The sequence below is a fragment of the Balaenoptera borealis genome (assembly GCF_965194805.1).
Source record: "Balaenoptera borealis genome assembly, chromosome: 6".
In the NCBI taxonomy this organism is placed as follows: Eukaryota; Metazoa; Chordata; class Mammalia; order Artiodactyla; family Balaenopteridae; genus Balaenoptera; species Balaenoptera borealis.
In genome coordinates this window covers 3,292,883-3,428,876 of record NC_138863.1, presented here as the reverse complement: position 1 = coordinate 3,428,876, position 135,994 = coordinate 3,292,883, and the positions used below count along the sequence as shown (strand labels likewise).

The window sequence follows — 135,994 nt, the reverse complement described above, 5'->3', positions numbered from 1 at the left end:
TTTTACTGGTGAATTCTACCAAACATTTAAGGAGAAATGATTCCAATTCTCCACAATCTCTTCCAGAAAATAGAAGCAGAGAGAATACTTCAGAACTAACTCTATTAAGTCAATTCTATGGATCCTATTACCAAAACTAGATAAAAACATTATAGGGAAAACCAGAGACCAATGTCTCTCATGAACATACATGCAAAAGTCCCCAACAAAATATTAGCAAATTTAATCCAACAGACTGAGTGAATTGATGAGGATGATTATAATTTTTGTGACTTTCTGTTTGAATTAAAAAAAAAAATCCCACAAGGACTCAGAGGCAAAGAATATACAAATCAATTTTCACTGCAAAGTAAAGGAGCTGTTACAGTGGAGGATTACTGGACTGAATGTCAAAATTATGACATAGTATGAGTGTGTTTCGTGTTTGGTAATTGCAATCATTGTTGTTTTTGTTGTGGTCATCCATTTACAATGCTTGGTGTCAGTCTATTTATCTCTTGTAAAAATAAAATACAGTGTATGTGTGTGAAAAATAAATAAATAAATAAATAAAATAAGACAAACGGTTCTGCATTAAAAAAAAATTTAATCCAACAATATATAAAAAGAGTTATACACTATAACCAAGTGAGATTTCTTTCAAGAATGCAAGTCTGTTCAACATTTGAAAATCCATAGGCTAAAGAAGAAAAATAATATGATCATACCAATTGATGCAGAAAAAGCATTCAATAAAATCCAACACTTATTCATGAAAAAACAAACAAAAAAAAACTCCCAGCAAATTTGGAATAGAGGGAAACTACAGAAAATCTACTGCTATCATAATCAGTGATGAAAAACTGGATATTTTGCCCCTAAGATCAGGAACAATACAAGGATATCTTCCCTTGCCATTCCTAACAACATCACACTGGAAGTCATAGTTAATATAATAAGACAAGAAAAGGAAATGAAAGATACATAGATTGAGCTGGAAGAAATAAAACTGTCTTTGTTCACAGATGACATGATTATCTAAGCAGATAATCCCAAGCAATCAACAATAGCATCAAAAAGAATAAAATACTTAAAAATAAATTTAACAAAAGGAGTACAAAATTTATACTCTGAAAACTACAAAATATTATTGAAAGAAATTAAGGAAGAATTAAATAAATGGAAAGATATCCCACATTCATGGATTGGAAGACTCAATACTATTGAGGTGGCGCTAGTCTCCAAACCAACCTAGTGCAATCCCTATCAGAATCCCGGCTGACTTCTTCGTAGAAATTAACAAGCTCATTCCAAAATTCATAGAAATTTGCAAGGGACCCAGAACAGCCAAAACCATCTTGAAAACGTAGTACAAAGCTGGATGACTCACTCTTTCTGATTTTAAAACTTAGTACAAAGCAACAGTAATCAAGATGGTATGGGACATGCATAAAGATAGACATATAGATTAATGGAATAGGATGGGGTCCAGAAATAAACCCTTACATTTATGTTCAATTGATTTTTAACAAAGGTGCCAAAACAATTCCAAGGGAAAAGAATAGTCTTTTCAATCGTCAGTATTAGGACAACTGGGTATCCACATCCAAAAGAATTAAATTTGACCCCTATCTCATATCATATACATCATACACAAAAATTAACTCAAAATTAATCTAAGAGCTAAAACTATAAAAACTCTTAGAGAAAGACTAGGGGGAAGTCTTCACAAACTTGGATTAGGTAGTGGTTCCTTAGATATGACCAAAAGAACAAGCAACAAAAGAAAAAAACAGATAAATAGGACTCATCAAATTTTTAAATTACTGTGCTTCAAAAGACATCTTCAAGAAAGTGAAAAGACATCCCACAGAATGGGAGAAAATACTTGCAAATCATAAGGAATGATGAGGAATTTGTATCTAGAATATATAATGAACTCTTAAATTCAATAACAAAAAGACAATCTAAATTTTGAAATGGGAAAAGTATCTAAACAGGCATTTCTCCAAGGAAGATATACAAATAGCCAATAAGTATATAAAATGATACCCAGCATCACAGCCTTCAGGGAAATGCAAGTCAAAACCACAGTGAGGACTTCCCTGGTGGAGCAGTGGTTAGGAATCCGCCTGCCAATTCAGGGGACACGGGTTCGTGCCCCGGTCCGGGAGGATCTCACATGCCGCGGAGCGGCTGGGCCCATGAGCCACAACTACTGAGCCTGCGCGTCTGGAGCCTGTGCTCCGCAACGGGAGAGGTCGCGACAGTGAGGGGCCCGCGCACCGCGATGAAGAGTGGCCCCTGATCGCCGCAACTGGAGAAAGCCCTTGCACAGAAACGAAGACCCAACACAGCCATAAATAAATAAATAAATAAATAAATTTATTTTAAAAAAAAAAGAATTGCTCCTTGGAGCATTTCACCTTCTTTAAAAAAAAAAAACCACAATGAGATACCACTTCACATCCACTGGGATAGCTTAGATGATGATGGTTAGAATATGGAGACAGTGGAACCCTCATACACTACTGATAAGAATGTAAAAATCACCAATTTATTGAACACTTGGGAAAACAGCCTGGCAGTTCCTGAAAAGGTTAAACATAGAGTTACCAAATGAGCCAGCAATTCCATTCCTACAAAAGACCACATATTGTATGATTCCATTTATATGCGTTGTCCAAATAGGCAAATCTATAGAAACAAGAATATTAGTGGTTGCTTAGAGCTGGGGGGAGGTGTGGGAGGAGAATAGAATAGAATAGAATAGAATAGAATAGAATAGAATAGAACAGAACAGAACAGAATAACACAGATCCTGTGCATCAACCAAGCAATCAGTAAGTGCGGGACAGAGCACAGGGCAGTGGCACCACCTCTGGCTTGAACAAGGGGGCTTGGATGGTAGACGTAGCTCTTCACTGTCTGGCCATGGGACTTTGAGCCAGTTACCCCATCTGAGCTCCAGTTTTCTCTCTGGTGAAATGAGAGTAATTGTCCCATCTTTCTGGTCTCACAGGGTTATCGTGGGGGGTGGTGGAGAGGGGTAAATGAAAGAGTTTCCAAGGCCCCAGGAGGTCGTAGCAGATGTAGCAGGTAACGAGCTTTGCCATTTCACAGCCCCTCGTACTGTCCTCTCTGCCTTTGATGGTCCCTTCCTCTGGGCAGCCATCTTTGCACCCCCAGAGCACCCCGCCCCTAACCGGGGGCTGCCAGTGGGTCTGTGCTCAACTCCCAGCGTTGTCACTTCTGTGCCCTGGACACGGGCTCTCCCCTCTCTGCACCCAGCACCCTGCTGACAGACAGCGCTGGGAGCGGGGAGTGCCAGGCACCCTTTAGGGGGAGGCTGGAGAGAGATGGGAGACCACGGGGAGGAAGGTGGGCTCCCCGCCCCTGCAGAGGCTGTCGCAGGACCAGGAGACCGTCAGCAGGTGGGTGGGGACACCGGAAGGTGACTGGGCAGTGAGTAAGGGTGGAAGCAAGCAAAGGAGAGCCAGCTCACCTCCCACCCACCCACCGCAGCCACAGACCGGGAGGGGCCAAGTGCCGGGTTGGGGTCGATGAAGCATCTGGAGCGGAACAGACAGACAGACAGCCGTTCACCAGAACTGGCACAGGCACACCGTTTCAGTGCCCCCTCAGCCCTCCCTCCAGGGCAGAATGAATGGGCTACTCACTGAGGAAGCCGTTGGCCAGAGCGGCCACTGATTCATGGTTTACAGGCAACGGTGAAATCCTTTTTCCACTGGTTGCTACAGCCTAGATACTGTCAACAGTCACTGTGACCGTGCCCGTGGGTCCCCACCTCGCCCTCTCCTCACCTCACGCCTCCAGCCGTGAGCTGAGACGATGCAAAAGCTGCCCCGCCACTCCTCACCCGCACAGCAGCCCTGCCTCCTAAGGAAACACACGGGGAACACTTGAAAAGATACACGGACGTACATGGGATCTGCCAGCCGAGTTCTGAGAGACGGGGTGGGCGGGCTGCAGTCCTGCCCAGGAAGACTGAGAAGGGGCAGAAATCAAGACCTGCCCCCCCAGCAGCAGCACGGCCAGACCTGATGGCAACAAGCCTGGAGGCGTTGCTTCATTCACTCATTCGTTCACTCATACAAGCAAGCTGTTCCTGAGGGCTTGCCTGTGCCAGGACCTGCCAGGGCTAGAGACACTAAACATAGACAAGGCGGTCCTCAGCACAGAGCAATGGCTTGAAAAGTCTCAGGACATCCTTTCATCACCTTCTAATTCCCTCCAGGTAGCAGTAGAGAGATGCCTGGTGATCAGATCTATTGTTGGCTGCCACAGTCAAGATGCTGGAGCCCAGGAAAAACCCCAGAAGCCCTCCCCTCTCAAGAACTGTGCTGGCCAGGCTTGGACCTGTTGGGATGGGTGACACTTCTTTGCAGTGCTCAGGGATAAGGGCTCTTACAGCCACACCTTGGGCTCCCTGCCCAGCCCCTGGGGTCCCTGTGTCGGGTTGCGGAAGCCCATCTCCCAGCGGCTGCAGGTGTGGCTGAGAAAGGTTCTCTCTCACCTGCACTTCTCTCTGTCCTTGATTAATGGGAGCCACCTCCCCAGAAGTGCCAGGAAGTTGTGCCCCTCCACCCCACTCCTGAGGGGAGGCCCAAAGCCAAAGACTGACGGAGGCAGGGGTGCAAAGTGATACAGGACAGATTCGACGGTGAAAGGCCGCGGGGCTGCATGTCCCTGAACACACCGAGGCTTCCCTTCCTCCCCTGTCCCCTGCTTCCATCCTCCCACCCTCACGTGTCCCCTGGGCCTCCCCTTGATCAGTCATTTGCAGGAGAATCCATCTTAGTCTCTGTTTCCAGGAAGCCAGCCCTAAACCAGCTGTGAGCCCGAACGTCTGTATCAAATCCCAGCTGCACCAAGCCACATGGGGCCAGGTCTTGACCCTCCCCAAGTCTGTTTCCTCCTCTGTAAAGTAGGGATGGGGAATACTTGTCCACATGGGTGTCGTACAGATTATGTGTGTGCGTTAACACACCCGAAGGTTGGGACACCCCCTGCCTGAAGAAAGCCCTTGTGGTGCCCATTGATGTCCACTCTGTGTCATGTAGGCGGCCTGCTCTGAGCCATATGGCAGACACCAAATGTCCATCTATTCACCTCCTAGAGACCATCACAGTCAAACCAGCTAGGTACCGATTTTTCATGCCCAGAATTTTCATTTGGGGGTCTCTTATCCAGTATCTGAGGTTGAAAGTTAGTTTCCAGGGAGAAAGTTTGAAGAACTGATTAAGTCTATCCAAAAAATAAGTATATAAATGCGAATGGCCTTTGCGGGCAACTTTGAGCAGGGCAGTGATAATAAACCTGGCTGCGCCTCGGAATCACCTGAGAACTTATTAAAAAGGCTAGCTCCCCTCAAGTGCCACCCGCCACCCCTAATTCAGTCATTTCTGGGACCTGCATCCTTGACAAGCCCCCAGGGGGGTGGGGTCATAAAAGCTTTCCTGGAGAAGATACCTCAACCGGGTCTGGAAGGATGTGTAGGAGTTTTCTAAAGGGGAGGGCAGTGTGGAGAAGGGCATCCCAGGCGGAGGGGACAGTGCGAGCAGACAGGGGCCCTGGAGCTGCACGGTGGGTGCAGAGGTCTATGAGCATTTCTGCACAGCAGGGACGTGAGGGCGGTGGCAGGTCCTGGGATGAGCTGGACCTGGAATAAGTGGCTCATGGTGCCCAGGATGGCCGTACTTCTGTACCGGCCACACTTGGAGGCTCTCACAGCCCCTGGGGATGCTCCCGTTCTGCCAGCTGTCCCTCATCCTTGTGTCTTCTTCTGTCCCCACATCACCCAGGAGATAATGAATGAAGCCCTGCAGGGGGACCAGGCCTCACATGTCATCTCCATCAGGCCACTGGAACCTAACAGTGACTCCAAAGACCTCGGGGTGTCTTCTAGAAGCTTCCCTCCCTGCCCTCCCTCATCCCATTAGGAGCCTGAGGGGCTGTGTCTGCCGGACAAAGGTGGAGGCTGCTTCCCTCAAGAAAGCAGGCCTCACATCCCAAGGCGGGCATGTCATGCCCTCCCCAGACCCTCAGAAGGAGTGCGGAGAGCTGGCACCTTCTCCAGACACCACAGCTGCTGAGGTCATTCACAGGAGGGATCCTTGAGAGGAGGGGCCCAGGCAGGTGCATCAGAACGATGCGTCGTGAATCCTTAAGTATTTACCAGACATTTACTATCTGCCAGTGGCGGCTCGGAGCTGATGACACGGCCCCAGCCCCGGCAGAACTTAAAATATAATAAAACACAGGAATAGACCCAAAAAAGTGAGTCTGTAATTTGGGTTATTTTTGTCATACATCTCTGTTTTAAGTTAGTAATGTCAGAATGATTGGAATTGATCTGCATAACGGAATGCTATGGGCATGTAATGGTGTTATTTAAATAAAAATACTACAGCACCCGTAGGGGAGGGAGGGAAGGAAAGAGGGAGGAAGAACAAAGAAGAACAGCCCTTATCCAGGGAGAGCCCTTCTGTGCCCCCAGACCAGGGCTGCCCGTTGCCCTTGGCCAGAGAGGAGCCGAATGTGCCAACAGAAAAAAGAACTTTCAAACTTCGAAACAATTTCAGCGTCAGCTGTTCTGCTGATTAGATTTCCTCATCACAGCCTCCATGGTACAGAGAGCTTTCCTCCTGAAAAGCTCACAGCTCTTCTTTCGTGGAACGATCCATCCTCCTGACAATCCTGTTAGGAAATGCATCAGAAGGAGGTATGGAACCAAAACTGAACGAGGCCGACGGTGAAACCTTAACGTATGTTATTCCATTAACTCTGCCATGAGTTATGGCAAAGTGCGATGAAATGTACAGGTTTTTAAAAATCACTTTCACTATCCCAACCTGATAAAAGGAACTTACAGTGGCACGATAAGCTATCCCCTCTTGTGATTCTTCAAGCCACCTGATGAGATCAGACGATTTCAGAGGCACCTTCTGAGGAGTGACGGAACTTGTGGCTCTTCAGTCTGGAAGCCCACCTTCACCTCACCCCAAGGGACAGAAAGCCACCTTCCTGGACTCTGTCAGCCTGACCCCACCAAGAGCCTTCTTTACCATGCCCTCAGCAGCTTCAGGGCCCAGCTGCAAAAAGGCATCACTAAGACCCTTTGCTACAGACTGACACTTCAAGAATTTTGTCTCAGAAGCCATGTGATTAGTTCCTTCTATAACTAATTTTCAAAAAAAATTACCTCTCTTGGCCTTTATCTTGTAACCCTTTTTTCCTGCTGATCTCGCCTTTTCTCTTATTTTAAATGCTTTCTATAAAAGGATATGTGTGTGCACACTAAGGAACCTCAATTGCTTTAGGAAAAAAGTCAGGATATAAATGATCAATTATTATATTATTATATATTATACATAATAACATACAATACAATATAATATATATACAATATAACTTTATACTATATATTATACAATTATAAGTGTTAAATATATATTATTATATTAATCGATTTATTGTTTAATTAAATATAGTAAGTAGTTTCTCAGAAACCAGTTCTGTACAATCTTTACTGGGATGTTTCCTCTCTGGAAGTGCTGGTCGAGGTATCCATAGCTTTCTGGAGCCCTGAAGGATTTCAGGCCAAGGCCCAGCTACTGCGGGCTGGCCATGTCCTTCCTTCCCCACAGGTTCCATCTGGCACACCAGGGGGGTTAAGGAGATCACCCTCAGCTCTTCTCACCCAGGGGGTCCACACACCTGAGCCCAGGTTCCCAGGCAGGCTCCAGATATACCAGTTATACCTGCAGGATAGATAGATAGATGACAGATAGATAGATAGATAGATAGATAGATAGATAGATAGATAGGCACACACATAGACAAACATGAATACACATATATGCTTGTGTATCCGTATGAATGTCCACATGCAGTACAAACCTCCCACGGACAAGTCTGGGGTTCCTAGATGCTGGCCTCCCTCTCTCTGGCGCCACCCCTCTCCAGAATGCTCTCCCACAGCCCGGTTCTACAGTTCCATGTGGTTAAGGCAAGGTGGGAACCAGGGGACCAAAGGAGACCATCCCACTGCCTTACAGGGGTGCCAGCCCCATGCAGCCAGAACTTCTAGGTCTTCAGGAGAAGCTGGAGGTCTCACTCTGTGTGACATCTGGATTTTTAAAGCTTGGGGCACATTTTCTTTGAAACGAAACACGTGCTTCAGGCCGGTTGTGACCTCTGTCGCAGAAGGGGGACGGCTGGGATCCTGAGACCTGAGGCTGGGTCTCAGTTCTGTCAGCAGTCCTCAGCGTGGGGCCCCCTTCTCGGCTCCTCACCAGCAACGCGGTGGGGCCGGGGCCGGGGCAGTGGTCTTCCAGTGCCCCTTCAGCTCCACGTTAATGAGTCTTCCACTCCTTCCACCCCCCAAAAAAATTTTTTTCTGACAAATTTTATAACTGCCTCATGGTGTAATTTATTTGAGCATCAACTAAAGTATAAATGTGTCTATTCAAACAGGGCCTGGCCAGTGAAATTTTAACCAACAACCAGATTTCCAACTGTTTTCCATTGACCCATATATTAAAATAGTAGAAGCCGTTGGTCTCATGAGGTTTCTGGACAAGCCTGAATCCAGCAGGAAAGACGCCCCAGTTGTGGAATTTCACTAAGCAACAGGCCCCAAACAGAAAATGTCAGCACTTCTGAGGAATAATGCAGTGTTTCTGCTCCACTCTCCCCCACCCCTTTTCTTTATCCTGTTTCTGCTCTTTTATTTCTACCATTCCTTTTAAGTGTTCACATGTGTTTTTATTGCTATAATTTAAGGAGTACTTACTTCCCTAAAAGGACCCTTTTTGACTGACTACATGGCCTAAACTTATTGTGCTGGCCCCTTCTCTGGAGGAAGGCTCTGCTCTGTTGAAATGTCCACCTTGGAAGGGCAATGAACCCATGCTTCCTCACTGGGATCTGGGTGTTCAACGAGTGACCCATGGGGATATCAAGGCATTGCTTGATGGCCAGACAACTGGTCAACCCCAGAGGATGGCCAGCCCAGGAGGGAGAAAAGCCAATGTCAAGGTCCAGCTACAGGTCTGCAAGCCTGGAGAAGGATTCAGGCACCAGCATCACCCAAAGGGAGCCATAGAAGTATATCCAGGAGAAGCTGGTCTGCCACTGTACCCACTCTGTGCCACACAGAATGTAAACACCTGCTGAATGAATAGAAATTGAAAGATGCCCCTCTTTCACACAGTTTATTATGCCTCCTTGTAGTGTCACAGAGCAGAGTGGCCCCCTGGAGATGCAACAAGTGGCTGTGTCCCTTGCCTTCCTCTGTAAGACTCTTCAGAGAACTCACACTCCAGGGATTTAGGCTGGAAAAGGGGATGTGTTGGAAGTTTAGGGAGTATACTGGGTTGAATGGTGTTTCCCCCAAAAGATATGTCCATGTCCTGACCCCCCGGACCTCAGAATGTGACCTTATTTAGAAAAAGGCCTTTGCAGATGTTACTAAGGATTTTGAGAGGAAAACGTCCTGGATTCCCTGCGTGGGCCCTAAATGCGATGATCAGTGCCCTTATAAGAGATTGACGAGAGACACAGGGAGAAGGAGGAGAAAAATGCAGGCAGAGACCAGAGTGATGTGGCCACAAACAAAGGAGCACCTGGTGCCACCAGAAGCAGTGGAAGTGAGGAAGTCTCCTCCCCTAGAGCCTCTGGAAGGAAATCCCTGCTGACGCCTGGATTTCAGTCTTCTAGCCTCTAGAACTGCAAGAAAGTTAATTTCTGTTGTTTTAAAACCACCAGGTGTGTGACGATTTGTCACAGCAGCGTCAGGAAACCAATAGAGAGAGCTGCCCTTGGAAGGGGTTTCATGGGCCCCCTTGTCCAGTTAGGGCGTGAGCCCGTTTGGGGAGTGGGAAGGTCAGCTGCAGAGACAGATGGGGGGGCTGGTCTCTAACCAACACACTGCTGACCTCCAGGTCACCCATACACAGGGACCTTCCACCAGCATCCCGAGGCCCCAAATTTAAATATGTGCCTGCACGAAAGTCAAAGACCAAGGAAAATCAACAAATGTAGAAAAAAAAGGAAACAATAAAGAGAGAAGAATTAATCTTTAGAGAAACCATATTTGAAACCTCTGAGAAATAAGGTGAAATAACGTATTCTTAAAATGAGACTTTTTAAAATGAGACTTTTTAAAATGAGACAGAGAGATAATGGTACCCTACAGGCAGTTCCCTCCCAGAGGGAGAAAGATGGGCTGCCCGGCCCAGTGACCCTCCCAAATTTACTGGTCAGGAGAGTCACTACAGCAAAGAGAGGAGGACGCTGGGAAGCAGGAGGCCACAGTGACCGGCCCATCAGGAGCAGAAAGTGCTGCCCCCTAGGGGTCTCTGAAACTGCCCGTCAGGCAACGGAGCTACAAGACTGATCCTTTGTGGATCTTCTCCCATAATCTCTGTTTCTTGTCTTTTGCACTATTTTCCAGGACATTTCTTCTAATTCTAACACTTGAATTAAATGTTTTCCTATATTTTTAATCTTGCAGCACTCTCTTGCTGTGACTGTTCTATTCTCATAGCCCTGTGCTCCTGTTTCATGGATGCATTATCTGTTTTGTAAAAAATTCATTGAAAACACTAATGAATCTGAGTTTGGGTTTGAGTTTTTGTTTTATTTCTTTTTACTTGTTTTGTTCTCACTGTTGTGTTTTGTGTTTTTTCTTTGATTGTGTCAATTGGATCATCTGCAAAGCAGAGGAAGATGGAGTTAGAAGGTACTGAGACTTGTCGGCAGTAAAGCCTGTGATGACAAACTCAAGGGATGCAGAAGCATTTCCATCTTGCCTCCAGATGCCAACCAACCCATCTGTGAAGCTGGGGCTTCTCCCTGCTCCTCCAGCAGGTCACATGGCCGGAGATGCCCACTGGGCTTGGCACTGGTCTATGTGGTGGGTGCTCCGGACACCTGCTCACACCACTTACTCATGCCCTCTGGTCCCACTCATGCTCCATCCCAGCTGTACCATCTCCATGTTAAAAAGGACCACCCTCGATACACCCAGCTTCATGACTCAGTGGGTCATAAACAGATATGAGTGGGACCACCGACCCTGTGTTCTTAAAATTTTCAAGGGCAGCACTGATCATGCCAACCTACATGCCTTCCACAATGTGATACAAATTTTTCTTGTTTTGTTTTGTCTTTTTTTTTAACATAACAAAACAACCATTTTATTTGCTCGTAATTCTGTGGTCAGAAATTTAGGCTGGACTCAGATGGGCAATTCTTCTGCTGGTCTCACATGAATGCGACACTGTTTTTGGTTCACACTCTTGGCTGAAGTGGAGGAAGGGGTAGCTTCTGAGGTTTCTACTTGGTCTTCTCTTTTCTCTACACTCCGAGGACCCAGCACATTGGTTATACCACCACCAAATAGATGGGTCTCAGTGACATGTTGGGGGAGGAATGTAGTATTGAATGCAAGGTAGTCATAACCAGCCATTTCCTTTGTCCTCAGGTGCAGTTGCCTCCCTATTTTCAACAGACTGGATCATCACACTAGTCAGGGCATCCCCTCACGGAAACATTCTCCAAAGTCACCACCATTGAAATTGTTGGCATCTGGGCCACCACCTGTGCCAGGGACTATCCACAGCCCACATACAACTTGGGATGGGGTCTCCCTTGCTGGCCAGGTTGTGAGTGATCTAGTCTCAATTCTTGGATCCTCTGCAAAGCAGAAGCAAAGGCAGACAAGAGATTTATTGGGCATCACACCTGTGAAAAACAAGAGGGAGAGGGAACGGGAGGAAGCAGGAGCGCCTTCAGATGGTGACGCAGGTCTGGCTCTTGTGAAAGGAGAAGCGGAAGGGAGGAAGACAAGGTAGGAGAAGACCAAGACCACCACGCAGCTCTGAGGACATCTCATCCAGCCCATCAGGGAGCTCGGGGGCAGACATCATCTGGTATCCCACACTGGCCAGAAACGGTGAGCTTTGTACCACCGCTGTTCTTCACCAGCTGCAGGTGCCAGTGAAGCACAGAGCATCAGCTTGAAGGTGGCGCAGGGCCTGAAGACTCCCAGCCAGAGTTGTCGGCGAGCTGCCATCTTTCGGGGGAGGCATCAGAATGGCACCCCTCTATGGCTGCCACGTCCGTCTCTGAATGCTCTTTTCTTCTGCATTTGTTTATGAGTGTTTTTCTTTGTTCCTCTTCTTCACGTTGCCAGCTTTCCTTAAATTACTGGCTTGTGTGTTCATTTATTGGAACAGGGCGATAGTCACTGCTTGGGAAAGGGGCTGGCGGCTGGCAGACTTCACAATGGGTGATCAAGTTGGGGCAAACGCTCCCTCAGGACCTCAGTAACGGGTCCGGAGGAGGGATCAGTAAATGTCACATTGCCAGGGCTTGGCTCTGGGGTACCCAGCAGAGGCCATGCCAACTTCAGTTCTCCCAAAACAACTCATTAAATTTCCTTAGAGCAGAACCCATGGTCGATGGGTTGGTTGGTTGAATTTGCAGGGGGAGGTGGGCTGGTCTGGGAGGGGAGCAGTGTCAAATGCCAGGTATTCCAAGGAGTGGGTATTAGGGGTGCACTTCCATTTAACACCCCTGTTTCAGGGCCGTGGTCTTCTCCATATGGGCACCCTGAGTCCCGGGCGTCTCCAGGCTCCATGGGGTTGACACCCCCTCCTTGGCTCTGCCCCCTGCCCTAGACACCTCCCCCCTCTCCACCATCCCCAAGTGTGTTGAGGCTCCTCCACCAGACACCTCCCGCCTTCTCCACCCTCCCCACGTGTGTTGAAATCTCTCATCCTCTGAAGCCTCCCCTCCCGTTCTCCTTTTCTTTGTGAGTGTATAACTTTTAGCCATCCCTTTGCTATCGTTTACTGGAGCTGTAGGCTGGAGACAAGACAAAGGCATGTGGTCCTCCATCATCTCGACCTGGAAGCCTTGAACTAGCTTGGTTATCATAGGTCATCGCAGATCTTGTTCTGGAAATAGACAAGTCATACTATTTCTATTTCTTTGCCTGCGATGGTGAAGCTTTCAAACCTTTCTCTCTTCTCGCTGCTTCCTGCCTCTTCCCTCTTGACCCTGAGCTCCCATCCTCACAATCAGCCGTCCTCCTTCTGATTCTAAAGCGGGATTGGAGCCTCATGCACACAGTTCCACGCACAGTCTCATCCAAAGAAAGGCCCCAGCCGCCAAGACGTTCCTGGAAGCAGCAGTGACAGTCCCCTCTGTGTCTCTCCAAACCGCTCAGCTCCCACAGAACTCCCTGCAACAGTGGCTCAGGCTGGCCTAGGACAGACCCTGGCCACCCTAGGGTCTCCTGGACACAGTCTCTCCAGCAGGCTCCCTCTGCACCACTACCACCTCGGGGCTTGCCTCCGGCTGGGCCATCACCCCTCCCAGCTCAGCAGCTGGCCATCCACCAACCAAGCGTAGACACCGAAGCCAGCATCTTCCCGCTTATCCCTGAAAGGCAGCTTGGCTGGGGCACCTCGGGGACACCAGACATGGCAGAACCATTCTGACCCCTACAGCTCTCCAGCCAGAGGCGTCCAGTGAGGAGAAAAGTGGCCAGTGTCCAGAGGAGAAGGTTGTGCCAGTGGAGGAGGGGACAGTGCCCAGGAGAAGCCTCAATACCCACTTGGAGGCCGAGCCTGGGAGAACAGACCAAAGGGGCCAGGGACACCCATACTTGGCACTGCCCCATCCTACACGTCCCTCCCCCATGGTCAGTCCAGGTAGAGGTAAGATTCACACACATTAAAAGTTCAACGCATTAAACTTTTTCATGCCAGCACTGAAGGGGGTTTCGTCCCGATACTTTCCTAAGCTCCAAAATTTGCATTTAATTATATGCCTAATTATACAGCATACAGTTCATTCCATCACAGGAAATGAGACTTCAGTGAACATTTGAGCAGCGCCATCAGATCCATAATGCAGGCATTCGAGAGGAAAGGGGTTCATAAAGCCACTGCTGGCTTGGTTCTGGACCATCGGTTTCTTCACTCTCCCCACTGCCCCTACCTTTACACACGCCAGCACCTGCTGCCGGGGCTTCCCTTTCTTCTCAGAGAGAAGTCTGTGTTGTTGCGTGGGAGTGGCTGAGGCCACCTCAGGGGAGAGGACTTCTCAGCCCCAGGAGACAGGGCGCCCTGCATTGGACACAGTAGCCACCCAGGACGGGGCACTTCCGTTTGGGGCTTTGGTGTCATCGCCAGGGGAGCGTGATGTCTGTGTGGGGTGACCCACAGCTGGAAAGAGGTAAGGGGGCAGGGTGGGCAGATCCTGGCCCAGCCCTCCAGCACCTGCCCTTGCCCAGGCCTCAGCGCAGCTGATGGGCTGAGCCCCGTGTGGATTGAATTCCTCGGAGAGGAAACACACTGCATTTTTTCCACACATTGAGCAACACCCAGTCCGGATTCTCCAACTAAGATTTCCACACACCTTCATTTGGGCTGGGCTGTTACAATGTTGCAAAGGCAGCTGAAATGGAGCAAAGGTATTCAGGGGATGGGTAGAGGCTGGTGACCCTACCAAGAAAGCAAAATACAAATCACAGGGAGGCAAGCTTGGCCAGGACCCTGTTTCCTGCTGGGAGAGAGAGGGAGGGAGGGAAAACACTCTGTCAGGGTGTCAGCTTGACAATAAGATGAAACATGCAAGCAGCCTGGAGCGAACCTGGAAATTGATAGGGGTCAGACGTTTCCAACCAACGGTGGTGGTCGTTTTTATGTTCCTGCCATGACGCACTTTTTAAATATTCATATTTTATCCTAACAGGCTCTGTTGGTCCAGTCCTTTCAAGAAGCTGAGGCCAAGAAGAGATTACATGTGTAGGAGTAACTGGAGGACACTGTGGATGAGGACAAGGGGAGGGGGCAGCAGGAGGTGGGGCCCCTGCAGGCTGGGATGCTGGTCTGACACCTGTGAAAGGAGAAGAGGATGGAGGAGCCTCCAACTCCAGCTCAGTTCCAAGAAAGTTTCAAGCAGACCGCCGGGAAGTCTGAGAGCCAAAGTCTCCATTGGAGAGGGTCCCACAGCTGCAGGAACAGGCCTGGGTCAGGACCCCACGTGCTCAGCCACTGCCTGCGAGCAGCACATGGTGTGACCTTGGGGAGTGAGACCCCCCTGCCCCGTAGGAGGGACCACCCCCCCATCCCAATTGCCAGCACATCACCTTCTCACCTCAGAGCACTTATCACTATCAGAAGGTATCCTCTTGATGTTGTAAGAGGGAACAGCAAATCTGACTCCATGTTGGATCTATTTCTTTTACTTTAAACTTTGGGCTTTGTTGCCTGTGCTGAGTCAGGCTGGCTCTGCACCTTTTGTAAAAGTATGTTGCCTAGAGCCTGAAATATGCAGGAGAGCCCATTCTCAAGGCTCTGATCTTTAAAAGTGTAACACTTTTCCACTCCTATGGAGATAAAAAGGTGCAGAACAGAATATAACATTGGTTTTGTTGGAGGTTTACAGGAGCACTGTGACCTGACCTAGGGGAGCAGCTGCAAGAACAAAGGATTCCGGCACCAAGAAGTTTGCAAGGACCAACCATGCCCCTTCCCTTTTTAGTGTAAAAGAAGCCTGAATTCTGACTGGGATAAGATGGTTCTTTGAGACACGAGTCTGCTGTCTTCTCGTTCTGCTGGCTTTCCAGATAGAGTCACTACTCCTTGCCCCAGCAACTGGTCTCCCAAATTATTGGCCTGTCCTGTGGTGAGCAGATGTGGTGATCAAAACAGTTTGGACTCAGTTGCAATGCATTTGTTTCTTTGTTTTTCTTTTTCCTCCACCAGAATATCAGCCCCCCCACCCAGGGCAGGGACTTCATCTGTTTTATCAACCTCTGGCCTCCAACACATGGCCAGACACTTAGTAGGCACTCAAATCTCTGTGGAAGGAAAAAATGCATGGAGGGAGACCTGGGCTTGACAAATTATTGTATTGAAACTGGGATTTTGAAACTGTGGAAGATTAACTCATCAAATTAGAATAATAAATATTCAGATTTTTTTTGATTGATATCACAAAAAATCATATGTTTGTTCAAAAAATAAAATCCTCTCTGCACTCGTGATGCTTGTAGGCTTCGTAACCCATAGTGCTGGGGACTCCCTCAACTTTATTCCTTTCAGCAGAGCGCCTGTGATACGCAAAACTACATATGGTTTTGTTTTCATCCCTCTGTTAGGCTTTCCAAATAAAAACATTCCTTCCTCAGGGAGGAGGAAAAAGAAATTTTATGGCAAGCCATGCAGGGTAATTTTTAGCTAATGATGTAGAATTCATATAGATGAAAGCTTAATATCATTGTATATTAATTGCCTCAGTTATGAAAGAGTGTTCAATCTCCACATAAAACCGTTTTATCTTATATTGTTTTATAAATAGAGCCTCTTCACACCAGAGCAAAGTATAAAGATAAACGTTTGGAGCAGAATAACTAGAAAAACCTGAAATCATTATATTCAGAAACAGCCTCTGAAAGTGCTTAATTTCCCGACAATGTTACATTATGGTTTTGTTGGGGTTTTTTCTTTCTTTGTTTTTGGCCATGCCATGCAGCATTCGGGACCTTAGTTCCCCAACCAAGGATCGAACCTGTGCTCCCCCGGCATTGGGAACACGGAGTCTTAACAACTGGACCACCAGGGAAGTCCCTGTATTATGGGTTTTGCCAAGAGGCTTTATTTTTTCAAATAAGGAAAAAAAAAAATGCGAATGTGTGTGTTACTAATTCTATCAAAGTTCACAGGCTTTAATGACACTTCAGTATATTAATTATTCCCAAGGTGACACAGAGTCCTCGAAATGCAAACGACATGGGAAAATCCAGATTACTGAGCAGAGGGAAGATTATGCTTTGGAAGTAAATGATTTTATGTGTGTCACCAAACGCCAGTTCACGTGCCCGACGCACATTGAGGCCAAACGGCACTGAAATGCTGGAGTCTGGAGCAGAGAAAGGGTTAATGCAGCGAGATGCAAGGAGACAGGTGGCTCATGCCCAAAAAACCCCCAACTCCCCGAAGGTTTCATCAAAGCATTTTTAAAGGCAATGTGAGGGACTGGCGTGGAAGGCCAGGTCAGGATGTCCCTGTAAACCTCCAACAAGACACATGTTATTCTCTGATCCGCAACTTTTTATTTTTATATGAATGGAAAAGTGTTACATCCTTAAAGGTCAGAGCCTTGAGAATGGGCTGTCCTGTATATTTCAGGCTCTAGGCAACATTCCTAACTGGAAGCAAAAGCAACAGAATACAAAGGTTAAAGTAAAAGAAACAGATCCCATGTGGAGTCCAATTTGTTCTTCCCTAGTCCACTGGTAGGCCTGTCAATTTCAAAATGGGAGCCAGGGCAGAGGGGGCCTGATTCCCTGACGACCTGTCCCCTCCAGGCACCCCACCCCCCACCCCGACTGCCCGCTCTGGCTTCAGGTGGGCTCTGCTGACACCTCCCGGAGGTTTCCTGGGAGACTGTGTCCCAGCTCCCTCCGCTCCGCGTGTTCACCACCTTTTCCACCAAGAAACATCAGCAGCCCTGGGTGACTGATGACAGTGATGTGAGACCCAGCCCCGCTACCGCTTCCCTGGTGAACAACAGATAACCGTGTTTACTTGGCCCGTAGCTGCTTCCCCACCCCGACCCCCGGAATCCCTCCCCCCACACCCTCCAGCAACAATGATGCCGCCGGCTGTTGTTCCCACCGTTTCCCAACAGGGAAACTGAGGCCCGAAGGTCAAGCGGGACGCCTGGAATCAGTGGCTGGAGGGAGGCTGAACTCCAGCTCCCAAGGGATTTTTCTTTAATCCACACTCCTTTCTTTTAGTCTAGACTTGCTTTGGAACGGGAGGTGCTGGGACATTGTTTACGAGTCGATCCGATGAGGTTTGAACTGTTCTCATCCCTGAGGACACACAGGAGAACCAAACGGGGAAGATCCCTGCCGTCTACCCACCCGCCACGATGGCGTCCCAGCCGGGAGCCCGGCAGCGGTCCTCCGCTGCACCCCAGCTTCTCAAGAGGTGACTCTCCCCCAGCTGGGGGTCACCAGTGTCCAGCTCTCCCTGCATGCGTGAGCTTCACCGTCCCCTTGCCATCTGCCCAAGCAGGTGACAAACTGAGTGCGGAGACCCCGGCCCCCTGGATGACCAGGCAGGAGGGAGGGTCCCCAGCTGCTCCTGGCCGGGCACTTGTCCCAGTACCTCAGGGGGCAGGGACCACACGGCTGTGACCTTCAGAGTGTCCTCTCCCCAGGGAGGGGCTAGACAAGGAACTCAGGACCCTCACCACCCTCCCAAGACAGGGTGTGGGCAGGGGGTTCTCTGGGCTGGCGAGGGGGGGCCATTTCATTACAGTATTTTATTTTAGGCCTGCCCTTGGGAGGGGCTGCTTGAGAAAACTGGGGTTCGGGGCGAGGTGCATCATGCTCAAGGCACAGGCTACCAGTGACACCCAGTTTCCCCAGGACATTAGAGTTCTAAGTAGAGGTTGTATTGATTATACCCCGTCGTAAGCCAAAGGGCGGGCACAGCCGGGTGGCTTGGACGGATGGGGACTGTTCTACAGCATCCCTGGGGCCGACCCAGGCCAAGACAGCAACAGGGAGGCCGCGAGTCTGGGTCAGGCCCAGCCCAGATGAGGCGAAGGGCGGGGGGGGGGGGGGGGGGGGGGCGGGAAGAGGCCGCCAGGCCCCACACCCAAGTCTGGAAGTTTCCTTGCTCATGTGGTCCTTCTTATCCCTAATCTAAGCAGACATTTACCAGGCTGGAAAAGAACACCCAGAAGAGAAGGAAAATACAACTCCCCTTCAGAATGCCAAGATGGGGAGAATTATCTTTGTACTTTAAAAAAAAAAAATTGGAATAACATGATATGTCTGAGGCCCATTTTCGAGTGGAAAGTTGTATTTATTCAACTGTTCCTTGTAATCTCCCTCCCATGACACGGTGAGAGCAGTCTGATCCATGGGACCCTCGGAGTTCTGGGCTTCTGGGCTGGAGAGCAGGGTGGTGTCGAGGCCTTGACCTTCCTCAGCAGAGGCTCTCGAACCCTCTGTCTCTCCTCCTCTCCCCACACCCCCTCCCCCCCTTTGCCCCCCTCTCTCTCTCTCTCTCTCTCTCTCTGCCTTAGATCTCAGCTAAGGAGCATGTCATACGTGACATACGTGATCCTGGAGAAACAGCGTGTGTGCTGGCAGCCCCCGCGGAATCCTCCACATCTCACCCCAGTTTCCCAACACCCACGTCAAGATCCTCCAGATTAGCACTTTTGTCAAAGTTTTACAAAGCTTTTCCAGGAAACCTGAGTGTTTCCTGTTTGGCCCCGGCCGCGCTGAAACGTCCCGCAGGGACCCGGCTGGGGATGCTCGTGGTCCTGGAAGTTGGCTCGGAAGGAGGAGCGGTGCTGTGGCTTCCAGTGTATTGGTGAGGCTGAACTTCCATCAGTTCCTTGGCCGCTGCTGCTTCCTCCATAAATGACACCAAACACACACGGCCAGCCTGGAAAATCACTCGCTAACGCAGCAGACAGTCCTCCGAGCTCCCGCCCGGGGCACACCCGCCTGCCTCTTCTGATGCCATCAAGTTGACTCTCCTTGTGACAAACGCGGCATGTGGTGTCACGTGCTCGGCCCTCGGTTTGGCCCTCTGTTCCTCACACACGTGTCCCTGTATCGAGGACCTTCTCCGTGTCACGTGCTGCTGTGTAACACCCTGGGGGACGGGGACAGGCCTGGACCCCAGCCCTCATGCAGGCTCCATCCAGGGGGGAGCCCAACTGACGGGAGGCCTGTGAGGGGGCTGGGGCCTGGCTGGAGTAATGACGTGGAAAGTTCCGGAAGGTGGGGGCGGGAAGGAACGCAGCCCCAGAGGCGCGTGGAGGCCCAGCCATGACTCTGAGTGAGGGGAGAGGCCTCAAGACTCCCGGCAGAGAAGACATGGGGTCCAGCTCTGCTCTGGGGGGTCACGCTGGCTGCCTGGTGGGGAGCCAGCCAGGGCCAGGCCAGAGTCCGGGGACAGGACCTTCCCAGACCAGGCCCACCAGGAGGGACGGTGGCCATCTGAGTCCTGGGCTCCAGGGTACCATAAAGTCGTAACTTTTTAAATCCCAGAGTGAAACAAACTCAGGCCATTTTCATACCACATGAATAGACGATACTTTTCTGCGAAAAACATTCCTTAAAGCTGGCCTCGCAGTGTTGGGAAAAGCATAAGCTTGACCACTGAACAGGCCCGAGGAGGTGCAGGGTCCGGCATCAGGACGGTCAGGGGCTGACTGGCCAGCAGGACCCGTTCCTCATCTCTGGGGGCGGGGAGGGGGGGTGATGAGGCCGACGTCAGAGAGAGGGGAGCTGCAGCCAGGGGGCACTAGGAGCCTGCCCGACGCCCAGCAGCGCCCCCCCTTTCCTAAGCTAGGCCTTCGTCCACTCCAACTGCACGGCAATGGCAGCAGCAGGACCAACCAGAGGAGCAGGTCGCCACCCAGCCAGGCGGCCTCTGCTGCCACACGCTCACGCGGCTGCCTGAAGCGGGTGAGGCTGAGCCCCATCCCTCCCCGAGTGTCAGGCTCAGGCTCCCTCCTGGACCCGCTGCCCCCGCCGCAGCCAGGGTCCCCCAGGGTCCAGCTCGCACTGTCCTAGCGTCACTGGGACGTGGGACAGAGCACCTCTCTCAGATCAGTTTGAGGGCCACTGGACGTGGCTGGCAAGCACTGGTGGCTGGGTCGGGTCTCAAGCCAAGACGCTGGGCCAGCTGTCCACCCTCAGACCCATCCCAGCGGGCGGGGAGGCCCGTGTGGCCGTGGCTCCCATACTGGACAAAAGGAAGTTCTACTGGACAGAGCAGGGCCCAGGAGACCCGTCTCCGGGGTCTTCCCTCTGCTGATGTTCTCCGTTGAGAGTTCTTCCCGTGTCCTAACACTAGTCCTTTGTCAGGTCGGACCTCTGCATATGCTTTCTCCCTCTCTGTAACTTGTCTTTTCATCTTACCAGGGTCGTGCACAAAGCAGAAGTTTTTAATTTTGATGAGGTCCAATTTATCAATTTTTTTCTTATGGATCATACTTTCTAATGCCAAATCTAACAACTTGTCACCCAACTTGTCACTCGGGGTCCGAGGTCCCCAAGATTTCCTCCTCTGGTTTTTCTAAGCGTGTCGTGGTTTCATGTTTTACATTTCAGATCGTAACCCTTTGAGCTGAATTTTGTAGAAGGTGTGAGGACGGGTCCAGGTTCATTTTCCATCTATGATATCCAGCTGCTCCAGGCCACCTGTTGGAAAGAGAGTCCTTCCCCTGCTAAACTGCTTTTGCACCTTTGTCAAAACTCAGCTGGGGTATTTGTGTTCATGTTTGTAATTAGCTGACGGAGCTGCTCAAAGTATTAAATGTGTAACGTGGAAGCTCAGCTCCGTGCTGGCCAGTGGGATAGGCGCACCTTGGTCAGTGTGATTGGACGGGAAAGGCCAGGTCCCCATAGGCCCAGGGTAGCCCTTAGCCTTAAAGCCATTTCTTCTCCCGCCGTCCAGCCCTGTGGCCACTGTAGGGACGCACACAACCCCTTGATAACCCCAGGGGGGCTCGGCCAAAACTCTGCCCAGACAAGCGTGGCCTGGCGTCACCACCCCTTCACCACGCAGGGCCCACTGCTAGTCTGATGGCAGAGGCGTGTGGGGAGGAGGGGGAGGGAACGTCCTTGACATCCACGTACTGGGGGATCAGGAGTGGGCTTCCTGCTGTGATGTCCAAGGTCAACCAGCCAGGGGGCTCCTTCCTGACCCCCCTCCGGACCCCACACCATTAGGTTCCCAAAGAGCCCCTCCCAGCATCTGGCCCTGAAGCGGCAGCCTCTCCCACCCTGTTAACAGGGGCCCCCTGCCACCACAGCTGAGCCCGTTTCCTCCCCATCCCTTCCGGCAAAGGAACAATGCTGGGAAGCATCTCTGCGCCACCCCCAACCCCTCCCCGTTCATCAGCCAGCGGGCAGCTTCCATCTTCCCCTGAGCAGCCCCGGGGCCCCACTGGTGTCACCCAGGAAGACCCACTCCCCTCCGGCCCCTTGCGGCACTGCTGAGCCTTTTCAAACCGCCTCACCTTATGGTCAGAAAGGACAACCAGCCCCACATGAGACATAGGGAGGCAGCCCTGCGGGCACTCGGCTCAGCCCCGGCTTAGTGAGCGCCTACTATGTGCCAGGCAGGCTGCCCTGTGCCGCAGGGACAGAGATGAGGCAACATCGTGCACCCTCCCTCCCCTAAAGGTGGCCAGGCCTCTCACAGAGTCCCAGGGGTGGGGGGACTGGGTAAGAGTCTGGAGCGGCCAGAACCCCAGGGCTGCAGGGACCTGGGGAAGGAGGACAGTCGTGTTGCTGGAAGACCAGGAGGCCCTGGGGAGGGGCTGGGCCCGAGGCTGCCCCGGGGGGAGTGTGGTCTCTGAGAGAAGGAAGGAGGACCATCAGGCTTCGGGAGGAGGAAGGGAAGGTTCAGGGCCCGGGAGTGGCGGAGGCAGCCTCATCTGTGGGATTCGAGGAGTCCAGCCTCCACCCCAACTTCCCCGTTTGACACGGGCCCTGCTTGTGGCACTAGGGTCCTCGTCCCCCAGGGGGACAAGGTGAGGTGAGGCATCACGGGCTAACCCTCCACCATCGCCCCGGAGAGTCGCTGAACTCAAAGATGGGGGTAGGGAGTGCAGACTAAAGTCACTGCGAGCGTTATTTTATGGCGATGGATTATGTAATAGCAAATGTTACATGCGCTTTAAGGTTGAGTGATGACAAGGCATCAGAGGTCGCACCCAGCCCGCCCGGCCCAGACCCCTGATGTCCTCCCCAACGGGGCTACTTGGGGAAAAGTGTGAGAATTCCAGACTTTACCAAGAAGCTGTGAACGTGCCCCCTGGGTGAGGCTGCCTGTGAGGTCAGCAGCAGGAATTCATTCCTCATTCCTCGAGGGCTGAGCATGAATCACAGAGACCAGCGGCCCTGAGACTGTGGGGCAGGAGCCACGGGAGCGGGGGCGGGGGAGCCCGAGGGCGGGGTTCGCAGACACTGGCCCCGAGGGGCACTGAGGTGGGAGGGGGGGACCCGCAGACAGCTGCAAAGGCTCCCCCACTGTACCTGGCGAATCTGAATCCGCCTGACCTGGGGCCCGCCCCATCCTGACGCCTGACGAGGGTCCGGCAGTGGCTGCTCTGAGATCCTCCAGTTGCAGCAAACATAACCCAGCACCTGTGTCTCTATCCTGAGTTAGAAGGGTTCCCGCTGCCAATCACACAAGCCCCCGTTCCAATGAACAAAACGACTCACCTAACAGGAAGCTTCAAGAAAGGCATGAGTTTTGGTGACAACTGGATCCCGACTCAAACAAGGTCATCAGGCCTCTCTCCCCATCTGTCTGTCTGTCTGTCTGTCCCTCTCTCTCGCTCTGCCATTCAGCTCTGCTTGGGACGGTGACGGTCAGCAGCCCCAGGCTACAGCGCCCTGCGATAAGGAGCAGAGGCCTCCTGTCTCCCGGGGCCCACATCTCAATCCCAAGCAAGGCTCGAATGGCTCTCCTTGGGTCGTGCACTGTGGCCAAGAGGAGGGGACCCTCCACTGGCCCAGCTTGGCTGGCTGGGATGAGGGGGGTCATAATTAGCCATTCCCCAGAGCGCCAGGGAGGAGAGGACCCCAGGGGAGGGAGGCAGGCAGCCAGAAATGACCTTGATGCAGACTTTCAACAAAGCATCTTCACAGGCATTGCCTCATTTGACCCCCATAGCAAACCCCTCCGGGTGACAGGGCAGGAATGATACCTGCCAGAGAGCCTGGGTGCTACCCAGTGCTACCTGGAGCGGCCGGGGCCTGACCCCAGACCATCCGGATCCAGGGCAGTGCTCTCTCTGGTCACGACACTGTCAAAGCTGCTCTTCTGGGGCAGACACGGTGCCCGCCCACACCCCGGGCACAGCCCCCCTTTCTTCCCACCACAGCCCGGAGGCTCTCGGCCTGAGGGCTCTCTGTGGAAACAAGACCTGAATGTCTCACACTCAAGGGCAGGACAAAAGTGCTGAGGCACTAGGGACCCATGAGCAGCCCTCCTCCAATGACAGGCCGGGGATGCAGAATAAATACTCCACTGCTCGCCCCTTGAGGGGGACGACTCTGGAAACAGTCTACACAGTTCCGAGAGGCCCCCGTGGCCCACAGTGGGAAGCTATGCATCCACACCCGCGGCCTCACTGGCCCCCTGGCCTCCCGTTCCTCCGGGCCACCTCCCAAATAAACGACCTGCACTCAAACTCTGGTCTGGGGGTCTGCTTCTGCAGAATCCCAAATTAAAGTGCTCTGAACACACTAAAACAAACTATTGTCAATAGAGCAGATGTAAGTGATTCCATACAGTAGCTAAACTTTCAACAAATACCCTCCACCCCAGAAGGCACAGAGCTGGACGTGGTCCCCACACTTCCACACCCTCAGCGGCAGCCACTGCTAATTGATCACAGCCCCCTTTCTGATGTGTCCGAGCGCAGGGGGAGAGAGTATCCTGACCACCTAGTCATGTCTGGCACTGGTAGAACAGGTGGGGGCTACAGCAAGTGCCTCGCCATCTGCCATGCCTGCTCCTGCCCACGGGCTGGCAGAACCCATAGAGTCATTCAACAAACATCACTGTCATAATGTCACCAGCTCTTGCAACGGCTAATGTTCCTTCCCTCCACCGCCAGCCTTGCTAAGAGTCACGTGTGCAGAAATATCAGCTGGAAAATGCCGAGTCCCCAGATCATCTAGCAATTGGACCAAGGAAATAGAGGAATCTGAGGAATCACCTCTTTGCACCAGCTCTTTGCACCAGCTCTTTGCACCGGCTCTGAGGAATCACCTCTTTGCACCAGCTCTTCCTTAGCCTTTTTCCCTGACTGCTGGTCCCTCGGATGCCGTCCGTGGAGGTATTTTCTGCCGAACGCAGAAAGCCCCTAGCGTCAAACCTGGCCCAGCTGGATGAGGGGCACCGCTAAAAACAGGCCTGACTCACACTTGGCTGGAAGGGCCAAATCGCAGTTCCAGCAAGCCCTCCTCTGCCTCCACACCACCTTAGGCGTCCACGAAGCAGAACCGGGTGTCCTGTATGGACAGCCCGGCGTGGGCAGATCACACAGCCGCACAGCCGCCTAGACCCGGCTCTCGCCAAGAGTCACGTGGCCCGGGAAGCACCTGAGGGCTCAGCTCCCCACGTTGCACGGAGCACATCGGCAGCATCTGGCCAGGCCTTGAGCCCACTCGGAGCCCCTGCACAGACAGGGCTGTCACCTAGGAAAACAGAATTACATTTTCCACAGCGATGAAATACATCTCTAAGGGGTAGTTACCAAAATGCATGCTCTGTCTCCTAAGGGACAGTATGATTCCTGCCAATTAGCTTGAACAGGAAGCCCAGGGTCTTTGCACAGCGTAAGGACAAGAAAAAAGTCAGAGAAGGAACCAGAGTGAGAAAAGCAAAGTCCAGTCAGGTCCACATTTAAATTAAACAAATTTTATAGTTACAAACAGTCCCTGATTTATACACAGGCTAAGTTCCAGGGCTGTGTTTCCAAGTCAGTCCTTTGAAGCTTGAGATGTATTTTCCCATAGAAACTGTGTTCATGGGTCATCAGGTTAACCCATAGCTGTCTCTTCCTCCAATAATGTATGAAAGTACGTTACCATTTTCACTTTTCCGGTTCCCCTCAACATCAACTCTGGCATTGCTTCTGTGAGAAGATAAATCCTGATGTCCAGAGCAGATCAAGGGAGGCCCTCTCTCCTGGCGGGGGCAGAGGTGGAGAGGGCTGGGTGATGGGTGACAGAGCTCCCAGGGGCATGGGTGGGGGCAGGGAGACCTGGTAGGTGGCCATCAGCCTTGTGCCTGAATCCCAGCACCCCCTTCAAGCTTTGGCAAGATCTGTAACCCCTTTCAGCCTCGGTCAAGTCATCTCCGAACAGTTCCCACTTTATGTAGGCATTCTTGGGAGGATTAAGTGGCAGAAAGCACATAAATCACAAGTTACTGGGCTTGGCCCCAAACAAGAGCTTGACAAATGGTGGCTGTTATCTTTACAGCCTTTTGTGTGACCTTTTGTGCGCAGGAGAGAGCTTGATCGTCAAATCTGAGCATCTCAGCGTTTAAGGGGGTTCGCTGAGTGTTCCCAACAAAGGGCAGGACCACATCTGTTTTACTCTAATATAATTCCCCTGCATGGCCCATGGTAAGCTCTAACGAGGATTGGATAGAGGAACGAATGGATGGATGGATGAATATGGATGGGTGGATGGATGAGTAGGTGGATGAATGGGTGGGTGGGTGGATGGGTAGGTAGGTGAATAGATAAATGGATGGATATATGGATGGATGGATGGATGGATGGATGGATGGATGGATGGATGGATGGATGGGTGGATGGATGGGTGGGTGGATGGATGGATGGATGGATGGATGGGTGGATGGATGGGTGGGTGGGTGGATGGATGGATGGATGGATGGATGGATGGATGGGTGGATGGATGGATGGGTGGATGGATGGATGGGAGGATGGGTGGGTGGGTGGATGGATGGGTGGATGGATGGATGGATGGATGGATGGGTGGATGGGTGGGTGGATGGATGGATGGATGGATGGGTGGATGGATGGATGGATGGATGGATGGGTGGATGGATGGGTGGATGGGTGGATGGATGGGTGGATGGGTGGATGGATGAGTAGGTGGATGAATGGGTGGGTGGGTGGATGGGTAGGTAGGTGAATAGATAAATGGATGGATATATGGATGGATGGATGGGTGGATGGATGGATAAATAAATATATGGACAGATAGAGGGATGAACAGATGGATGAATACATGTATGAAGATCAAATATATTCTGCCGCCTTTTCATTCACCGCTGCCTCTGGCTTGAGTCCAGGGCCCTCTTCTCAAGGCCCCTGCCCCTTAGCACTGCCACAGGCTTTGATGCCATTGACCCCACCCAGTCATTGACACTCTCCTACCCCAGGCTCTGAGGAATCACCTCTTTGCACCAGCTCTTCCTTAGCCTTTTTCCCTGACTGCTGGTCCCTCGGATGCCATGTCCATGGAGGTATTTTCCATGGCTCTCCCTCAGCCCCATCCTCCCTTTCTCTCTACCCTGTCCATGGGCATCATTCTCCCATGGAGTCAGCTCTCTTTCCCCCACTCATTTCCAGGCTTAATGTCTTACCTGAGCAGCAAATCAAGTTCACTATGCCTGGTGGTTATTTTCCTACTGAGATCCCATCAGCACCTTAAATCCAAAACCAGAATGCCTTCTTTTTCTTGCTTCCTTCCCCAAGCAGGTCTCTCCTCCTCCCGGGTCTCCAGCCCCCTCTGAGGACCTTCCCACCCGTGCAGTCGCAGGCTTGGACTCTCAGAGCCTCTGCACTTCCCTTATTCTCCTCATCTAGTCAATCAGGTCATGAGGACTGTTCCTGCATAGCCTCCCAGTCTTGGCACCTTCGCCAGCGTGCAGGCCCTGCTATCTCCTGGCTGGTCCACTGGGCTATCATCTGTTACATCAGGGAAATGAACACCAGCTGCTGCAAGAGACAAACCCCCCAAGTCACAGCGCCATTGAGTCTCCTCTCTCACCTCGTTAGGTATCTATTGCTGTGTGCACATCATGCCGAGATTCAGTGGCTCAAAACAACCACTCTCTTTTCGCTCCTGATTCTGCAGGTGCACAGGTTCAGCTGGGTGGTTCTCCTGCTCCACACGGTGTTGCCTGGGGATGCGGTCGTCTTGGGTACCTGACTGGGCAGGAACGTCCAGCATGGCTCACTCACAGGCTTGGGCCCTCAGGAGGGATGGCCAGAACACCGGACTCAGCTGGGACACTGAGAGAGCTGAGCATCTTTCTCCCTCTGAATAGCCCCAAGGCATCTCCCTCTGTACTTGGTGAGTTCAGCAGGGTACCCGGACTTCTTATGTGACATCTTAGGACTCCCCAAGTGGGAAAGCATCCATTGCCAGGCCTTCCTAGAACTTGGATCCATAACTGACCCAGGACCACTTCTGCAACGTTCCATTGGCTCAAGAGAGTCAGAGGGCCAGCCCAGATTTCAGCATGGGAGAGCTTTACACAAGGATTTGCTGTGCACTGAAAATCCCCAGGGTGATGATATTAGGAGACGTGAGATTTGATATTTGAGAGGTGATTGGGTCATGAGGGCAGAGCCCTCAAGAATGGGATTAGTGCCCTTATAAAAGAGACCCAGAGAGCTCCCTTGCCCCCTCCACATGTGAGGACACAGTAAAAAGACAGCCATCTATGAACCAGGAAGCTCTCACCAGATACCAAATCTGCCAGCACCTTGATCTTGGATTTCCCAGCCTCCAGAACTGTAAGAAATATCTGTGGTTTATCAGCCACCCAATCTATGGTATTTCATTATAGCAGCTCGAAAAGACTAAAACAGGTGTGAAGACTAGGCAGTGTGGTGCATCGGGGCCGTCTCTGAAGACTGAGTACCACACTCACTCAAGCCACAGCCCTCAGCAGGTGGGTGGCTCATCCCCATCTTGTCACTAACATCATTTGCAATGTGTGGTCTCCAAAGGCATCATGGCAGGAGAAAAGAGAGAGAGCGCCCTGAAGGAAGTACAGTGACTTTTAAATGCCTCTGCTCAGAAGTGACACGGCACTTTCCATTGGCCAGAACTAATCCTATGACTCCCAACTTGACCACAAGGGAGGTGTAGCAATGTGCAGGAGCGGATGACTATTCCATCTCTGCCCCATCATCCATCCCCTTTAAAGGATGGTTCCCCGCGTTGGTGGGCCTATGCCGAGACCCCCGCTCCCTAGTACAGCGACGGCCTCTGCTGGAGGATAGCGTGGGCCCCTCCTCACCCCCAGCCTCTTGCTCGCTCCTGGCTGGGTGTGGAGGCCACGCCAGGCACAGACCACCCGTGCCACTGGCTCTAAGACTGGGTGGGCATTACTCAGCCACAGACAACAAGGGCTGAGTAATATTAGGACACCAACCTCTGGTCTTCTTTCCAGAGCATTCTGTGGTGCTGGCTGGGGTAGAGAGGAATTCATTCCTCTCGGGGGCGGAAGCTTTCTGGATGCCGCTGCTGGTTCCCACCTAGTTCAGGAGGAGAACACACAGCACCACTGCGGGAGGAAAATTGGCCTCATGGGGCGAGTTGATTTGTGTGGCCTTTTCACAACACTGCACCCAATTCAGGGCACCGTGTGAGCGCAAAGGTGGGGAAACCGGAGAGAAATCCAAGAGCAACAAAACCACTTGACCTATAAAGTGAAGGTGGAAGGGACGGGGGTTAACTCACCAGAAGAACAGGAAATGAATCAGCATCAAATGCCCGCGAACAGCAAGTCGTCCAGAGTGTGGACCTGGTGTTGAACGAACCTGGATTCGAGGGCTGACTCCATCGCTTACCAGCTGTGGGGTCTTAGTCACACACTTAACCTCTCTGAATGTCACTTTCCTCACCTGTAAAGTGGCCAAAGTCATGGTAGCTCCCTTGCAGCGCTCGTGTGACTGTTGAATTAGACGGTGCGTGTGCCGGCTCGTGGTAAGCACTCAGTAAATGTGGGCGGTGTTCTCGCCGTGCATGCTGGGGACGAAAAATGCCGACTGCCGTATCAGTAAACAAAGGATGCTGCAGCCATGAAGCCAGCGGCCACTGCAGCCGTCCCCAACTGTGCACCCTGAGTGGATTCAGGATGGAAAAAGCAGGATACTGGCCCTAGAGAGTTGAGGTGCAAATCAAAGGAATGATTTCGATGAGCCCAGACTCCTGCATCTTCCCATATCTAGAAAAGCTCTAAATCCATGAACTTGAGATGCTTGGTTTTTCTTTAACGGTAATCTTCTGATGTGCCGGCTACCTGGTCTTGGTTGCAAAAACTCCTATGTATCCTGGTTCCTCCCTTGCCTCTTCAGAGCCATCCCTCAGGGCATCGGAGAGGCTGCGTCCTGGGCTGAAGCCCTCAGCAAGTCTGCCGAATAGAACATAATTCTAAACTTTTTTAGGTTGCGCGTTTTTTTCAGTCAACAATGTTGTTATGCCTATTTCCAACTATGTTGGGATTAACAGAGCAATTTCTACAAGTTATCGGGTTAATGGAGAGGGGAAATCATTCATAGTCACAGGACAGGACAGAGCCTCAGTGTGGCATTGCAAACCCGTCTCTCCCTCTAGCGTGATCCCATCTCTCACCACACCCCATCCCTGATGAAGAACTTACAGTTTGAACTGGTTATGGATCTTCCAGATGAACTTGAGTGAACTTAAGCCAATGGGAAATGTCCTGAAATCCCAAGACGCACCGAAGAAGCAGGACTCAGGAAGGGCAAGAGCCAGGCAGCTCTCGGAGAGAGGAGGACTTGAGAGACTATTCTATGCACTTGGAGTTTCAGATGCACGTGAAAGGCAGCCCGGGCTCGCAGGACGGCCTAGGATGGTTAACGTGTAACCCAGCGTGAAAGGCGCTGCTGGGGAGAGGGACGACCAAGTTAATGAGGTGGGGTGGGTCCTTCGGGCAATCTGCCTTAGCATCAACAAATGAGCGTTCTTGGAGGAAGGAGCGTGTGCCACTGGAGCGTGAGAGATGACCTCCAAGGTTTCAGGCACAAGCGTGCTTTATCTTGTGTTAGAAATAAAACTGCAGAGTACACCAAACTCTTGGTTTTACAGGATTACTACTTAGCAAATGTGAAAACTAGGGCTTGACTTTAAAAGAATCCATTTCAAAGTCGTGAGCAAACAGAGGTGGCACGTGGATACAGCAAGTCACAAAGGGGCTTTGTGGATTCATGCAGCCGAAGGAATGTGGCCTTAGAGGGATGGTCGTAGCATGCACATTATAAATAGACATGTCTTAATGAACCCAGGGTCCTAAATGCAACTGTTTTCGGGGCCAAGACAGGAAATCTAAGTGAGTAAAGTGGGCCAGGTGCGAGACAACAGGGAGCGGTGGAGACAGGGGCAAACCAGAGGGGGCACCATCCAACTGGCTCGACTCCATTCAACGGTTGCTATGGAGAAACGCAGGCCCAGTGTGGTCAGATCTTCTGTTTGCAAAGAAAAGTTGGACCTTCTAGATTTTTATGGTAATTTTTCAGATTTTTCAATGTGAGTAGCTAACTCAAAAGTTGTAAAACAACGGGTGAGCCACACAGAACGTATCATAGACTGAAGTGTGCTCGTGGGCCCGCACTTTCAGCCCCACCGAGATGGAAGAGAAACCCGAATGCTGCCGACCGGGGGGCGGGGGGGGGGGGCGGGTTACACTGTCCCTCACTGTTTTCTCAGCAAAGCGAAAGAAAGGGCTATGTAACTGTGCTCCAGGAAGACGTGGTTATACCAGAAACGAACCTGCCTCTCCCCACTGAAAGATGGAAATTTCACTTAGAGAGGGCATTTCTTCTATAATATTTTATTACAAAAATATTCAAACATACAGCAAAGTTGAAAGCCCCTTATAGTGAGTATCCAGATCTCCTCCACTCAGATTCTGCTGTCAACATATCACGGTATTTGCTTTATCACACAGCAATCCATACATCCAGCCCTCCACCTACCCACCTACGTAAATTCATGATGCGGCTTCCAGTAAACTAGCATGGATGAGGTTTGGAAAGATGTCCTGGTCATTTGCCTGTTTTCTTTCAGATTCATATCCTGACAGTATTCCCTATTGTCTTCCAGCTTTTGGGTGGGTTTAGACAGGGGCAGACACTGGTGGAAGAGGACAGGCAGGGGGCGAGTCAGGATATTTCTACTTCTCTCTCTTTCTCTTACTTTCTCTCTCACTGTCTCTCTTTCCCTTTCCATTCTAGGTGCCCCCCAACCTGACTACAAAGGATCCTCCAGCCCATCCCTCTGGGATCCCAGCTCCTACATGCCATGCCTGAAATGAAGCCAGTGTCCACCGGGTGGCCCCGGATCCTGGGCTCCAGCAACACTTCCTCCTCCTCCCATTATCCCTCTGGACCTAGAGGGGTGGGTGACTTCCTCCTCTTGCTAATGTCTTGATTGTCTTATTCTGTATTCTGCTCCTTACCTCTTTCCGCCACCTGTGGAAACACTTCCCTGCACTGTGTCCTCTCTCTGAAATAACCGGCGTGGATTCTGTGGTCTTGGTTGGATTCTGGCTGAAACAAGAGGTTGGCAAGTATGTGACTTCCAGTCTTCGGGAGGCACTGGCCATGGCAGAGTTAGACTGCAAGACACCTGTGGCGGACGATGCCTGGGAAAGGAAGAGGCGCGGGAGCAGGTGATGCAGGTGGTCCTGGGACACCAGCGGGGAGGGACAGGCCTGGGAGCGCTCGTACTGCAGTGTTCTGCTGGGACGCACCAGCCAGCCCTGCGAGCGTCCTGCGCTGGGTAGAAATGGCCAGGCTCTGACCCCTCACTGTGCCCGGAGCTTGTCCAGAGCTGCCCACAAGGAGCAGCCTCGGCTCACGCACCAGAATGGATCCTCAAGGTGCTGAAAACCCAGGCTGCCAGCAAACTCTCTCCAGCTTTCCAGCAAGTTCTTTCTTAAAGGGAAATCTTAGTGGCTCACCTCCATATTGGCAACGGCAAGCTACTCTTTTGTAAAAACTTGTCTCAATTACATCTTGATTTCGCCCTGAGGGAACCCCATATGAGAAAGAATGGGGGCCCCACCCCAAGAAACTGATGTGGTGTAGCCCCAGAGCCAAAAATCTCTTCTCCGCAGACACTTTTAAACAGACAATTAATCACATGAGCCACAGGGAATGGGAGGGTTAGGGCCCAGCTGGAATGAGTTAAATTATCTACAGAATGCAGAGAAATATTTTAAGAGAGAAATCTCATCCAGCTGTCAATTGGAACATGGGAAACTATGCTCTAAAACTGACGTTTGTAACCAGCTCTACTGCTGAGCTAAAAAGCTCCTGCTCAGATTTAGGGAAGCCTAGCCTTTTCAATCAGATATAATTTACACCCAAATGCACTCATTTCAAATGGATATTTCAATGATTTTTTTCTTTCTATTAATATGCAATTAGATAGTGTGAGAGAAACATTTCTAGTGAAGTTACCCAGAAATAGAAGAAAATCCTCACTTTCAATTATATATTTTACATGAAAGGGGAACAAAAACTGAAGTTCTGTGACTATGTATTTATTTTTTATTGAAGTTTAGTTGATTTACAATGTCATGTTAGTTTCAGGTGTACAGCATAGTGATTCAGTTATACATACATATATATATATACAATTTTTCCATTCTTTTCCTTTATAGGTGAATGCTGGAGAGGGTGTGGAGAAAAGGGAACCCTCCTACACTGTTGGTGGGAATGTTAACTGGTGCCCACTGTGGAGAACAGTATGGAGGTTCCTTAAAAAACTGAAAATAGAGCTACCGTCTGATCCATCAATCCCACTCCTGGGCATACATCTGGAGAAAACTATAATCCGAAAAGACACATGCACCCCAATGTTCATAGCAGCACTATTTACAATACCCAGGACATGGAAGCCACCTAAATATCCATCAACAGATGAAGGGATGATTTCTGATGAATGTGCACACCTAGGTACGTTAAGTACATATTTTGATGAGTTTCAACAAATGCATGCAACCACGTAGCCACTACCTTAATGAGGGCAGAGAACATTTCCATCACCTCAAAAGGACCCCTTGTGCCCCTTCTTAGTCAGCCCCCACCCTCAGCTCCAGACAACTTCCTACCTGAACGAAATTAGATTCGTCTCCTGCAGAGCTTCGTGTAAATGGGCCCATATTCCATGTCCTCTTGTGTCTGGCTTCTCGCACTCAGCGTGTCTATGACAGCCACTCAAGCTGCTGTGTTATCATCAGTTTGTCACTTTTTATTGAGGAGTCGTTAGCATTCCACTGCACAAAGAACCCCACTTGGCTTACCCGTTCACCCATTAACAGATATTTGCATTCTTTCCCGTTGTGGGCAATTATGCTCTGGACATTGTGTACAAGTTTTCGTATCTCTTTTAACTCATTCACACTTTCTAACTTTTTACTTTGAGATCACTGTAGATTCACATGTAGTTGTAAGAAGTAACACAGAGAGACCCAAAATGCCCTTTACCTAGTTTCCATCCATGACAACATTTTGCATAACGGTAGCACAGTATCACAACCAAGAAGTTGACCTTCATACAATTCATTGACCTTATTCAGATTTTATCGGTTTTATGTGCACTGGTGTGTGTGCGTGCGTGGGTGCGTGTGTTTAGTTCTGTGCAATCTCATCACACTTGCAGATCCTCGTAGCCAGCACCACAGTGAAGATACAGACCAGCTCCATCACAAGGATGCCTTCCACTCCCATGGCCACCTCCCTCTCTCCCCCCTCTCTAGCCCCTGGCAATGACTCAACTTTTCTCCTCCTCTATAAATTTGTCATGTCAAGAAGGCTACTTAAATGTTACCACGCAATTTGTGACCCTTGGAGATTGACTTTTTTCATGCACCATAATTCCCATAAATCACAATCCAAGTGGTGGCATGTACCAATAGTCTGTTCCGTTTATTGCTGAGAAGTATTTCAAGCTACAGATGCACCACAGTTTAAAGTTGTTTAACCTTTCACACATTGCAGGACACTGAGTTGTTCCCAGTTTAGGGCTAATACAGGTAAAGCTTCTAAGAACATTTGTATACAGGTTTTTGTGTGAGCATACGTTCTCAAATTTCTGGAATCAATGCCCAATCGTGCAATTGCAGGACCATAGGGTAAGGGCATGTTCAATTTTGTAGGAAAGTGCCATACTCTTTTCTAGAGGGGCTGTACCATCTTACATTTCTACCAGCAAGTATTAATGATCCAGTTTCTCTTCATTCTCTCCAGCATTTGGTGTTATCACTATTTTTTGCTTTAGCCACTCTTACAGATGGGTAGTCATATCTCATTGTGGTTTTTGTTTGCATTTGCCTAATGACAATTGAGGGTGCATATCTTTTCGTGTGCTTATTTGCCATCTGTGAATCCTCTTTGGTGAAATGTCTGTTCATTTCTTTTGCCCATTTTCTAATTGGATTGTTTGGGGGATTTTTTACTGTTGAGTTTTAAGAGTTCTTTATATACCCTAGGTACTAATCCTTTGTTGAACGTATGGTTTGCAAACATGCTCTCCCAGTGTATAACGTTTCTTTTCATCCTCTTAACAGAATTTTTCACAGAGCAAGAGTTTTTAGTTTCGATACACTTCAGTTTATCCATTTTTTTTTTCCTGTTATGGACAGTGTTTTTGGTGTTTTGAAGTCAAACAACTAACTCTTCACCTAGCCCTTGATCTAAATTATTTTCTTTTTTTTCCCCTAAAAGTTTATTGGTTTTATACTTTACATTTAAGTCTGTGATCCACGTGGAGCTGATTTTTGTAAAATGTGTGAGATTTGGGCTGAGGCTCATTTCTTTGCCCTTGGACGTCCACTTGTTCTCACACCCTTTGTTGAAAAGGCTGTCCCTCCTGGATGGGTGCTCTTGCATCTTTTTCAAATACCAGTTGAAGACATAGAAGCAACCTAAATGTCCATCGACAGAGGAATGGACAAAGAAGATGTGGTACCTGTATACAAAGGAGTATAACTCAGCCATAAAAAAGAAGGAAATAATGCCATGTGCAGCAACGTGGATGGGCCTGGAGATGGTCATACTGAGTGAAGTAAGTCAGACAGAGAAAGACAAATATCCTATGATATCACTCATATGTGGAATCTAATTTTTTAAACAGTGGTATAAATGAACTTATTTACAAAACATAAACCGACTCACAAATTTCGAAAACAAACTTATGGTGACAAAGGGGAAATGTGGCGGGGAGGAATAAACTAGGAGCTTGGGCTTAACATACACACGCCACTATATATAAAACAGATAACCAACAAGGACCTACTGTACAGCACAGGGAACTCTACTCAATATTTTGTAATAACCTGTATGGGAAAAAAATATGAAAAAGAATAGATACATGTATATGTATAAATGCATCACTATGCTGTACACCTGAAACTAACACAACATTGTAAATCAACTGTAGTCCAATAAAATTTTTAAAAGAAAAGAAAAAAAAAAGGGGAAAAATATATCAGTTGAGCATTATTTGTGTGGATCTATTTCCGGTTCTCCATTTTGAGCCATTGATCTATGTATCTATCCCTTTGCCAATACCATACAGTCTTAATTGCTATAGCTCTATAGTGACACTAACATCATAATTCATTCTTTCTTTAAGAAAACAAAGTAATTTGAAATAAATTTATATTTAATTTTCCTCACATCCTTTGAAGATCCTGCCAGAGTTAGGACACAGTGAGGGTCGGGAAAGTAGCATATGTAGCCCTGAGCCCGACCATCACTAGAGAAAAAGGGGTGGGGCTTAACCCTGGGGCAGGGGGAAGGGATGGAAAAGGCTCAGCAGGGTTCCCACCCTGCACAGGTGGGTGGGGTTGAGGGTAGGGCTGTAGCCACAGGGCACCGGAGATCTGGGCACAGGGCAGGAAGTTTCAGTGGAGGCCCCACTGCGGGGCTGGACAAACTCTGGGGTCACAGGGCACATGGAGAAATTATAGCAGAGGGGTGTATTCAGTGCTACACATATCTGTACCCCGTGCTGTGACCGGAAGCGATTTACTGGTAACCGCAAAGCTCTGTGCCTGAAGCATCTTTCCCGAGGGTAAGAGTCTCCATCAGTGATGGGAGTTGGTGGATGAAATCTCAGAATCCTCAACCCAGGATGTGATAATTCTGAGGCATATGCTCCCCTCACACCCCGTCTCCCAGCAGGCACAGCTCCAGTCGCCCGTGGTGTAACTGACTTGATAATACACTCTTTGACCTCAATTCCCTGCCTTAATTCCCCTCTTCCCTGGAATGACCTCCAAAAATAAATTATTTGCATCAGATGTGCTCAGAGTCTGCTTCTGGGGGACACAAACTGAGAGCGGGGCCCAGGGTTGCTTTGAGCTGGTTGCCCTTGGCCTGTATTTGCATTGGCACCACACTGTCTTCACTGTGGGTCTCCATTCTTGTAGACCAACCACTCCCTAACATTCAGACTCTCACATGACGAAGCTGTCCGTCTCAGCCAACAGTAACTGCTGCAGCTTTGGCATTTTTATCTAGAGGCTTCCAGAGGGGGGCAATTATTTGAATGCCGTGTTTTATTCTCATAAAAATGAATAGTGTTGTAGACTGAATGTTTGCATCCCTTCAAAATTCATCTGTTGAGCCCTAAGCCCCATGCGACTGTATTTGGAGACAGGGCTTATAAGGAGGTATAGAAAGTTTAATGAAGTCGTAAGGGTGGGGTCCAGATCCGACAGGATTGGTGTCTTTATAAGAACAGGAAGAGCGAGCACAGATCTCTCTCTCTCTCTCTCTCTCTACACAACCACACAGAGGAAAGACCACATAAGGACACAGCACAGTGGGAAGGCAGCCATCTGCAAGCCAGGAAGAAAGTTCTCCCTAGAAACCAAATTGGTGGGAAGCTTGATCCTGGACTTCTAGCCTCCAAAACTGGGAGAAAATTCATTTGTATTGTTTAAGCCACCCAGTCTGTGGTGTTTTGTTACAGCAGCCCAAGCAGACTAATACAAGTAGTAAATAGAAAGGAAAGAAGGAAGAAAGGAAGGAGGGGGAGGGGGGGAGGGAGGGAAGGAGGAAGAAACTGTTCATACTAGGGAATGCCTCTTTAACTCAATACAGCTGAGACAGTGATGGAAACCTTTAGAAGGGCCGGAAGCAGGGAGCCCTTAGCTTTGATCAACACTCACAAGATGCAAGGAAAAGAACCATGAGGAGAGGCTGAGCTCCTCTCAACCAACCAGCTCCTGCTCAGCTTCCAAGCACCCTTGTCTGAGAGTGGGTGGGGGTGGGGTGCACCCGCCGGGGACAGAGCTGCCGGCTGCCCTATCGGGCTCCGAACTCCTCGTGCGCAGGGACACACAGACGTACCCAGTGGGCTACGGCCAGCAGACTTGGGAAGCTCCCGCGGCAGGAGGGCTTCCCGGCCTGCGGACATCCATTCTGGATTTTACACAACAGACGTTTTGGCAGGACCGTTGCAGCCTTTACCATCCAGACGGCTGACGTCATTCGGCCTGTGAAATCAGGCATAGACGTTCTAAGATGCCAAAGACCATCAAGTTGAAACCAGACACCTCAAGACGTGGCAAGCCATTTAGCAGAAGAATGCGAGCTTTAAAGCACTGAAGCACGCCACTAGGTCTGCTCAGGAGTCTGTGATTATAGGTCCCTCAGACGCTAATGGAGATCAGATGGGGCCGCCTTACAGCCCTCCAAGCTGCTTGTGGTGGGGGTAGGGAGGGCTGCGGGGTCTCGCCGTGGGCTCCAGGTCAGGGCAGATGGACATGCTTAGCAGACAGAGGTCTGCTGTGGGGCTGGGACTAAGGCCTGGGGATCTTGTGTCCCCTGGGCCAGCAGGGTCGGCTGTAGTTACCCGCTCTGGACAGTAGAGGGCATCAGAGGGCAGCGGGAACCAGCAGTGGACCACGGAGTCCAGGCCCAGCTGGCCGGAGGGGTTCTTTCCTTGGCTCCCGGGGGAGCTTCCAGAAGGTACAGACCTCCGGGTCAGACCTGTGGCCACTGCCCTCAGTCCTGAGCTCCTGGAGGGCGGGCAGCCTGTTACACTCCAAGGCCAAGGGAGCCATGGGAGAGATGCCAGGGGAGACCTCACAGGTGGGCAGGGGGCGAGAAGGAGGTGTGGGCTCAGCTCCCGGAGCCCGAGGGTGCCAGGTCACGCAGCTGGGGACAAAGGGCCTGAGGGGACCACGGAAGCCAAGGTGGGGAGGGGTGTGCATGCTAGAAGCTCCCTCTGCAGAGAGGTGGGGCATTTGGCTGGCGATAAGAACAGCACTGGGGATCTCTAGGGGGAACATCCCAGGCCGGGGTGCCGGGGGCCTGGGCCAGGTCTATGGTGAGGGGTCAGAGGAAGGTCTGGAAGGGAAAGGTGATGGAGACGTGGAAAGGGTGTGTGCTAGTGCCTGACCCCCGCCCAAGGGCTGGGCCAACAGTCACCAGACTGGGGGTCAGCAGAGTTTGGCCTCCGCTGTCAGTTTCCCTGGGGACCAGCACAGGGGCGCCAGTGGCCCAGGTGGCCTTCTGGGGGAAGCCTCCTGGCAAAAAGGCACAGACCTGAGAAGGAACCCCGGCCAAACCCGCACCATCCAGGACCTTTGGAAAGTCGCTCAACTGACGTTCAACCACCCTGAATCTCAGTCTCCTGATCCATAAAATAGGAATGTTTTCAGCAGTGTTTACCCCACAGGAGTGCCGTAGGGACGGAGTGAGGTCGTATGAGTGACACTTAGCGCAGGGCTGCGCATGGCCTAAGGGCTCAGTATCTGGGAGCCACGATTAGCGTCATGTGGTTGTCACTTTACGTGCAGCGGGAGCAGGTGACTGTCAGCTGGGCCCCGGGCACAGAGGCCCAGGGCAGTGCCCCACTCACAGGGCCCTGGGGACCACCCTAGGCGCTGTACCCCGGCCCCCAGGGAGCCCGGGGTTGCCTGCCCCACTCCTGCAGGGGTGGCCTTTCTTTGAGAATGAGCAGCAGGGAGGGGCCCAGGACCCACTTATGCTTTCAATCCACAGATACTCGCCGAGTGCCAGCTCTCTGCAGACACCACTGTGGGCACGTGGCCTACAGCTGGGGACGAAATCAGGCCAGGGCTTGAGAGGCAGAGGGACGGGAAGGCTTTGTCCTCCCCGGAGGCTCCTCCCATGTTGCCTGCCGCGGGGGCTCCTGGGGCCAGAGGGTCAGGAGGCCTGGGAGGGGGTCAGCAGCCTCTCACCTCACCAGCTGCTGCTTCTTAGGGACCCCAGGGAGCCTGGGGCAGAAAGGGCTGCTGGGAACTTGGAAGCCAAGGGACATGTGCAGTCATCCTACGTGGGTCCTCTGTGCCCCTCGGGCTCCCCCTCCCCTACTCCCCCTCCCCACCCTGCTCTGGGTCCCGGACACTGACCTCTATGGCCTGCATCAACTGTACCCCTGCTCCTGGCTTCCCAGTGGGCTCAGCCAACAAGGGGCGCCAGCCAGGCCTGGAGAGCATGGTCCTTCTCCCCTCCCTGCCTGCAGTGGCCCTGGCTGTGCCGTATCCCGCAGCGCTGGTGACACGGCCCTTCACAGCTCCACACTCCACGTTCCAGAAGCCACGCCCTCATCTGCCCCTTAAGACCTAAGGTGGCAACGGCCTCCACTGTGGCCTCCGCTGTGACCAGCTCCAGGGCCAAGTCAGTCTCCTGTGCTGGTTCCCTTAACTCTGCCCACACCTCTGCCAGGGGTCCCTGGGCAGCAACTCTTCTGGCCGTCTCCTTTCCAGACCCTGCAGGGAGAAGGCACTCGGGGAGGCCTGTGGGGTGCACGGCCTGGAGCCCCCACGAGGCCAGGCTAAGAGGATGGGCACGAGACAGAGCAGTTGGAGCGAACCCCAGGTAGGGGGGCGGATGGTGGTGCAGAGGTCCCGGAGCCGCCCAGGCCTCGGAACATCGCGGAGAATTCCACAGAGTGACAACCACGGAGGGCACCCATCCTCCAGGGAAGCCCCCGTCGGCAGTGGATGCTGGGTGTGAACAATGAGAAGAAGCCTTCCCAGGGTCTCCACAGAGCCCTGACTCAGTCGCCTGGAAGCCGGGACGCACGTTCCCACAGCCAGAGCGGCCGGCCCCGCGCCAGAAACCACAGAACCCGTGACACGACTGAGCCGCCAACAGACGCAGACGGTTTCCCACTGGTTCCTGGGAAATGGTCGACCCAGGTCCCACCCGTCTGCCTCCCGAGGGTTAGAAGTAATTCCTGGCCCCTTCTCCCACCCAGCCCGCCCGGCCCACCCACCTGCTTCCCCCTGCCCCACAGCTGTGGCCTGAAGTGATGCCCCCCTCGGGTCTGCCCTGTGGGGAGGCGGGGGCCCGGCCTCCTCGGGTGGTTCCAGCCAGAAGGGGAGTTGCTGGGAGCAACTTCCTAGCAGGAGCTGCTAGTTGGGGCTGGAGAGAGAAGGGGCAGCCCTGGGGACGTCCGGGCAGCCATGGGTGGGTCCCCGGAGGCCTCTGCCGGCCTCGAGGTCCAGGGGCTGTGATGGGCACCGGGCCAGGGTTCCTGACCCCGTATGTGGGATGGAGGGGAATCCCGGCGCTGGCGCCATCCCCACCCCGGGAGGGCCCAGGACTCTCCTAGCTGAACCCGGAGCAGAGGGGGAAGTGATGTGATACGCCGGTGCAGGTCCCCGCAGGTCCCGAATGACAGCCCACTAGGAGGTGATTTCCCGAGGATCCCGGCACACGGGGGCCTGGGCCACCAACAATCTGGGCAGGTGCCCCAAGAGATGAGATTTTTCTTAAATTCGATATTAAAAACAAAACCAAACTGAAAAAAATATTCAAGTAACTACTGTGGATAAAAACTCTTGGCGGCAGATGGGGGGTGGTGGCCAGTGCTGGATCGCCTGAACTTCGCTCTGGCCTGTCTGGGTTTATTTTGCATCACACTGTGGGGAAGGAGTAATACATCCCGTGTTCTGGGCTTGGAGGTCCTAGTCGCCGCTGATGCGCCACCACTGCAAGGTTTTGCTGAGGTTCCCCCAGTCAAAGGGTGGGAGGTGCGGACCCCTCGTCCTCAGGGGGAGTAAGTCCACCGGAGAGGGTGTCCCTGAGGGTTGCCGGAGGCACTGGAGAGCTTTGGGCTTCCCTGCTGTCAACTGGCTCCTCCTGGGTGCAGGTGGATGGACTCCCACGGGCGCCACCCCAGGGGACAGACACGCGAGGGCGGGCAGGGCGCCGGCATGCTTGTGTGGCACTCACCCTCCAGCCGAAACCCGCGTCCCTGTCTTTAATTATGCGTTTGAGTTAAGCTCTTTGGCCACAGATGGAAAGCCTTTGAGGCCCCAGCCAGGCCCAGATGGAGGCGGTGGGTGGACTAAGGGGGGGGGGGGTGGCGTGGGATGGGGAGGGAGTCCCGCTGGTGAGGGTGAGATGTGACCTCATTCACACCGCAGAAATCCCGCTGCACGGGGACCCCCCTCCCGCCCGCCGCCCGGCACTGCGCTCAAAGGCTGCCTGTGCTGTCTGAGCACAGCAAGGCGTCCCCGTGTTAACGGTGGGAAAACAGGCCTCGCGGGGCAGGAGCCCAGGCCAGCCTCAGCAGCCTTAGCAGGTTGACCTTGGCCCTGCCAGCTCCTTTAGGGCAGGAGGTTGTGCACCATGTGCTACCCACACGGCAGAAAGTCAGGATGCAGGAAGAGGGGCAGAAAGAGAGGAAGGGCGAGAGGAAGTTTCAGGGCGATAAGCATTGACCCTCCTAAGGGTTTTCACACAAACACACGAAAATCCTCTAATGTAACCTTAACGACGACAAAGAAAATATTAACCACTAATGTTTACTGAGCCAGCACAAGGAAGGTGGGGTATATGTGTTCCTGCCCCTCCTCCTCCTTACCCTGCATCTTGGACAGGCACCCACACCCCTACTCAGCCCTCCCTGAAACGCAGACAGGACTGGCCCCGACCTCCCTGGGTAGCTGTGAGGGTCAAACGTGACTGTCATCCTTCAGAACAGTACCTGGCACTGAATAAACTGTCACTAACACTCTCTTCCTCATCTTCTTCATTATATCAGGAGTGCTTTCTGCCATAAGCTCAGAAAACCCAAATGGCAGTGGCCTCAATACGTAGGTGTTCGTTTTTCCCCGTAACAAGGAGTTCAGAGATTGACTGCCTGCCAGGAGCACAGCTCAGCTCAGGACTCCAGGCTCGTCTTTCCACCCCAGGAGCCTTAGCAGGTAGGCTTTCTACCCTTGCCTGCCTCCTCCTGGTTGCCAGATACCTGCTGCAGCTCCAGACCTCACATCCAAGTTCCAGGCAGAAAGAATGGGAAAGGATAAGACACACAGGGCTTTCCCTGAGTGAGGCTTTCCTGCTTTGTTCTGGAAGGCACGCTCTCTCCAGGAACCTCTACCCCCATACCTCCATCGTCCAGAAGTGTGTCCTGTGGTCCATCCCGGCTGCAAGGGAGGCTGGAGAGCTGTGCACTGTCAGCTAGGGGCATCTCTTCTCCCCATGGGAGCAGGGTGCTGCGAGCACAGAAGGAACGTGGTTGTCGAGTGGGCACCAACAGTGTTGCCAGCATGCTGTTGTAGGTTCATCTCACCTGCCAGGTCAAACATATTATTTCCACCTTGCAGACAGAGAAATCAAGGCTCAGTAAGGTTGAAAATCTTCCCCAAGATCACACAGCGAGTGGGTGACATCCTGGTCTCCTAATTCTAAGTAATAATGTTTTATAAATCCACGACTTCTAATTGATTATTGAGGCCTTTTTTTTGTTTTAATTTATTTATTTATTTATTTTTGGCTGTGTTGGGTCTCCGTTTCTGTGCGAGGGCTTTCTCTAGTGGGGGCAAGCGGGGGCCACTCTTCATCGCGGTGCGCGGGCCTCTCACTCTCGCGGCCTCTCTTGTTGCGGAGCACAGGCTCCAGACGCGCAGGCTCAGTAGTTGTGGCTCATGGGCCCAGTTGCTCCACGGCATGTGGGATCTTCCCAGACCAGGGCTCGAACCTGTGTCCCCTGCATTGGCAGGCAGATTCTCAACCACTGCACCACCAGGGAAGCCCAATTGAGGCCTTTCCGACATTGATTTTGAAGCATTGACATTGATATATGACAGCTGCTTTAAAATCCTTGTCAGGGGGACTTCCCTTACGGTCCAGTGGTTAAGACTCCACACTTCCACTGCAGGTTCAACCCCTGGTCGGGGAACTAAGATCCCACATGCCGCACGGCACAGCCAAATAAATAAATAAAAATCTTTTAAAAAATGAAGTAAAATCCCTGTCAGGTAAGTCCGACATCTGATTCATCTAAGTACTGGCCTCGGTTCACTGTCTTTTCTCAGCCAGTGGTCTTCCTGGTTCTTGGTAGCAACAGTGATTTTGTATTACACCCTAGATATTTTGGCTATTATGGTAGGAAACTCAATCCTAATAAAATCTTCTATTTTAGCAACAGTCACCTGTTTCGTTGAGGTGTAGGTTCTGGTCTACATTCATGGGCTTCATTTCCCCATAACAAGGAGTTCAGAGATTGACTGCTTGCCAATAGTTTTGTGTCCTGAGCCCTCGCCATGTCATGTGGGGCTGCTTCGTTCTTCCCGTGCTGCTGGGGCTCTTCTCAGTCCCTGCTGGTGTCATCTCTGGGGCCAGAAGGCACTGCCCTGGGCCACCTGCCCTCACTGGGTGAACCTGGAACGACTGGCCTAGGTCTCCTTATGCCACTGGGTGGAGGGCAAGGAGACACATGGCTCTATAACCGAGCAGGACCCTATGTTGTCTTCCCAGGACAGACCACTCCCCACCCCCATACCCTCTGCTGTAGCGTCTCTCTGAGGTACCTAGGTAATAGTATCTGATGCACTTTTCCGGAGTTGTTTTACAGATGCTAAAACCCCCACCAAATGGAAGAAATTAACTACTAGATGACCATGAGCAGGTAGCCTCCAGACCTACTGGCGCCTAAGGATTGATAATGTTAACCCCTGTGACACCACCCTGTTACCTCACCATCAACTGATCAGAGAATTGTGAACTAGCTGATCACACACCCTGGGACACCCCTCCCTCACCTGGTCTTTAAAAATGAAAATTCTAATCTGGTATCTCCAGAACCTTACACACTTACAAAGCTAATTGCAAAACCAGTGACCTAGCTTGGCCTCCTGAGCTGGTAGAACTTCAGCCAGTTTGGAAGGTGAACTGTGGACGGGTGGAGGAGAAAAAGTGAAGGCACGAAAGCACAGTTTGACATACAGTTTCCACCCCGAATTGAAGGCATAGCTTGTGCTCCAGGAAACAAGCAAGCCCGTTTGGATTCCTGGGGTCAGGAAGCTGGAAACTGTAACTGGGTGTGGGGTTCAGGTGGTGGCGAGGGTGTGGGAAACAGGACCCTTAACGCGAAAATGGGGGTGAATATGGGGTTACGGGAAGGGTGAGGGGAGGATCCGTGGGCTAAGGATGGGGTGGCGTACATTTCTTGGTTGGCCATGGGCTTTGGGATCTGGCCACGGGGTGGGGAAGCAGTGGGTGAGGTACTGTTGGAATCCCACTCCTGGTTCTGGGCTGGTTTCCAGTTGGCACTGACTCCTGAGCCTGTACTGGCATCAGACAGAGAGGGCGAGGGTGGCAGCAGATCAAGTGAGAGATCTTGTGACAGATTTCACGGTGGGGAAGGTCATCAGCAACACTGCAAATGTTCCAGAACTTTTGTATGAGAGTTTAATGTGAAGTGCAACTTACACTGTTAAAACTGAAATCAGGTCATTCTGTGAACTACGGAAGTGAAGGAGGGGTGGAAAGAATTGTCACTGTAATGCCTGATTTAGCAACCATGATTTGGGAACCCAGAGGTGGAGGTGACCACCCCATGATGGAGGGCAGGATGCTCTCAGGGGCTAACCTAGCCACTTCCCCTCATGTGCCCCAGCAAGTAACCACCAGAAGGGCTCTGGGTTTCAGTTTCTAGGTCTGCTCTTCACAGCTTTCCTACCTCTGGTTATGCCAACATCAGCTGAGCTGGTCACTCTTGCTGTGGTGAGAGCCACAGGGCAAGGTGAAAGTCTAGGCTTTGAGACTCTCAGACCGGGATTTGAATCTGATTTCACCTCTCGAACTGAGTGACCTTTGGCTAGTGTCTTAGCTTCCTGACCTGCACAACCCAATTGATAACTGTATAAGTCAGGCACCCAATTCAACTGATACTGCATAGGTCAGGCACCTAACTCAACTGATACTGTGTAGGTCAGGCACCCAACACAATTGATACTGTATAGGTTAGGCACCCAACTCAACTGATACTGTGTAGGTCAGGCACCCAACTCAAATGATACTGTACAGCTCAGGCACCCAACACAATTGATACTGTACAGGTCAGGCACCCAACACAATTGATACTGTACAGGTCAGGCACCCAACTCAAATGATACTGTACAGCTCAGGCACCCAACACAATTGATACTGTACAGGTCAGGCACCCAACTCAAATGATACTGTACAGGTCAAGCACCCAACACAATTGATACTGTACAGGTCAGGCACCCAACTCAACTAATACTGTACAGCTCAGGCACACAATACAATTGATATTATATAAGTCAGGCAACCAGACAATGCTCACAGGCACCCAGTAGGTCTTCAGTGAGGACCAGTTCCCTTCATGCTCCTTCCCTTCATAAACACAACTGAGATTTCCAGAAGAGGGTCTTCTGAGAATAGAGCATAAAACTTTATTGCCTAAGTTCTTTCCCTTCAGTATGAACCATTTCTGCTCAATTCCTGAACCCTTCATAGTGAAAGCTCCTAATTAAGCTACTTTAAGGAAAGACAAGTGCTCATTGGCTCATGTCTCACATCATCTGAAGCTTCCAAAACCCTGAAAGCCTGAGTGGTCTGATGGCTTTAGAGTCAAGGGCTTCATTCTTCAGATTTTTCCCTCTTCTTGGCTGGCCTCTCTGCCTAATTAGGGCTCCTTCTAAGCACTCATCAAAATCTAATTCCTCATGTGTTCAGATGGGGGGAAAGCAACTTGCCAAAGTGAGTTTGCAAACCCTACATTTCTGATCTATTGAACATGGGATAGAAACAACAGGCAAATGAATTCTGTTCAGCTCTGAGTAGAAGGGGACTGTTTCTTGCCCTCTGACACATCCTTCCTGGGGAGAAAAAGCAAGGATGAGCTCAGACCAACCCAAGATAGGGGAAGAGGCTGAGATGAGCTGGGGGCTGCTGTCTCAAAACACAGTAAGGGCTGATGAAGGGTGAGAGGAAGAGGGGAACGATGGCCCCAGAAGAAAGCAGGCTTCCCTCTCCCAACCCTGCATCCCACCTTTCCACCAGCCCTCTTCTCAACCGGCACTTCTCCCCGGAAGGTGCCCTGAGCTTAGTTCACCTGGGTGGTGGGCACAGAGCTCTGTTTGGAAGATGCCCATCAGTCAAAGTTAAAATCAAGGGCATCATCAGAATACTTAACTATGATTACTGAACAATATTTATTCAACAAGTAGTCATCAGAGACCAACCATGGGCCAAGCGTGGCAGCAGGGACATCAAAGTGAACATGCCAGTCCTGGGGCTGCCGGACCTTAGAGCAGGGGAGCAAAGACGTTACCAGAGCACCTCACACACGTGGCGGGTAAACCATGAGAATGGTTGTGTAAGAACGTGACGGGAATAACGGGGGAGTCTGATAGTGGGGAGGGCTGGACAGGCAGGAAATGCTTTTCTGAGGGGAGGACAGTTGAGCCGACACCCGACAGGAGTAGGACTTGTGCAAGTGAGTGGGGCAGGGACATCATTCTGAAAAGGGCTGGAGCTCTCGGAAAACGAGAGGGAAGGCAGGCGGAGGCTGGGAGACGAGCAGACAGGCGCTTTCCTGGGCGTGGTTCTGACCCCCGAACCCCCCCGCCCCCCGAGACACACAGCTCAGGGGTCACTGTATGTGCCCCACTGCAGTCGCGGGGCCCTGTGCGCTGAAGAGCGGGCGGGCAGCAGGGTCACGTGACACCTCCTCAAAGGCCCTAGGATTCCCCGCCCAGGAGAACAGCCACAAAGCCAGGAGAACGCGTCCCAAAATGGGATTTTTCTCAGTTTTTCAGATGTATAAAAGAAAGAAAATCATTCGGTGTTTGATGTAAATGCATTTTCTTTTTTTTAAAATTTTTACTGGAGTCTCGTTGATGTACAACGTTGTGTTAGTTTCTGCTGTACAGCAAAGTGAATCAGTTCTACATATACACATATCCACTCTTTTTTAGATTCTTTTCCCATATAGGTCATTACAGAGTATTGACTAGAGTTCCCTGTGCTATGCGGTAGGTCCTTATTAGTTATCTATTTCATATATCGTAGTGTGTATATGTCAATCCCAATCTCCCAATTTATCCCTCCCCCACCCTTCTTTCCCCCCTGGTAACCATAAGTTTGTTTTCTACATCTGTGACTCTATTTCTGTTTTGTAAATAAGTTCATTTGTACCATTTAAATGTGTTTTCTTGTAAAATATAGTTTACTGAACATGGCTGGGATTGGGGGTGGTACTTTACGTGTGTTCAACTTCCTGGGCGTTTATCTCAAAAATCCAGACGCCCTGGTTAGCCCAATGGCAAACCAGCCCAGAGGATTTAGACAGGGGAGAAGGCAGGAGGGATTTAACTGCTGCCTGCTGGTGAGCTCTATCAAGGACCCAAGAGGGGCGGTGGATAGGGGACCGCAGGCCTTTCAGCACTGATCCACGGGGGAAGCTGGCACTTCCAGACACTGCAGGATGCTCCCTGGTGGGCCAGGGGCCTCCTCCCCCTTGGGGTCTCCTCTCTACCAGCAGAGATGAGGGCAGTCCCAGCCCAGCCCTGAACAGGACTTGCCTGTCCAGCTACCCCTGAAGATGCAGGACTTCCAAACAGTGAAATTAAAGGGCGCTCCCCTGAGGCCCATCTTCCATGGTGAGCTTCCTGATGGCATAGCCGAGACAGCCATCCTGCCTTCCTTGCTGTGTCCGCCCCTAAATCTCAGAGAAGGCAGGGTCTCCTGACAGCCACTTTTAAGATGAGGAAGTGGGGAGGGGCCCTCTACTGCCCTCTGGTGTCCACCCACCAAGCCGACTTCTTGAGGGTCCGTGATGGCTTCTGGAGAGGCTTGCTGCTGGAGATGTGAGCCATCTCTAACTCACTGTGTGACCTTGGGTGTATGCCACCCCCTCTCTGAGCATCAGTTTTCTCATCTGTAAGAGACAGGATTGGACCACATAGTCTTAAAAAAGAAAGCCAGCCTGAAGCAAGTGAACGAGGACGGGCAGATACAGGGGCAGGGGCAAAAAAGGGAGCCAGAGGGTAGCACCAAGGGGCACACTGGGAGCCCTGAGAAGCTAGGAAGGGGCCAGGGCTCCAAAGGTAAGGCCCAGGCAAGCCAAGAATACCAGGAGGAGGAGAAACAACCGAGCCCAAGATCCTGGCCAGCAGCCACCAAGCCCCACTGTTTACCTTTCCCCTCCTCCGTTCTCCGTCCCCTCCCTTCTCCCCGTAAATAGCTAAATTAAGAAATCAAGATATTCTGAACTGGATCCTTCACAATAAAGGATAATTATTGAGACAACTGGCAAAATTGGAAAGGGTTCTCATGATTATACATAACAGCATATCATTTACCGATTTTGATGGTTGGATTGAAGTTTTGTAGAAGTTTGTCCTTGTTTGTAAAATACATACTAAAACATCATGTCAGCAACTTACAAATTGGAAGGAGGACTTCTTTGTATCATACTTCCAAATTTATGTCACTTTTGAGATTGTTTCAATAAACTTTTTCAATTCTAGAATTTTCTCTTAAAAATTGCATACATCCTTTGACTTGGCAATTCAATGTTAGGATTTTATTGTACAGATATATTTGTATTCGCATGTATGCACAATGATACATATGTAGGTACAATTACATTCATGTACCATCATAAATATGTATATGCCAGTGATATTACACATTATACGCAAGATGTTTACGGCAGAAATATTTTTAAATAGCAAAAAATCCGAAGTTAACTGTCCATCAATAGGAGAGCAGTAAAATAAGGATGGTAAACTCATGCAGTGGCTCCTCTGCAACCATTAAAAAGAATGAACCAGGTCTATACTAACAGGGGTTAATATCTACCTAGCACTCACCTCATGGCAGGTCTCATCCGAGTGCTTTGTGTATACTGATTCAGAACGACCCTACTGTGTAGATCCTGTTGCTATCCCCACCGTGTAGAAGAGAGAATTGAGCCTGGGGGAGGTTAAGTAACAGCCCAATGAGGATGCGCTCAGCTGGGGTCCAACTCCTGCAGCTGGTTCCAGAGTCCACATGCTTAACCATACACAATCATTCGGGCAGAATACGCAAGGCACCACTGCTAATGATGGTTTTTGGGAAGTGGGCTTGGGTGAAGGAATAAGATTGAGTTTGACTTTTCATTTCATACTGTTCATATTCTTTACCATATATCTTTATCACACATCACCATGTATCAGTTTTACACATTACTTAAAACCCACTAATTTAAATACATAAGCATGAAAGTATAAAAAACATTTAAAAACTATGGACAAGAGTATGGAAGTTACTCTAAAAAGTAAAAATAGAGTTACCAGATGATCCAGCAATCCCACTCCTGGGCATATATCCAAAAAAGATGAAAACTCTCATTTGAAAAGATACAGGCACCCCAATGTTCATGGCAGCACTATTTACAATAGCCAAGAAGACATGGAAGCAACCTAAACGTCCACTGACAGAAGATGTGGTGCAAATATACAATGGAATACTTCTCAGCCATAAAAAAGAATGAAATAGTGCCATTTGCAGCAACAAAGATGGACCTAGAAATTATCATACTAAGCGAAGTCAGTCAGAGAAAGACAAATATCACATGATATCACTTATATGTGGGATCTAAAAAATAGTACAAATGAAGTTATTTACAAAACAAAAATAGACTCACAGACTTAGAAAACAAACTATGGTTACCAAAGGGGAAGGGGGGGGGTAAATTAGGACTTTGGGATTAACAGATACACACTACTATATATAAAATAGATAAACAACAAGGACTTACTGTATAGCACAGGGAACTATATTCAATATCTTGTAATAATCCATAATGGAAAAGAATCTGAAAAAGACTAGATATATGTATATGCATACCTGAATTACTTTGCTGTACACCTGAAACTAACACAACATCGTAAATCAACTATACTTCAATTTTTTAAAAAATGAAAGATAAAACACACATTTAAAAAAAAATGGTCCTGATACCGACTTTTAAGGGATCTGTTAATTTTATAAGCAACAGTAAAGTATATGGTAAGGAAATGAAAAACATAAGAACCGGCTCACAGGGTTTCTGGAAACTCTGGGTTAAGTGTGTCACCTTACTTCCCGGGTTCGCACACACAGTTGATGGTGCTTGGCCAGAGCACCAGAGGACAGAAATACCCACATGCACTTACAGCGCTTCTGCGGGCACAGCAGACAACCAGAGCTCTAACCCGAGCTGAATTGTGTGGCTTTTGAAAGTGCCTTATAAATTATCCAATGTGACATCACAATGATCCTATAAGGTTTAGTTTCCTCCTCTGTAAAACGGAGATATCAGTATTTGTTCACCTAACAGCACTGATCATTTATGTATTTATTTATATTCCTATCCCCATTTCGCAGATATGGAAAGTTTCGAAAGTAGTCCCTGGGGGAAACAATGTAGTTTTGTTTGATCTTTTTTTATCAATAGTAAGTGAGAGGGAGGAGGGGGGAGTGCTTTGATGCGCCCAACTCCGGAAGGGAAAGGGAAGATGGTGACGCCCTTTAATGTCCAGGGGGTTTGGGAAGGACAAGCGGGCACCGCACGGGGGCTGGAGCTGGTGGCGGTGCTTCGCACGCTCCGGGTCTGAGGCGGCCCTGAGCACGAGTCCGGGCGCGGAAAGTGAGGCGGCGGCGCGGGAGCTCGGAGGGCGTTACGCACGGCAACCTCGCACGCGCACCCGCCCCGTCTGTGCGCGGATGCTGACCCCGCCGCGAGCCGCGGCTGTGACTTGCGGGACTTTTTTGGCTCGCAAGGTCTCGGTGCCCTCCCCGTGGCGGGGCTACTGGCGTTTGAGCTTCCGGGTCCAGCCGCGTCCAGGCAGGGGGGGAAAACGTGGAGGGGCGCGCGTCTGCCGCAGGAAACACGGGGTCCAGAGTCCCACTTACCAGTAAGGCGTTCCCACGAGTTAGTCTGTGGCTTTGGGGAAGGCGCTTTCCTGGGCCTCAGTTTCCCCATCTGTAAAACCGGAGTCAATCGCGCAGAGTTGGGATGGGAATTAAACGAGGTACCGCGCGCTCCGAGGGCGAGAAAGGCCAGCGGCTCCCTTCGCGCCGAGGGCAGGACGGCGGCGGCCGCATCACCGCGCAGTCTCCCGACTCGCCAGGTGTGGGCTCAGCCCGCCCCTCCCTGCCTTCCTCCCCGAAGTAGGCTGGGGGCGAGGAGCGGTGGGCTCTGCCCGGCGCTGGCGCCTCCCGCGCGGGCGCCCCGGGTGTCCGCCCCGGGTGTCCGCCCCGCGCTCCGCCGGCACCCCGAGGTGCCCGGCGCTCCCGGAGCTGGGCGGGGCGGGGCGGGGCACGGTCCTCGTGACCCGGCGGGCGCCTCCGGGACCTCGCCCCTCCCTCCGCTGCGCGCCCTGCGCCCTGCCTGGCCCGTATCTGCCCTCCTGGCCTCAACGCGCCGCGACCCGACGCCCGGCCCGTCGCCTTGCTCTCCCTAGCAGGACCGCAGAGAGCAACCCCGGGGTCCGGGCCAGGCCGACACGCCCCGGAAAGGAGTCGGTGAGTGCGGGGAGAAGGGGGAACGGCGGGGTCCGGGGGCGCCCGGGATATCCCGGAGGCCCCAGGTGCAGGGCGGGTCCGCGGGGCTGGGTGCAGCCCCGCCGGTGTGAAAACGCCCCCAGCGGCCCGCAGGCCTCGGTCCCGGCTGATGAGGAGGACGCGTCCAACCCACCGAACCCCAAACCCAGGCTTCCCCCGGATGGCTTGGTCAGGCTGGTCTGGATCCTCAGGGAGCAAAAAAGCCCTGTTGCGGATCTACATGCAGACGGGGCTGAGGCTGCCGGCCTCGGAGGAGACTCACTCCGGCTGGTCGCCCAGGGGCCTGAGGCTGTTTGGGGAGAGACCCCCTCCTGCTCGTAGAGAGAGAGCCCGGGTGGTGTCGTGGCATGGGAGGAGGCGTCCTGGACTTTGGGGCCTCTGAAAGCCCCACTTTTATTGGAATTATGTTTTGTTCGCCGACACGCCCCTCGACGGCCCACCACCTTGTGATCGGGATGGGGGAAGGGTCTGTAGGCGGAGAGAGTCACACAGTGGGCGCTGGCCCCAGGTCCCTGCCTGAGCCAGACCTCTTTACATATCCCCTGCAGTTTCCCAGGCTGTGTCCTACTCACCTTAACCAAATGTTGAAAACCCCATTTCATTTTCAGTTGGGTTGGGGTCTTTGCATTATGTTTGTTTTTTAAAATTTTAGTTACACATTTCTTTCTGAGAGGTTGGAATGATAAAGGGGGGAGGTGAGGCCCCCACTAGCCCACCAGGTGCAAAGGTGGCCCTGCGCTTGGCCATGAAGCCCCAAGGAGAAGGCCAGGGCTAGCAGACCATGGCAGCGGAGCAGTGACATTGGCACCTGGGTTCAGCCCGTTCACCTCTGTCCCCCGACGTCCAGCCCTCCACTGGATTCTCAGCCACTCCGCTGACCTCAGTAACACATGGCTCTCTTGGGCAAGAGCCCCATGCCTGAATCTCCAGGGCCTCGCGCCTTAGATCCAAGCACCAATCATAGGTCCCTGTGCTCCACCACATCCAAAATCTGGGTGCAGTGGTAGGTGCCCCGCAGGATTCGCTGAAGACAATTCCAGGCACATAGACTAGCAGTCAGTGGGTCTTATTGATTAAGGCATTAGTGACTGAAAAATTAAAGCCAGCTGAGTGGAAGGCTTGGGGGTGGTGAAGAGGATCCAGAGCCCTGTAGGCTACACAGAAGGGAGACTTTGGTGCCCTCGGATGACAGTGTGGTGATTTCTCATGGCTGCCCCCAGTTCATGCCATTGGGTCAGCCTTCTAGGGCTGTCTCGTCCTTTTCAGAAGCAATCTCTGGAGGAAGAGCCCACTCCCCTCTACCCACCTTGTCACCTCTCCCTTTAATCCTGACATCCTGGCATCACCCAGGGTTGGAGAGAGACATAGAGGTCGTGGTACAGATGGAAAAACTGAGACCCAGAGAGGAAGGGGACTTGTCCCAAGTCGCAGGGCTGGTTGGTGCCTGAACTGGGATAGGAACCCAACTCCTGAAGCTCAGCCGCATCCTCGTCCCTCAGCGCCACCTTGGGGCCCGTCCTTGCTGTGGAGACTAGAGCTGAGGCTTTAGCTGCAAGTGCAGAACTATGTCCGTGGGTAAACAAGGTTTCCAGCAGCTTCCCAGGGAGCTGGGAGAACAGAGAGAACAGGCAGGCGGGAGGCAAGCTGCAGGGCCATTGCTGCTGGAGTGATTTCAGAGCACCTGCAGGGGGTGGGGGGAAGGTGCTCATTTTGCAGCTGATGAGGGTTGGGGGTTTGGTTGCTGCCAGTGGGCAGCAGGCCCTGCCTGCAGAAGTGACCACACAGGCCAGCTTTGGGAAGCAGCCGCAAAGGGTTAACACAGAGGCCCCACAGCTGGCACCTGGGCCTTCCCTCAGGAATGTGCCCGCATCTTTATCAGCAAGGGTTGCCCACCTGATTCTGAGTCAGAGAGCATTCCTGCCATTGTTTGTTGGGCATTCAAGAGGAACTTGGACTTGCTGCAAAGTTTATCTGCTCAGGCGTTGGTGACTAGTCATAATTGCCATCGCTCCCAGGCTCAGGGGGCCGCCAGCCCAAGTTTTGTGTAGGAGGGATCCCCGCCCAGATCTCCCTTTAATGTGGCCAAAATATGAACTCAAATCTTTAACAGATAAAGATGACCCACCATTGAAATGCGGTGGTCTGGGTTCAGGGTATCCACCTGGTAAAACCTATTCTACGGTCTCTTTCCAACTCATTAACCTCCGTGTCACGCTCTCTCTTCTCCGTTATAGTGTTTAAGCGATGGGGGAGGGCTAACAGTCTCAAAGATTACAAATGTGGTTAGGTCTGAGCTGTGGACCAGGCGCACGTTGAAAGTGTTTTGTTCAGGAAGCTCATGACTAGGCGTTATCGACACCGCAGCGGAACCAGGAGCAGGTGGAGCCTGGTGGGGGCTGCCCTCCGCAGCGCGCACGCCCTGGGGGGCTCCCCCAGGCTAGGGCGGGTCAGAGCCCGGCACCCTCCGTGGGTCCAGCATGTCCTCTGCTGCCACGTTCCCCCTTGACTGTTACGGTTGGAGGGATACCGGGTGGAGATCAGGGTCTTGGTGAGCAAGCAAAGTGGGGAGTGAGGACTGTGGCTGAAAGGCTGTCCCCTCCATGAATCCACGTGGATCCCTCAGCGTGGCCGTACCTGGCAGAGGGGCTGCCCTTCCACCATACCCCGAGTTCCCCCATCAGCCTGACGCTAGCCAGAAGGGGTGCTAGCAGCACACGCCTCGATTGCCAGTGACTTTTGGTTTATGCATTTTGAATACTGAAATCAAACATATTCTCCATTCGACTTCAGATTATTTCCTGAAGATAGTTTTTCAGAAGCTTTAAACCATCACCCCACCACCCATCATCACCACCACCACCAACAACAACAATGAAAAAAATAAATTAATAAAAATAATAAAAAACTGGGACTTCCCTGGCAGTCCAGTGGTTAAGACTTCACCTTCCAATGCAGGGGGTGCAGGTTCAATCCCGGTTGGGGAGCTAAGATCCCACATTCCTCGGGGCCAAAAAAACAAAACATAGAACAGAAGCAATGTTTTAACAAATTCAATAAGGACTTTAAAAATGGTCCACATCAAAAACTCTTTAAATAAATAACTAAATAGCTTTAAGCTTCTGCACATCATTAATTCACTACATGGCAAGATTTGGTCACAGTAGATAAAGACCCATGTCGTGGACCACCCGTGTCGTGGACCCATGTCGGGAGCCGGGCTCCCGACCCCTGGCTGTCCTGAGAACATGCTTCCCTCGGAAGCATCGCGTCCCTACTGCATGGCACAGCATCCTACGTATGGGATGTGTCTGAAATTTGGAATCACTCTCCCTCCCCTCCTCTCCCTGCACCTCCTGCTCACCCAGAAGTTGGGCCAGAGCTAAAACTAGGCACCACATATACCCTGAGAAAACCATAATTCAAAAAGAGTCATGTACCACAATGTTCATTGCAGCTCTATTTACAATAGCCAGGACATGGAAGCAACCTAAGTGTCCATCGACAGATGAATGGATAAAGAAGATGCGACACATATATACAATGGAATATTACTCAGCCATAAAAAGGAACAAAATTGAGTTATTTGTAGTGAGGTGGATGGACCTAGAGTCTGTCATACAGAGTGAAGTGAGTCAGAAAGAGAAAAACAAATACCATATGCTAACACATATATATGGAGTCTAAAAAAAAAAAGAAAGGTTCTGAAGAACCTAGGGGCAGGACAGGAATAAAGACGCAGATGTAGAGAATGGACTTGAGGACACGGGGAAGGGGAAGGGTAAGCTGGGACGAAGCGAGAGAGTGGCATGGACATATATACACTACCAAATGTAAAATAGATAGCTAGTGGGAAGCAGCTGCATAGCACAGGGAGATCAGCTCAGTGCTTTGTGACCACCTAGAGGGGTGGGATAGGGAGGGTGGGAGGGAGACACAAGAGGGAGGAGATATAGGGATATGTGTATAAGTATAGCTGATTCACTTTGTTATACAGCAGAAACTAACACCCCATTGTAAAGCAATTATACTCCAATAAAGACGTTAAATAAATAAATAAACATAGGCACCAGAGTACAATTTTTCAGATAATGTCTAATCCATGAAGTACCGACAGTCTGCTCTTGGTTTAGCTATGTGGGATGCTTGTTTTTCGAAGTCTGTTTTGCATCGTTCCTGGCTTCATTAAACAGAGCATCATGAACACATACCACTTTCCTCAACAACTCAGGGTCATGCCTGGAACCTCCGAAACGGCGCTAAGCCATGGTGCCATGGTCCCCTTGAAGCGTGGGAGGCCGTCTGCTTCCCTCTGCGTGCTGGTCTCCCCGGTGCACATCTCAGCAGGTTGCTGCCCGGCGTCACTCCAGGCAGCAGGCAGCCAGGCTGGGCCTCTTCCCCACCCGACCCCGGCAGGCCCCCGCCTCGCCAGAGGCGCCCGGACCCTCCCTGGTCCAGTGCGCACCCAATCCCAGGCCTCGATGGCCTTCGCTATCTGCGCTGGGAAACCAAGTACCATCCTTATTAGAAAGACGCATCAAACAAAAGAGACAGGCTTTTGAGAGGGGGCTGGGGTGGGGGGGATCCTGTGGGTGTGAAGCCTCCAGGTGGCAGTTCTGACTCCTAGTGACCTTTCCATCCGTCCCTTATCGGTCACTGACATGCTCTAAGACGGTTAAGCTTGCGTGACAAGAAAGATATACTCATTTCCTTTTGTTCTGCTTTTCTCCCTCACACCTCACAATTTTAGTTTCTTGAAATAAGGCCTGGAATTGTGACTTTTCCTTGAGGAGAGGAGAGAGAATGCCAGCTACTCAGCTGATGGTCACGGCTTTCATCTGCTCTGGAAAGAGAATGTCAATGAATGGGCTTCTTATGATAGAATTTTTTTCAACAATGGTGAAAAACAAAAATGAGTAAACCCCAGTCATCCATCAAATGACTTTTTGTTCCAGTTTTTTTAAAAACAGAAACTGTGTGCTCTAGAGGAGCATCAGGCATCAGTCTTGGTTTAATGTTTTCATGTCCAAAATCTAAAGTCAACTGTAATGAAAAGAGTTTGAATGATTCTGGCACATCAGGGCATCCTCTTAATGCATCGTTCAGAGTCAGTGCGGTGCTTGAGGATGGAAGTACTGAGGGATCGGTGCAAAAAATTTAAGAAATTATTTGTCACCGATTTTAAGGCACAAGCCAGGAAGCAGTTTAGTTGACAGCCGTGGGATCTCTGTGGACATTTCCATTTTAGCTGGTATCGAGTGTTGCTCAGAAAATGTCACTTTTCATAATTAACCTCTTGTAGAGCAAAGCAGTTTTCTAACACGGAGCAAGTTGTGTTCACATTTCTGCAGAGTACTTTCGGCTGGTCAGCACTGGTGAAAGGGAGATGTTCCCCAGAATTCAGAAGCAAAATTGGGTCTTTCGATGGGTGTTAAGGTTTCCCAGTGAGAGCAGACAGATTGGGTCCCTTCTCTGATGTTCCTAAAAAGCAGATTTCGGTCTTCAGTGAAGACTCGCTGAAGCCACACAGAGGTTCTTGAACTCTCGGTTGCCCACAGGGAACCTGTCACCCAAACAGAATCTTCCCCCAGAGCAGAGCTGGATGGGGTGAAGTGGCCACAGTCTCTGGCCAAGGGGCCCCTGTATGGCCTGATGAAGACCAGAGAAGTGGGAGCACAGAAAAGCACCCCCATGTGCCAGGGAGAAGTCGCCGTCATCGCGATATGTGATGTCACCAGCTGTTAGGAGGTGTGAAGAAATACTCAAGGGACAGGTGTGATGGGGGAGGGAGAGACAGGTGGAGGTGTCATCAGAAGATCTTGCTAGGATGCAGATTCTGAGTCGGGAGGGCTGGGCAGGGCCTGGGAGTCTGCGTGTCTCACGGGCTCTGGGAGGTGCCGCTGGTCCGCAGAGCACACTGCGTAGCGAGCAAGGTGGTAAAGCTCTCCTCCTCTTGGTTTTTGACATTTGGATTCTCCTTCCTTTGTCCTCTTGGCATTGATTGGGGTCTTCCGTGTCCTCGAAAAGGGCATAACGTCATCTGAAGTCTGACTCCTGGGGTATGGGGATTGTACACACGGGTTCATTTATTTCGACTGCACACATTTCCAGACACCCATTTGCCTGTTTTCTAAAACCATCTAACCCAGGTTCCAGCTGCTGGGAAATCAGTCAGCACTTTCTGTGTTGCCTCTTCTTTGTGAATTGGCCGGCATCTGCACGTGGGCTTCCTGGGCTGAACACTGTGGTCCTGTGTTATTCCAGGTGTGACCCTGACGAGAAGCAGAGATGGGGAAAAAACTGGATCTTTCCACGCTCACGGATGAAGAGGCCAAGCACGTCTGGGAAGTGGTTCAACGGGACTTTGACCTTCGAAGGAAAGAAGAGGAGAGACTAGAGTGAGTGTGTGTGGCTGGGCCCCTGGCGGCCTCCGGGGGGACTGTCACCTCGCGGCCCTCTGAGTGGCCAGACAGCGGGAGCTCGGGTACAGGACCCTGGCCGGAAGCCGGGCGCTGGGAAACATTCTGCTTTCTGGCCTTAAGAAACTTTAATTAAGTTTCTTCCTAATTAAAACGAGATGTGACTTTCCTTCTGAGAGTCAGATATGCCCTGAATAGTTTTATTTCAACTTGATCCAACCCCAGGGTGACATTCTCTCCTAAGCGGGGCGACGCTTAGGGCACGGCATTGCACGAACAAAAGAGCTAAAGGTGATGAATAGGGAAAGTCTTGATGCTGGCCTGAAACACCCAGAAGCTGGGAGCAAGGGCATTTAGGACAAAGGCTGACTTCTGCCTCTTTCCAGCAGTGTTGGGGGCACCTCATCCTCAGCATGGAGGCCCCAGCGCCGTTTTGCATGTCTCTCCCCGTGGGCTGAGCTAAAACCCACCCGGCGTTGCTTACTCCCCCTCTGCCTTTGCATATTCCTCCACCAGACCTCCAAGGCTCAGCTGTCCGCTGGGCTCCCTGTTGTCTTGGTGACGTTTGTGAGTTGGTAGGCCTATTGCGAAGGAGACGTTGTATAAAGACTCAAGGTGGGGAGGTAGCCAAGGAAATGCCTGCAAGGCTCCTGGTGGCGGAGCACTGAGAGGAGGTCAGAGCCGTGGTGGGAAGCAGGCCGTCGGGGGGCTGAGGACCCGGGCAGGACTTGGGCCTTTCCCCGCGTGGCTGCAGGCCTTCGGGCAGGGGAGTAACAAGACCCGGCTTCCGCTCTGCAGGCGGTGGGCTACGGGGAAGCGGTCAGATGAGCTCTGAAGGGGGCACCTGCACGTTTGCCCACGGGTTGCATGTGGGGTGTGGAGTATGGGAGGCGTCAAGGTCAGGGTCACTCCAGAGCCATGGCCTGAGGAACTGGGGCATGGAGGTGTGGTCACCTCACCTGGGGAAGGCGAGGGTGGAGCAGGTGTGGAGGAGACCAGGACACGGGTCAGACCCGTTGGCACTGGGTTGCCTGTTAGACGCGAAGTGGACAGGGGAGCCCCCCACACACGGGGCTGGAGCCCAGCAGAGGCAGGACTGAGGGCGCATCGACCTACAGGTGCTGTGGCTGCTACAGTCCCTCCAGGCTTAGTGGCTTAAAGCACGCAAATCCCTCGTGACTCTGGAGTCCAGAAGCCGAGGTGTGGGCGCGGCTGCCTGCCTTCTGGAGGTTCCCTTGCCTCTTCCAGCGTCTCGAGGCACCCACGCTCCTTGGCTCCTGCCCACCCCTGCCTCTTCGAGGCCGTCAGCCTGACGTCTTCCAGTCTCTGTCTTTCTGACCTCTGCTTCTGTCGTCACATCTCTCTGACTCTCCTGCCCTCCTTTACTTAGAAGGATCTCGCGATCATGCTGGGCCCACCCAGCTAATCCCATCACCATCTCACAGCCCTTAACTTAATCACACTTGCAGAGTCCCTCTTGCCCTGTAAGGTGACACAGTCCCAGGTTCTAAGAACCAGGACACATAACGTTTTTGGGGTAGAGGGATCATTACTTAGCTGCCCCCAGTATTTAAAGCCATGGGCCTGGAGGAGACCACCCTGGAGGGGGGACACAGAGAGAAGGACGGACCCCAGCGGAGACAGAAGGAGCAGCGGTGGGAGCCTCTGGGTCCCGACACAGAGCAGAGCCACACAAACCGACAAACTATTAAGAGAAGCAAGTTCAGCGGAGCCCAGCGCCTCTCGATGGCGGGGAGGCGTCTGGATCAGCGCCGCGGGGCTTCCTGCTGCCTCTCTGTGGAACCCTCCACCCTCCGCTCTGCCATGGGCTGCAGGTCCCCCCCCACCCCGGGTTTTCATTATGAAGGCGCTTTCTCCCCACTGGTGTCTAGGGCCCTGACTCAGCCCCCCGCGACCCCAGGACTGGGGCCCAGAGCTGACCTTGGCCAGCGTCCACGCGCCGATCGGGCCCGCCCTGCCCCTCGTCCCCTCCCTCTGCTTCAGCTGTGGCCTCGAGGCTGCACCCGGGGCCCAGGGCCACACGCTGTCAGCGACAGAGCCCGCCTGGCCTTTGCTCTGGGGATCACAGCCTCTCCAAGCAGCCCAGCTGTTGTCACTTTTATTTTTTTATTTTATTTTATTTATTTATTTTATTGAAGTATAGTTGGTGTACTTTTATTTTCAATGACAGCTTAGACCCTCCCATTCGATACATGTATAGAATCGCAAATCAATCAGAGCGGAGGGGAACCCAGCCCTCCAGGGAGACCCTTGAGTGGCTCAGCCCCTCCCTCCGTCCAGGCAGAGCCCAGGTGGTTGTGCTGAAATTCCGATCTTTCTTGTCTACGGGGGATGCCCTCCTGACACCCTTCCTCTTTATTTTCCATGTTCCTCTAGTCATTTCACACTGTAAAAGGGAGACACGCCCAGGTGAGCTCCACTTACTGCTGGGAAAGGAAGTCTCCTAAGGATCTGAGGTGTGTTACCTCCACTTCCGGGGGGCCTGTGGGTCAGGTCAGGTCCCCGGCCAGTTGGTTATGGTCAGGGTCATGTCCTTGTTCGGAAGTGCCTGAGCCCTTTTGCTCACGCGGCCTTCAGATCGGCCGCTCTCCTGTGTCTTCTTGGCCATCCGTGTGCGATTAGATGGTGAGCTTACTAAATATAATAGCACAGGACGTGGTCCCTGGAAATGCTCTAGCACGGAGAGGTGGTGGTTCAGAGAATCCGCATCAGAGTCAAGGCAAGGATGCTGGAGCCCCCGTCGCCTTCCCATGATTGGTGCTTCTTGTGCAGACACAGGCCCCTGGTGACACACTGGGGAAGAGTCGTGGAAACAGCGGGGGCTTAGTGAAGGGTATTTTGTGGGGTTTATTTTTTGATGTTTTTCTCTCTTGCTCACTGTGGTATTGGTTAACTGTGCAACGAGAGGTGAAGCCACCTCTGCCTGTGACAAGCCTTATCCCCAGGGTCCCCGTGACCCCTGGGAGCAGGGCCCAGGCATGTGGTTCTGAGGCCAGGACACGCGGGGTGTGGGTTCAAGTTCTGCTCAGGTGGGTGCTGAGACTTAGGAAGGGCGTGGCGGAACCAAGCTCCGAATAAAGACAGTTGGGTTCTGGACACTGAGATTGGTTCTGCAGAGCAAGTTGGCTAAAATACCAGCAGTCTAGAATGAAACTGAAGACAGTTTAAAAATAATAAACCTCCTTCTTCCCAATCTCCTCTCAGTGTTAATCTGTGCATTTCACCAGTTTCAACATTAATCGTCCATTTCCTGAAACCACAATATCCCATTCTCTGTCGCACGTCTGGGTTTCTCCACGATTCCTTGGGGTCCTCATATTTTCTCCCAGTTCCTGATTCTCTAATCTATGAATCAACAATGGGCTGAATGGAGAAACTGGCCCTCAGGTGACCACTAAGTGGGTGACCTTAACAAACTGAGCTGCTCAGGGGTTGTTCAGATGAGTTTTTTTGTTTGTTTTTTTATTTTTATTGAGATATAGTTGATTTACAAGGTTGTGTTAGTTTCAGATGTATAGAAATCAGATGAGTTTTTGATGTCTTTGACACACTCTGAAAGATGCCAAATGGATGGCCCAGCTCAAAACACCTACCGAGGTCGTTGACAGAACAAACTTAATAGGGGGGAAACCATGAAACCAAGAAACAGACACATGCATTACTTGGAAAGAACTTTCCTGTCCTGAATACACGTCAAGTGGACATAGTGTGTGGGCTCAAGGTCAATTCACCAGCAGCACATTTACCGGAGAGGCAATTTGCTAAACAGCCAATTCACCAAATTTACCAATTAGGAAACAATCAAACAAAAAAAGGAATACGTTTCCTTTAGTGTTTACAAAATTAACAGAAATGTATATTTGATGGATGGCTGCTCAGTTTTTCTCCCCATGTGGGAGCATCACCCTGTAAAGGATGCTGGGATGGGGCCTGGGTGAGGGCTCCGGCACCTTCTCCTGTGGGGTAGGACCAGCACCTCTTTGGCTTCTGCTGTCAAAGTGTGTGACCAGTGAGCTGGCCCAGGTCCCCAGCACTAATGCCCACATGCCCAGTAGACCATCTCCATGACACGAAAGCCTCTGACCCCTCGGCCAGGCCTGACCTCCTGCCCTGTGCAGAGGACTTCTCACAGCCCCATGGGGAAGATGGAGGCCATCCGGTGGTGAAGGGCAAAGGCTGGAGCATCTTGGTGCATCTTCCCCATGAGCCTCCTAATGGGACATTTCAAACAGAACACGCTTGTTGCAGGGACTGGGGCTGTGGGCAGACTGTGGGGACAGCTACCCTCTGAACTGACCAGGAGGATTTCCCTGGGGGTCTAGCTGCTGAGTGGCAGGTGCCTTGTGGAGCTTCCAAACGGCTTTTCTCACAGGCTATTTCGGGAATTCGAGGAGAAGGAAGGGGGAGGCTGTCTGGCCTTTGATTTAGCCCCAGGCAGATATAAATCTCTCCCTGAAGTCGGCATGTGTGACCAGGGACTCGGGAGTAGGGTGTTCACTGTACATGGTGTGATGTTATTCCTGGCTTCCCATCAACACAGTGCTACACTCTGGAGAATCCAAAACCCAAAGATGCACAAAAATTCTTAGGCAATTCCTCAAGTGTTCACTCTCCTCCAGACCCTGGTCACTGTCACAGTGAGCTCACCCAGTTCCTCACAGAAAGCTCAAGGCTACCAGGTGTAACCTCCCCCCATCTTCCCCCCATCCTCACCTGTGTTCATGCCCACCCTGTGTTCCCTCTCCTGGCCCTTACTTGTGCTCTGGCCCTTTGCTGTCTGCTCCCAGCTCCTGGAGCATGGAGCTGCCTCGGTTACTCCCTCTCTGTCCTCTAGCTCCTACTTGGAATGTCAGTAGGATCAATCGCCATATTGGAACAAAAAAACAAAAGCAAGAACAAACAAACAAATAAACACAGAAAGCCTTTCCTTTGTCCCTGACACCCTGCTAAACTCTGGCACATCTTACTCCCTTTAATTGAAAAGACAGCCCACACTCAAGGGCTGCACATCCTTACATCTGCCTCATGTTGCACTGGTCTGTTCTGGCAGCTACCCCTTTCACAGATGTAGATAATCAATGAAACAACATGAAAGTCCCTAAAATGCAACCAAGTATGTATAACAATATCTAGTACAATGGTAACATTTCATATCAGTAAGAAAGGGAAGAATTAGTTAAAGCTAAGTGTTGGAATAGTTGACCATGAGCGCAGGGCTGGGGGAGGGAGTTTGACCTCAGTTAGCTTTATAACTGATATATTAAAAATGTAGAACAGGAAACTGAAAATTATTGGAAGAGAATATAAGTAAATATGTACATAATCTTGGAGTGGAAAAGCCTACATATGACAACACAGGTAGACCTCACAACACAAAATACTGATAAGTATTGACTAAATACGTACATCTGAATTTAAAAGGAAAATGTTTAATTTTTTAAAAATTAGAAGAAACAGTTTTAACAGAAATGGCAGTGATTCATATCTTTGATCTCTAAAGAGTGTCTTAAGATCAGAAGGATAAAGAAGTTTTCCAAATTAGAAAAACACAAAAATCCGAAAGTTTACATAGGAAAGGGGTAAATGAGAATGCATGGGTGACTCATGTCGCTGGGTGAGGACCCAAGTTTACCTAAATAGAACACCCTGTTTTCAAGGGCACAGCCCACAAGTCAAATATTAGGGCTGCAGACCTTCCCCAGAAAGGCAAACAGGTGGTGATGTGGATTTGCAATCTTTGCAAACAGACCTGAATGCCTGAGATTACCCATGAAAGAGCTCCTGGTGTGACACATGGCTTGCAAACCATGACTTGCTTTAAAAATAAATAATAATAAGGAATTTGAGGTCACCCTTTGTTGGGCCACCTGGCACCACAGACAGGCAACTCCAGGGTTGAAAAGACAGGGGCTGAAACAGGAAGTCAGCTGCCAGCGCAGCCTGGAGATTAACTTTGGTCTGAGATCACTTATGAGATTCCTGTGAGCCTCCCTCTCAGCGGGCTGTCGTTCACACATCACCACGTATTTCTTCTTTATCCCTTTTATCATCATTTGCTCATTCTCTTCAGAAGACCTCAAAGAACTTTAGCAAGTGTCTGTTTCCCTCATTATAATTCCTGATACTTAACTCATATAATCAAGACCTTACATCATGTAATTGCTCTTCAGTTCTTATTACATTATGTTTGTCCTCTTTCAGCAATTCTCTCTGACACTTTAGTCTGGTTGATGCACTTTTAATACTTTTGTCTCAATTCTGTGACTCATTGGTCCTTTCACCCTCATTCTTAAGGGTCATACTTGAGATTCGATGTTCAGTGCTCTGGAGCACATCTTCACGTTGTTTCCTCCGGAATGGCATGGCGGGGTGGGTGGGGTGGATTTTATATTTGGGAATCTCTCAGCTGGGAGTGAGATCTCTGCTCACACATTTTCCCCTCCGAACCATGGCAGAATAATGAGCCCCCAAAGATGCCCATGTCCTAATCCCCCGAATCTGTGAGTATACTGGGCTACCTGGCAAAGGGGAATTAAGATTGCAGATGCAATTAAGGGTGCCAATCAGGGCCTCAGCACGGGGAGACAATCCTGGGTAATCCAGGTGGGCCAGGGTGGCCACAAGGGGCCTGATAGATGGAAGGATGCCAGTCAGGGCCTGGACGCAGGGAGACAATCCTGGGTTATCCAGGTGGGCCACAAGGGGCCTGACAGATGGAAGGAGGGGGGACACAGGGCAACGTAAGAGTGATTCATGGTGAGAAGGACTCAACCCGCCATTGCTGGCTCTGAGACGGAGGAAGGGGCCGTGAGCCAGTGAATACAGTTGCCCTCTAGAAGCTGGGAAAGCAAGGGCACAGACCTTCCCCCTGAGCCTCCAGGAAGAATCCCAGTCCCACCAACACCTTGATTTTGGGTGCCATCTAGGACTTCCATAGCTTGAGAGGAGAAGTCAATACCTGGCTTCAAAGCTTCAAAAGTCAGGCTGACTCTCTCGTTAGGGGCTAATGCAGCTGGTGACTTTAAGTTGAAGCCAGGGCTCATTTACCATTTTGAAAACCCCAGGGCCCTGAAGAACTATGTTAAATCTCCTCTTCCTGTGCTCTATAAATGGAACAACAAAGCCTGGATGCCAGCACATCTGTTTACAATACGGTTTACTGAATATTTTAAGCCCACTGATGAGACCTACTGCTCAGAAAAAGATTCCTTTCAAAATAATACTGCTCATTGACAACGTACCTGGTCACCCAAGAGCTCTGATGGAGATGGACAATGAGATTAATATTGTTTTCGTGCCTGCTAAGACACATCCATTCTGCAGCCCATGGATTGAGGAGTAATTTTGACTTCTAAGTCTTATTCTTTAAGAAATGCCTTTCATGAGGCCACAGCTGCCAGAGACAGTGATTCCTCTGATGAATCTGGGAAAAGTAAATTGAAAACATCTTGGAAAGGATTTGTCATTCTAGATGCCATGAAGAGCATCCATGATTCATGGGAAGAGGTCCAAGTATCAACATTCACAGGAGTTTGTAAGAAGTTGATTCCAACTCTCACGGATGACTTTGAGGGGTTCAAGACTCCAGTGGAAGAAGTAACTGCAGATGGGGCGGACACAGTGAGAAAACTAGAATTAGAAGTGGGGCTCCAGATGTGACTGAATTGCTGCAATCTCATGATACAACTTGAACAGATGAGGAGTTGCTTCTCATGGATGAGCAAAGAAAGTGGTTTCTTGAGATGGATCTACTTCTGGTGAAGATGGTGTGAAGATTGTTGAAATGATGACAAAGGATTTAGAATATTCCATGAACCGAGTTGGTAACACAGCAACAGAATTTGAGAGAATTGACTCCAATTTTGAAAGAAGTTCTACTGTGGGTAAATTGCTATCAAATAGCGTTGCATGCTACAGAGAAATTATTCATGAAACGAAGAGTCCATGCAGCGAACTTCATTGTTGTCTTATTTTAGGAAATCGCCACAGCCGCCCTAGCATTCAGCACCCACCACCCTGATCAGTCAGCAGCCACCGACACAGAGGCAAGACCCTCCACCCACAAAAAGAACATGACTCAGAAGAAGGTTAGCAATTTTTAACAAGAAAATATTTTAATTAAGGTATGTGCATTATTTTTTCAAACATAATGCTATTGCACACCTGATAGACTTCAGTATAGTGTAAACATAACTTTTATTTGCCCTGGGAAAGCAAGAAATTCTTGCGACTTCCTTTATTGCAATATTCATTTTGTTGCGGTGGTCTGGAACTGAACCCACAATATCTCCAAGGTGTGCCTTATTACCCGTCAGGTGTTTGCCCTTCTCTGCCTTGGCTGTCCTCTTCTCTCCACATTTCTGTCTCCTCAGCCCTTTTCTTTGCATTCTAGGAGAGTAAATGTGTGACTTCCAAATCAGCAGTTCTCAAACATTTTGGTCTGAGGGACCCTTTATATTCTTAAATTACTGAGAACCCCAAGGAGCTTTTGTTTAGCTGGGTTATAGCTGTCAATATTTATCCCATCAAAAATTAAAACTGGGTGTTTTAAAAATAGTCATTCATTTATTTAAAACAACAATAAACCCCTTACAACATAATAAAATTTTTATGAAAAATAACTTTTTTTCCAAAATAAAAACATGAGTGAGGACAATGGCATTGTTCTGTATTTTTTGAAAATCCCTTTAATGTCTGGCATAATCGGAGATAGCTGAATTCTGGTATTTCTTCCGCGTTCAATGTGTTGTAATATGTTGTTTTGTCTGAGGTGTTGGAAGAAAATCTAGCCTCACACAGATATGTAGTAGGAAAAAGCAGGAGTGTTTTAGTAGCTTTTTCATATAATTATGGACATTGTTTTGATAATACACGAAAACCCTATGACTGGTAGTTTCTTAAAGGAAGTTACAGTAGTTTCTTAAAGGAAGTTACAGTGTGGAATCTGAAACCATGTCAATGAACTTTACCTTTCCTGTTACATTAAAATCCATTGGTCCATCTTGCACTTGGGGTCAATCTTCTATCCACGCGTGATTTTGTGACACCTATGCAGACTTTCCAAACGTCGACATGTTTCATTATACAGAACCCAAAAAATCACATTCATTACCATCACTGCTGATCTTATCAGAAACTTCTCAGTGATGAAAACTCACTGAGAGGCTCAAGTCAGCAGAGACGTAAAAGTTTTCCAAAAGTCTTTGAGCTTGAAAGCTTGAGTTTTGTCAGTGGCAACAAATACTGTCACTTGACACACTTTTAGCCAAAGACGCACTTCATCAAGACATGGTTTCCTTTCTTTTCTTTTCTGGCAGAGAGCAGATTGACTGCCGGTACACTCTGTACCTCTGGCTTGATCTGTGCTAGGGCCCCAGAACTTTCACCCACCATAGCTTTTGCACCATCGGTGCAGGGGTCAAAGAGCAAAACAGACAAATATCACCTTAGTGTTATTATGAGAAGAGTTTTGACCTTGTGGACCCTGTCAAAGGGTCTCAGGTACCCCTGTAGGTCCCTGGACCGCACCTTGAGAACCACTGTTCTGAATCCCTGGACTTGATGTTCTGCCCGTTTCCCTCCCCATTGGCAACCTCAGTTCCTTTGCATCTTCACTTTAGCCCAGTCTTCTCCACCTCGGTGAACATAGCCTGTGGTCTTCCCAGCTCAGCCTGGCTTCTTCTTACCTCCTGCTCCTCTCTCTTGTGCCGACTCAGCACACCAAGCAGACTAGTTTCAAGTCTTCCTCTGTTTACTACTACTGTGTAGTAAATCACATTCAGGGCATCTTTTATTCCTGAAGGTGACCTTAACTTGTAGCTGCATGTTGGGCTTGTCCCTGCCTGTAGTGCAGGGACATCTGGTCGACCCTGTGATTGCGATAAGCAGGGTATATGGATGGCTTTGGCCCCTCACGATCCTTCAGGTCCGTTGATGTGCCCTCTGGTTGGCAGGCATCTGGTGTTACTCTGCTGGACCAATGCGGGGTCCCCTCTTCCCTCCCTCCTGTTTTCCAGCTGTGAAGAAGAGATGTTATGTTTTAAAGAATCTGAAGCAGAGTCACAGATGTAGAAAACAAACTTATGGTTACCGGGGGGAGGTAGGGGGGATAAATTGGGAGATTGTGATTGACATATACACACTACTACATATAAAATCGATAACTAATAAGGACCTACTGTATAGTACAGGGAACTCTACTCAGTACTCTATAATGACCTATATGGTAAAAGAATCTAATAAAGAGTGGATATATGTATATGTATAACAGATTCACTGTGCTGTACAGCAGAAACTAACACAACATTGTACATCAACAATACTCCAATAAAATTGTTTTAATTTTTAAAAATTAAAATTAAATTTAAAATTAAAATTTTTGAAAAATAATATATATTACAAATAAATATATTCACAAAAAAGGAATCTGAAGCAGAGGATCATTATCTGTTCCCCCAAATTCAACACCTGAAAGTTTCCAGCCACCACCCCAGGACTCTCACGGGCTCTTATTTAAGAGGACTTCACATCCTGGGATGCAGTGTACCTCTACACGTCCTCGTCTTTCTTCCCGGGGGTCCGGCTCTACCTGGATGGAGAATGGGGGACCCATGCCGGGAGAGAAGCTGGACAAGGCCCTGCCCAGCCAAGGGGTGGCCTTTAGGTTTTCTGGCTGAAGCAGATACATCAAGAGTGGACGTGGAGGACACTAGGCCCTTTCCACCTGGCCCCAGGTGCTCTGCTGTTTTAGGAAGACACTTGCTCTACCTTGTCAATGCAGCTTTATCTAGCCTGTAGTCAGTGGATGACAGTATTCTTCCTAGGTTCCTGCCACCACTGGGCTTTTTTTTCTTGGCTTTTGAAGCTGAGACAAGAGTCTTATTTTTGTCTCTGTCTTCCTGAGTATTTTAGGGCATATTTGGTAGGGGAAATCGGTGCAGTGTAGTCTGTGCCTCATGGAATCAGAAGGAGGCACCCAAAGCTCCTTAGAGTCGCTGCCCTGTCTTCAGCCTGCACCCGGCTCTGGGGCATCCCCGTCAGAAACCACGCTCTCTACAGAGGTCTCGGGAGACAATGGCGCCTAGTGTCTGGCTCGTTTTTGTCACTAAGAATGGATTAATTTGATCTCATCTGAAACTAAAAATATTACGTTTGGCAGACGTTCTCTGCAGACCAGAACAAAAGCGTTGTGTTTATTATCCGGGGGCACATCTTCCATTTGGCGAGTTCACCTGGAAGCTGCTACTGAAGACCTGAGGGTGGGAGCTGGTTTCCTGAGACTTGGGTGCTGGATCACTCCTGCTCTGGACGCTCTCCAGGCCAAGCCATTTCAGCCTTTCGCTCCGTAGGGACAACCTGGGGAGTCAGCCCCACCTGCTCCCCTGCTGGAAGAGACCCAAACCTGCCCGAGGAGGAAGTACGATCTGACTTTGCCCTCAGGGCTCTGCGTGGCCTTTTTAGGGGGGTTGTTCGGGCAGCAGTGGGACCGCTGTGATCCTGAACCTTTATGGCTCTCTTAACCTGTGTGGGTTCAACTTCTCAGCTCTTACTGTCGGGCGCCGACCTGACCTCCACTTACCTGGTGTCATCCTCAGCTCAGGACCATTAACTCAGGCCAGGGTGGCCGAGCAGGCGTGGCTGGCCTGGGCCTCACGGAGGAGAGCGTCAGCCTGGCCCACCATCTACATGAGATGTCCTGCTCCAGCCTCTGAGACTCTTCCTGCTGCTGCTCTGACCGGCCCAGGAACCTCCTGGATTTTTCTCTCTTCTCCAACCTCCTGCTAAACAATTAAACTGGGCCACAGATTGGCTCTAGATAACTGTGTGGCCCAACCAAGCTGCACCCCCAGGACCTCACCGGGCCCCCATCCCCGCTGGTTTCCCAGAGCCGCCAACCCCATCTGGTCCGACGGAGCTTGGACACTGGGTGCTGGTGGCCACGGGTCCACACTCATCCAGCTATACAGTCTCCAAGCTCTGGGCTCTGCATCAGAAAAGCTCCGGGTTCAGGGTCAGAGCTGGGGAACCAACCTGGGGTCCAGGACGTCTGTGCATCCTCTTCCCATTATACAGAGTTACGTGAGGTGGTGCGGGCAGTGGTGGGCCTGTTCCCTCCTGTGATTCTGAACCTGTGTGGTTCGCAGCCCTTTGGCAATGAAAGAAAGTCATGGTGCGACCTGACTTCGGGTCACTGTTTTCTGCATCTGAGAGGAGTCTGTGTGTGTGTGTGTGTGTGTGTGTGTGTGTGCGTGCCCTTGAATTTAAAGCCTGTTGCAAAAACAAGGCATCCAATATTTTCTTGTTTCCGATTCAGGGGTTTGAAAGGCAAGATTAAGCAGGAAAACTCCAAGAGGGAGCTGCTTCCGGACACGGCCCACCTGAGCAACACCCACTGCGCCCGCTGCCTGCTGCCCTACCGGCTCCTCGAGACGCCCAAGAGGCAATGCCTGGACTGCGGTCTCTTCACCTGCAAAGGCTGCGGCCACACCCCGGAGGAGCAGGGCTGGCTCTGCGACACCTGCCACCTGGCCAGGTGAGCCGGGACCTGGAGATCAAGTGGCCCTGCTGGCGGGGGGTCCGGCCTGCCCCTTCCGGGGACGCGGGGGTGTGTGCCGCCCGGGCCTGAGCTCTGTGTCTCTGCAGGCAGGTGAAGAGGGGCTCCCTGGAGTGGTACTACGGGCACGTGAGAGCCCGCTTCAAGCGCTTCGGGGGTGCCCAGGTAGTCCGGTCCCTCTGCGGGCGGCTGCAGGGAGCAGGTAAGGAGTGAGCCTTCTCCCTGGGCGTCCAGTATGGGGCCTAGAGTCTGTCTTTTCAGCAGACGTTCCCCGTTGAGTCTGATGATCATCGAGACTGAAAGAGATGGGTTGTAGCTCAATCGTTTGTTTTAATATTTTGAATCCAAGTATTTATTCCATGAAGAACTTGAGGTCCAGACGGTGTTCTTACACTAAACGTGTGCTCACCTGTGTTGCCCACCTTGAAGCCATTTGGGGAGAGGGATATATCAGGGGAAGGATGTGAGACTGCCGGAGCTTAGAAGTGCCTCCTGAACTTGAATGGAGAGAACTGAGCGGTGTTTTCGGGAAGCTCTTGCCTTGCCCCTGTCACCTGAGTCCCAAGCTCTGCCAACACCTGGCCAGGCCTTCGGTCTGTGACGGCCTGTCAGGCCGGTATCTGGGGGCTCGGTGTCTTGACTGTCTCCATCTGGGGCACCGAGGAGAATGCCCTGGGGTCTGGAGCTCCTGCACGTCCCGAGCAGAGGCGGTGCTTCTGGGATTGGGGGTGTCCTCACCGTGCCCCAGCCTGGGCGTCTCCCCCAGGCCTTCTGGAGAGGCGCCTTACTTGTGTCTTGTGCCCCTTAAAGCCCCACGTTGACAGGCAGATGCAGGAGGTAGGCATGGCCACCCTCAGGGCATTTGCACACTCACTGGGCCTGGCACAGGTGTTTCTGAGCGACCTTAGCACACTGCTGAATTTAGGACAGACCACCGAAAGGCATCCTCACCTGTGATGGCTTTTGGCACCTGGAGCAACAGACCACAGGGGGAGGGGGCCAGGGGTGCAGGGGGCATATGATAAATCACTGAAACCAGGACATTTTTAAGAGTAAAAGTGGCTCTCCTGATAACCGTGCTGCGACAACTGGCGTCACTAGGAGTGTCCTGGTGACACGCTGGGGCGGGGGGCACCATCCCCCTATTCTTCGGGAGTTTTCCGCACCTCCTCGCCAGGCTGCTGCTTCGTGGCCGATATTTCTGTCTCAGTTGGAGCCCATCAGTAAATCCCACAGCCGCATGCACCCACGGCCCCATGCCTGCTCGGCCGGCCCGGAGCCAGCTGAGGGATCTTCCTGCAGCAGGAGTGTGGTTTCACCGTCGCCGCAGGGCTCAGGTGTGGGAACCACAGGTAGCCCGGGAAAAGCCACACCGCGAAGCATCAGAATCTCAACGCCGAAGGCCCCGTTCACGGTGGGAAACCACAGGCCACGTCACAGCCCTGAGGACCTGGTCCTGGCCCCGGGAGGTTCTGATTTCTAGGGACTGGGGTGGGCTCAGGAATCTGCGTTAGGTAAAAGGTCACGGGGATTCTGACGCCTGGCCAGGGTCCAGAACTGGGAGCCAGGGCCACCCAGAAGCGGCCAGTTTCAGAACTGTCACCACCGAGGGCCAGGAGCTGGCACTGGGGGGCAACAAAAATTCTGATTCCAGCCACTGCTCCGGACCCGGTGAGGCAGGTCTCAGGTAGGGTGATGGTCCAGGGGCTGCATTCTCCCTGCTGGCACCTGTGAATGCAGCACACCAAGAAAGGGCACACAGAAAGAGCACAAAATCGGGAAAGTTGTACCTTTAAAAAGAAGTAGTCAAACGTAAAAAAGAAGAAGAAATGATTCAAGTTAATTTTTCGAAAGCTCGTCTAGGCAGGGCCTAACGCAGGGGTGTAGCTGGTGGGGGCCGTCGGGGTCTTTGCTGAGAGCTTTTCTTCGGTTATAGGTTTACCTGACCGAGTGCAGAGCTCACCTGACGTCAACAGTAAGTCCTTTGTGCTCACAAGGATGCCGGGGTGCCCCTGGCCCCTGAGGAAGGTGGGTGATCCATGGGGCCTCCAGACTAAAACCCCAGAACGCACTTCATCACTCTTTCGTCGTGACCTGGGGGAACAGACACTGGCCAGGCCAGCGTGACTGGGGGAAAAGAGGGAAGAGTGAGGCTGTGCTGGGGGTCGGGGGACAGGCCCGGGGGCTCAGGTGGAGAAGGCATCCTGGGGGGCAGAGAAGGGAGGGGAGGGAGGCCCGGGGCTGAGAAGCAGGTGAAATGAGACTGAAAGTGAAGAGGTTAGTTTGGGGAAAGGTGACTTAGCTCCAGGCCTACTTCACCCACACACTGCGGTGTCTTCAGACTGCTTAGGAAGCAGTCAGTGAAGGTGACCATTGGTGAAACTGATGCAGAGTATTCGTTTTCTGCTGATTCAGACCAGCTCTAACTGATGCTCAGATAGGTCTTTGGGAGGCCTGTAGAGGGCCTTGCCTGGTTGCTTCACAGCAGATGGAGGGGTGGGTGGGTGGAGGGGTGAGTGGATGGATGGACGGATGGTCTTCTCCTGGTGGAGTCAGGCAGGCGTCCGTTGCAGGTGGGCCTGAGCCAGGCCCCGGGGGGAGAAGTGGAGACAGTGAGAAGATGGATGAAGACAGAGAACAGGACACAGTGGCCCAGGCCCAGCCCGCTGGAAGCAAAGTAAGTCTTCCCCCAGCCCCGCCCTCCCTGATGCTGGAGGCTCGGGTTCTGACTTCCTGAAAGCCTCAGGCTCTCCATCACTCCGCGGGGCAGGGGCGCCAAGACCCGCCTGCCTTCACCACGGCCCGCAGCCCCTGAGATCACTTTGCACCAAGCAGCAGTGCACTCTCTCGGCACAGGTCTCACCACAGCAAACCCCAGCGCAAGCTGCAGGGGAGCGGGGCCTGCAGAGAGGCCCGCCTGGACGTCCGGCCAGCGTCCTCAGGGCACGTGGTCGTGAGGGCGCCGGTGTCCCCCCGGAAGCAGCCTTTGCACCTTTCAGGGAGGCAGACCCCTTCCGGCTTTCCTCTGGGAACTTCCTTGCTTTTGTTTATAGCCAGCCATGAGCCTTGTTTTTTATTGGTGTCTGCTTCTGCTTTCACTTACTTTTTCACTTATTTTTGGTGACAAAGACAAGCAAGGTAATCCCCGGGGTTTCTGGGCAGGTCAACAGAAGGGGAGCAGGAGGGAGGGGAGGGGTGGGGCGGGGCGGGGCGGGCGGTGGTGTTGGATGGAGACCCTTGGAGAGTGACAGGGTCTCTGAGAACCTCGCCGGCTGGTCTGCGCGGCTGCTCCCTGGGGACCGTAGGCATCTGTTTATGAGAAAATTGTATATGTCCCGTTTACTAAGCTCAGTGAATACTATCCAGTGTTGAATATTCCCTACACGATACGTTTAAAGGATGGAAACCATTATGAGGGAAGGATTTGGAATAAACTCTGCTCTTGCATCTAAAGATGATGGAGCTCTCTGGAGCTCCCTCCCCCCTCTGCTTCCCGGCGCTGGGCACCCCTCATTCGCTAAGGGGTGAGGGGTGAGAAGCACCCATCAGCCCAGAGAAGCCTGCCTGCCCCCCAGGGCGGCACTCCTGGGGCTGCGTCCTCAGCACCTCTGAGCAGCCGTGTGCCCGTCGGGGGCTGAGCGGGTGATTCCTTCCTCTCTTCTAAGAGGCGCTGGGGATGCAGAGCCTGTGATGGGGGGGGGGGTGCTCTGGGCAGCCCCCCGGTGCCGCCCCAGGAGGTGGCTGTGCCCTTGGAGATGCCCTCCCTGCTGCCCGAGGTGAGGGCGTGTGGCCCTCAGTCAGTCTGGCCCTCCCTCTCCTCTTTCCCGCATCCCTTCCTGCTCAGAAGAAGCGCGTCCTCCCCGTTCACGGCCTGGACTTCGAGGCAGACTCTGACGACTCCACTCCGTCCTGCGGGCCCCCCCCAAGCCTGTCCTTGGTCTCAGGGGCCGCGGACAACCTGCAGGTCAGTGGACTCTCTTTTCTGCCTGCAGCCATCCCAGGATAACCTGGGCGACAGGTTTTCAGGCCCCAGGTGGGGGGACAGCATTCTGGGAAACAGTCTGATGGCCATGGGGGCATGACAGGCAGGGGGACAGCTGGGGTGGGGGGCATAGAAACGTCACACCCTCCGGTCCCTGGAGAGACGGGGTCGGCTGCTCGGAGAAGTGTGGTGCGGGGCAAATGAGTCAGGGCCCTGGGGCGTCCGGGGTGGGTGCTTGTCCCCGAATGAAGGCAGCACCCCCGAGACTCAAGAGCGAGGGCAGAGGATCAGCCAGGGCCCGACGTGTGCCCGCACCCACTGCGTCTGATTAGCGGGGTCCTCTACGTCATTGCCCAGACTAGGGTAGTCTTGTAGGCGGGATAGGCTGCTGTTAATAATCACACCAGGACACGCGGCATCCACGGGGGCCGCCCAGGAGAACCGGCCGTGTAGTCACTCTGCTCCTTAGCTGCGTGCCCTTGGTCTGGGGAACCTGCGTGAGGCTCCGTCCCCGCGCCTCACCTGGACGAGGGGCGGTCCTCTCGGCCTCACAGGATCCCTTCCCAAAGGGACTAGAGACTGAGCCCGGCACGCACAGGACCGTCACACGCAGCACAGGCAGCCGGGGCACGAGCCCCGGAGCGAGGAGCCTCAGCTGGAGCCCTGACGTCTCAGTGCCCGGGCTCAAATGGCGCCAGCCCAGAGCTGGGGCCAGGCTCGGTCTTCCGGGGCTGATCTGCAGACGCCTGCGGGCGGGGACACAACAGGGCGGGGAGCTGGGAGCCAGCACCCAAAAGGTCTTTGGGCCACGGGTCCTGCTCTAGCGGCAAGTCCGGAGCCCTTTGAAATGAAAGGGAATTGAGTCGCAAGGGGCAGAGAGGATGGGTGTCCGGTGTTCGGTCGGTCAGATGATGCCTGGAAACCCTCAGGGCTTGGACTGGAAAGACCCACATTCCAAGGAGCTGCCCTTTCCTAGTAAAACCTGCCAACAGGCCCCGTGTGCTCAGGCCCTCACAGATGAGCCCTGCACAGAGGAGACCACCTCCCAGGAGCCCGTGGTCCTGGACGAGGCTGATGCCAGGGCCTCTGGGTGCCACTCCTGTCCAGAAGGGCAGATGGCCAGCCTCTCGCCTGCCGGACCAGACGCCCTCGCTGAGCTCTGCCTGCCGGGAGAGTCTTGCACGACGGCCCCGGGGACCACTGCGACACCTGGTAGGTGCCCTTGGCCACCGTCTTGCACGTGGGCTCTGCATGGAGGAGAGGGTCGCTGGCAGCCTGCCCCACCACCCCGATCTGTGCCAGCCCCCTGACTGATTTTCAGTGCGTAGCCCGTTCCTTCACTGTGATTGTCCAGCACGTGCAGTCCTGGCACACGCCGTCAACCCCTGCTCCCCTGGGCTGGGTGCTTCCCTGGTAACACCCAGAAGTACCAGCATTGACGCCTGCCCTGGCCACACATCTCATTGCCACCTCTGACGGGGGGACATCGAGCAGGAGTGGGGTAGGGATGGGCAGGTGTCCCTGAAATGATAGGATCGCTGGTCACCCGGACCGGCCACCTTAACCACAGGGCAGGACAGCTCCAAACGTGGGACGTGTGATGTGGGTTCCGTCTCGGCCACCTCCCTCCCAGCTGTGACTCGGGAGGTCCGTAAGTGCTTAGACCCTAGTTTAAATCCTCAGTTTAATATTGTTGTCAGACAGTCGGCTTCATAATGAAATCCCGAATCACTATCTGTTCCTGTGCCCTGGGGGAGTGTGCACTGGGGTCCGGGGGTTCAGGTACCTTAGTGATGAAAGAGCAAATGAGACCACAGAAGCAGCACGGGCTGCTCCCCACCGACGTGCTCCCACGTGGCTGCAGCATGGGGCCAGCTGCCGGGAAAGGTGGTTAAGATGCCATCTGCCAGGAAATGGGCCTGCTTTCCGTTTTCCCTTTTCATTATATTATAGGGACTGTAATCTCATGATTCACACGCCCATTAGGATCCTGGAGGCGTCTGGGGGCAATGGGAGGGCAGTTTTACTTCCCCATAAACAATGAATAAATGAATCTACATCGACCAAGTCATAGGATGAAGACTTGGACACGCGCATTTCCTCCCAGGATCCCTAATCAACCCCAGCACGTGGATGGGGTCGCAGCGGGGAGAGGGAGAAGCTGAGACAGACAGTATCGAGCTGGGAAATGCGCCTGGGAGACAGGCAGCTCTGCGTTTCAAGCCCAGCTCTTTTGACCAACTCACCACCCGATTTCATTGATTCTAAGACACATTTGTCACCTCATCTCAAATTGGGAGCGTCTTACAGCGAGTGTGGTAGAAAAGAGTGCGTTGGAGATTGATTGGCGGTGTTGTCTCTTAATAGTGCATCAGACAAGCTACAAGGTCTGCAATTTGAAGGAGTGTTGTGTGTACTTGATCAGACCTCTGAACCGCCGTGCCTCGGCTTCCTCGTTGTAAAATAGGGTTAGTGCCTAACTCAGCGCACTGCTGTGGGCTCTAAATGGGATGGTTGTATCCGTTAGCCCTTGCCACCTAACGGCTTATCACAAACCTACCAGCTTAGAACAACGCACATTTGTGAGCTCACGGGGGCCAGGCATCCAACACGGCATCGCCAGGTCGTTAGCACACGTCTCCCAGGCTGAAACCACAGTGTGCACAGGGCCAGAGTCTCACCTGGAGCTCAGGGCCTTGCCCCCAGGTCGTTCAGGATGCTGGCAGAGCCATGTGGCCGGCTGCACATCAAGCTTGTGCAGCTGATTCCTGCGACGCTGGCTCCTGTGGGTCGCCCCACAGGAGGGTCAAGCCCTCCCCGTCCCGGCACGGCTGGATGTGGTGCCCTCCAGGCCACCCTGGAGCTCTGGGGGTACTTTCTGGTGAGAACATGGGGCTCTTCCACCAACACAGCCCAGGACTAAGCATCTCAGGCCACACCATAGGTGACCCGTGCCCGTGAGAGTCTGCGAATCACTAGTCTGGCAGGAAAAGCAGTCCCCAGTGACCGATGTGGAAAGACTTCCCAAAGTCACCTCCACTCGTGGAAACTTCCCGGGACGCATGTCTGCCACACCCCAGGCGCATGGAATGCCATGTGATGTAATTATATTACATTTGCTTTGCCCACCTGGCTTTCATACCTTGGAGCCCCCCGGTGTGTGCTGGCCGGGGCAGGGGCTTCTGCTCCTGAAATTCCTTGCGTGGGACCATGGACTCTGTTCTATTCTTATTTTGGTTTAGGGATCTCAGCCCCATAATATCAATGGAATAGAATCATGTCTCCGTTTTCTTCGATGTCTCATTTCTCTTCCTTGGAGAAAATGCCCATTGGCTTTCAGCTTTTCACTCCAAATAATCCAAACCCACTCTTCCTCCAAAGGAACAAAGGTCCTCGGGAATGAGCAGCTCCCATCCCACTATCTGGCCGACGTGGACACCTCGGATGAAGAAAGCATCTGGGCTCAGAGGGTGGCATCTCACCATCCCAGACGGAGAGGCCAGACCTTGTCTGAGAACCAGGTAAGGTGGCCGGAAAGAACGCATTCTAGTTGCTTCTTTGGGTGGAGCCTTTTTACCTTAACATCAATTCATTTCTGAGAAATTAAAAGTACTTCAAAACTGTAAAATTGCACACGCCTGCTCAACAGAGATATGCAGTGTCAGAAGCCGTGGGACGAGGGGTGTGGTCCAGCTCTGCAGCCACGGGCTACAGACTGCTCTCCAGGGCCTTGGGGATAACAAGTAGGGCTGCCAGCGGGCCGGGCCTCTGCTGAGCCCTCTGCTTCCGTCCACACCCCCTTCCGCCTCTGATCTGCCCGGGGCTCACCCTTCCCAGGCTTGGACGGTGGGGGGCCTCTCCTCAGTCTAAGCTGACCTCGAACAGGTTAGGGGCCCTTCCAGCCTCAGTCCCTTCACAGCTGTGCTCTGGAAATGATCTGCGAAAAGGACCACCTGACCTGTAGAAGGTGCCTTTCTTTGCATGGCTTTCTGGTGAATCAGTGTCAGGTGTGTTGTTATTTGTTTCGGAGGGGGGGTTTGTTGTTCTAAAATTGATCTAAAATGTCAACGGGGCAGAAACATGGAGTTTTTAAACTCTGCATCTCTGTCTGCAGAGTCAGTGCCCTCAGGCCCAGCTGGCTCTCTTTCCTATAATATCACCTAGAAGCATCCCCCGACCCCGGGGCTGGACGTTCCTCCTGCTCTGACCTCCATCTCTGAGAGAAGCCACTGACCCTTTACCCTGAGCACAGCAGGGCCTGAAAGGCCCTAAGGAGACCTGCAGTGAGGAGCCCTCTCTCTGCCATTCGACCCAGGGGGCTCACTCTTCTTTTATGGAACAGCAGGGGAGATGCTGATGCAAGGAAGTGTCCTCTGATTCAGACCAGGGAGTGACTGGCTTGGCCCCTGGGAAGGCTGGGGGATGATGGTGGAGGGCCAGTGCGGCCAGGACAGAGACCTCCCCAGGGCAGAGACCGCCCTGGGTGGCAGAACCACAACTGGCAGAGAAGTTCCCAGTGTCCAGGCCAGAAGACAATGGGATAAAGACTAGAATTAAATTGTCTATTTTCAGCAAGTTTTTAATTTAGCAGCTTTAGTGACGTTCAGTAAAACACATATCCCGGTATTTAGTCCCACTGACACCAGCCATGCTTTATGCCTCCTTGAAAATTATTCTCTGTTTCATGCTTGTATCTTGTCTCTGGAATTATTCTTCTTCATTTCTTTCTCTTGACTTTATTTACTTCGACTGACTTCGCCTGCGTCTTTATGAAAAGGGAATCAGGCAGTGTAAAGAGTGGCCTCCAGAGGGCAGTAGCGTCCCTGTGCCTCGGGGAAGACCCAGGGCAGCCGCTTACAGGACTCGCAGACGTGCCGTGGGGATTCGAGAGTTCTCGAGAGTAATGTTCTGTTGGGGTCAGTCTGAATGGTCCTCCCCTGACCTGTTGCCTGTCTTTGCACCCGTACTCGTGGTCAGGACTTTCTGGGTGAAGGATATTCAGGAAAGACTTTCTATAAATAATCACTCATGCTGAGAGAGGCCAAAGATAGCACAGCATGTGGTACCAAGGACGGATGCTTCCAAGGGGCTGAGATCAAGGAGATGCAGGAAACGGAGCCCTGGCACGCACCCTTGACTGAGTGGTGGGTATTGAGCCCCCGGTGCCCCAAGAGCTCAGGCTAAAGACACTGACTCGGTTTCCCCACGAAAGCCTCACCAGTGCCAAATTACAGTAGCTCATTTTCCTCCTCTGTCTGTACTGCATTCCTAAATTGTAAATCTGTGTTTTGCTGCAAACGAGTTGAAAACACCAGAAGTTCATTCCAAGTTGCCGTCCGTGTGTCCAGATAGCGTGTAATTTACCTGGACGGAGCTCACACGGGACAGAGCGGCTCCCGCTTTTGGCAGAAGGGAGGGGCACGAGCAGCTTTGGGCTCCTGAGCACCTGAGAGACAGGTGTTCCCTGGGGGTGTCTGCAGGGGGCCAGCGGCTCTTGATCCCAGATGGAAAACCAGGATGTGTCCAGGCTGTCCTGGCGGCATGTGGACAGGATCTTGCTCAGAGAAAACCACCCGCCTGCAGCTCCCCTCCCGTTCCGAGGGCTGTGGTCTCTCCATGGCTCCGTGCTGCCCCCAGCTCCTGCCCCTCCTCCGTCAGGACGAGAACTTTCCGAGTTCTCATCGTGGGATGCTTTTCTTTCTCTTTCTCTCTGGAGGTGATACTTCACTGTGCCGGTGCCGGACCCTGGTTGGGTCGGCTCTTATTCTCCGGCCACGGGTTCATGCCCACCATGCTCCCCAGGGACACACGGCTACCTGCGGAGCACCCCCCCCCCAGGTATTGATCGCTGCCTCTCAGATGCCATGAGTGTGCCCACAGCTGGTCTCGATTACCAGCAGCCACTCGAGGTGAGGGCTGGGGCCACTGCCGCCGAAACCCCTGTGTTGAAGTTTCTCAGCTTGTGTTCTTCTCCGGGCAGATTTGCCCACTCAAAGCCCTCGGTGCTGTGAAGGTGAAACTAATTACCTGCGGAACAATGCAGAAGCATCCTGCCTGCCTGCTGGAGCCATCTCCCTCTTTTAAAACAAGGTGGACCACAGATGAGATAATGGCAGGCGAGATGCATCTGCTGGGCTTGGAAGAAAACAGTAGAATTCATTTTCTCATTTCCCGGCCTGGGAGTTAATAGACTCCGGTGACTCAAGAGCTGGTGACTCAAGGGATGAGCCAGTCGTACTTTTAGGTCATTACCTGGCAGGCCTCCTGGCCCACAGTGACCCGGCGCTCTTGACTTTGAGCAGCCTGGCATAATCAACTCACACCTTCCTGTGCGGCTCAGGCTCAGCAGTGACGATGGCCGCGCCACGGCCGTGACGCTGAACGTGTCACCTGTCCTTCTTTATTCATCCCCGCAACGCCCCCCGCCCCCGCTTCTGGTACCGCTCCCAGCTTTTGCTTGGCGTTCCAGGACCCTGGTTGTCAGAAAATGGGCCTCACAGTTACCTTCCCAGGGCACATCACGAATGGTGGCCTGACCTTTCCTTCCACTGCTTGGGAATTTGGTGCTCCTGAGGTGGTAGGTGCCAGCGTCCTGCTGGCCGGAGTGGCTCTGCCCTCCGGCCACTGAATCCCTCCCTCTGCTGCAGATCTCTGAGCGGAACAAGTACATGTCAGCCGGGGACCGCCTGCTGACCCGCTGAAGCCCCTTTGTTAAGGGAGGTTGAGGCACCAACACGGGCTTTGCAAGGAAGACTCTCGACTGGGAGCTCCTGCCTGGGGCTCAGAGAGCTGAGCGGGTTTCCACCGTACAGCTGAGGGTGGGGGCGGGCGTCTGCCCCGTCCAGGCCCCTGCCGTCTGCCGTGCTTGGAGCCTGGGCATCTGTGGGCCCAGCCAAAGGTGCAGGAGAACTCAGAGGGGTGCAGATGTGCAGCCTTTGGTGCGGATGTAACAAGAGAGGGGCTAGGAAGTCAGAGCAGCGAAGACCCGGGGACCTCGCTTGGTCCTGCAGTATCCGGGAGTCCAGGCCGTCAGAGCGGGCAGGGGTCTCCTCCCACCCTGTGTGTGAGGGCGTACCCAGCGCACTGGGGCCACCTTCTGGGGGGTGAATGGAACAGAACCCTTGGTCTAATGCGAGTGTATGTGCACATGTGCGTCTGAGGGACAGCCAGCCAGCCGGGTAGCTGTGGGCGTAGGGGCGGCAGTGCTCAGGCCCAGGCCCTGCCCCGAGTCTGCCTGAGCCACGGCCCCGGTCCAGCACCCGGCCCCCTCCCTGCAGCGCCCGAGGGCCCTGGAGATCAGCTCCGCCGGCAGCTGGGGTGGGCAGTGGGAGCCACGCACCCCCAGGGCCACAGCCACCTTCGCCCACAGGAGGTGCCCTCGTCTGACACCCTCTGTGGGCCGGCAGGGCCAGGCTGACCCAGAGACAGAGTTTCAGTCCCCGGGTTTTAGCTGAGGAAACAGGCCCAGGCCCTCAGGAGAGGAACTCCAGAGCCCGTGGCCGGCTGGGAACACACTCTGAAGCGCCCCCGCGCAGCCTGGGAGAGGCCCTCTGCCCCTCAGGATGCTTTCAGGACAGGCCCTCTCACCTGAGCCTGTGGCAGGTGTCCCCCACGCAGGCCCGGTGGCCCGCAGGACCCCAGGACTCACCCCCAGCCGCCCAGCCCCCGGGCTGCCTCCCCCCCGTCCTGGAGGCTGACCCAGATCCCCCTCTGGGCCTCCCTCTCCCCCACCAGCATCACCAGGGCAACCGGCGCCCCTCTTCACCAGGAACCAAAGCGTTCCCAGGACATAGGGCTTTCGGGGTTCAAACTTAGACACCTTGGTCACCCCAGCTGTATCCTGTTGTGCTGGCCAGCTGCCATCACGTGTATATGTGTTTGTATGCATACATGTGTGTTGGACACGCATGCGTGTGTGTGTGTGTCTGTATGTGTGGGTTTTTTATTTACCAAGTAGAAACACCACCACCTTCTAACAGCAGTTCATAAATCTCCACCCCACACCCTCATCAGCTCCTGCCTGGAGTGGCATCAGGTTCCCATTTCTCAAGGGGATTCTGAAGTTTCTCAACCCCATTTACTCTGAGAGAAAGATTTATTCCCATCAGACCCAACAGAATCTACCCTCCGATCATCACAGGGGTTCTCTTCACCCATTGTGGCCTCTGAGGAGATTTGATTTTTGAGCGTCTTCAGGAAATTGGGACCCTGTAGAAAAGCATCCCAGTAAACATGCCGCTTCCCTGTCGGCTCACTCCAGCCCTCGGCACTCGTCTGCGAGGCTGCTTGGTTCCATTCACAGAGAAAATTAAGTGATGACCAGCACTGCCCTCTGCTTGCCAGGAGCACCCGGGGCCGAGGGGGCCGGAAGCCGGCCCGACGGGCACTGCGGGTGTAACATCGTGGTGCAGAAGGCCCCCTCCCATCAGCAGCGTCAGCGGGTGACTCACTCCCCGAAGGAAGGGACAGGGAGGGGGGTCTAAGAGTCCCGGAAGGCGGTCCTGGGGGGACCCTCACCTCACACTCTGACGTCTGCTTTGTGGGCTAAAGGAGAGACAGCCAGTGAGTGAATGAGCGACCGGCCTCCCTGCTCACGTCCCCCCCCCGACCCCCAGGGAGCCCTCTGCCTGACAAACTGAGAACAGGCTGTGGAAACGGGAGGCCAGTTAAGAGGCTGGTGGACTGTCCAGGCAGGACAAGGTGGCGGGTGAACCAGGCAGGGCAGCAGAGGTGATGGGAGGTGGACCCTGGGTACCTGTTGAAGGCAGAGCCAGCGGGGATGGATTCAGGGCGAGAGAAAGAGAGGGGTCAGATGACACCAGGGTTTTTGGCCTGAGCAAGTTCTACAGGATGGAACTGCCCTGAACTTTTTTTTTTTTTTGGCTGTGTTGGGTCTTCGTTGCTGCGCGGGCTTTCTCTAGTTGTGGCGAGCGGGGGCTCCTCTTCGCTGCCGTGCGCGGGCTTCTCATCACGGTGGCTTCTCTTGTTGCGGAGCACGGGCTCTAGGTGCGCGGGCTTCAGTAGCTGTGGCGCACGGGCTCAGTAGTTGTGGCTCGTGGGCTCCAGAGCGCAGGCTCAGTAGTTGTGGCGCACGGGCATAGTGGCTCTACGGTATGTGGGATCTTCCTGGACCAGGGATCGAACCCGTGTCCCCTGCATTGGCAGGTGGATTCTTAACCACTTTGCTACCAGGGAAGTCCCTGCCCTTAACTTTTAAATCTCATTACCCACTCTCAAGTTATTTGGGCTGTAAAGGGCAGTTGGGATAATTTGGCCATTTTTCTGGTTTTTTCACATGACTCTGGTCACTTCTGAAAACCAACACGCTAAATCCCTTCACATAAAGCTCGTGTCCACAGGCAGACGAAACAAAAAGCTGCTCAGTGAACCACTGGCCGGAGTGCAGGAAGGGGTGGCGGCCGGAGCTGACTGCGGTCCAGGCCCTGACCTGATGCGTACTGAGTGAGGCCGGGCAAAGGAGGGGCTCTGAGCACCCTTTCCCCACCTGTGGACTTAGCGTAAGAGCTGGAATCAGTGAGGGACTCCCACCCGCTCGTAGAGACTTAGAAAATCATGACCAAAAAATACAACCCTGAAAAATAGTTTCCAGAAACAGAGGCCTAGCTAGACTCTGGAGGAGAGATTTCCAGAAATGAGCACCGTTTAGCTCTGAGTTTCTCACCAGCCAAGGCCGACAAATAGATATTCTGGGTTGTATGAAACTCATCCAAGTTCACGCGGGGTGACAGACTTCCCTGGCTCTAGATTCAGGAAGCGATGCGTGGTAAAGGGTGCTGCTCACCGTGTCGTAGAAGGCATCACTGTGAGGGTCACACAACTTTGCAGTTTTCCAAGAGTCACAGATACACTGTGGACACTTCTCAGTCGGCTCCGGACCAGTGTCTGGGAGTATGATCCCTTTGCAAAGCCGACAGGAGGCTCGTGGGAGAGACCGTGGACACAGAGCCTGGTACACGGAGACATACCAGGGACAGTGGGCACGAATGCCGTTGCGCTTATGCAAGCTCAGGACCCACCCCTGAGCCCTCGGGCGACGCTGAGGCCACACGGCCGTCGTGTACTTCAGTCTTACCACGGGGGGACCGAGAAAAACCCAGAGAACAGACTTGTCAGCACCCCGTAGCCTCAACTGGCAGATGCAGACAGTCCGGGTTGAGGTCTTGGTTTGGCGCCGTAAGGATGCTTAAACCCTAGGAAATGGCTTGGGGACCCAGTTTGGGAACAGAGAGAAGTCCAGACATGGTGCGTCTCAGACGGCGTGGGCGCTGTTAGGATCGCCAGGGACATCCCACCCTTCGGAGCCTGGTTCTGGCAGACGGGCAGCACGGGCGCCTCGGCCGAGCTCGTGCGGGGAGTAGGTGAGGCCGCAGCTCCAGCCAAGGCCCCGGGGGTGCTGGGGGCGGGGTGCTCTCTGGAGCCCTACTTCTCCTCTCAGTGCTTCCAGGTGACGGACCCACTGAGACGCAGCCGCTCGTCCATTTCAGTGTCCCGCTGGCAGCAAGCCCACAGACGCCGACGTGGAAGAGGTGGCCCTAAGGAGAAGACTGGAGGACTTGATCAGCCACGTCAGTGACCAGCGGGCCTCATCCGAGGAGGAGGGCGAGGGTGACGGGGCGGAGCCGGGCGGCAGCACCCCCGTCGAGCACCTCCCCGGGGCCGCCCAGGAGGTGAGGCTGCCTGAGCGACCTCGGCACAGCACACTCGGAGGCGGGGCCAGGGGTCCGCAGTTTGTGCCTAAGCCAGCGGCCAGGCCCCAGCTGCACACGGCGCCCCACCACGGGCTGCCCCGCTGGCCCGGCAGCTCCTGGCGTAGCGAAAGGAGCACCTTCAGGGTGGGGCGTGTGTCGGTGGGAGCCCTGCGGCCTCCCCTGCTGGTGGTCACGTGCGGCGCTTCCCTCTCCTAGGTGTGCACGGCTGCAGGCCAAACGCCCAGCCGGGAGAAGGGGCCCCGGGCCCCCCAGGACCCCGTGCAGCCCAGCAGGACCACAGACAAGGAGCTGTCGCAGCTGGAGGACAGAGTGGCCGCCACGGCCTCTGAGGTGCAGCGGACAGAGAGCGAGGTAGCCCCGGCGGCCCCGGAGCAGGTGTCTCCCCCAAATAGGGAGTGGGGGCCCCGGAGGCCTGGCGAGGGCGGCCAGCCCCCCGCAGGGCTCACACGCAGCAACCCACGTTGTCGGCTCCGGGACAGGCTCCTGGGGCTTGCCGTGGGAATCCCCCTCCACGCCACCCCCTGCGCCCCACCCCTGCGCTTTTTCCCTTTTAGGTTGGCAAGAGACAGGCGGCGTTTTCAGCCACGGAAGGAAGATGCTGACACTTACCCCTCCCTGCCCCGTGAGGAGGGCTTCTCCAGAAGCAGGCTTAGATGTTAGGACAGCCCCGGGGACCAGACCCTGACCGAGGGTCGTCCTGTAAACTTGGGTCCTGGGCTTGAGTTAGGGTAGGAGCTGTGTTAGTGGTGTGCAAAGGTCAAAGGACAGAACCAGGGTCTCCCAGAGACAGTCAAGGTGATTGGGCTCTGCTCTGCCCTCCCCCTGGTGACCCCAGAGGAGAGGAGGTCTGCCCATCCGAGTGCGGGGGACCCAGCACCCAGTGTCCATTCATTCCAGCTTCTGTTCTCTTCAGCAAGTGCCCTTCCGTCCCCGAGGAAGAAGGGGCGCGTCCCCAGGCCGTGCACCTTAGGGGGCGCAAGTGAGCCTGAGAACGTTGCGTTCATTTCTTCCTTCTTGTGGAGCAAACAGTTCTCAGTCGGGATCCCAAGTATGGCAGGCACTGTGTAGACACAAAAGATGCAGCTATGAGCACCTCAGACCAAGCCCCTGCGTTCGTGGAGCTTATGTTTTTAGTGGGAGGGGACAGAGAACAAGTCAACGAGACTGAGGAGAGGGTAGCCCCAGGGAGCATTCAGATGGGGTGGCCCCGAGGGGTGGTCAGGAAGGGGTAATACAAATACAAGAAGGCAACCCGGGCGAAGGCCCCGAGGCGGTGTCACCCTTGGCCTGTTCAGGCATCAGCAGCGGAGCCCTGCGCTGGAGCCGAGGGAGCGAGAAGGGGCGTGTCTGAGAGGAGGGCGGATTCCAGAGAGCCCCGAGGACCATGGGAAGGGTTTGGGGCCGTCGGAGGGATCTGGACGGACCTGAAGGGGGCCCGGTTCCCGTCCCCAGAAGCTTCTGCCTTCAGCTCTCCCCCGGTCACTACCCCTCCCTCCGTCCCTCGTGGATGAGCCCCCAGAAAATGTATGGGGCCCCTCCCCCGCCTGGGGGTGACCCTCCCGACAGCCATGGAAGACGGCTGAAAATGGGGCGCCCAGGAAGTGGCCCTGGGCGGGTCACCCATCTTAGGGGAAGCATGATGAAATCGGTGAATCGGGGGCAGCTGCTCCTCCTGTCCTGTGACGTTGAGAAAGGACATCCAAGTGACATCTGTCTGTCTGTCTGTCTGTGGTTCCCCCAGGTTTCAGATATCGAGTCCAGGATTGCAGCCTTGCAGGCTGCAGGGCTCACCGTGAGGACCTCGGCAAAGCCCCGGAGGAAATCCAACCTCCCGGTGAGTGGAGGGGCCGCAGGGCCCTGGGGGTCGTGCCTGGAGCCCTGGCCAGGAGCACGGGGCAGCCCGGGGCCTGGCAGCGAGAGTCCCCCGGGGCAGCCGCCGCCCTCCTCCTTAATCTGCCAGCCTCCCGTTCCTGATATCAGTGACCTGGGCTGTGCTGGGATTCCTTTTCATTTGCTAGTGTCATTTCTAACGGAAAATAGTGCCATGTGGGGGGGACCCTCAGCTCCTGCATGAGAATTGGAAACACAGCCACATGGTCCACACACACACATGCGCACACACACACACACACACACACACTTCAAAGTCCAAAGGAAGCAAGCTGAACAACACCTCGTGTTGGCGGGCTTAATAAAAGCGCTGTTTCAAGGCGGGTGTGACAGAGTAGCAGGATGGGGACCTGCCCACGACAGAGACGTGAGACCAACATCCTTCTCCCCGATTCAAGTCGGGAACCTCCAGACGAATCACAGTGTGAGGAAATGTGGCACAAGGATGACAAGTGCTCTTAGGGGAGCCCCAGGTGCGGCTGCCGGGTGCCCCGTCAAATCTGAATTTCAGATTCACAACAAGTCATCTTCTGGTATAAGTATACCCCGTGCAATATCTGGGACATACTTATACCAAAAAAATTTAATCATTGTTTAAAGCCAACTGGGCGTTCAACTGAAGTTCAAAGCCAACTGGGCGTTCTGTACTTTAATTCGCTAAACCCAGCAGCCCTGGGCGCAGAGCCCTGGAGCGGTGTGTGCTCTGTGGGTGCTGACGTGCCATCCCGGCCTTGCAGACCGAGTACTAAAGAGAACACCATCCCTGGGTCCTGCTCGCCCGCCCTGTGGCAGGAGGTCAAACGAGCAGTCATAAGGCACAGGCCCCTTCCTTGTTCTCCAGGTATTTCTTCCCCGGCTTGTTGGGCAGTTTGGCCAGAGCCCTAAGGATCCGACTGCAGACCCTTCGGGTGAGGCCAAGGTGTGTGTTACTCCGTCCAAGCCCGAGAGGCTGGAAGCGGGTAAACGGTTGGCCCGACTTTTCCAGAAACGTGACAAGTCCGGGGGTGGTGGAGCTGAAACGTTGGGACTTTAAGAACCCGGCAAGTCTCACAGGCTGGCCTCCCCATAGGGTGTTTGTCAGGGAAAATCCAGGACAGCCCGGCAGGAGAGTGGGAGGGTGGGACAGAGGGCAGAGGGGAAGGAGGCGGGCAGACCCCAGGCAGGGTCACGGGCTGAGAGTAATACAGAGCCCTGGAGACGGTGCACATCACAGGGGCCAGGTGCTGGGCATGTACTGCCCCCCACGCCCCCCTGTCCTGGGTGACGAACGTTCACAGGCACAGCAGGCTCCAGGGCCTGGGGACAGGCCTCCGCTGGGAGCCGCGGGTCCTGGCCGTGGGAGCAAAGCACGGGAGCCGGTGTGCATGAAACGGCACAAGGGTGGATGTGGGGTATGGGTGGGACGCCCCACAGCCTGCTGATCAGGAAGACGGTGACGCCGTTAAGGGCTGCAGGGCCCGGGGGAGGGGCGGCCTGGGAGGGAGCAGGAGCTCCTGGGTTTCGGGGGTGTGACTGGGGTGCAGGTGGCGGTGCCCGTCCCAGGGGCCCACAGAGCAGGGCGTCTGCTCCAGGTCCTGCCTGCTGCCTGATGCGCCCCTTGTGAGCTATAACGAGCATCTAGTCATTTGTGCTTCTCATGACAACAGCAGTGGGTAGCTCTTCATAGTTAAAAACGGTATTTTTTTTCCATCCTTCCATTTGATGTTCAAAAAACCTGGTAAGCAGGTGTGGATATCCCCCCTGTTGCACCGATGAGGAGCCTGAGGGTCGGGGAGGTAGACATACTGGATTGAGACCACACAGACCAGCGACAGACGGTCTCAGGCAGGCCTCCCGGCTCCACCCCGACCCTCTTCTCGGGGCTGTGGTCCTCCCTGACCTGTCCCGGGAAGCCCAGCCTGAAGGCGTCTGCCGCCAGCCTCCTGGTACAGCCCGCAAAACCAGCCAGGCTGAATCCCAGGGGGCCAGGCACTGGCAGGACTTCAGGGAGTCAGGCCGTTTTGCTCTCGCTTCCCCGCTGAAGAGGCAAAACAGAGAATGAATTAGCCCAGAGTAGAGCAGTGAGCAACAGGAAAGGGAGAGGGAAAGAAAGGTGGGGGGGCCGGCAGCCATGGGGCGCTGAGAGTGTATTGGGTACAGTTAATCTTCCAATATCCTGTAAAGGGGCTGCTGGCCCATTTTCCAGATGAGGAGACAGTTCAGAGAGAGTACGTACATCGTCCCTGTCACGGTGGTAAGGGGTAGCGACAGGATTGGAACCTCTCTGTGGGGCTGAAATTTGTGCTTTTTCCACTGTACCCACCCAAAGTTGCAGTTCTCCGAAAGCTAAGCAGCTCTTTTATATTCCGGCATTTGTTGCTTAATTTATTGATGGCGTGCATTTTAATATTGTTAAAAGTTCAGATATTGCCCAGGAACAGACGACAGTTGCCCTGATTAATCCGAATCTGCAGGAATGATGAGAAATCCAAACCTAGCTCCCGGTGTTCCTAACAATTACAACAAGGTACTGACGCCCAGAGACGGCTTCTTTCTTCCAGGTTGTGGCTGCACCCTATCTTGTGAGGGGAAAGCTCGGTAATTACCCCAAAAGTCAAGGTAAGAGTCACCTGCTTCCCTCGTCCCCCAGGCCTGGGAGGTGAGCTCAGGGGCGTGAAAATGGCCAAGTGGGGCCCCATATTTCTACATAACCCATGGGACCAGGCATGTCATGCCACTGATGCCCGAAGGACACTGCAGTGCCCTCTGGCCACCCTCAGGGGCCGTTGCAGTGACGTGGTGTCTGGATACCTGGAATTTGCTGCCTGAAGCACCTAAGGGTGTTGATGGTGGTGGCAGCGGTGGTTTCCTTATCCTGCGATGTAAATCGTCCTGATAATGGTGCACAGCACCCCACCTTCTTACACAGAGCACAGGGCGTAATTAGCCTGCCTTGATGTCTTGATGGTGACGAGGACATCAGCTTCGTCCTGGATGGCACATTTGTTTTTATGCTCCTTTTAAAATTTCTTAGGAAGCAAAGACACTTGTTTGGGGTAAGTTTGTGATTAATAAGCAGCCCCCCTCCTGTTTTCCTCAAAGACAAAGATGATGACTCCTTCGATCGGAAATCCGTGTCCCGCGGATCCCTGACACAGAGAAACCCCAACGGCAGGAAGGGAACCGCCAACCACAGCTTTGCGGTAAGTTTTCTCTTTTCACTGAGGCGGCTTTAAAATTCTGTCAGATTAACATGTTGATCTTAAGTTTTCAAAGTAAAGAATTGGGGTACACTAACAGGAATAGTAAAATCAAGGAAAGATCTAAAGGAAAATTGAAAACATTTCTTAAAGGTACACAGTGTACCAGAGATGGGGTCGCCTGGCCCTGGGGGGCTCTGGGTTTGGGGACGGGGACAGCGCATGAGGCAATGAGGACTCCCCACGCAGCCCCACCTGCCCGCCCAGCGCCGTAAAGGTCATTCAGCTGAACCAGCCGTGCAGGTGCCGGGGTCAAGGCTGTCCCCCGACTTCCGTGGGAGAGGGCTCTCTGCAGAAAGAGCTTGAGGTTCCTCCCAGAGCCCAGGGAACATCAGGCTGGACCAGCGGGGTCATGGCCTTGATGCCTACAGAAGTGCACCTCGCAGACCCTTCTCTGGCACCACGGTCCTTGGTGTTTCCAGCCGCACGAGAGCCTGGTGAAAGCACCAGCTTTGCTGATGGGGGTGTCAACTTCCTGGAGCGCCCACGGCACTTCGCAAACACAGTGCTGCAACGGCGAGAGACAGCTGACCTCTAGGGACCCCAGAGTCATGCCCACGTCCCAGGGGTGGGCATGAGGTCTCAGTGGCCAACATCAGGGTCCAGACGCCCCCATCCCCACAGCTGTCCGCACTCACATCTCACTCGCTGGCTGCGACCACCCAGCAGTCGTTCTGACTTCACAGCGGTCACGAGAGTCTGCGTCGACAGCTTCGCTGTCCAGGAGGACAGAGCGACCGCTCTGTTCTTTCCACAAACTCCATCTTTAAACGGGATTTCAGAGTATCTCACAGTACTCATTGCTGATGATTGTGTGCGAGCCGTGTGTCGGCAGACGGGGAGATGGGGCACACGTGTCCGGTACAGCCAGCGTTAGGCCACCCCAGACGACAGGAAAGGACAGAGGGCAGAGGCTCCCTGCCAGGCCCCACCTGAGCCCGGAAGAGGCCGCCTGGACCGTGGCCAGAGCGTGGCCATCCCCAGGGGCTGATGGCGGGCGATAAGAAATCGCCAGCGGGGGCTTGAAAGTCTACATGCTTTCAAATTAGAACGCACCCTCCGTGTTTCAGAGCTTTAGATTGTCACATACTTTCCGTCTTTACAGCCCATTTGATGAGGGCTGGTGTCATTGACCCATAGCTGGGGAAACAGAGGCAGAGAGAGATTGAGTAAAAAAACCCGGCAGGGGGTTGACGGATGCCTTCTGACCAGCAAGCCCATGTGTGCAGCTGTGTGCATCTTTGTGCTCTCCCGTGTGTGTGTGCCTGTGTACGTGCCCGTGTGTGTTTTTATGTACACACAGTCATACAACTAAGTGCATGTCTACCTGTGTGCACACCTGTGCGTTTATGTGTTCCTCTGTGCTCGCCCGTGTATTTCTGTGCCCATGCCTGCATGAGTGTGCACGTGCTCTCGCCCGTGTATCTGTGTGCACGCCGACGTGTCCGTGTGTGTGCACAGAAACCCGTGATGACCCACCAGGCCTTAAAGGAGAGGTTCGTCTGAACGGGACAGAGCAGCAGAGTGGTGCCGGGCCTTCCTTCCCTCTACCTCGGCCTTCGTGTCCCTCCACCTGCCCCGCGTCTTCCAACGCACGCAGTCCAGTGGCGGAACGAGAAGAAACCCCATCCGTGAGCTGACAGCGGTTCTCAGACCGTCAGCTCTTCACCCATGTTCTTTGATGACCTCCAAGGCCGCCCCTGCCCACCTGCTCTGATCCGTGAGAAACATCTAAGCTGATACGTCTTTCCTTTAGGGCAATGTGGCTTAAGCTTTTTGAAGGACACAAAGAAGCTCTTGGGGGCTTCCCTGGTGGCGCAGTGGTTGAGAATCTGCCTGCCAATGCAGGGGACACGGGTTCGAGCCCTGGTCTGGGAAGATCCCACATGCCGCGGAGCGACTAGGCCCGTGAGCCACAACTACTGAGCCTGCGCATCTGGAGCCTGTGCTCCGCAACAAGAGAGGCCACGATAGTGAGAGGCCCGCGCACCGTGATGAAGAGTGGCCCCCGCTTGCCACAACTAGAGAAAGCCCTAGCACAGAAACGAAGACCCAACACAGCCAAAAATGGATTAATTAATTAATTAAATAAAATTTTTAAAAAAAGAAGCTCTTGTTCAGTGATCTTTTACCCCTTTCACTGCTGGCTTTCTTATGCTGCTTTCATGACCGGAATGGAAAAGGGGTGACTCAGTGACAGCACCAGCCATCTGTATACTCCTGACTGTGTCTGTCGGAGCCAGGGCAGGTGTGTGGGTGCTACTGGACGTCAGGACAAGTCACTGAGCTCACGTCCATCTGAATAAGAGGGAGGGATAGACCCCGCATCTCCTCACACAAACACACCTAGTCTGCAAGTTCCCAGCCTGTGAAGCAGAGAAAGGACACCATGGTCGAGGACAGAGCATGCAAGCGGGAGCAAGTGAGCATTTGCTCAAAGCCCGGGTGCAGGTGCAGACCACCTGCTGGGAGGCACTGGTGCAGTCTGGACGGGCAGGGCCCAGCCTGGCACTGCCATTCACTGCGCTGGAATCCAGGAGGCCACTTGCCATCGGTCCACAGAGGAGCTCCAAGTCCTGCTGCACCTCAGACAGTCTGGCACTCAGGAACACGTCTGGGTGTCTGTGTGGCTCATCCAGCTTGAAGGGGAGCCCACTGGGACCCCCTCCACAGCTGCCTTGAGCACAGTAACCCTGTCTCCCCTCCCCAAGCATGGCTGTGTGCTTCAGAGGGACCAGTTTATTGAATCCTCAGAACAGCACATTTTGCAGAGGAGGGAACAGAGCCCCGAGTGTGAGGCAGCCTCCCCTGTGATCCTCTGGTACTTTCCACAGTGACTTGGGGTCAGCTTTAACTTTGCTCTCTCAAGGGGCTTGGTGTTTGTGTTCAGTGGTAACTGAAAGAGCCTTTGATACTAAGACTGTCTTCCCACCTGACTGTGGACACAGCCCCACCCGTGGTTTACAGGTTCTGCATCACGAGCTCCCTTCGCGTTGGCACTGAGCCTGTGGCGTCACAGTCACCGCAGAGACCATGTCGTCGCCGGGGTGGCCCATGGCAGCTCCAGTGCGCTTTTCGGAATCAGCACCTGAGTTGATCTGAATGACGAGGGTTCTGCTGGGATTTGCAGAGAAGATGGCTCTGAAACTCCTTCTCAGAATGAAAGCTGCTTGAAATAGTCAGCTCCTAATTCAAAGCTGAAAACGATTAAAAGATTCCAGTAAGCAAAAGAGGATCAATCCTTGTTTCCGTACACCCCTCCTTATTCACAGAGTCAACTGAAGTCAGTGTGAGTTCCTAGCGTCGAGGAAGCAGCAGCCCTCGCTGGCCTGCGGCACTGCCCTGCGTGTGATGTGACAGGCACGTGAGGCCTTGTGCCCCGGAACCTTAGTGGCCACTTAGCTCCGTTGCTGACGAGTTCAGAGAGCTTCCAACCTGGAAGCACATTGGTCCCTCCTTCAGAAAGCCTCTCGCTGGGGTCTCCGATTAGGGTCAGGGCTACACTCACTCTTTCATTCTCTCGGCAGCACTGCAGAGGCCCGGGACGGTGTGCATGGCCCAGGGACCTGCACTCATCTTGCAGGCAGCGGTCGGGGTGCCGGGGATGTGAATTCTCCCAGCTCCTGTGCTGGTTCCTCAGCCCCTCTCGGCCCCTTGATGTCGAATCTCCTCTCCATCCCCATCAGGTCCCACGGCTTTAGGCACCTGTGGCTGGATTGCAGCCCAGACGCCCCGAGGTCCCCACCACAGACCGGCTGCCTCTTCCTCTGGCATCTCAAAGTCAGCCCATCCTACAGAACTCCGATCTTACCCCCAAACCCTGCTGCATCCACTCAGGTCAACTCCGTCCTGCCAGGGGCTCCGGCCAAGGCTTTACCCTCTCTTTAACCTCACATTCTGTCGGGAAAAGCTGGCCACTCTGACTTCTGCGTATGCCCCAACCCTTCCGTTCCATCAGCGGCTGTGTCCCTTATTTGGGGTATATTTTTATGCCAAAGATGTCCACTCGGTTATTTCCAGGATGTCAGGTCTGGCCTCACATGCCTCACACCCCCTGTCACCTCAGTACCCTCATCGTGCTTATCTTACAACCCTGTGATGTTGGATGGATGCTGTGCTTTTGTTTCCAGTGTTACGAGTGTTCCAGTGTGTTACTGCTCTCTTGAGACCATCGTTGTGACTTGAGGACTCGTGTCCCCTGGGAGTACTGGCTGCTCTGTCAGCCATGCCTGGGCAGCCCAGGGCATCAGGATGGTCACCGTGAACCCCACTGCCGGCCCCCTTTGCCTTCTCCTTTGAGCCCCTGGGAACCTTGAGAGGAGACAGCTCCCCAGCCTGGGGTCCACAGTCCTGTGGGTTTGGGGCGACGATGTCCAGACAGGGCAGCACTTCTCTTTTCTCCAAAGCTCCTCTGCCCTTGCTCCCTCCCAAGGCTGCCCACTCCAGTGGCCCAGGCCAGGTCAGCAAATCTGGCCAGGTCCATATGTTTCCTTGTGTCTGTGGTTGCTTTTGTGCTACAAACCCAAATATTTCCTGTCTGGCTCTTTATGGAAAATCTGTGGTGACCCCTGGTCCAGGCTGCGGACCCCACGGGTGCAGGACCGCCTTGACCTTGGGCTCGCAGGGTTGGCAAGGATCGTCCCCAGGCAGTGCCGAGCAGCGTGGAAGGACCAGACGATGTTTGTGTCCTTTATCTTCACCCCAATCTCCCTCCACCCCGGCTGCTGCCACCACTGCCCCAAACCTTCCATCCCAAGCGGCTCTCGGCCTCCCTGAGGGCCCTTCTCAAAGCCTGGGATTGTTTGTTCTCTTACTCAATCGTTTTTGCAGATTTTGTTTGGTGAAAGGAGCCAGCACCTCACATTAACTCACCATCTTGGCAAAAACCGAGTACGCTGTGTCTTGGAATCAGGCACCGCCCACGGCCTGACCTCGATGGGCCCTGTGGCTGCTTGAACAGATTACTACAACCTGGGCTGCTTAGAACAGCAGAAATGTGTTCTCTCACAGAGGCCAGAAGTCCAAAATCAAGGTGTGTGCAGGGCCGCACTCCTTCCAGAAGCTCTAGGAGAAACTGTCCTTTGCCTCTTCCAGGTTCTGGGGGCTCCAGGGGTCCGAGGCTTGTGGCCGCATCCCTCCAACCTCCACCTCCACCTCCAGATGTTCTTCTTCCCTGTGTCGTCTCCTCGTCTGTCTGTCTTCTCTGTGTCGTCTCCTCCCTCTGCCTTTCTCTCACAAGGACACTGGTCATTAGATTTAGGGCCCAGCTGGATTCTCCAGGACAATCCCCGCCTCTCGAGATTTTTACCCCAGTTACCTGAGCAAAGCCCCTGTTCCAAATAAGGTCACGTTCTCAGGTTCCGGGAGTTGGGATGGTGATGTTAGTTTCGGGAGCCACCATTCAACCCACTGTTGTCACATTAGGAAATCTTTTGTTTACAGAAACCAGTCAGTGGAACCCCCTTCCAGAGCCCCAAAAAGAGAGTATGGAGCAAACAGGATGGGTCCCTGCCCCTCGGGGCTCAGCCTCCTCAGAGACCGTGGCACTCTGCCCGTGGCCTGGCCACACTCACGCCTCACCCCTGAGAGCTGGGGGGCACGGACACCCGCTCTCCCCTGTTCTGTCCCAGTGGCATTGCCTGCCTCACCTTGTCCCCCAGCCCCATCTTCGTGGAAATTTCCCTCGAGTTCTTTCCTTCCCTCTCCCAGTGGCGGGAGGGGTGCTCACCACCGCACTCAAGGCCAGAGGACCCAGTCTGTGCAAGGCAGCCTCCAGTAGTGCCAGTTTAGGGAAGGAGGCGGGGAGGCGGTCTGTGCCCGGGCAGTGAGTGCCCATGACTGCACACCCGGGTCCCAGCACCCAGACGCAGTGGAAATGCTTCAGGATCAAGAGCCAGGCCCGTGACCTCACTGAGCAGTAATGCGAGCCCAAGGTCAAGGCAGTCCTGCACCTGTGGCATCCACAGCGGCCCGGGCACCACCTCAGCAAGGGACACGCTGCCACCAGACTGCAGGTTTCCAGCGGGGACATTGGTGGCAGCAGCCACAGCCGGGCACCCCTCCCACCTGGCCTTCGGAAGCAGGCCTGACCTTTTGAGGCTGAGGGAGCCCCAGGGCTCTTGTTTTTTTCTGGGATGTGGGAAGGATCCTGATGACCAGGACTGGTGAGCACATAAAAGACTAATCAGAAAAACTAGAGACGTGACATATTCAGACCCCAAGCCACTAAAAGGGTCACGATCTCTAATCCACACAACAGCCCTGCAAGGTGGGTGTCATCAGCTTGTCTTCTGAATGAAAAAATAGAAATTCCACAAAGGTTGTAAGACTTGCCCAAGCTAGTAGCGCAAAGGCAGATTCAGACTCAGGACTTCAAGAACACCAATGGGGATGTTTTTTCTGCCATATGAGGGTGTCCAATAAATTGCAGATTCCCCCCCACCCCCCGTGCCTTCCCCAGGACATCATCACGTGGCTGGCGTGCTCTCCCTCAGTCCTCAGGGACCCTCCTCACAACAGCGTCACCCCCCCAGCCCCGGCAGACTCTTGAGAGGACACTTACCACCCCAGCTCTTCATCCCCAATCCAGGCTCTCTCGGGGTTGGTGGTTGTGTCTTTTTGGCCCCTGTGTAAAAGCTACAAGGTTTGGGGTGAGAGCAGACCAGGGGTGGTGTTTGTTCATGGATGCTATTGAAAAAATAAATGAAAAACTAAGATAATACAAAAAGAATTTAAATGACGTATGTAAACATTCATATGCAAAGGACCAAGGATTGAAAGGTGCAGGGGAAAGGTCAAGTGGAAGGTTCTGGGCGCACCTTGGACCCCTGCTGGTGCCAGCTTCTCTGGGGACCGAGGGGTCTCTGGCCAGGGCCCACGTGGATGGGGGTCCCTAGAGCTCCTGCTGTGCAGCACGGATGCAGACCTGAGGATAGGCGGTGGGCCTGGCTCCACCCCTGTCTTCTAAGAGATGGCAGACGTGAGGACAGTGACAGTGACACAGTGACGGCACGTGGGCAGTCTGAGGCGGAGCAGGACCGGAGTTCACCAGGCACAGCGAGGGAGGCTGTCATTTCAAAGGGCTCCCAAGCTGCCCACTTTCTGCTGGCTTTGCCGTGGGTGACGCTGTGGGCTCGGTCCAGACAGAGCCCCAGGGCTCATCCCCGAGATGAGGGAGGGGGCTTCCTTTGGAGTCAGACAGGCACAGGGACAGAGCCAAGCCCGTGTCCCCAGGAGCTGACATGGCCAAGAGTCTCCTGCCCTCTCTGAGTAGGACGCTTCCTGACTTGCTATCCAATCTCTCACTCAAAGCCAAGGCTCACAGCCCAATCCAAAAATCGGCAGAAGACTTAAATAGACATTTCTCCAAAGAAGACATACAGGTGGCCAACAGGCACATGAAAAGATGCTAAACATCACTAATTATTAGAGAAATGCAAATCAAAACTGCAATGAGGTATCACCGCACACTGGTCAGAATGGCCATCATCAAAAAACCTACAAACAATAAATGCTGGAGAGGGTGTGGAGAAAAGGGAACCCTCCTGCACTGTTGATGGGAATGTAAACTGGTACAACCACTATGGGGAACAGTTGGGAGGTTTCTTAAAAGACTAAAAATAGAGTTACCATATGATCCAGCAATCCCACTCCTGGGCATATATCCAGACAAGATGAAAACTCTAATTCAAAAAGATACATGCACCCCTGTGTTCACAGCAGCACTATTTACAATAGCCAAGACATGGAATCAGCCTAAATGTCCACTGACAGTTGAATAGATAAAGAAGATGTGGTATATATATATATATATATATATATATATATATATATATATAGTGGAATATTAGTCATAAAAAGAATGAAATAATGTCATTCTCAGCAACATGGATGGACCTAGAGATTATCATACTAAGTGAAGTAAGCCAGACAGAGAAAGACAAATACCATGTAGAATCTAGAAAAAATGATACAAATGAACTTATTTACAAAACAGAAACAAACTCACAGACATAGAAAACAAAGTTCTGGTTACCAAAGGGGAAAGGGAGCGAGGGATAAATTAGGAGTATGTGATTAACAGATACACACTACTGTATATAAAATAGATCAACAACAAGGACCTACTGCATAGCAGAGGGAACTATATTCAATATTTTGTAATAACCTATAATGGAAAAGATATATATATGCGTGTGTGTGTATATATATATATATATCTGAATCACTTTACTGTACCCCTAAAATTAACACAATATTGTAAATCAGTTATACTGCAATTAAAAAAAAAAACAAGGTTCAACTCCAAAGTGCTTTGCTGGGTGTCAGGCTCCCCTGTATTTCCAGGAGACACGGAAGCCACACTGGGAGCTGTGTTTCTGGCTCCCAGGGCATCTAATAAGAGGGGATTTTTCATCTAATTCCCAATAGTCTTTATAAATTCCACTGTTTGAGAGAATTCTCCAGAGTTCCTTTTTCTACCGGATGGCCATTCCAGAGACATCTCTCCTGGAAGCGGAACACAGGTCAGGGACCAGTGGCCCTGGTGCACAGAGAGCCACACCCCTGCTTCCAGCCAGGGAGCGAGAGAAGCCAGTGGCTTCACTGTGACCCCGGGTGGACATGAGAGACACTGTTTAAACAGTATTGAAAATACTTCTCCAGAGTCTTTTTCTCTGGCAGTCTCCTTAATGTGGAAAAGAGAAAAAGCATTACGAGGAGTTGAATGCAGGAATCTACCAAAGACCTTTCACAGTTAAAGGCGGGCTGTGGGCTTCCCTGGTGGCGCAGTGGTTGAGAGTCTGCCTGCCAATGCAGGGGACACGGGTTCGAGCCCTGGTCTGGGAAGATCCCACATGGCGTGGAGCAACTGGGCCCGTGAGCCACAATTACTGAGCCTGCGCGTCTGGAGCCTGTGCTCCGCAACAGGAGAGGCACGATAGTGAGAGGCCCGCGCACCACGATGAAGAGTGGCCCTCACTTGCTGCAACTGGAGAAAGCCCTCGCACAGAAACGAAGACCCAACACAGTCATAAATTAATAAAATAAACAAATAAAATTAAAAAAAAAAAAAAGCGGGCTGTGAGTGGGCGGCACAAATCATTCTGCTCCGATAACCTAGCATCCAGCACCCAGGTCACCAAAGGACGCCCGGTCTCCTGCAAGTCGTTAGGGAAGAGTGTGATTTCACAGGTCACCTCCCTGGTCTCATCAACTTCAAGCCAACCATGAGTTAAAGAGCTGCAATTCCACAGTTTTATACCAAACCTCCATTTCAGAAAGCTCCAAGGACTTTTCACTTGTCAGCAGCACCATGAGGCAGAAGCTGCTTTGCTGGGGGCCTAATCACCCGTCGGTGAAGGAGCACTAGGAATCTTAGTGCTTGGCCTCCGGCACCCAGGCATTCTGCGTTCAGCTTGCTGGCTGGAGCCAAGTAATCTTTCAGCATACTCACAATGCCCGTATCTCCAAAGTTATTTTTATAGAGGATTTTTATTACTTATGAGATGTCTTTATGCTTTATTGGGAAGAAAACAGAAGAGATAGATAAGCTAAAAAAATAAGGTAAGAAAAGAAAAAGTCGGAATCCTCTCTCAACCAGCAACCTTGTTCATTCCTCTGGACATCCATTCACATATTAACTTTTAGCTAAGACTCCTGCAAGTTAATTTATGGGTAAGTAGGTGAAGTCCATTCCAGAAGTTACCTGACAGCTATGGCTTCTTGGGAAAGGGCCAGCCTGAGGAATCTTATGCTGCCAGATTCCTCTGAAAACATCTACAGCAAAGTCTGCCCAGAGGCAGCCTTTTGGGTAAATAAACAAGCCAACCCCTCAAGTCCTTCTGCACTTGCAGCTCAGTGGCACCTGGGCTCAGAATCCCAAGGAAATAGTCACACTGGAGAAAGTAGTACTTTGCTACATCACCACAAACACAGCAGTCTGTGATGGTTAATTTTATGCGTCATCTTGGCCTGGCTGTGGGGTCCAGATGTTTAGTCAAACACCAGTCTAGATGTTGCTGTGAAGGTGATTTTCAGGCGAGATTAACAGAGGACCCACCATAATGTGGGTGGGCCTCGTCTAATCAGTTGAAGCCCTTAAGAGGAAAAAGATTGAGGTTCCCAGGGAAGAGGGAATTCTGCAGAGTACGTTGGGACTCGAGTGGCAAAATCAACTCTTCCCTAGTCTCCAGGCTGCCGGCTGCCCTGAGGATTTCAGACTTGCCAGGCCCAAAGTCACATGAGGCTATTGCATAAAATCCCTCTCTCTCCCTTTCTCTTTCTCCTTGAAAACACACACACGCACACACACACACACACACCCCTTATTGGTTCTGTTTCTCTGCAGAACTCTGATTAATACACAGCTCCTACATACATAATGTTTCTCACATCATCATCGCATTTGAAGCTTGGAAACCAGTTGACTGGGAGCCATGAGCAAGGCACTGCTGCAGATCCCAAATGCAGGGTTAGGTCCCCGGAGCCACTGCCTCTTGGAGAAGGAAGGGACCCCCCACTGCTGCCCACCCACCTCTCAATATAACTTCGTCTCACTCAGGCCTCAGGGACCTCACTTTCCACATGACTCAGACTTCAAAAACAGCTTTCTCATTTATAGATGAGTGCTTTAACACTTTCTCAAGAATTTGGATTTCCAGAAGCCATCACATCAGAAACAGCTTTGCCAATAACTGAATACTCCACTCACCAGGGCTCTTCTGCAGCTAGACCTCAGATAGGACAGTGTCTTTCCAGGGATCCAGAGGAATCCCGTGTTTCAGAAACACACAGGCCAAAGCCACAAAGACTCTAGTTTCTTCTAGGAACAAGGGCCAGAAAGAAACATGTCATCAGTCACTCAGACACATTTATGGAGCACTGCATATTTTCCCATGGCTGCCACAACAAAGGACCACAAGCAAGGTGCCTTAGAACAACAAAAATTCATTGTCTCACAGGTCAAGAGAGCAAGTCCAAAATCAAGGTGTCGGCAGGCTTCTGGAGGCTGCCAGGGGAAACGGCCCCATGCTTCTCCCCCAGCTTCAGGTGCTTCTGGCAGCCCTTGACGTTGCGCCTGGGCTTGTGGCTGCATCCCTCCCATCTCTGCCTCAGAATCCACATCGCCTCTTCCCTTGTGTGTCTCTGCTTGTCTGTCCTCTTCTCATCACGACACCAGTGATTGGATTTAGGGCCCGCTTTACACCAGAATGATCTCGTCTTAACAAATTACATCTGCAAAGACCCTATTTCCAAATAATGTCGCATCTGAGATTCTATTCAACCCACTCCAGGGCACCATTAGGTCCAAAAGCCAAAACAAAAACCATCCATCCTCACGCTACTTACTGCGTGCCCTCTGTGTACCCGGTAATCTACCATGTGAGTGTGTAAGCTCAAAGATCTCAAAACTGTGACTTCCACCCCAAAGACTGGGGTTCTCCTGACTATGCTGAGGACACGGGGGTCTCCTCCACGCGGCTCTTCCGCTGCAGGAGTGCCATCCGCTCACAGCAGCCTGGCGCACCTGGAGCATCCTCTCAGGATGGAGGGAAGGGCAGGGGCCAGGGCGGCTCGTGGCAGCCATGCCCTTGTGCCCTCTCGGAGCGTCCCTCTTGGCCATGAGCCGTTCATCGCACATTGCAGGAGGTGCCTCTCCACCCCCGCCCCTGCCTCTCCAGCCCAGATTCTGACTGCAGCCCAGCAGCGGCCACAGCTCACGGTTCCAGACACGAGAGCGAGCAGGGTGCTGTGTGTCCCGGGTGCTGGCCCGTCAGGGGTGGACTGAGCCTGCTGAGAAGCCCTCCGCTGGACCAGCGGGGAGCGGGTCACTGGATCCATCCGCGTACGCCTCACAGCCACCCCACGTGGGGTCCCAGGGGCCAGACTGTCACTCTCCCCAAAGATCTGAGGTCTCCCTGTGTGGAGAACGGTTCACCCACACCTGTTATAAATAATTTCTAGCTAGAGATGCAGACCAGGGAGCAGCAGACAGTGGCTCCTGGTGTTCTGGTGAATAACGTCTTGCAGGTGCCCCCCGGGGCTCGGGGGCTCCTGGCGAGAGCAGCAGAGGATCTCACTGGCATTTGCTCCCCCTGCTGCCGTCCCAGCACCTCCAGTTCTCAAAGTGCCCCCTCAGTAGTTCTGGGTCCTCTTATGGCTGCCACCAGAGACCACGGGGGACATCCTTCCCCTCTGTCAGCAGGGCGGAGCAGAGAGCAGTGGGGGCAGGGGCTGGAGCAATGCCACGCTGTCGACCAAAGTAACCAATCAGCAGTCCATACTAGGAATAGGAAAGAGCTTTAGCTGAGCCAAGCTGAGGGCTGCAGCCCGGAAGCCAGCCTCCCAGGTAACTCCGAGGAGCCGCTCTGGAGGAGCATCGTTTTCAGAACAGCTGTGTATCTTGTCGGAACAAGAAACATTCACATTAAACAAGTCAGGGATACATTCTTTCAAAGTTTTAAAAAAAACAGACCAGCAGGTACACAGCGAGCCAGCACGGCCTTGGCCCTGGGAAGGGAGGCTTATCATCAAAGCAGCACCGGCCTCGGCGTCCCAGGAAGGGAGGCATTTCATCTTTCTTTTTAATGTGGACATTCTTTACTTCTGGTCAGTGCGCCCTTTTCTTTCATGATTAAAGCAGACGTACAATGTACGTTTGATGGGCCACAGACAGGATGTTCTAGTTAACACACAGGATGTTCTAGTTAATGTACAATTCAAGTTAACGCACATATAAGCCAGAACGACTCCCCCAGACCTCAATATGTGAACATTTCTTTTATCAGCACCAACCCGCACTGAGACAAAGCTGCTTGGCTGAAAGAGAAGGATTCACTACCCCACACACACACACTCATGCACACATACACACTCACACACCACACACGTACACACACACACCACACACTCCTGCGCGTGCACTCTCACAAGCGTGCACACTCCCACACATGCATACACGCTCATGCACACATGCACGCACACGTGCGCACACGCACACACACACACGCAGGCTCCCACGACGGTGCCCAGGAAGCTGCCTCCAGCTGCTGCGGTCTCACAGTGTCCGCTGCCCCTGAGGCCCAGGTGCTGTGCACACATCTGCAGGGAGAGGACCCACCTCGAGACAGGACCACACCTCACGTCAGTGCTTCTCCACCATCACCACTCTTCACAAGAGCCACTCTGACCACCGCGGACCCTGAGCTCCCCTGGGCATTCTGACAGAATCCATCCCAGTGGCCTCAGCCTGCAGCCCGGGGCAGAAGCCACCCGCCACGCTCCTTATACACTCCCCCTCACCAGCGCCCCCCGGCTCCAGACTTTCTGGGAACCCACCACCCATATAACCTCCATCACCAGGAATGGGCAGCCATGGCAGGAAGGAGAAGCGCCCGTGACTGACCCTCTGGGGTCCAGGTACTGCTCTGGAACTTTCCTCGAAGTCTGACGGAGGCTCAGGGAGGGCCGCGTGGCCCCTGCGCACGTCCAAGGAGAGCTACCTGGGAGGTGCCCTCCCCAGGACAGGCTCCTTGAGACGATGCTCAACGGCGCTTAAATGACCTTTGCTGTCATCTATGATTATTCAGTACAGGAATGAGTTCAGTTCTGAGGGCCAAGTGAAATGGAGAACGGTGTTCAGTTATTTAGAATAGCGTAAGTATTCAGCTTTTCTAACTACTTGAGGACATGCTTGTTAAATGAAAAGAATGAGATTCAAAATGCACGAGTCTGATGAATCCACCCAGAAAGTATGTGAAAAGCCCACGAGAAGGAAACATATCGCATGTGATAAATGGCTGGATTCCCTGATAGGATGGATGGTTTTTTTTCTAGCTTTCTGTATGTGCTAAATTCTTTCCAAATGTACATAAATAGCTTTTATAATAAAAATAAGCTTGTTTATTATTTATTTTACAATGGAAATACATGTATTTGTTTTATAATAATAATAAACTTGTTTATTTTAAACGGTAATGATGACAATTCTGGAAAAGCCTAGAAAAAATAATTTTTCAGTGATCGGAACAGGACGAAAGTGGTTTGCATGTAATGAACGCAGCTATGAAAAGCCACGTAGGTGCCTGGGAAGGATTACGAGGATATCATTCAGTTGTGATGGCCTCGGGTGACTTGTCCCTTCACCTTTGCATTGGAAACTGGGACTTAAAGGAGGAGGGAGACAGCCGCAGGGTCCCCTCTGTGTCAGCCATCACGCGGCTGCGGGCACCCAGGTTCGGGGCACCTGACTGCAATTGCCCAAAGCATGAAGGAGGAAGGCTAATGTGTTTTAAAACCACTCAGCCCAAATGAAATTATATAACCCAGGAAGGGACACATCACATTGCTGATGAGAGTTAAAAAAAAAAAAATAGAAGAAAGAAAAGAAAAAAGAAAACAACTCTCTCCTGATGCCACCCAGTGAGGGAGGCGGGCGGGGAGGGGCGGGTGGGTGTCGGGTCGACTGCTTCCTCCCGGGGCTATAAAAGGGGTGAGGCTGGCTGCCACCTGGGTCACTGTTCCCGGTCACAGCACTTGCCAGCCTCGTGGGCACCTCGGTGAGTAGCTCCCAGGGGGCTGGAGAGGGTGGGGGTCCCTGACACTCCACCCTCCTCTGTCAGCCTTCCCTCTGCATCCGGGCAGGGGTCAGTCCTGGCAGCCAGGACCAGCAGTGGCGGGGGCGGACGTGGCAGCCACAGCACCGCTTGTGCATCTGAGGGCCACGCCGGCCCGCCGGGGCCCCGGTGCGCAAGGCTGTCGTGGCGGGGACAGAAGGTGAAGCCGTCCAGGCAACTCTGCTGGGAAAGCAGACCAGGAATCCCGCCGGCCCGGCAACAGCCAACCTCCAACTCGCAGGAGGCAGGTCCTTCCCCTGGTATCAGGTGCTGCCAGGGTTCTCCTAAGACGCCCTCCAGCCAGCAAGGGTCCCAGCCCAGGGGGAGGAGCAAACACCCCAGTGTCTCTGGGTGCATCTCTTTATTACTCTGCTTTTTTTTTTTTTTTTTTTTGGCTGCGGGGATCTTAGTTCCCCGACCAGGGATTGAACCCGGGCCCCAGCAGTGAAAGCGCCGAGTCCAACCGTTGGATCGCCAGGGAGCGCCCTTTATTACTCTGCTTTGATGATGGCCCCTTCATTTCCTCTAAGTTGGAGTCCCCCTGCCACTGAGTGTGAGACACCCCAACACGTCCCTGGAAAGGAAAGGGGTGGGCATCTTAAATCTCTTGGATGGAGAGCACTTTCCAGGGGCTGGAAAGCCAAGGTCAGCAGAGGGGTCCTCCCTGAAACAGGCAGCCTCTCTGGCGTCTTCTGCGGGTTCCTGAAGTGCCAAGGGGGGGTGGGGTGGGAGGAGCCAGCCCTATGAGCTGGGGGCACCTGCGGAAGGAGTTGCCAGGTCTGCGGGAAGGATGCTGGTCAGGGCCTCAGCCCCGGCAGGGTGAGAAGTGAGTTTTCTGGGTGTCTCTGTTGCCCACAGCACCCTCTCCCCCAGCACCGGTACTGGGGGTGTCCTGCTGCATGAGGACAGGTCCCACCGGCTGCAGGTTGATCTTGGAGACTCAGCAGCTGGGATCTGGGGTCGTGGGGTGGGGGAGGTGAGTACTCTTGGGAAGGATGGAAGATGATGGCACTTCTACAGTGCCCGGCTGGCGGCTGACGTTCTCCAGCCGGCACGGGGCAGGATGGAACCGGGCCGAGGGAGGGAAAGAGCCCTGCACCAGGGTCCCAGCCCGAGTGTGGTCCGGGCTCAGCCTTCCCCCGGCTCCCCTCCCTGGGCATGTCTGAGGTTGGGCCGCACCCCGTCCACCTCTGCAGCAACCTTGGCTCCTCCGGGCAGCTCCCCACCAACCCGCTCACCTCTGCCCTCCCTGCCGAGGCCAGGTGTGCACACCCACAGTGGTGCGGAGCCCTCCCGCACTCCTGGTTCCCTGACACAGACAGGCAGACAGATGGGGGCAGCTCCAGGAGAGCCCCGCTCTCTACATCCACAGCTCATGTTCCTCCCGGCCTCCTTCTGATGACAGAGGGTCCTTGCAAACATGACTGAGCACGGCAGAGGCCACCACACACGTGGTCACCTCATTTAGTGCTCACTGTACGGAGGAGAGGGTGGGGTCCCCCGGGGAGCAAGGGACTGTGCAGAGAGCCAGGTCGCCTGCTACCTCTATGCTCACTGCCATCCCAGCAGAGCAGAGAAACGCACCGCAGAGCACAGCTGCCTGCACACGCGTGTAACCCCACGCACACCCCCTCACGCACACAGGGGCGTGAAAACGCACGCACACCCTGTCGTGCACAGGTGCACACCCATGCACGCGTGCACTCACAGACACACACGCTCACGCACACGGGCACGTCCACTCTGACATGCACGGCGCTCGCGTTATCTGAGGGTCCCAGCTTTGTGCGCACGCGCCCTCACGCGCTCTCACCTTCACCCCTGCCCCAGGCTGCGCCCGCCCGTGTGGCATCCCAGCTCGAGCGGCCTCTCAAGGAGCCAGAGGGATGAAGGCGCCGCGGGCCTGGTTCCTGTGCCTGCTGCTGCTGGGCCTGGCCCACCAGCGCTCCATGGAGCTCCGCGGTGAGTGCCCGGCCCCCTGGCCTGCCCTCCCACCCCTCCGCCCCGGGGTCACGGTTGGGGCCTGGCCGCCTCCTGAGCTGGGGCACCGTCCTTGCTAAGTGCCCCGGGGCTGGGGGCTCGGCCTCCTGCTCAGCAGACCTCTCCCCACAGTGTCCCTGACACCTGCTCCCAAGGGCCCCTGCCCGACGTTCGGGGGAGGGGTTCACTCCTCACCACCAGGGCGGCCTGGGGCTGAGGCCACTTTGCCCATGAGAAGGGGCTTGTGGGGACAGGAGGGGAAGGGGGAGCTCGTCCTGGTGTGAGTTTGAGTTCCCATTTCCCGAAGCCACCGCACCCCCCCGAAATGGCCTGGCCAGGCCCTCTGGGCGCCCCTCCTGCGCGGGCGGGTCCCAGCATGGCCTGGCGACTGGGCAGCACTGAGCTGAGCGCGTGCACTGGGCCCTGCCTCCGCGGTTGCACAAATCAGGGCACGTGCATTCACACACTGTTCTCTCTCTTTCCAGCCCCCGACATCAATCCTGCCTGGTACACGGGCCGCGGAATCCGGCCTGTGGGCCGCTTTGGCCGGAGGAGAGCAGCCCTGGGGGATGGACCAAAGCCTGGCCTCCAGCGCCCGCCCGCCTGCTTCCCCCTGGCAGGAGGCGCTGAGCCCTCCCAGGGTGGCTGACAGCTCAGCTCCTCCAGGAACGACCCCAGGAGCCTGCCCCCAGCCCCCCGCCCCCTCCTCCACAGGCTACTTCCCCTTCAGTCCCAATAAAAGCAGCTGGCCTTGTTTACAAGTGTCTGTGTGGGGACAAAGTGGGAGGTGCTTTCCCTCGTGGGACGTTAGCCTAGAGGACCCTTAGAGCCCAGAGGCTCTAGGACTTGCCCAAGGGCGCTCAGCATGGAGTAGGGAGGCTGGGATGTCCTTGGTCGCTGCAGCTCCTACCACCCTCCCCCAAGCCGCCCTGAATGGCTGCTCAGGCTGTGCACTGCACGAGGCCACCTCGCAGGAGGCCCCAGAGGAGGGCAGCCCAGCCCCCGGCCTGCCCTGCCCTCTCTCTGCCCCAGGCCTTCTCGCCTCCCTGTTGGTACTCGGGGGAGAAAAAGAAGCACGGGTGGCTTGTATGCAGTACTCTAGGTTCAAGTATTTCAACCCCACCTTGCGTCCCTTTCAAATCGCATGGGGACGTCCCTGTGTCCTGTCTCAGAGCGAACTCGCTTTGGCATCGGGAAACACACAGCCACTAACCGGGCGACTGAGCCCCGCCGCTAACTTCTCGGAGCCCCGGTTCCCACGCCTGAACCTGGGGCTAGTAACCGCTCCCCTCACTCCTGAGCTCAAGTTGGTGCAGCAGCAAGTGTGGATGCTCTGTGAGCGTAAACCCCCTTCTCCAAGGCGCACCCCCTAGTCCAGCGCTGGGGTGGGGGGCAGGGCAGGTTTAACCAGTTGCTTCTGAACCCAGAGCTCAGGGCCCGTCAGGCCTCTGCCTGCAGGGTCCCAGGAGCCTGCCCAGACCGCGGGACTCCTTCAGTCCATCCACACTCAGGAGGGCTCGGGACTCACAGCAAGCCCACAGGACCCCAGACACCAGCCATCCCTGCTCCAAATCAAGGAAGGCGGGTCACACTCACTGGCCAGCTGGAGGAGGCTGAGCTGGCCCAGACCACCCAAACAGAGCTGCACCAGGGCTGCCCCTCTTCCCAGCCACAGGGAGGCCAGAGGGAGGGCAGAGGCCAGTCGCCTCCCAGGGGAGAGCTCCTGCCGCCTCGGCACCTCCCCAGGGTGGATGCGCACGGGGGGAACAGGAGAGCGGCCAGGTCTGCTTCCAGGGCAGGCAGGTGCTGGGCCAGGGCAGGCAGGTGCTGGGCCAGGCCTGGCAGCGTGGAGAGCCCAGGAAAGCAGTTTGGCGGTTCTTCAAAAGTTAAACCTGTAGTTAGCACACGGCCCCTCCCACCCGTGGGTACATACCCCAGAGAGCTGAGAACCGGTGTTCAAATAAATACTTGTACAGGAATGTTCATAGCAGCACAATTCACAACAGCCAAAAAGGTAGAAACAACCCAATACCCATCGATAGATGAATGGGTAACAGAACGTGGTCCATCCACACAATGGATTATTATTCGGCCATGAAAAGGAAGGAGTTCTTTCGAATGCTACCACATGGATGAACCTTGAAAGCATGACGCAAAGTGAAAGAAGCCAGACACAAAAGGTCCCACAGTGGATGATTCCATTCATATGAAAGGTCCAGAAGAGGCAAATCCATAGAGACGGAAGTAGTTTGGTGGTTGCCAGGAGCTGAGGTCTACTCCATGGGTACAGGGTTTCCTTGTGGGGAATGAAAGTGTCTGGGAACTGGGCCGAGGTGGTGAATGTGCTAAACGCCACTCAGTCGTACACTTTAAACAAAAGAGTTCACAGCCCCACATGACGTAGACATGGAAACATTAGCGTGATGAAGGGCTCCGGATTCCAGCCACCCAGCGTGTGATACCCTGTCAGGGCAGCCCCAGGAAACGAATACATCTTCTGAGCCCAGAGAAGTAGAGAGATGGAAGATGTTACGTTTTCTACAAATTCTTATTATGAAAGTTTTCAAACTTACAAGAAATCGCAAAAATATTATGATGACATCTAATACCTCGCACTTCAATTCTACAATTATCACTGTATTTACTTTCTCTCCCCGCCGCCTCCCCTTCTCTCTCTCTACCTCTTGGAAGTAAGCGGTAGACATCGTATTTCCCCTAGATATCTCAGCATCTCTCTCCTCAAACTAAGGACAATCTCCTACATAACCACAAAATTATCACCAGGCCTAAAACATTTTGTAATAATTCCCTAACATCATTGAGTTTTTAGTCCATACTCAAAAATCCCCAGATAAGGCACGAAAATCTTAGTTGTCTTTTCTTTTTTTTTTGGAAGCCAGGCTCCAGTCTAATTTCAAGGTCACCCTTAGTTATTTCTCGTCACTCCCGGATCATCTCATTTTGTCACGACATTGACTTTCACAAGGGCCCTGATGTGTTACCTTGTAGAACGGAGCCACACGTGTGACCTGTCGACTCCTCCCCCAAGTGCTGTTACCCTGTTCTTCTGTCCCCCCCGCCCCCCCCCCACTGTATTTCCTGTAACCTGAGCAGCGGGTCTAGGGGCAGAACTGGACTCGGTTACCACTGAGGGCATGAATGCTCTGTGTCTGTCCTACAGCATCGTACCTGATGGTGGGCTCTGGGCCCCGCTCTGACAGGTGCCTAGTCTGGCCCTTACGGAGAGGATCTCTCAACTGTAAAAATCTCTCGGGTTCCCCATCTGCTCACTATGCGATCCGCAGAGGCCCTGGGGACCCACGGCACTAGCCTGTTTCCCAAAGAGCTCACAGCCAGTGATGTACACCTCACGGAATACCTTGGCTGGGATCAACTGTTACATCATGGGTTGTACAACGGTGATTCTCTAATTCCTTCCACATGTATGAGCGGGATTCTTCTAAAGGAGATATTTCTCCTTTTTTCTCCTTTCCTCCTTTTTTTTTTTCTTTTTGTTCAGCAACTTACAAATCATTCTTGATGCTCAAATTGTCCTAAGTTTGGCCAGTGAGACCTTCAAAAAGGGAATACATTTTAAAAGAAAAAGAATGGGGGGTTTCCCTGGTGGTGCAGTGGTTGGGAGTCCGCCTGCCAGTGCAGCGGACACGGGTTTGAGCCCTGGTCTGGGGGGATCCCGCATGCCGCGGAACAGCTAGGCCCGTGCACCACAACTACTGAGATCATGTGCCACAACTACTGAAGTCCGCGCGCGTAGGGCCGGTGCTCCGCAACAAGAGAAGCCACTACAATGAAGAGCCCGTGAACCGCAGCAAAGAGTAGCCCCCACTTGCCACAGCTGGAGAAAGCCCTTGCGCAGTGGGGAAGACCCAGTGCAGCCAAAAATAAGTAAATTAAATAAATAGATTAAAAAAAAAGAAAAAGAAAAAGAAAAAGAATGGGGCTTCCCTGGTGGCACAGCGGTTAAGAATCCGCCTGTCAATGCAGGGGACGCGGGTTCGAGCCCTGGTCCGGGAAGATCCCACATGCTGCAGAGCAACTAAGCCCGTGAGCCACAGCTACTGAGCCTGCGCTCTAGAGCCCGCGAGCCATAACTTCTGAGCCCGCGTGCCACAACTACTGAAGCCCACGCACCTAGAACCTGTGCTCCGCAACAAGAGAGGCCACCGCAATAAGCCCGCGCACCGCAACAAAGAGTAGCCCCTGCTCACCGCAACCAGAGAAAGCCCGCGCGCAGCAACGAAGACCCAACGCAGGCAAAAATAAAAACAAAAATAATTAATTAATTTTTCAAAAAAAAAAGAAAAAGAAAAAGAATGGATTCCTGAGTCAGCCCTCTGGGCACAGGGGGCTTGTCCAGGGAAGCTGGAGGAGGCGTTAGAAGCAGAGGGGGATGGGAAGGGTCACGGCTACAGGCAGGACATCAGGGCTGCGCCCAATGCTGCCTCTCGTCCTCTCTGTGCTTCCTGCCTCCATCACGAGCACGCACACGCACACGCGCGCACGCGCATGCACACACACGCGTACACGTGCGTGCACACACACGCACGCACGCACGCACGCACGCACACCCCGGCTCATGAGAAGGGCTGGAGCAGCTTCCCTGGATGCGGGCAGGACGGTCAGCTCACCCACCAGCCTCCCCTGAGCACCTGCAACCCCTCGGGCTCATCGCCCCCCAGGATCCACGCCCACGCCCCCTACCACCACCTCACGGTCCAGGACGGGCTGAGATCAGGTGGGAGAAGCCCTGACACAGAGAGAGGCTTCCATAAACGTCTGCGGTGGCTGGGGTGGAGGTTGTTTGTAGGAGAACCTGCCTTTTGTTTACATCACTGGGAATATCGGCTCCTATCCTCTCTGGGACACATATTTGTTGAGTGCCTGGCATGTACCAGACATCGAACCGGGCACCGGGAGCCCCACGAGAGGAAGGACAGACAGAACCCCCGCCCTCATGGCAGAGCTCCCCCTTATCTGAATATTAGGTCACCAGGAGGGCTCAAAACTCCCAGGGCTCAAGCTGCACTGCAGACGGATTTAACCAGAGCTTCCGGTGGGCACAGGGATGCGGCCTGCAGAGGCTCCCAGGTGATTCCCTCGCAGGGCTGAGCCCCACCTGCCCCGTGGGGGAGAAGGGGAGGAAAAGGGGCTATCACATCCGGCAATGGGGAACCCAGCTCCAGGATCGCAACGCACCCCATCCCATCTTGGGGGAAGGGGGGGGAAGCGTGAAAGGATGCCAGGTGGCAATGAGTCAAAGAATACCTTTTGATAATAAATTCTAGCACAGTGTCACTAGCCTGGCAAGACGGGAAAAAAACAATCAGAAATGTGGGCATCCTACAAATATCATTATTTCCCCACTTCCTATTTCATCGTGGATGGGTCAGATACTCCTCTGAAAGCCCTACTGTCAGCAAAGCAGCCCTCAGGATGCGAAGACCAGGGGCGGTGGGGTTTGCCTTCGGCGGTGCTGGCGCGCCATCTAGTGGCCAGGGGCCACCTCAGCCTCCCGCCGCCTCCGAAGTGGGTCCCGCCCTTTGCAGAAGGGGTCCCAGCCCTGCTACCCCAGAGCGGGGGAACAGAGAGCACGGGGACACAGCCTTACACAGAGGGGCTCACACCTCACGTACGTCACCTACGAGGGAAGAGTCGCATACGAAACTTCACTGCAGTCAGAAACTGCAGGGCACACAGCACCAAGCTGTCAGGTTTCACCGGGAGATTGTCCAGGAAAGAAACCGTGTGAGTGCTTTTGGGACGTCCAGGAGCTCAGCATCAACGGGGAAGGATGCTTCACATTCGTCCCTCTGTTGATCCTTACAGCTGATATAGTGAAGCCACCTTTCTCAGGGGGATGACAATGTCGTCTTATTTAAAATTTCATACAGAAGGGCCATCGGGCCTCCCTAAAGGCAGGAGCGAGGTGAGCTCATGATGTGTCAGCACCAGAAAGATGTCCTGGGCCCGCCTCAGCCACAGCCCGCCGCCTGGGGCCCCTCAGTATTTACTCACCGTGAGCCCTCCTGGGGGATGTGCGGGAACAGACCCCCAGCTTACAATCTCACCGAGGACCACGTGATATAAAGTTAACCCTAAAAATGCATTCCAATATACAGTAGGTGCAGACAAATACTGTTTGATTCCACTTACACGAGGTACCTAGAATAGCCAAATTCATAGAGTCAGAAAGTACATTGATAGATTCCAGGGTCGGGGGTGGGGAGGTGGGGAGGGGAATGGGGAGTCAGGGTTTAATGGGGACAGAGTTTCCGTTTAAGAAAGTGAAAACTTCAGGAGATGGATGTTGGTGAGAACTGCACAACAATGTGAACGTACTTAGTGCCACCGAACTGTACAGCTAAGTGTGGTTAAAATAGTATGTTTTATATTATGTGACTTTTACCACAATTAAAAAACATTTGGAAAAATAAAAAAGACCACATGATAGAAATCGGTTTACTTTTCGGAGAAAAACTCATACGCGGTACAAGTTGCACCTGGGCTTGAAGTCTGAGTCCTCGCGCGCGTTGTACAAGAACCACTTCGTATTCACAGCGAGGAGCAGAGAGTAGGGGGCCTGACTCCCCCACCCCCATCCCCAGCTGCCCTCTGTCAGGCACCGTCCTTCGGGGGAACCTCACAGAGATCCAGTGACGATGGACCCAGCCCCATGATGCTCACGCCATCTCTCCCTGGCACTGCCCCCTCCAGCTGGGCCTGCTGTCTCCTCTCCCACCTCCCAGGAGCAGTGTGGCCCCAAGCCCCCGGGCAGCCCCCTGCCCAACACAAAGTGCGTGCTGGGTGATTTTCCGATCTTTATTTCCCCTCTGACCATTTCATTCTCCAGTGTCTGGTGGCCAGGCAGCTAAGGGCAGGGTCACGCGCGCCCACCCCCAGGACATCCGGGATTCAGTCGGTATCTGATGTCTGGGAGGTGGAGCTGACACCCTCTGGGAGCCTTGGACACGGGACCCTCCCCTGAATGATTCGCACCAGCTTGGGAGGTGGTTATTCTAAGGGATGCCCTCTTCCAGAGCCTCTAGGACCCAGGAGCAAGCCAGCATCGACAGTGAATCAGGATAAGTGCCACAATCGACATGGAGCTGGCGGCGGCTCACCCTGGGGACCAGTGGGTTGTGGGCTGGGGGCATCCTCCCCACGGCCTTTCCTGGAGTGGCCCCTTCTAGCGGGCGCAGCATCTGCCCCGCCCCGGGGGCGTCTCATTCAGAGCCAGCCGTGCATCTCCCTGCTGCCTCTGGCCCTCCTCCTTCTCTTCTCTCTGCAAAAGCTCTCGGGCTGTGGACGACAGAAGGAGAAGGACGTGGCCTGGTTGGGAGGAAAGTCCCGCAGCCCGGCACTCGCCTTGCACACGTGGCATCCCCCAGGGTCCCACCCTCCCTGATGTTTTCCAGGAACCAGGAAACACGGGCCCTTGACTCCTGCCCACTTTCCAGGCCCTGGGGACGTTCTGCTGGGCCCCAGGATGCCAGAGAAGAAGACCTGTTGAAGACCCAGTGATGGTCTCCCCACCCCCTGCTCTGGGGTCGGAGGCTGGTCACTCACCGACAGCACTGAAGACTTCAGTCACCTGGTGGTTCAGTTTGGCCGAGGTTTCCATGAACAGCAACCCCTTGCTCTCTGCAAACTCCCTCCCTTCCTGACGGAAATGGCCACGGAAAGCCCACATCAATCATCAGAAGTTTCCTGAGAACACTTACATGCCTTCTAACAGGAAGACCCAAGAAACACCGAGAAACAGTTGCACCAGCAGAGAACGTCATTCCTCAAGTTCTGTTTCTGGGGCTCCTAGAGAAGGGGGCCCAGACCAGGGAGCAGGGCAGGGCAGGGAGGGAGGGTGACAGCTGGCAGAGGAGCCCAGCACCCCCAGCGGGGTCCAAGGATGCTTTCCTTGGCGAGGTTCCCGCCCCTACCACGGCTCTCTGGCACCGGTGGGCTCTGAAACCAAGTGAGAACAGAGGAAACGTGGAAGGGGAGTGGGGACAGCCTGGTGGGAGCCCGGCCCTTCTCTGGGTCCCCCACCACCGTCCCACAGGGGTCCGGCCTACGTGGAGTGAAGGGTGTACGGAGCAAGGGTGTCTGGGAAACACCAGGGCTGCTCGTGTGGCCGAGAAGCGGAGAAGCGTTCATGGGAAGGCCGTGGTAAAGGAGGACCTGGGGGCCTCCGCGTGCAGGCCCCTCGCCTCTGGACCCTCCCAGGAGGTGCAGTGCTCAGTGCCTGACGCTGAGCCGGCCCCTGGGGGTTGGGCTGGCCGTGCCCACAGCATGGCACCCAGCGGTGTCTACTCCCCCCACCCCCAACGAGCTTCTCAGCCCTTTCTCAGACACAGAGAGATGGGGACATTATTACTTGTATTTTAAAGGACAAGGTGACCTGGTACAGCTGAAGACTCGGTGACTTCAAGTAGCTCATATCTGGGTCACATGAATGAAACTCAAATATCCCCCTTTGCCCCACTAGCTTGGGGGTTCCAGATGGGGTCATTTTAGGGGTTTGTCCTCGGGTCCAGTGAGCCTCTGGCCCCTAAATTGCAGGTCCCCAGCCCTCCGTCTGCCAGTTTGTCCTGGAGTTCCCCCAGGATGGGAGCCATGGTTACCTCACCCCCCGTGGAATGAGCACATCCAGTGCACAGATCTTGACTCTTAAATTCATTCCCCGACACTAGGAACCAGGGCTGTTTGGGGAAATGATTGATTCCAGGGCTGGGGCCGAGAAAGGGCAAGATGAACCTGGAACAACTTGGTGAGCCAGAAAGGAAGGAAGAGCTCAGAGAATAACAGGGCGGGGCGACAGGGCCAGCGGAGGGGAGGGCTCTCGATGGCCAAATCCAGGAGCAGATTTCCCCGCACCAAGAGAAGGGCATTAGTGGGAAAAATGATAAAATCTGAACAAGATCTGTAAGGTAGTTTGAACGTTCGTTTCCTGATTTGCTGGTTGTTCTGTGCTTATGTAAGATGTTAACATTCGGGAAAGCTGGGAGAAGGGCAGACAGGAACTTTTTGTACTATTTTTGCAACAATTTTTGTAATTCTGAAATTATTTTAAGATGAAAAGCCCCAAAATCAATGTAAAAGCTGCACTGGCCACAGGTCAGCTTGGCCTCTGCCCCAGCCGAGGCACCTGCAGCTCCGGGGTCTGCCCCCTGCCCCCCGACCCGCCCCCAAGGCCCAGCTCAGTGGGAGCTCAGAGGGAGCAAGAAGCCAGGGTGGGGTCTGGGGGCCCAGGGTCTACAGCCCAGGCCCCAGGGTGGCCGCTTCTGTGCAGTCTAAGCCACGGGGTCCCCCTCCCGCAGGCAGGGGTCCTGGGAGAGCGGAGAGGAGGCCCCTCCCGCCCCTGAGTGGGGCCCCCGGCCTCCAATGGGTCTCCCCACCCAGGCCCCGTCTCCCAACTCGGCCTGACCTGGGCTCCACACGCTTTTCCTAAATCACCCATCAGGTCCCCACCCCAGGGACTCAAGGCTGCCCCGGAATAAAGCCCCCAGTCCCAACACCAGCGCTGGGGTCTCTGCCTCTGAGCCCCAGCGCCTGCTCTGCACAGCTTCCTCTGGCCGCCCCCTGCCCCCAGACTCCCTCCCCTTCCTCCCCTGTGCTGTAGCCCAGCGCCCTCCCCCTCCTGCTCTCCCCTCACCTGCCCCTCCTCCCAGAGCCTCTCCTAAAACCCACCCCCACATACACACACACAGACACCACTGTACACACACGTCCTGTACACACACACACGCACACACACACACGAACCCCTTGCTCCAGGCTCTCATCACTTTACAAGCATCTGCCTAGAGCATTTATTCTGCTGTTGGTCATTTTACAGAAGAACTGCAGCTTTCGGGTTCTCTGTCCCTTGCTCATTTCCTAGCAAAACATTTGGATTTGCCCCTTCTTGAATAGTTTATTGAACACAAAGAGGAAGATCTGAAACCCGCATCACTCACAGAAGGAGAGAGGGTGGGAAGGGTCGTGGTTTCCTCAAGGAAACCGTTCCCTGCACTGCGCCCGCCCCTGCCAGCCCTCGGGAGGCTGCGGTGGTGCTGACAGCTCTCCCCGCTGCCAGGAGAAACCGTCTCTGGGTCTGACCTTCCCAGGAGAGACCAGAAACCTTTGCCCAGGAGGGAAACTAAAGTGGTATGTGTGTGTGTGCGCATGTGGGGTGTGTGTGTGTATGAGTGTGTGGGTAGGTGGGCGTGTGTGTTTGGGGTCCCTCCCCACTCCCGCACCAGGGACATAATGACAGTCTCCAGGCCCACCTCAAAGGTCACCTGCCGCTCCTGGTGGAGGTCCGTCTTGTTGCCGACCAGCACCACCACGACTTCTCCCGGGTGGAACTCCTCCTCCAGGTCCTTCAGCCACTGCTGTGCCTTGCAGAAGGAATCCTGAGAAAGGAAAACAGGACTGTCAGGCAAACCCGGTGGTCTTCCTCAGCTGTCCCAGGAAAGACAAGGCAAGTGTCGGTGGCTACCTTGCATAAAACACAGGATCCAAGTGACCCACCCAAGGAATCATGAGTGATGGGTGGGGGTGCTCTGTTCTGGGTACTCAGGGAAGACCACGGAGGGGCACAAACCCAACCGTGCAGCAGGAAGAGGGGCTGTCAGGGAGGGCTTCCTGGAGGAGGTGACCAACTTTCACTGAAGGAATCTACTGGTTGTCACGATTTTAACATAAAATGGCACATGTTCCAACTGGCCTTATGTCGGGCCCCAAGGGCTGTTGTGCCCCTTGAGCAGGGGTGGCTGGTCTTTCTCTTGCCTCGGGTGGTCTGGGCCGAAGGCAGCTCTGTCCCCACCCGGCCAGCAGGAGGCTGGGGGCTGCAGGAGGTTCCAAGTCAGACCTGGAGCTCTAGAGGCCTCCGCCCCAGGATGCCCTCAAGGACCACTTTGTGGGGAAGTGGCTGTCACCCCAAACCCTGATCCTAACTGCAGCGCCCCACAGACCCGGGAACGGGGCCTCTGCCCTGGGTCCCACGCAGCCCCTCACCCCAGCAGCCATGCTGACCCAGTAGGCCTGCTCTCAGCACTGCCGGGGCTCCAGGCACGGCACTCAACCTCCTTAATTCCACCAGCGCTGCCCTCTGACCAGAGCTCCCCTCCCCCCCGCCGCTCACATGCCCACCGCCACCTCCCTGCCCGGCCCTGCCCAACAGGGCTAATCCTGCTTCTCCCAACGTCTCAGCTAGAGCCTTCCTGCAGGAAGTATGGTGCCCCTCCTGTCAACTCCCACAGAACCCCACCCTTCCCTGCTGGTGCACTAAGCATCTGCTCACTTCTGTTTGGCCCGATGATATTCTGTAGAGTGGATATGCATCCAGGGGCCGTATCCTGTTTTCATAACACCCCCCTCACCAGCTCAGTGGGCACCCAAGGAATCGTGAGTGATGGATGGGGGTGCTCTGTTCTGGGTACTCCAAGAGGACCACGGAGGGGCGCAAACCTAACTGTGCAGCAGGAAGAAGGGTTGTCAGGGAGGGCTTCCTGGAGGAGGTGACTGACTTTCACTGAAGGATTCTCCACTGGTGCTCACGATTTTAACATAAAGCACCAGCACAGGTCAGTCACATCATGCCTCCAGAAGGTTGCGTCCATGTGCCTGGGAGGGCGGGGACACGCCCAGGTGAGCCTCACCTTCCTGGTGACGTCATACACCAAAAGCGCAGCGTTGGCACCCCTGAAGTAGAGGTGGCAGACGCTGTGGTACTTCTCCTGGCCAGCCGTGTCCCAGATCTCAAACTTCAGAGACGCAGCCCCCAAATCCACCACCTTTGTGAAGAATGCACCTGAAACAGAAGCCCAGAAGGAGCTTTACATGGAGGACGAGGTCTTTATCCACGGCTCAGCCTGGACCAGCGTGAGCCCTGGGCTCAGCAAACCAGCCAGAGACAGCCAGCCCTGTGCTTCCTGTCACCCTCAGTGGGGAAGGCTCAGCAAACACCTCTTCTAGAAGATGGCAGTTTCCAGAAAAAGCAAAGAGTTGCAAGGAATTTGCTGCAGACCTTTGCAGATTCCACAGAGGCTTTGGGTGGGAAGATAGATAGACTCTCAGGGTCCTATTCAAATCCTCTGGACGATGTGTGGCATGGAAGGGTCTCTGACAACCAGGGGTCCAATATGGCCCCGAGGGTGTCCAGCGAGGCAGCTGGCATGCTGACGTCACACCAGCTCCTCCCCCGTATCCTTCCTGGCCTCCTGCTAACCTCCCGGCCTGATGCACACCTCTCCCTGCTGACCTCCCTTCTCCACGGACCTCTCTGCTTGGAATCCTTCCTCTTCCCCACCTCCCTACATGTCCAGCGGGTCTTCGAGTGGGAGCGCTTGGGGCAGTGCTGGGGCCCCCTTCCCCGGGAGTGGTCTATAGCAGCCCCCTGTGCTCATCACTCACCCACTGCACAGGTAGACTTCTGTGTTCTCACCTGTCACCCCTGAGGACAGTGAGCCCCTGGAGGGCAAGGACTTTCATGCCTTCTTATCCCTGCTTGATAAGTACACACAGCGAAAGATCTATCCCCAAGCCGTTCACTCGACATACTGGGCAATCCACCTTTCATCTGAAGACTGTTTTCCCCTTAGCATAGCTTTCCAAAGTGTTGTGACTTTAAGATAGTTATTTAGTAACACCAGGATGTTCTGTCCCCAGAATGTAAATTGGTGCAGCCACTATGGAAAACAGTATGAAGGTTCCTCAAAGAACTAATAAGAGTTGCCATATGATCCAGCAATCCCACTCCTAGGCATATATCCGAACAAAACTATAATTCAAAAAGATACATGCACCCCAATGTTCACAGCAGCACTATTCACAATAGCCAAGACATGGAAACCACCTAATGTTCATCGACAGATGAATGGATAAAGAGGTGGTACATATATACAATGGAATATTACTCAGTCATAAAAAGAATGAAATAATGTCATTTGCAGCAACATGGATGGACCTACAGATGATCATACTAAATGAAGTGAGTCAGACAGAGAGAGACAAATACCATATGATATCACTTACATGTGGAATCTAAAACATGACACAAATGAACTATTTACAAAACAGAAACAGACTCACAGACATAGAGAACAGACTTGTGGTTGCCAAGGGGGAGAGGAGGTGAGGGAGGGATGGATGCAAACTAGTATATACAGGATGGATAAATAACAAGGTCCTACTGTATAGCACAGGGAACTATATTCAATATCCTGTGATGAACCATAATGGAAGAGAATGAAAAAGAATATACATATGTATACCTGAGTCATTTGCTGTACAGCAGAAATCAACTATACTTTAATAAAATAAATTTAAAAAAAAAAAAGATGTTCTGCCCCCATAACGTATGGGGTATGTCATATACAGAACTAGACCAGGGACTGGGAGGGGCCAGGGGTGGGACTCCAGGCAAAGCTTCTGCCCTGCCCAGACCCGGGCTGGGTTGGAAGCTTGTTGGGAGATTCTGGTAAATGTAGCCACATGCTTGAAGTTAAATTTTTCACTCCAAGGCCAGTGTGTTAGTGTCCTGGGGTTGTCATAACAAATAACCACAAAATGGGTGGCTAAAAATAGCAGACATTTATTCTTTCAGTTTTGGGGGCCAGAGGTCCAAAATCAAGGTGTCTCCAGTGTTGGTTCCTTCCAGAGGTTCTGAGAGGGAATCTGTTTCACGCCCCCTCCCGGCTCCTGGTGGGGACCGGCAATTGTCGGTGGTCCCTGGCTTGTAGATGCATCTCTCCCATCTCTGCCTCTGTCTTCACATGGCCACCCCCTCTGCATCTTTGTGTTCTCCTGTTACAGAGACACTGGTCATGGGATTCAGGGCTCACCTGAAATCCAGGAATATCCTTAACTAGTTACATCTGCCAACACTCTTTTTCCAAATAAAGCCACATTCACAGGCACTGGGGATTAGGAGGAGCACGAATCTTTTGGGGGACACAATTCAATCTGCTACAGACAGAGAATAAGAGACAAGTCTGGGCTGAGACATTTAGCATAGAAAGGGTAAGATCATGATTCTCTCTCATGAGAATCTAGTTTGGGGCGACTCCTAAGTGGAAACCGCCGATCCACCCTCTGCCTGCACATCCTGCATTTTTCTGCTCGTCCGCAAACTTGAAGTCAGATACACTTCCTAGGTGTTATGGACTGAATGACTGTATCCTCCCAAAATTCACATATAGAAGCCCTAACCCTCAGCATGATAGTATTTGGAGATGGAGACTTTGGGAGGCGATTAGGGTTACATGAGGTCGTGAGGGTGGGGCCCTCAGGATGGGATTAGTGCCTCTGTAAGAACGCACTCCCTCTCTCTCTCGCTGTCTCTCCCTCTGTCTTCTTCCCTCTGTCTCCTCTCTCTGTCTCTCTGTCTCTGTCTGTCTGTCTGCTCTCTCTCTCTCTCTCCCCTCCCTTCCATGCAAACACAAAGAAGAGGTCATGTAAGCACACAGCCAGTTACCTAGATGGCAGCTACCCATAAGCCAAGAAAAGAGGGCTCAGGATGAAACCTGCTTTGCCAACACCTCGCTTTTGGACTTCCAGCCCCCAGAACTGTGAGAATAAACCTCTGTTATTTAAGGCACCCAGTCTGTGGTGTTTGTTACGACAGCCCAGCAGAACACGACACCAGGTCAAACAAAGCCCATCAGTAGGACTGACAGCTCCCAGCTCATACAGGGCTACTGTCAGCACTGAGCAGGACAGAAGCTCCATTAAGACTGATGGGGTCATGAGGGTGAGGGCCACACCTGGGCCTTGGAGGGAAGTCTATCAGCTGCAACAAACTCTGTCGACTTGCTTCAACCTTAGAGATCCCAGCTTCCTCCTTTACCAAGAGTCAACAGTGCCCTCTTCCCAGGGCGGTTGTCAAACCCAGGAGAAAAGAGAGGAGGTGCAGGGTGTGGCACCTGACGCCCCTTCCTCCCCTCCCTCTCCACTCTCCCGGCTCATTGTCTGGGAACAGCAGCCTTTTATCCACACCCTTGGTCTGTTTGCTATCAGGTCAAATCACACTTCTGCGCGCGATTTTGGTTTCATCCTAAAAGTCATCGCTGCCAGGTTACAGGTGGGCGTAAAATTCAGGTTTGCCTCCTTTGCTTAACAATCTTAGCTTCTGATATTTTCCTTTTCTACTCTGAAAACGATGGCTGGTGGTTGAGTTTAAATCAATGTAAAATCCCAACCGATTTCCAAGGAGCGCAGGGTTTTCACACCGAGCAATGACGTGGCATGAGTGGCTGTTGGATATTCACAGACCGCAGCACCTCGTCTCCCCTGGAGAGAGACACAGACCCCCCAGGTGGGCCCCTGGGCTGGTATCCGAAGCAAACTTCCACCCCCTGCCCCGTGAACTCCTGGCTCCAACCCACAAAAGAGCCCACATGTATTACCTTCCTTGTTCAGAAACCCACTGACCATATTTTCTACCTGTTCACAGCTAAATCCAAAAAGTGATTAAAAAATTAACTTCTGAGATATTCAAACAGACTGGGAGATTTTTCCTGAAATGATGTTGGCAACAAGCTGGGGCATGGGGGGCAGGATCGGGCCCAGACCCGGAATTGTCCACGTTTCTAGAATACGCTGGTGGAGATGACACACCGACACATTTTTACCAGACGTTACTCTGAACCGGGGCCACCTGGCACTGCTTTATATGGTGACACAAAGCAGCGCTCCAGCCTCCTCTGGCCCCAGCACAGACCTCAACACAGGAGCCCCAGTGGTGGGGACACTTGGGGACGCTTCCGGCCCCCTCCCCAGCCTCTGGAAGCGGGCGTGCCTTCCACTTGTTGAGCTGAATGGACCCCCAGTGGGCAACGAATGACAAGAGAATTCACTGGGGGTTGCTCTTCAACTTGCATTTTGTTGCCCCCAATTAAAAGGTGTCTCAACTAAATGTTAACACAAGGAAAGGTTTTGCTTTTTGACCTTTTAGTTTAAATAAACAGCCGACCCTGCTCACTGAAGCCCTCTCTGCAGCGTTCTCTTTTCTGTAAAAGTCACGAGCTGCTTCCTGGTGGAAGGGAACACGACATGGGTGACTTCTCAGGGTCACCTGGGCTCCAGCAATGTTTCATTCCACAGGGAAGGGAGGTGGGGCGAAATCCAGTACCTTTTGCACCTTCCCTGCCCCAGGCAAGGCCCAGCTGGTCCAAACTGGCTTCTGCCAGCAAATCCGAACACAAGCACTAGATGTCACCACCCCTCCAAAGATGTCACTAAAACGTGTAGCGCCGGGAAATGGGCCAGAATTTCCCCTGCTGCTGCCCTTCAGGATTCCAGAATGAGGGGTCTGCGGGAGCTCAGTGGGATCTTCGGAACCTCTTGGTGCTCCAAGCCCCCAGCCACCATAAACGCTTTTGGGAGCTGCCCACCTCCCCTGCCAGCCCCTCTCTCAGGTGGGCCTGGCGGGCTTTGTGGTGCTGGGGCGGCCAGGAGTTCAGGGGGTTCTGGTCTCTTCCCAGCAGGCCACGCCCTCGGGAGGCAATGCTCAATTCTACTCTGGCTCTGCTTTGGGTACAAGAGTCTGCCACCGCCTGTCACAGTTACGGCTCCGGCTTCCTCTGGATGGACAGGTCTTGCCGCAGGGCGGCTGGAACCCTGTCTCGGCCCAGGCGCTGTTCTGCAGAGCTGTGTCCAGTGCTTGTGTAACCCTCCACTGCGGGGCCACCCCCCACACACACCCCGACAGATCCAGACCCTCTGGAGGGGCCCAGGGACCCCCGCTCTTCTCCAGGGCTGGAGTATCTTGCAGCTGGCCTGCCCTGAAGGCAGCACCACCAAAGACATGCCAGGCCCTGGTCCCACCCCTGCCCTCGGGAGCGTGAGGGTGGGCGTCTGAGGAAAGGGGGCAGCAGGAAAGGGTGACAACTGAAACCGAGCAGGACCCTGTGGGGTTCCTGGGCACGGACGCCTTTCCATGCCCCCCGCTTCTTGTTTGTAGGGACAAGACTCCAGCCTCCATGACCTTCCCTGAGTTCCAGAGGGCAGATTGGAACCGATGCTAATCAAGGAAGGGAGGGCATGCAGAGACAAGGCAGGAGCAGCCAAGAAACAATAGTGTAGCCTTGGGGCAGGGTCCTGGTTCCGCCTCAAGGGATACACATAAGGATTTCCCTGGTGGCGCAGTGGTTAAGACTCCACCTGCCAATGCAGGGGACACGGGTTCGAGCCCTGGTCCGGGAAGATCCCACATGCCGCGGAGCAACTAAGCCCGTGCTCCACAGCTACTGAGCCTGTGCTCTAGAGCCCGCGAGCCACAACTACTGAACCCACGTGCCGCAACTACTGAAGCCCTCGCACCTAGAGCCCGTGCTCTGCAACAAAGAGAAGCCACCGCAATGAGAAGCCCACGCACCATGAAGAAGAGTAGCCCCCGCTCGCCGCAACTAGAGAAAGCCCGTGTGCGGCAACGAAGGTCCAATGCAGCCAAAAATAAATAAAATAAAATAAATTAATTAATTTTTTTAAAAAAGGGATACACATAACAGTATCTTTGAGCTCCTTACAGAACTAAAACCCCCAACAAATAGATGTCGGCATACATCATTCCAGAGAAGATCACGGTTTGATAACCTCATCAAGAGACCACCTGAGGCCAGATTAGAGGAGCACAGGCCCTGCACACACCCTGATCCTTACCAGCAACCCTGGCCTTGAACCACTGTTATAAAACTCCTCACTAAATCCTCCCAGGCTGGGACCCACAGTTTTCGAGGGCAGGAGCCTGCTGTCTCCCCCTCTGCCTGGCAAAGCAATAAAGCTATTCTTTTCTGCTTCACCCAAAACTCTGTCTCTGAGATTCAATTCAGCACCTGTGCACGGAGGCCGAGTTTTCAGCATCCCAACCCTAAGTCATAACGTGGTGATCCATGACTTGACATCCTTGGTCGACCTTTCACGAAGCCCTCCTCCCCATAGAGAGGACTGTACATCCCATTTTACAGATGAAAGCATGGTGCTGAGAGCCTAAGCCCTTGCCCTCGGCCATCCCCTGTCCCCTCGTTTGTAAGTTCAGCTCATATTTACCAAAGGTTTCCTGCAGGCCAAGCCCTGGGCAAGGCACCACCACCTTGTTCCCCCAGCTGCCCCCGGGGAGGAGGTGAGGGCCCACATCCTCTCCCTATGGCTCTGCTCCTCTTCTTATCCCCCATAAAGCCAAGCCGTAGCAAGAAAGCAATGGGCATGTCTGCCTTCAAAGGGTTTCTGTACAACACAGACTGTCTCCCTTAGATTAAAGGGATATTCGCGGTCCATTGCCTCCTCTGAAAATTGAGGGAACTTCCCTGGCAGTCCAGTGGTTAAGACTCTGCACTTCCAAAGCAGGGGGCGCAGGTTCGATCCCTGGTCAGGGAACTAAGAACCGACATGCTGCGCGGCGTGGCCAAAACAAAAAAAAACAAAAAAAGGGGGGATGTCTGCTTTTATAATAATATAATAATTATCATAGCATAATAATTAATAAAATCACATAGAATATAATACGTGACTAAATATCATATTATAATAAATAATATTATTTATTTATTTCTATAATAACGTAATAATCCTTACAATATCCACCTGCAAAGTTCGTAAGAACGTCACAAGGTGTACAAGGCATGTGAAGTAGGCCCAGAGATGTACGTGGCAGAGACCATCATCCCCACAGGGGATTTAGCTCCTCAAAGCAAAGGAGGGCATACTCATTTCTACGTCCCTTACACCCAGCTCAGTGGCTGGCACCTAGTAGGTGCTCCATAAATAGGCTGGTGGCTGATTGAATAAAGGACCGCTAAACTCACCTAGAGAGCTGCGGGCCACAACACTGAGCCACACCCTCCCACCCGCAGCCCAGGAAGCCGGAGTGGAAGCCAAGGCTCAGGACACCAGCCCCAGGGCAGAGGCGGGGTCCTGGGGGGATGAGGCGGGGTCCTGGGGAGATGAGCCTGGGCCTGGGGGAGGGGCACGGGCAGGAGGAGGATGGCCGGGGCCAGGCAGAGGACCAGGAGTGGAGAGGGCGCACGCCGGCCTGCCACCCAAGCAAAGGCCCCCCACCCTGACCCGAGCCCGGGCTCTGTGCACCCTCCTGACCCTCGTAGGACCCCTGAAGAGAGCGGGGTGACTTGGACAGCCTGGGGAGGGTGACAGCTTGGTCCCCGACTTGCTGGAACTAAAGGAAGTGGTGGAGGTGGCTGGAATCGGGGAGACAGGGCACCCCACCCACCGTCCACGAGCTGCAGCGTGCTGGATCTGCGGGTTTCTCACTTGCGAGAGTGAGCAAACTTGTCTGCGCTCCCCTTTTCCTCCCTGGAAATACAGAACGCCAGCACCGCCCGCAGGCTCGGCCTGGCTCTGTGTTTACGGGGCCTCTTCTGCCCCGCAAGGTAGGTCAGAGTTGCAGGCCTCCCTGGGCCCACTGAGCTAAGTTCTCGGCTCACAGTGAGCCCCCAGAGCCACTCCATGCCCGCTGGAGCCCACCCCCTGGCCGCCCACTGCCTCTCGGGATACTGGCTCTCGAGCAGGGGTCCTAAACTTTTGCGGGCAAGTTCCCTGTAATAAACATTTTAGGCTTCGAGGGATGTACTGTCACCATCGCCAGCAATCAACTCAAAGCCGCCCTTCCAGAGGGAAAGCAGCCACAGAGGATACGCAGGTGCGAGCGGGGCTGTGTCCCCATAGAACCTTATTTGCAAAAACAAGCAGTGCCCTGTGAGCCGTGGCCTCAGACCTCGGTCTTAGAGTGAGATCCAACCCGACAAGCCGCCCGGTCTGGCCCCTGCTGTCTCCCTCCCCCGAATTGGAATCCAGGTTCACACCCAGGCACACAGCCCTCGATATCCCAGCTCAGCCTGGCCCCTTTCTGTGGTCTCTGCTCTCAACGAAACCGACCTTGAAGCCAGACTTGGCACTTTGTTATATATTTTTAAAGCCCAGTCTGATATCACGGGTGAGCGGTGTCAACTTTCCTGCTGATGGAGAAGAGATGGCCCTGCGTGCCCCTCAGCTGGCCTGAATCCACGGTCTTTACCAGCTCTCCCCGTGTTCCCGTCCTGGGGCCAGCCCTTCACTCTGCTTCTGCCCTTCTCACCACTATTTCTGGGGGCCTGGCCCTGGCAGATCCCTTCGGGCCCCATATTCTTCAGGGACTCAGGAACCACCCTCCTGAGAAGATTGAGGGCCCCCAAGTAGTTAATACCATTTGCTGAATTTTGTGCTCTGTTTCTATGTTGGTGTGTCTGTTTGGCATCTTAGAGAATCCTCCACACCTAATGTGGGCCTGGGACAGAGGCCACACCCAACAGATACTTGCTGAGTGAGTGAATGAATGGATGAGTGAATGAATGGATGAGTGAGTGAGTGAATGGATGAGTGAATGAATGGATGAGTGAATGAATGAATGAATGCCTGCCTCCCAAGAGGACTGGCACAAAGCACACACTGGGTTTCCCTATTTTAGGTGGGAAGTGGGGCTTTTCACCCCCAGACAGGATGTGAAGGAGACCAGTTGTCCACAGATGCACCGAAGTCCCTCCCCTCTGAAAGCCATGACTTGCTATCCTCTTTAAGCAGTACCGTGAGAGGGGCTTCCCTCCCTGCCGCCCCTTCCCACAGCACCCACCCCATCCGCCAGGTGGGTAAGCCGAGTCCAGGCAGAAAGGGAGCCGCGTTAGCAGGAGGGCAACCAGCCAGGGGGAGAGGCCGGCTTCTCTAGGGGGCTGAGTGGCAGAGCCTGGGGGCAGGTTCTTCTTCTGGGCTCCGCCCTCCACCAGCAGAAGCCCTCACACACCCAACCCTTTGGGGCCAGAAACTCTGTCCCTGATACACTACCCGCCCCCTCCCCGGCCCCCGCAGACTCCAGCTGAGCTGAAACCTGTCTGAGTTCTGGATTCCGTGTGCATGCCTGCCTGGGGTGGACCTCATGCCCTCCCTGCACGTGCCAGGCGCTGCCTGAGGCTCCAGGAGAGCCTGGGAAATTCCCAGGCGGCCTCGTCCCCAGGTGCCCCACATGTGGGTCAACAGCCCTGGCTTCCCCACCAGGAGACGAAGGAAGGGTGCCCTGTCCCGTCACTTACATCCCACGGTCGGCAGGATGCTCTTGAAGTCATTCTTCACATACTGGAGAGCCAAGCTGGACTTGCCCACAGAACCACTGCCCAGGAGAACCAGCTTGAAGATGCAGGGCTGGCCCAGGGCAGCCCCGGGCCGGGGGGCCCCATCCACCTGCGCCATGCCCTGCGGAGAGACAATGACGGGAGGAGGCTGAGTGTCTGATGCCAAATAATCTCATCAAGTGCACCCCCGGGACGCTGCTGCCCTGGCTGAATACAGACAGCCTCGAATGGAACGGAGCTCCGAGTCAGAGGCACCTGGCTTGCCACTCTGCACCCCATCTCCCCTTCTGGAAAGTGGGGTGAACAATAGCTATAATATACGCCTGCTGTGAGTGAGTGAATGCAGGAGTGAGTGAATGAATGGATGAGTGACTGAATGAATGAATGAATGGACACAGAGAAACGGAAGACTTATCCATAGCAGAGTCCAAATTTCATACCGAAGCTTTCGTTCCCAGTGAGGTGTCTCTTCCACCATGACGGCTGCCTCCCGAGAGGACTGGCACAAAGCACACACTGGGTTTCCCTATTTTAGGTGGGAAGTAGGGGTTTTCACCCCCAGACCAGGTGAAAGTGTTGTGAGGTGCTCGGAAAGCGTGTCCGCGGTGCCCGGCAGGGGCCAATGCATATGAACGGCTTCGTACCCTGCGAAGTAGTGATTGTGTGCCAGTCATCATACTGGCTCATCGTCCTCCTTCCATCACCTCTCACTTTTGAAAACCTATGACTATTCAAAAAAGGTTCTGAAATACCTAAAATGTACAGCACTCTCTCAGTTGTGGTTCATGGATTAAAATTGGTGTTTCAAGAAAATCTATTTACAAAAACACCTGGTGTTTCAAGGATCTCAAAACATTTTAGTCCTTCCCACTGTACTGAAACCTCAGAACCCACAGTGATACGCCCTGGAGAAAAACGGCTCTGTGATCAAAATTAATTTGGGCAAACCCTGCATGTGTTTTCATTGTAGAAAATTTCAGGCATGTACCAGAACAGAGAGGATGGAGGTCGTTCTGGTGGACCTCAGGCCTCCATCATCCACCTCCACAAGAATCAGCTGTAGCCAATCTTGTTTCACCCACATCTCCAAACCCCCCTCCCTCCGAAGATTAGTTTGGGGGAATTCCTAGACATCCTATTAATTCTCCTGCAGATCTCAGTATACGTACATGCATCCGCTTTTTCTCTGTGATTTATTTGTTGAAGAAATCAGATTGCCCTGTAGTTTCCAGTCTGGATTTTGCTGATTGCATCCCTTTGTTGTCACTGAATGTGTTCCCTTGAACCCTGATTTTCTGTAGCTTAGTGGCTCAGAGCAGAAACCTGATTGGATATAGGCTATCTTTCGGCACGAATACTGTCGTGAGTGTGGTGTGCATTTCCTCAGGAGGCAAATAATGTCCGGTGGTCTCTTTGTGATGCTAGCAGCCATTGAAAACTGTCCCTATGCCCACTGTTTCATTAGGGGGCTGCAAACTGCTGGCATTCTACTGTTATCATTTTGTCTTCGTCTATTACCTGGATTGCATCTAGAGAAAAGCTTCCCCTGAAAAATACCCAAACCCACCTCAGAGCCAGCCCGTCCAGTGAGCAGAGCCTCTCCCACCTCATTGCAGTGGGTGGGAATGGAGGAAGGGAAGGAGTTTTGAAGAGGGAGGGAGGAAAGAGAGAGCAGTAGGAAGCAGACGCTGTTCCCTCGCTGTCCCCAACAGGCAGCCACAGCCACAGACTGGTCTGGTCTGCCCTGTGCGGACAAAAGGAGAAGAATCGAGTTTGGGATCAAAGTTTCAAAACAAACAGGACTGAGTCCTAAATACCAACAAGACTTTCTAAACAGAAAGTGACTGGAGTTACAGAGTCTGGCAGAGAAGGGTTCACAGGCCCATCCACTCGCTGGGGAAAGGGACACAGCAGAGCTGAATGGTTATTGGAAAGCATGTCTGGAACCCCATCTTCAATGGGATGCTCTCAAGTTTCACCATCGGGGATGGTGCTGAATTGTGTCAACGGATGACATCCCGCCAGGGCACCCTGCAACTTCCTCTGCATCCCGCAGACCCACAGCTGCCCCGGGGGTTGGGGAATGGAGTTCTGCAGGGGCCAGTCCTCTCTCCAGAACCCACCACCCATGCAAGAATTCAAAGCAGTCCTTCTACAGATTTCTGATCCACTGGTAGAAATTAAACTCAAAGGCAAAATAAAATAAACACCAGGAACAAATGGGGGCGCCCCCCAAAGTGGCTGGCCCTCCAGGGATAAAATGACAGCCTATGATTCAGCTCTACAGGCCAAAGGGCAAATCAGAGTCCGGAATGAGGATTGAAGCCCCAGGAAAGATAACAGAAAGATGTTGGCTCAAAGTTCAGAGGTTGCTATAGCTGCTTATCTGTCAACCCCACTGCCTAATCATCTGGGGAATTTGCCTTACGGTGAAGCTGCTACATCTGCTCTCTTCTCTCTGTTCACCTTGATGCAAATCCCTCTCCCGCCACAGCCTCCTGTCTGGTCTCACAGCTGCCACCCTTACCCCACCCCCTCACCCCCGATCATGTGTCCAGTCCCCATAAATAGCAGTTCATAAAAGAGGGAAAAGTCTCTGCCATCGTGGGGCCTACAGCTCCCTGTTCCTCTCCTTGATGGAAATGATCTGTTTCCAACTCTACCTTAATTCGTAGAATTATTTCTTTCTTGGTTCTCTCTCTCGCCGGGCCATAACTGCTCACGAAAGCAAAGATAGTATTCACTGAGATTACAGTAGGTGCTCAATAAATGTCTTGTGCATATCCGTGGGGATGGCTTAGCAAGTCATAATTAGACAGACATGCTGTTTCCACCGCATAGTTTGCACGGCCAGTCCAACCCCAGGGAGTTTGTCAAAAAGTGGGCTGGGATCTCTGCAGAAAGAGAGACCAGAGGAAGGGCATCCAGCAGGTGCTGAGACCAGCTTCCTCCAGGCAGCTCAGCCCGAGTGACCAAGAAAAGCAGAAAGTTACAGGTTTAAAGGCAACCCCGCATTCAGATTCAGGCAAGGTATTCAGATGAGGCTGCTGTAACAGCACGTAAAACCTTGACCAACTTAAAGTGGTTTTGCCTCCTTAAAGAGGTGGGTTGACTAATCAAAGCCGGAGTTGCTGTAAAGAGACAGCACTGCGCATGTGCAAGGCGGGCACCCACGTCTCCAGGATGACCCCCAAACCAAGAAGATCCAGACTGGGGAACTCAGAGAATAGAAATGTTGCCACCAGAGCCCTTTACGAAGGACAGGTCCTTTAATAAGGAAAATCTGGCTTCCAGGAGCGCGCGTAGCTTATAGTGACTGATTCAAGACTAGCCAGTTGGCTTCCAAGTTTAAAATTCCCCGAAGCCCTTAAATTTTGCCCCAAACCTGGATTGCAGAAACACGTTTGAGAGCCTTGCCGGTCGACCTCGAATTAAAGCTCTGTCTTTTCTCAAAAGCCAGTGCCATAGTGTTGGCTTCTGTGCCTGTTGGGCAGGGAGCCCTTGCCCTACAACACCGCGGGGGAGGAGGGGACCAAGGCTAATGGACCCGCCATCTCCACTGAGGCGCAGGGCGACCGTGCTCAGGGCCCCTGCCCGGCTCGGCTGCACACGGGTTTCTCCTGAAGCTGAGCAAGAAGCCTCCGGGGGTCCTGGCGTTACCCCACCTTACAGAGAGGCCCAGCAGCTTTTCTGAGAGAAAGATGCAGGAGTCCAAGCCAGAGCAGGCTCAAGGAGGAGGAAGGGGGGCGGGGGAGAGATGGATTGGGAGTTTGGGATTAGCAGATGCAAACTATTATATATTGGATGGATAAACAACAGGGTCCTACTGTATAGCACAGGGAATTAAATTCACTATCCCGGGATAAACCATCATGGAAAAGAGTATGAAAAAGAATGTATATATATATGTATAATTGAATCACTTTGCTGTGCAGCAGAAATTCACACAACATTGTAAATCAACTATACTTCAATAAAACAAATTAGAAAAAAATCTTTTTTTTGAAGCCAGAACAGGCTGCCTTCACGTCCACACTGGATTCACCAGGCACGAGCATCATTTCAGTCACTTACAGAGGCAGCAGGACCTGCACTCCACCCACATCAAGAACCGCTGGTGCAATGAGTCTGCCGGGGAGCTGCTGGCCCGACCTCATCGTCCAAAAGACGGTCAGCTCAGTAGCAAGCCCTCACTTACAAACCACTTTTTTTTTTTTTGGGCCTAATGTGGAGAAACAGAGAGTAGAGTGGTGGTGACCAGAGGCTGGGGTGTGTGTGGGAAATGGGGTGATATTGGTAAAAGGGTGCAAACTTCAGTTGTAAGACTCACAAGTTCTGGGATCTCATGTACAGTGTGATGATTAGCGCTAATGCGGTATTATACACTCGAAAAGTGTTAAGAGAGTAGACCGTAAGTGTTCTCACCACAAAAAGAAATGGTAATTATGTGATGGGGTGGAGGTGTTTTTGCAATATGTGAATGTACCCAGTCAACACGTAACATACCTTAAATTTATCCAATGTTATATATATGTCAATTGTCTCAATAAAGCTGGAAAAAAGGAACGCTTTTAAGAATGGAATTCACCAGGTTTCTGTGCCACCCCAGGCTAATACCTTGTTTCTTGCTAAAGTACTTAAAGCACCTGCTTAGAAGCAGATATTCCACTGATTTGTGCTGTAATTTTACATAAAGAGAAAGTTCTAACACACCTAACAGCAATTCTCAAGTATTTAAAGGTACCCCTTCAAGTTTTCCTTGCTATTTATGTGCACTAATTAATAAAACTCTCCTTAAGTCAAGAAAATCTTTAGCCCCAAACATGTCTGAATTAACCAAAATCGGTGGAGTATGAGTAAACATGCCATTACTATGATACCACATACAGGTGACACATCTCTTTATCTAAAAACATTACTTTTCAATAAATATAAACACATAATTGTCAATATGAAAAAAAATGAAATTACCCGTAATCCCACACCCTTAATACAACGAGGGATGGTATTTTGCCTACTTTCTTCTAGTTTTTTTAATAAGGATCTTAAAAACAAACAAACCATCATTTTAACATAAAATTATGCATCCTACATTAAAAAAAAAAAAAGTAAGACATATCAAGGGCGGTTTTCCACATTACTGCGTATGTTGTAGATGCATTCGACCTATGTGTGTTTAATGACCACATAATACCCCTACAATGATTCCAATTTCCTGAACTATTTCTCTGTTACTGGATTTTTACTTGGCTTTAATTGTTTTTTCTCTGTAATAAGTAAGACTGCAGTAAGCATTTTCACGTATGAGTTTTCGTGTGATTACACGTTGATTAGAGGTTGAAGCCCTCTGTTCAGAGAGGGCTCCAATTGAAAAATGTGACTCCTGACTGCCCCTGGAATTTCAGGAAGATAGGGATACTGAAGTGTCTCTAAACGCAGAGACGTTCTCAAGAATGCCACGTTCGTGATCGGGGCCAACAGGGACGCCCTCCGGAGCGTTTCGGTTTTGGGCTTTTCATTTCTGACAAGCTCATCTCCTTGCGCCAAGGGAAAAAGGAGAGACTGCAAGTCCAAACCAGCCTTCCTGGGGGAGGGTCGCTCCAGGGATGCGTCTGATCTGCCGAGAGTCCGTCGCCAGCGAGCACGTCCTCCTCCAGCTCTCCCTGCCCAGGCGTGTAAGGAACGCAGGGATTACGGAGCAGTTGTTTACTCTGAGGTCAGCCGGTAGCACTTGGGCATAGTGATCCGTTTGAAATGGATTCCTGTAAGGGCTCCTATTCATTACTTTCAAGCCTTTAACTGGATTTTCCCAGAAGCCACCCTTTAAATAGGAATCTCCTTCCAGGACCCTGACCTAGCAACGTAGCAAGCCCTCGGGGACGAGCAGGGACACCGCTGGCACTCAGGAGAGCTCACGCCTGGCTCACTTCGCCCTTCTGTGCATGGGGGCTCATGCACAGACACACGTCAGACACAAAGGTGCATGCACGCATGACACCCACGGATACACTCCCACCCACATACATGCACACAGACACAAATACACACAGACACACAGATACAAACAGACACACATCGATATTCACACACACACACACACACACACACACACACACACTCGACAAAGCACGCAGAAGTTTAAACAACGACTCACCTCTTCCCCAGGCCTGGTCACTTCCAGTGAGCCTGACACCCTGTCATCACCGGGTCCCACAGGGCCCCTACGTGTGTCCCTTTTCTCCCCACTTCTGGCCAGGGGAAAGTTTTGTTCCCTCAACAGGCGGGCTGGGGCGTGGCCGTGGCCCCGGGGCCAGGCAGAGGCTCACAGAAAACAGGTGAGAGGCAGCAGCCTCGGGCCAAGGCGATGCCCAGCCCCCTCCCCTCCGGAGAGGCTCTCAGGGCAAGGTCCGCCCTGGTCAGGTGGTCACCTGGGGCGGCGGAAGGCTGGACATTAATGCAGGCGCTGCTGCGGGTGCACCTGGGCACGTGCCGGAAGTCACGCTCCCATCCGCTCACCCAGCTCCGCCTGAGTTTCTCAGTTTTGTTACCAGTCGCATTTCAATGCTGATTTATTATTTCCCTCTGCTCCTCCCTCGAGCTGTGGGGCTCTTTGTTGCGCTTGAAACTAGTAGCCCAGAAGAGAAGGAAGTATTTGGGTCAAATGAATTCATTCCTGCCACAAACAGCTGGGCGCCAGCTCTGGGGGGGCCCTGAGCCTGGAACCAGGGGCAAGGCAGGGTGTGCTGGTTCCCGGGGTCAGACGACCCCATCCTGCCTGGATGTCTCTGGAGGGCTATATTTCCCTGATGCCTTCTCCCAGCAACCTGACTGCATCTCCCAGGAGGTGGGAGGGTCTGGGCAGGGGACTTTTTCCTGGTCCTCCCAAATTCTTCACACGACTCTAGTTGCGGAATTTCCCGCCTCAGCAATGATGGAGTAGCCTCTTTGAGATAAGATTTTCAGAGTCTCCGAGCACTGGGGTAGGGGGAGCCAGATGCTGAGAAAGGTAGAA

At 53.0% G+C, this 135,994-nt stretch overlaps 4 protein-coding genes across 49 annotated transcripts; 2 read left to right on the top strand and 2 right to left on the bottom strand.

Annotated features, from left to right (window-relative positions):
• Positions 1-18,884: 18,884 nt before the first annotated feature.
• Positions 18,885-51,932, bottom strand: LOC309630595 (uncharacterized protein; the record flags this gene model as incomplete). Of its 43 annotated transcripts, none has more annotated exons than XR_014245808.1 (11): positions 18,885-23,470; positions 25,008-25,282; positions 25,676-27,775; positions 28,313-28,363; positions 29,318-29,990; positions 30,240-30,486; positions 30,986-31,065; positions 31,580-31,732; positions 32,058-32,148; positions 42,988-43,094; positions 51,793-51,932. XR_014245808.1 is itself a non-coding variant. In XM_082396007.1 (8 exons), the coding sequence occupies 5 exons, from the start codon at positions 43,148-43,150 to the stop codon at positions 30,457-30,459; spliced, it is 474 nt and encodes a 157-aa protein (XP_082252133.1). In that variant the 3' UTR covers positions 18,885-23,470; positions 25,008-25,282; positions 25,676-29,990; positions 30,240-30,456. The 43 variants fall into 43 exon arrangements, 2 of the variants coding, with proteins under 2 accessions (XP_082252133.1, XP_082252134.1); XR_014245814.1 differs by having other exon boundaries at positions 25,676-29,141; positions 29,318-29,381; positions 29,482-29,990; XR_014245815.1 differs by having other exon boundaries at positions 25,676-29,112; positions 29,318-29,381; positions 29,482-29,990.
• A 338-nt stretch (positions 51,933-52,270) lies between these two features.
• Positions 52,271-93,318, top strand: MLPH (melanophilin). The gene is given in 17 exon segments (XM_082395982.1): positions 52,271-52,404; positions 58,705-58,838; positions 71,194-71,412; positions 71,523-71,635; positions 73,370-73,408; positions 74,007-74,110; positions 75,278-75,397; positions 76,423-76,627; positions 78,797-78,936; positions 85,872-85,898; positions 85,900-86,103; positions 86,341-86,496; positions 87,887-87,979; positions 88,877-88,954; positions 90,576-90,633; positions 91,117-91,217; positions 92,736-93,318. Coding segments are annotated over 16 exon segments (1,812 nt in total). The 5' UTR covers positions 52,271-52,404; positions 58,705-58,728; the 3' UTR covers positions 92,781-93,318.
• An 11,157-nt stretch (positions 93,319-104,475) lies between these two features.
• Positions 104,476-114,243, top strand: PRLH (prolactin releasing hormone). The gene is made up of 3 exons (XM_082396019.1): positions 104,476-105,832; positions 107,720-107,851; positions 108,355-114,243. The coding sequence occupies exons 2-3, from the start codon at positions 107,776-107,778 to the stop codon at positions 108,516-108,518; spliced, it is 240 nt and encodes a 79-aa protein (XP_082252145.1). The 5' UTR covers positions 104,476-105,832; positions 107,720-107,775; the 3' UTR covers positions 108,519-114,243.
• A 92-nt stretch (positions 114,244-114,335) lies between these two features.
• RAB17 (RAB17, member RAS oncogene family) lies at positions 114,336-135,496 on the bottom strand. Of its 4 annotated transcripts, none has more exons than XM_082396005.1 (6): positions 135,137-135,479; positions 128,944-129,103; positions 119,530-119,681; positions 118,168-118,281; positions 115,457-115,550; positions 114,336-115,189 (listed from the first exon to the last, which is right to left on the bottom strand). In XM_082396005.1, the coding sequence occupies exons 2-6, from the start codon at positions 129,098-129,100 to the stop codon at positions 115,077-115,079; spliced, it is 630 nt and encodes a 209-aa protein (XP_082252131.1). In that variant the 5' UTR covers positions 129,101-129,103; positions 135,137-135,479; the 3' UTR covers positions 114,336-115,076. The 4 variants fall into 4 exon arrangements, with proteins under 4 accessions (XP_082252131.1, XP_082252129.1, XP_082252130.1 ...); XM_082396003.1 differs by having other exon boundaries at positions 118,156-118,281; positions 135,137-135,473; XM_082396004.1 differs by lacking the exon at positions 135,137-135,479 and adding an exon at positions 130,550-130,573 and having other exon boundaries at positions 118,156-118,281.
• Positions 135,497-135,994: the final 498 nt, after the last annotated feature.

Excerpts from the sequence above, each read along its gene's own strand:
- RAB17 (XM_082396003.1), bottom strand. The coding sequence starts at position 129,100 with ATGGCGCAGGTGGATGGGGCCCCCCGGCCCGGGGCTGCCCTGGGCCAG. Across the intron at positions 118,282-119,529 it reads TGTATGACGTCACCAGGAAG|GATTCCTTCTGCAAGGCACA; the intron begins GTGAGGCTCACC and ends TTCCTTTCTCAG. Across the intron at positions 115,551-118,155 it reads AGCGGCAGGTGACCTTTGAG|GAAGGGAGGGAGTTTGCAGA; the intron begins GTGGGCCTGGAG and ends CATTTCCGTCAG.
- PRLH (XM_082396019.1), top strand. The coding sequence starts at position 107,776 with ATGAAGGCGCCGCGGGCCTGGTTCCTGTGCCTGCTGCTGCTGGGCCTG. Across the intron at positions 107,852-108,354 it reads GCGCTCCATGGAGCTCCGCG|CCCCCGACATCAATCCTGCC; the intron begins GTGAGTGCCCGG and ends CTCTCTTTCCAG.